The sequence below is a fragment of the Coptis chinensis genome, chromosome 3 (assembly GCF_015680905.1).
Source record: "Coptis chinensis isolate HL-2020 chromosome 3, ASM1568090v1, whole genome shotgun sequence".
NCBI classification, from domain to species: Eukaryota; Viridiplantae; Streptophyta; class Magnoliopsida; order Ranunculales; family Ranunculaceae; genus Coptis; species Coptis chinensis.
The window spans coordinates 638,331-778,478 of NC_141458.1; the positions used below are offsets into that span (position 1 = coordinate 638,331).

At 36.3% G+C, this 140,148-nt stretch overlaps 14 protein-coding genes, 3 long non-coding RNA genes and 1 pseudogene across 25 annotated transcripts in view; 8 read left to right on the forward strand and 10 right to left on the reverse strand.

The window, feature by feature from the left end:
- The window catches only part of LOC147507023 ((S)-canadine synthase-like), a 1,790-nt gene extending 1,744 nt beyond the window's left edge, over window positions 1-46 (forward strand). Inside the window, 1 exon segment of the mRNA XM_086599742.1 lies at window positions 1-46. This exon segment is cut by the window's left edge and continues 292 nt beyond it. The gene's annotated coding sequence lies outside the window, so the exon portion shown is untranslated.
- An 11,873-nt stretch (window positions 47-11,919) lies between these two features.
- Window positions 11,920-15,987, reverse strand: LOC147507024 (RNA-binding (RRM/RBD/RNP motifs) family protein). Of its 3 annotated transcripts, XR_015217521.1 has the most exons (11): window positions 15,622-15,987; window positions 15,483-15,545; window positions 15,331-15,412; window positions 15,181-15,258; window positions 14,890-14,968; window positions 14,639-14,684; window positions 14,039-14,148; window positions 13,887-13,956; window positions 12,894-12,999; window positions 12,368-12,450; window positions 11,920-12,262 (listed from the first exon to the last, which is right to left on the reverse strand). XR_015217521.1 is itself a non-coding variant. In XM_086599745.1 (10 exons), exons 1-10 carry the CDS (start codon window positions 15,880-15,882, stop codon window positions 12,232-12,234), a joined length of 900 nt encoding a protein of 299 aa, XP_086455871.1. In that variant the 5' UTR covers window positions 15,883-15,986; the 3' UTR covers window positions 11,920-12,231. The 3 variants fall into 3 exon arrangements, 2 of the variants coding, with proteins under 2 accessions (XP_086455871.1, XP_086455870.1); XM_086599745.1 differs by lacking the exon at window positions 12,894-12,999 and having other exon boundaries at window positions 15,181-15,255; window positions 15,622-15,986; XM_086599744.1 differs by lacking the exon at window positions 12,894-12,999 and having other exon boundaries at window positions 15,622-15,986.
- A 13,444-nt stretch (window positions 15,988-29,431) lies between these two features.
- Window positions 29,432-33,682, reverse strand: LOC147507025 (PHD finger protein ALFIN-LIKE 3-like; annotated as a pseudogene). Its single transcript, XR_015217522.1, has 5 exons — window positions 33,403-33,682; window positions 33,254-33,286; window positions 32,743-32,971; window positions 30,479-30,617; window positions 29,432-29,919 (listed from the first exon to the last, which is right to left on the reverse strand). The product of XR_015217522.1 is annotated as a PHD finger protein ALFIN-LIKE 3-like (transcript).
- A 203-nt stretch (window positions 33,683-33,885) lies between these two features.
- On the reverse strand, window positions 33,886-37,626 carry LOC147507026 (putative GTP diphosphokinase RSH2, chloroplastic). Its single transcript, XM_086599746.1, has 6 exons — window positions 36,708-37,626; window positions 36,443-36,628; window positions 35,502-35,962; window positions 35,037-35,195; window positions 34,596-34,950; window positions 33,886-34,398 (listed from the first exon to the last, which is right to left on the reverse strand). The coding sequence occupies exons 1-6, from the start codon at window positions 37,350-37,352 to the stop codon at window positions 34,111-34,113; spliced, it is 2,094 nt and encodes a 697-aa protein (XP_086455872.1). The 5' UTR covers window positions 37,353-37,626; the 3' UTR covers window positions 33,886-34,110.
- A 5,778-nt stretch (window positions 37,627-43,404) lies between these two features.
- Window positions 43,405-44,945, forward strand: LOC147507027 (uncharacterized). The gene is made up of 3 exons (XR_015216137.1): window positions 43,405-43,539; window positions 43,623-43,774; window positions 44,753-44,945. It is a non-coding gene; the product is annotated as an uncharacterized LOC147507027 (long non-coding RNA).
- Window positions 44,946-46,512: 1,567 nt separating this feature from the next.
- On the reverse strand, window positions 46,513-49,417 carry LOC147507028 (EPD1-interacting receptor-like cytoplasmic serine/threonine-protein kinase 5A). The gene is made up of 5 exons (XM_086599747.1): window positions 48,762-49,417; window positions 48,455-48,590; window positions 47,760-47,896; window positions 47,370-47,493; window positions 46,513-47,263 (listed from the first exon to the last, which is right to left on the reverse strand). Exons 1-5 carry the CDS (start codon window positions 49,146-49,148, stop codon window positions 46,704-46,706), a joined length of 1,344 nt encoding a protein of 447 aa, XP_086455873.1. The 5' UTR covers window positions 49,149-49,417; the 3' UTR covers window positions 46,513-46,703.
- Window positions 49,418-50,563: 1,146 nt separating this feature from the next.
- Window positions 50,564-54,194, reverse strand: LOC147507029 (zinc transporter 4, chloroplastic-like). Its single transcript, XM_086599748.1, has 4 exons — window positions 53,984-54,194; window positions 53,810-53,867; window positions 53,020-53,708; window positions 50,564-51,257 (listed from the first exon to the last, which is right to left on the reverse strand). The coding sequence occupies exons 1-4, from the start codon at window positions 53,984-53,986 to the stop codon at window positions 50,802-50,804; spliced, it is 1,206 nt and encodes a 401-aa protein (XP_086455874.1). The 5' UTR covers window positions 53,987-54,194; the 3' UTR covers window positions 50,564-50,801.
- A 1,407-nt stretch (window positions 54,195-55,601) lies between these two features.
- On the reverse strand, window positions 55,602-60,385 carry LOC147507030 (transmembrane 9 superfamily member 7). The gene is made up of 7 exons (XM_086599750.1): window positions 60,094-60,385; window positions 58,845-59,009; window positions 58,540-58,649; window positions 58,299-58,407; window positions 58,108-58,220; window positions 57,141-57,291; window positions 55,602-57,072 (listed from the first exon to the last, which is right to left on the reverse strand). Exons 1-7 carry the CDS (start codon window positions 60,211-60,213, stop codon window positions 55,915-55,917), a joined length of 1,926 nt encoding a protein of 641 aa, XP_086455876.1. The 5' UTR covers window positions 60,214-60,385; the 3' UTR covers window positions 55,602-55,914.
- A 2,811-nt stretch (window positions 60,386-63,196) lies between these two features.
- LOC147507031 (large ribosomal subunit protein eL33x-like) lies at window positions 63,197-65,291 on the forward strand. Of its 2 annotated transcripts, none has more exons than XM_086599751.1 (4): window positions 63,197-63,429; window positions 63,507-63,735; window positions 63,810-63,852; window positions 64,991-65,291. In XM_086599751.1, exons 1-3 carry the CDS (start codon window positions 63,365-63,367, stop codon window positions 63,849-63,851), a joined length of 336 nt encoding a protein of 111 aa, XP_086455877.1. In that variant the 5' UTR covers window positions 63,197-63,364; the 3' UTR covers window position 63,852; window positions 64,991-65,291. The 2 variants fall into 2 exon arrangements, with proteins under 2 accessions (XP_086455877.1, XP_086455878.1); XM_086599752.1 differs by lacking the exon at window positions 64,991-65,291 and adding an exon at window positions 64,776-64,822 and having other exon boundaries at window positions 63,270-63,429.
- A 1,711-nt stretch (window positions 65,292-67,002) lies between these two features.
- On the reverse strand, window positions 67,003-68,579 carry LOC147507032 (putative GATA transcription factor 22). Its single transcript, XM_086599753.1, has 3 exons — window positions 68,331-68,579; window positions 67,591-67,953; window positions 67,003-67,463 (listed from the first exon to the last, which is right to left on the reverse strand). Exons 1-3 carry the CDS (start codon window positions 68,574-68,576, stop codon window positions 67,161-67,163), a joined length of 912 nt encoding a protein of 303 aa, XP_086455879.1. The 5' UTR covers window positions 68,577-68,579; the 3' UTR covers window positions 67,003-67,160.
- A 2,847-nt stretch (window positions 68,580-71,426) lies between these two features.
- LOC147507033 (uncharacterized) lies at window positions 71,427-75,318 on the forward strand. Its single transcript, XM_086599754.1, has 6 exons — window positions 71,427-71,733; window positions 71,808-71,935; window positions 72,128-72,217; window positions 72,338-72,390; window positions 73,838-73,940; window positions 75,031-75,318. The coding sequence occupies exons 1-6, from the start codon at window positions 71,460-71,462 to the stop codon at window positions 75,148-75,150; spliced, it is 768 nt and encodes a 255-aa protein (XP_086455880.1). The 5' UTR covers window positions 71,427-71,459; the 3' UTR covers window positions 75,151-75,318.
- Window positions 75,319-84,312: 8,994 nt separating this feature from the next.
- LOC147507034 (beta-galactosidase 1-like) lies at window positions 84,313-91,158 on the forward strand. 2 transcript variants are annotated; one of them, XM_086599755.1, is made up of 19 exons: window positions 84,313-84,931; window positions 85,398-85,493; window positions 85,591-85,703; window positions 85,791-85,857; window positions 85,952-86,044; window positions 86,150-86,293; window positions 86,411-86,499; window positions 86,639-86,744; window positions 86,846-86,930; window positions 87,557-87,675; window positions 87,768-87,932; window positions 88,589-88,761; window positions 88,843-88,952; window positions 89,085-89,194; window positions 89,306-89,416; window positions 89,500-89,610; window positions 89,711-89,916; window positions 89,996-90,332; window positions 90,625-91,158. In XM_086599755.1, the coding sequence occupies exons 2-19, from the start codon at window positions 85,398-85,400 to the stop codon at window positions 90,748-90,750; spliced, it is 2,361 nt and encodes a 786-aa protein (XP_086455881.1). In that variant the 5' UTR covers window positions 84,313-84,931; the 3' UTR covers window positions 90,751-91,158. The 2 variants fall into 2 exon arrangements, with proteins under 2 accessions (XP_086455881.1, XP_086455882.1); XM_086599756.1 differs by having other exon boundaries at window positions 90,640-91,158.
- Window positions 91,159-93,609: 2,451 nt separating this feature from the next.
- Window positions 93,610-99,454, forward strand: LOC147507035 (beta-galactosidase-like). The gene is made up of 19 exons (XM_086599757.1): window positions 93,610-93,969; window positions 94,634-94,729; window positions 94,830-94,942; window positions 95,011-95,077; window positions 95,175-95,267; window positions 95,408-95,551; window positions 95,658-95,746; window positions 95,825-95,930; window positions 96,024-96,108; window positions 96,331-96,449; window positions 96,546-96,710; window positions 96,847-97,019; window positions 97,106-97,215; window positions 97,338-97,447; window positions 97,557-97,667; window positions 97,752-97,862; window positions 97,983-98,188; window positions 98,496-98,823; window positions 99,117-99,454. Exons 1-19 carry the CDS (start codon window positions 93,787-93,789, stop codon window positions 99,225-99,227), a joined length of 2,520 nt encoding a protein of 839 aa, XP_086455883.1. The 5' UTR covers window positions 93,610-93,786; the 3' UTR covers window positions 99,228-99,454.
- Window positions 98,814-103,433, reverse strand: LOC147507036 (uncharacterized). The gene is made up of 7 exons (XM_086599759.1): window positions 103,146-103,433; window positions 102,879-103,068; window positions 102,621-102,810; window positions 102,134-102,337; window positions 101,323-101,622; window positions 99,883-101,225; window positions 98,814-99,235 (listed from the first exon to the last, which is right to left on the reverse strand). Exons 1-6 carry the CDS (start codon window positions 103,320-103,322, stop codon window positions 100,256-100,258), a joined length of 2,031 nt encoding a protein of 676 aa, XP_086455885.1. The 5' UTR covers window positions 103,323-103,433; the 3' UTR covers window positions 98,814-99,235; window positions 99,883-100,255.
- Window positions 103,434-104,019: 586 nt separating this feature from the next.
- LOC147507037 (bifunctional protein FolD 1, mitochondrial-like) lies at window positions 104,020-107,004 on the reverse strand. Its single transcript, XM_086599760.1, has 6 exons — window positions 106,708-107,004; window positions 106,002-106,315; window positions 105,193-105,429; window positions 104,933-105,100; window positions 104,476-104,658; window positions 104,020-104,267 (listed from the first exon to the last, which is right to left on the reverse strand). Exons 1-5 carry the CDS (start codon window positions 106,910-106,912, stop codon window positions 104,488-104,490), a joined length of 1,095 nt encoding a protein of 364 aa, XP_086455886.1. The 5' UTR covers window positions 106,913-107,004; the 3' UTR covers window positions 104,020-104,267; window positions 104,476-104,487.
- A 7,060-nt stretch (window positions 107,005-114,064) lies between these two features.
- Window positions 114,065-117,905, forward strand: LOC147507038 (uncharacterized). Of its 3 annotated transcripts, none has more exons than XR_015216140.1 (4): window positions 114,065-114,159; window positions 114,245-114,719; window positions 114,928-117,471; window positions 117,643-117,905. It is a non-coding gene; the product is annotated as an uncharacterized LOC147507038 (long non-coding RNA). The 3 variants fall into 3 exon arrangements; XR_015216139.1 differs by lacking the exon at window positions 117,643-117,905 and having other exon boundaries at window positions 114,245-114,424; window positions 114,516-114,719; window positions 114,928-117,588; XR_015216138.1 differs by lacking the exon at window positions 117,643-117,905 and having other exon boundaries at window positions 114,928-117,588.
- Window positions 117,906-126,632: 8,727 nt separating this feature from the next.
- On the forward strand, window positions 126,633-128,183 carry LOC147507039 (uncharacterized). The gene is made up of 3 exons (XR_015216141.1): window positions 126,633-126,704; window positions 126,934-127,032; window positions 127,879-128,183. It is a non-coding gene; the product is annotated as an uncharacterized LOC147507039 (long non-coding RNA).
- Window positions 128,184-133,883: 5,700 nt separating this feature from the next.
- LOC147507040 (small glutamine-rich tetratricopeptide repeat-containing protein 2-like) lies at window positions 133,884-139,272 on the reverse strand. 2 transcript variants are annotated; one of them, XM_086599763.1, is made up of 8 exons: window positions 139,043-139,223; window positions 138,773-138,997; window positions 138,477-138,543; window positions 136,074-136,173; window positions 135,218-135,381; window positions 134,850-134,896; window positions 134,675-134,722; window positions 133,884-134,298 (listed from the first exon to the last, which is right to left on the reverse strand). In XM_086599763.1, the coding sequence occupies exons 1-8, from the start codon at window positions 139,154-139,156 to the stop codon at window positions 134,254-134,256; spliced, it is 810 nt and encodes a 269-aa protein (XP_086455889.1). In that variant the 5' UTR covers window positions 139,157-139,223; the 3' UTR covers window positions 133,884-134,253. The 2 variants fall into 2 exon arrangements, with proteins under 2 accessions (XP_086455889.1, XP_086455887.1); XM_086599761.1 differs by having other exon boundaries at window positions 138,773-139,272.
- Between the last annotated feature and the right edge of the window lie 876 nt (window positions 139,273-140,148).

A 140,148-nucleotide genomic window follows, 5' to 3' on the forward strand; every position in this document is an offset into this window, starting at 1 on the left:
TTATTGTAAACGAAAAATAAGACTGAGCAATCTACTTAATTATTTAGACGCCTTGTAACATCATCAATGTCCGTGCACTCTGCAAACATTGCATCTAGAAGCCAACATTATCCCTCTTCTAGCTCTAAACTTCTTCATCTGTTGGCAGTAGTAGGATTCACTGTTAGGAATTTTTATTAGTATTTTTTTTTCTTATTTTTTTTTCTACAAAGGATCTCAAAATAGTATACTTTAGTCTGGCCATCATCAATGTCCGTGTTCTCTGCAAACATTGCATCTAGAAGCCAACATTATCCCTCTTCTAGCTCTAAACTTCTTCGTCTGTTGGCAGTAGTAGGATTCACTGTTAGGAATTTTATTAGTATTTTTTTCTACAAAGGATCTCAAAATAGTATACTTTAGGGTAAGTCCAATGGTTAGGGTAAGTCCAATGGTTTGGTGCGCTATCCCACCAAACCACAATAGTATAGTAGATAGTGTTAGGGGGTTAGCGTTTCCAAAACCAATGGTTTTTTTGACAGCCGCCAATACCAATGGCGTATGGGAAGTAAATTTTTTATTTTGAACTCTCTGGCCACTCTCTAGCAGCCCGATTACCAATAGCGTATGGGAATGGTGTATAGGAAGTAATTTTTTTTTTTTTTTTTGACTCTCCACTCTCCAACCACCAGTACCAATGGCGTATAGGAAGTAATTGGTTTTTTAGACTCTCACTCTCCGGCCGCCATTCTCACAAGCGTGTGGAAAAAATATTTTAAAAATAATTTTAGGCGCCACACAATGTGGCGTGTGGCATAGATTTTTCTACCGCCACTCATCTTGGCGATGTAGATCGCGTGCTTGGCGTTATCTCGTTAAAAGCGGCTATAGATAGGTAAACTTATACCGATAAGCGTTGGCGGGTTAGCATTTTGGCGTACCATTGGATCAGAATTTTCGTGATATTTGGTGTTTTGCCGCACCATTGGACTTAGCTTTAGTCTAGCCTTGTACAATTGGCACACCAAGGTAATTCACAGGAAAAGTTCTAATAATGAAATCCTTCTTCAACCAACTAGCTAACACATATTTGTAATCCTATCTATCCATATCCATGGCTCATAATTGCCACCAAACAAGTAAATTAACACATGTTAAAATTTGATAGATTTATTGAAACACAGACTCTCCATGTCAATATTTCGAGGTGTCATGATCAGTGGCGGAGCTAGAAATTGTTTCCAGGTGGGGCCTAGTGCTTAGTACACTGCGAAACCTAAACAAGTAGTTATTTTTTTTCCCCATTGTAAAACAATATACACTGAGAAGGCATGGTAAGCAAAATAGCTATGCATCTGAGAAGGCAAAATCCTTAGCATTGACCAACAAAGTAGTTTAGCTATAGTTGAGAGTGTGGAGATTGCAATACAAAGAAACTGGAAGAATGTGTGGGTTAAGTTGAATCAAATTCAGTGGCAGTGGTTAAGTTTCTGTTTTTGAGTCAGACAAGCTTCCATGGCAAATCAAGACTAGGTGGAGCAAATGTATTTTTGAAATGCATCAGCTCATGATATCCTCAACTTGGAGAGAGACAAACTTTTTGGCAGATCTGGCAACAAAAAAAGCTACAACTATGACTTCTGAAGCTCTTTATTCTGTGTATCATGACAAGCCACTATGGTTATATAAATGGGAGGTTACTTCTAATACCTACTTTAGCTAGGTTTGATTAAACGGGATATGTGCTTAATGAGGTGAGCTTGGAGGCCTACCTAATAAGATTGCAACAACACCTCATTAAACTACAATACCGAGTTTTTCAATTTTTTTTACTTTTTACACTTTTCTTAATATAATCCCTCTTTCCTTTTTATCCATACTCAATACATTAATTCTTAATTAGCTCACTTAGCCAAAAAAATAATCAACAAAGTAGCACTGTGGGCCTAAACAAGTACTATTATTTTTTTGTCACATGTTCAAGGGGCCTACGCCCTACCTGGCCTCCACATAGCTCTACCGCTTGCTATAATGTATTATAGCCTCACTCAAACACTAAAAAAATGCTTACCTAAAAACATTTTGAAATTTTTTTTTAATCGTTTCTCAGTTACGGTTGGAACTGGAATTAGTGAAGGTTTCCAGAAATAGTAAGACAAGCCTACAAACGGCAGTCAATTTACAGAGCCAGAGGAAGAAAAAAATGTTGACATCTCATCAATTTACTACTATTACAAGCGATTCCTAATCTGCGTGGGCTATTCAGGTCTAACATGCATGTGCATGCATGTACAGTACGTATACCAAGTTTTTTTTTAGATGGCCAAGTAGCTCAGATCAATTTAAGATTTGACTTATTGGTCTAATGTGCAACAGTGCAAGTATACCTCAGCTAACTCGTCTCATTAACTTCTGTCGTTGTAGGCTCGGCTATCTCATTGACTTCTCATTTGTTTCATCTCTTTCTGAAGACTATATTCAACAAGTCCTTGTGCGTGTAGCGAAAAAAAAAAAAGTGAATGTGCATGCCCTCATAAAAGTCATTGAAGAATGAAGATGGATTCAAGAATGCTTCGGTCGCTAATTTTGGTTGCTGTGGTTGTACTCTCCATTTTTTTCAATATATTGTTTAGAAAATTCTAAATCTGAAAAGTCTAATTTCTTTGCTTTGTTTCAAAGATAAAAAAAGTTTGGACTACCACGAGAATATCTTCATAGAGATGAGAGTTCCGAATTTGAGTTTGTTTTTTATTTTCAGGCCGTTGAATCGTATATCCAACAGTCTCCAATCTCGTCTACGAAGATATTCTCGGACTATATATATTCATATAAAAAAATACTACAACTGTCACCCATCTAAAAACACATCCCAATGATTTCTTGCCACATCAAATCTCACAAACAGGCTACTCTGTCAAGTCAAGAAAGGTCACCATTAGTCATCATTAAGCGTTCAAAATTGTTAAACTTACCAAGTATATCTAGAAGCCAACATTATCCCTCTTCTTGCTCTAAACTTCTTCGTCTGTTGGCAGTAGTAGGATTCACTGTTAGGAATTTTTGTTAGTATATTTTTTTTTCTTATGTTTTTTCTACAAAGGATCTCAAAGTAGTATATTTTAGTCTGAACTTGTACAATTGGCACACCAAGGTAATTCAAAAGTTCCAATAATGAAATCCTTCTTCAACCAACGAACTAACACATATTTGTAATCCTATATATCCATGGTTCAGAATCGCCACCAAACAAGTAAATTAACACATGTTAAAATTTGATAGATTTACTGAAACACATAAACTCTCCATGTTAATATTTCGAAGTGTCATGATTAGTGGCCCCAGGAATTGTCTCTAGGGGGCTAGTGCTTAGTACACTGCAGAACCTAAACAAGTACTTGTTTTTTTTTCCCATTGTGGAACAATATACACTGAGAAGGCATGGTAATCAAAATAGCTATGCATATGAGAAATTAGGATTTTTTCTTCTGGAAATTTGGGTCTCCCCCAAATACATACAAACAAAACACCGTCAATCTAATTTGAGTTTTTTTTTTGTGTATTTGAGAGGGATACTCTAATTTCATTCCTATCTAGGAGGGGTCTAATTGGCTTATCTAGGAAGGGTAATACTTGTTAACCCTTACATAAATGGGAGACTTCTTCTAATACCTATTTTAGGTTTGATTAAGGGGGACATGTGCTTGATGAGGTGCGCTTGGAGGCTACCTAGTAAGGTTGCAACAACACCTCATTAAACTACAATAATATTAATACCCAGTAATGCCTCGCTCCTTCCCTTTTTCCCATACTCGATCAATACAATTAATTTTTAGCTCACTTAGAAAAAAAAAATCCAAAAAAATAGCACTATAGGCCTAAACAAGTACGAACTACTATTTTTTTTTTGGTCACATCTTCAGGGGCCTACACCTTACCTGGCCTCCACATAGCTCCGCCAGTGGCCATGATGTATTATAATCATTAGCCTCACTCGAACACTAAAAAATTGCTTACGCAAAAACAAATTGAATTTTTTTTTAATCGTTTCTCAGGTACGGTTGGAACTGGAACGGTTGGAACTGGAATTAGTGAAGGTTGAGAAGTTGGAAAAGATTCCAGGAAATGGTAAGACAAGCCCACAAACGGCAGTCAATTTACTGAGCCAGAGGAAGAAAAAATGTTAACATCTCATAGGTCACAAGCGATTCCTAATCTGTGTCACTGTGTGGGCTATTCAGGTCTAACATGTGCATGCATGTACAGTACGTATACCAACTTTTTTTTTAGATGACCAAGTAGACCAACTGGTGTAATGTGCAACAGTGCAAGTATACCTCAGCTACCTCGTCTCATTAACATCTGTCGTTGTAGGCTCGGCTACTTCATTGACTTCTCATTTGTTTTCATCTCTTTCTGAAGACTTCATATTCAACAAGTCCTTTACCCTCATAAAAGCCGTTGAAGAATGAAGATGGATTCAAGAATGTTGTACTCTCCATTTTTTCAAGATACTCGTTCGTTTCGAAGATAAAAAATGCTACGACTGTCACCCATCTAAAAACACAGCCCAATGATTTCTTGCCACATCAACAAGCGTTCAAAATTGTTAACCTTACCAAGTAAATACCATATTAATTTTATTGTATTTTTTAATTTGCAGGAAATTCAGCCATAGAGCTCGATGTACGTGGGCAAATGTGTTGACGATAAGACGTGCAATAGTAATTGCACGGGTTATGTCTACAGGGGTATTACTTATGTTTCAGGAAGATGTTTTGAGTCGTATGGTTTTTTGCAGAGCTGCTTGATTATGAGGCTGTTATGTCAAGGTTGAACTGTTGGAGTTTGATTAAATAACCTTTTTTTTTTGTTTTTTCGATAGGAACTGCTGTTATATTATTCATAAGAATCAGAACTTACAAACAACACAGCCAAAGAAAATTACAAGGAAAGGTAGCAAATACATTGCATACATAACCAAACTAAAACCAACAATTCCTCCAGACAGCTTCAATCTCCTGTTGAATCTTGAATCCACGGCAATCGTCACCTGTCTCCGCCAAACTTCAACCGCGTTAACTCCGTCAATACAGTAACCACAACCCTCTTCCTTCCAGAGCATGTGAGTTACGGTTTCACATGACGCGCCACCCTTACTGAAAGCAAAACAACACTACTCGTGGGTTTATTTAATACTGGAATTTGCACTTGTGAGTTACTAAAAAAAAGGGTATTCTTTAGAGTTACTTTGGCCCAAAATTAGTCCTTTGGACTGTTTTCTTGATTTTTAATTTGATGAAATAACGGTTTTGCTCCCTTATGTTTCCCTTTCACAAAACATAGTGGGCCCTGTGTATTAGACAAATAAAAAATTAACACAAATATAGGGGCCACATGTTGGTGCATGAGGATAGTGAATTCTAATACCCAAGTGATAAAAAACCTAAAAAGATTGCTACAGAAAAATCCAGACAGAGTGAAGGCTTCTATTTTTTATTCAAAGGAAAGACTACTTGCTCCTAAAGTGACTAATTCCAGTAGTGCTGTTTTGCTTTCTATAAGGGCGGTGGTGCATCATGTGTGACCAAGTCTTTGTTGTGCCACAATCTTAGACTCTTAGTTAGATAGAAAGTGGTGATATCTTAGTTGAGTAAGTTTTTTTAGGAGCAAGTAGTCTTTCCTTTGAATAAAAAATAGAAAATAGAAGCCTTCACTCTCATGTGTGACCAAGTCTTTGTTGTGCCACAATCTTAGTTAGATAGAAAGTGGTGATATCTTAGTTGAGTAAGTTTTTTTTAGGAGCAAGTAGTCTTTCCTTTGAATAAAAAATAGAAGCCTTCGCTCTGTCTGGATTTTTCTGTAGCAATCTTTTCAGGTTTTTTATCACTTGGGTATTAGAATTCACTATCCTCATGCACCAACATGTGGCCCCTATATTTGTGTTAATTTTTTATTTGTCTAATACACAGGGACCACTATGTTTTGTGAAAGGGAAACATAAGGGAGCAAAACCGTTATTTCATCAAATTAAAAATCAAGAAAACAGTCCAAATAACTAATTTTGGGCCAAAATAACTGGGAAGGATACCCTTTTTTTTAGTAACTCACAAGTGCAAATTCCAATATTAAGTAAATCCACGAATCTACAATTTCAATTTTAGTAACTTTCAAGAACAAAATAAATTAGATTAACTTTTTTTAAATACCAATTTTATCTCTCTGTGTTATTATAGATATAAAACATAAAAAAAAAATATATTTATTTTTTATCTTTTTAGATAAACATACTTCCTTCGGCACAGTGTGTTGATTAGTACAATTTTTATACCTTTGGCCCAAAAGAAATTTTCCAAATGGCATGACCTACAACTCTTCTAAATCTATGCTCTTTCACCTCTTTTGTTTCTTGCTACTATATAGGTTGGACAATCATTTGTTGTCACAATTGGCTACTATATAGGTTGCTCTATATAGGTTCCTACTATATATTACTATTATCTTGTTTTCCATTCAACATGACATTGTTGTGTCTAAGTAGTTGGGGTGATAGTTATCGGGGAAAAATAAATAAAAGTCTTGTAACTTATAAAGAATAAATATACATTTTAACATTATTTGTACGAAACAGTCTACATAAAAGCAAGTTTCCTTCAAAATGAAATTCAAATATATACATTGTAACCACTTTCATTCATTCAAAGTCATGTTAAAACTTTTTGTTAGTACTTCAACAACCTAAGACAGCATAGCATATTAACTCTCAAATTCTCACCCAAACAAACTATTATCATGGGGTGTCTATCGAACAAAGATTAGCATTATCGAAAAAAAGAAAAGAAAAAAGAAAAAAAGAACAAAGACTTTAAGAAATCCAATCCACACAACCAGCAATGAACAAACCAACTTTATCAATCAAACCATAACACTCATGTCGAGATTTATATCCAACAGATTAAAACACGATTGAAAATAATATTTTTTTTAGAAAAGGAAACCATTTGCTAAACAAACATTGCTTGAGATGTAACCAAATTTCAACTATATTAGTCACTTATTATCAAAATTTCCAAATTAACTACCGCAAAATACCCTACTCCAAATCAAGTAGTCATGTCTCCTACTCAAACCACATATTCAAAAGTTAAAACCACTCATCCATGACAAACCAAACAAATAATGGCAGAAAACACAATTAGAAATAAGTTTAGAGAAATTAAGATAAATACCTCAGTTCACATATCTTTCTTTGATTTATGCTAAACATACGTGCTCATTCTCCAATTGCAGTGCTTTGCTGCTTCCACATTGCTAAAGAACGCAATTCTGATCTTTGACATTAAAAAAAATAATCAAGCTAAGCTGCATTATCAAACATAAACAATTCTAGGAACATATATGAAAGTAGATCAAATGATATCAATGTGGCTAGTTGCTTATTTCAATATACCAATCAAACTGCTTCAAGCATGTCATTAGCTTATTAAATAAACCCAAAACCGATACTTAAATAATTATTGTTTTTGATAATTATTTCATTATCTTTATACACTGCCCTCGGATCATTTTGTTGTGGAACTACAAACAAAGCAAAAGAAAATGTACGCATTGGTAGCCCTTTTATATATAAATGATTATGCATACTAAAACATAAGGCTAAAGTCCTAAAACCTAAACATGGTAGATCACGATAGTATTCATACGAAAGTTTCGGTGTGTTGATTGAAAATAATATCTATGGGTCATACATAAGACAATCTGCAACAAATTAAAAAAAGGAGAAATCAAGACCTATGATACATGATCAACCATAAGAAATTTACTCTGTATCTACCTACCAACACTAACTGAACTTTCATAGTAACAGGGTTCACGTTGAATGACCAAAGAAATAAAACTTAACTTCTTAATTTTGACTCTAACTACTGCTCAAAGGCATTCAATATCCACCTGTTTAATTTAGCTTTGAGGTTAAAGTGTACCTTAATTTCTACTGAAGTTCACTCATCTTACTTACGTAGTTGAAAAAAGTTTGTCAAAACATAACCAACTATATAAGCAAAATAAAGACATGTATCAATGCCTATTTGAAAACAATTGGTGTCTTTTACATGCTACTAATATAAAAATAAAAATTAATATTTTAAAAAAGAATCCACATGTTCTCAATCTTAGCTTGGAAAAATAATTGAAGCAATCCATTTGCTACAAAGAACCAAAATAACTCCGCTTATGATATTGCCAACATATTTTTCGAAGTGAAATTATCAATAGTAGAGAAACATTGAACAAAAACAAAAATAGCATATGTCACACTAGGGGTGGGAATTTGGCCCTAATGACCCTAACCCGGCCCTGACCGACCCGATCCTAAGCCCTATAAAGCCCTCACAACTAAAGCCCTTACAGAGTTTATGGCAGGGCCGACCCGGCCCTAATGCCTTCTAAGGCAGGGTCAAGGCTAAAGTTCTGAAACATAGGCCCGACCCTAACTAAGCCCTAACCAAGCACTAGTTATAATTTCACTATAAAATACACAACTAAAACTATCAAACTCCTTGTTACATATTTTCAATTAAAATAACACTGTCCTTTGTAATTTATCACTTACCGTATGGGTAATTCTAATAACTTGTCTTATATCATAAAAACTTGTAAACCTAATTGTTTCTATCTCACAACTCATTACACCTCACAACTCCCGTCTAACCTAGTCGTCCAAGAACAATAATGAGCACTTGGGAACTAGCCTAATGAAAAATAGGTTGGCGTCGGTAAAACTCATTCCATACTCTTATTTGTCTTTGTGTTCTTCAATGTTAAATGTAATTTTGGTGAGATTTGAGTACAAGAAATAACGGATTTATGTCGGTGAAAGCTCATTCCAAAATGTGTCTTGTGCATTTTAAGCGTAATTTTGAAATATAAATATGAGTCTCTATATACTTGGTTTATTAGATTGTGGATATGCATTTTAAATTGTTGGACTTATCAAAAATTATTACTAGATTGGTTGTTATTCAAATTTCAAAGTGGTGGGACTTTGAGTTTGCAAATCTTTGAAATTTTTTTGTAATATAAATGAGTTTTAAAACTGATCACGAAGAAAGAGAAGAAAATATATAGGCCCGGCAAAAAAAAGCTGTTAAAGAGGGCTTAGGGTAGGGTCGGGGCTTGAAATTTAGACTTATGACCCGCCCCGCCCCAGATCCTATGGGGACTTTTTAGAGGGGTTTGCCCGACCCTAATAAGCGAAAGACTTTAAATGTTTAGAAATTTGGACTAGCCCGACCCCGCCCATTGCCCACCCTATGTGTCACATTCTTTGTGCATCGGTTAAAAACTACTTCAAGTGCGGGCTCTGCATACCCCTTTTCAATAACACTCCAGTACTCCTTTGATCGTAGGAGATTCTCCATTAGCATGTTCAATGCTCATAATCCCCATCAAACTTTGGGATGCAAAGTTAGCAAAAGTTACTTGACTCTGCTTTGCCATTTTTCCACTTCCTCACTCGTGTTTTGGAAATCACTCAAAAGACAAAAAAACTACAGTTTTTTTTCTGGCTCTGATACCAGTTTGTTGAGAACAAAAAAGACAAAGAACTCAAAACTAGATTGAATGACTTGTGTTTATTCAATAACAGTGGCTATTATATAGCATTACATGAATGAACTGAATAGCTAGGAAACAGCCTATACGTGAAACAGAAATCCCGAAAAAAGTGTCAAAGCTGTGAATAACTTCCTAAAGACTAAGGACTTTACTAAAGCTAAGACTCAATCAGCAATAACCCTAAGACCAAATAACCCTTCAAAATCAACTAAAAGAGTGTGTTTTAGTTATAGTGGAAGATGAATAATAAAAAGTTATTGTGAAAGAAAATTGTATAAACTCTTTTTACCACTTATAAGATTATTGGTATTAAGTCCTTACTCTTCTCTCTTTCTCTCAATCTTTTCTTTTCTTTTTCCTCCCCCTTTTCTTCTCTACCTTTTTTTCTTTATATCTCTTTCTTTTCTCTAACCTCTTCTTGTGGTTCGTTGATCTCTCTTTCATCTAGCGTCTCTTCTTTCTCCACGTGTCGCGGCGGTTTCCCTGCAGTTAGGGTTCTGCGGATCTGATCCGCTACAGCATGTCTTCTCTTTCCTATATCACATCCGGCCCACTTGCCACCTCTAACCTCCCTCATGTCATGAATATGACCTATACACAAATGATTATTACATTCCTTAAGTTAAGCGTGGACGATGTGTGCTTGGAAAGCAAATGACTACTACACCTTAAGAAAGCGATAATGGCTCTGACTAAAGCGTGGGCGATGTTAAGAAAGCAATAATGGCTCTGACTAAGCGTGGGACGATGTGTGCGTGGGAGAGAGAGAGAAGCGTTCGAGATTGGTTTTCTCAATCGGTTACTTAAGTTAGGACTTAGGCATTCCCCTCAATGAACCGTTATTTTGCAACCTAATTGAAGACTAACCTCAATTTCTTGAAGCCCACAGCTAAAGCCCACCCAATCCTTTCTTTTCCTCAGAAAATGTTTGAACTTTCAATCAAAATGAGTTTAAATTAAGGGTGTGTTTGTTATGATGGAAACACTATGGAAAGGAAAGGAAAATAAGAGTGGTCCACCTTTTCCATAGTTTTTAAAGTTTGTTTGTTTACGTGGAAAGGAAATGGGCTTTTCCATATGGAAACAAATGGAAAAGGTTTTGTGTGCTTAGCTAACCCCTGAAAATTTTGTGGAAAGAAAAGGAAAGGAAATAGATAGATAGGGACTTACTACTAATACACCCATGACCCAACAATACAATTATTCCTTTCCATAGTTTTTGCAAACAAACATGATTATTCCTTTCCCCAGTTTACCAAACACATACCATTTAAAATTATTTCATTTCCATTCCATTCCATAGTGGACCACCCATTTTATTTCATTTCCTTTCCATGAGTTAAAATTTAACAAACACACCATAAATTAGTTTTCCCCATTTAAAACCGCACATATTTATTAGTAAGTGATTTTTAGTGGCACCTTAATAAGAGTTTAATATGGTATTAGAAAGGTCTATTGTGACACAACCTTTCAAGTGAAACCTCAAATCACTAATTTTCTTCATTATCTCACTATATTTTTATTAATTGAAATATTGATTATATTAGGCATCCATTAGACATCCAATGTATATATTGAATATGGAAACGTTTTATTGATTAAATTTGCATTAAAAGCTGAGAAAAGATCTACGCAAATCCCCACGCCACATCTAACTCAGATGCCCACGCGATCTCCACCAGCTTTTGTCTATCCATTTTGTTTTATTATAATAGATAGTAAATATCTCTAATATCCTAAATGAAGGTCCCATTTGTTAACGATTCTGTCTAATGTGACTTACTCATAAAATAATCAAATCATCTAGAAACTACTACAAGGGCAAAGATCAAAACATAGAATTAATGAGCAATGTCCATATGAGCAAATAAAAGAAACAGCTAATGTTGAATTTTTGTTTAACAATGTTGATTCGAGCATGACACTTGCATGAATGAGTGAATCAAATCTTCAAGTTTTTAACCACCAAAGTTGGTTTAAGCGGCCAACAGATAGAGAGTTTCAAATCAAATTATAATTCATTTCTTAATCATATATCACATAGAAGTTTTGAAGTATCAGAAATCGTCTATTACGAAACTGTTGGATAGGTTGTTGAATATGTGATTCCATCAAAGATTTGAGCGTGTGCAGTTCTCTTAGCCAAAACGCAATTCTTTTCATTGGCAAAGTGCAAACGGTTTTTCGTACTTCGCAAAGATTAGAATGGCAAGCTCAAGGCAACCCTGGACTTTGTGTTATACAACGGGCAGAAGCATTTACACTCTACATCTGCCGGACAAAACACTGGCTACAAGTAGTTGTATTTGTGCTTACAAGCTAAACTTGATAAAGGTATCCTGGAGATTTGATTGGGGCTAGAGTTAGTGATTTTATCCTCACAAGAATAAAGTTATGCAACAAGCAAAGGGCTGCAGATTTTCTAGTTGCCTATGCAACCAGAAAAAAACAGACAGCAGAAAAACAGCAATTGGAAAACAAATACCAAACCAACATGCACTCGTAGTTGTTACTATCTGATTATCAATTTGAACTGTTTGCAGATAACAGTTGCAAGCAAAGTCCAAATGTTTCCAATGTCTTGCTCAATGTCAACTTAATGAGCTGGTTTGGCTCTGCCACAGGTTGCTCCTCTCCCTAGTTTTTCCTCATTTTAGACCTGGCATATCTGAAAACCACATGTCAAGAAACAGCAAAGGATTCTCCAAGTTCAAAACACATCATTAAAGATAATCTAGTTGTGATATTAGAACAAAGAATAAGAAAAGGATACTCCAAGTGCATTCCCCCACGGTCAGACGAGGGAAGCAAGCTGTCTTGAAGGCCATTCATAGCTTCAGTCGCCTGATCAACCTCCTGCCAAGAAGAACGGGGTAGTGAGATCACAGCATATAGGTTATTCAAAAGGTTGTTTTGATCTCTGTGAAGCTTAATATGCAATCAAGGTCACATCGTATGAAAACAGAGTGAGACATGCTTTTGATGGCTTTCTTTTTCTTTTTATGAAAACAGAGTGAGACAGATGCTTTTGCTGGCTTTTGACAGAATTGTCAATCATCTTAAATCAGTAGTCATTAACTTCATTTCTGACTTGGTTCGCAGCAATCTGAGGAGTTACTAGCGTTTACCACTGGTCACCCCCAGAAAGCATGAACAAACAATTCAGGTAGCAATGAAGCCACATTTAAGCAACAGAGATTCCCTGCTGTTGCATCAAATTAAACTTTTATAGGAAGATAGTATTATTATCTAATGGAAAATAAATGGTAGTCCCAACTCCCTGTATCACTACGCCTTACCTTGTTTTGCTCAGTTGTGTACTCCGCCAAGATAAAAATACAATTGACACCCGGGAATACTAGTTCACCAAGATTTAGTACATCATAATTATTCAACTTGCAGGCACTGTTAGAAAGACCGAGTGGACCAAATCAGCTCAGGATTAGATGCCACGATTCTCAATGTATGCGTGACCAGAAATAGAAGAAGAATCTCAAAACGAGGTGAAATAAGAAATGGTTTTGTCTAAATTAATTAAATGCATTCTACTCGAATCAATACCCGGCTTGATTCTATTGACCAACAAGAAGTGAAAAATTGTTCAAGATACCAAGTAACTTACCATATGGAAGCACACTAACAACCAATCAAGTGAACTACGTACTGACTGTGGTTTTACATTGTAAATTATGCATGTCTGACTCTTAATGTGCCTACATTCACTTTATATTAACGCTCAAGAAACGTCATTGATGCACAACATCCACTTCTCGCACATCTTATTTTCCTTTTAACTAGTGAACTAGAAGGGGCAGCAACAGTTAATAACATAGACAAAGCTCCTACGTATCCTTTCTAAACATAAATGACATCCGGGAATAATTGGATTTAAGTCTCTGAGGTAATTCCTACAATCCAACTTCTCCAAGGATGCCGTATCAATTGTAATTCTTTTCTTGCTCTCATGCAAATTGGTTCACTTACTTCAGTATAAATTTATTGAACCTATAATTGAGAATTGAAATCCGATTTCCCATGTGTAGATTCCTGCTCAATTCTTTTGTTTTTTTTTTCCAAAATTAAAGAATTGAATTTAAAAAACCAAAAAAAAAAATGAACACTGCAGGTGTCGACTAGCAAAGTCGGTAAAACCTTTGGGTGATGATACCAGAGGTCTGGGGCTCGAACCCCGCCAGCATCAAAGAGTTACTGATCTCATTTTAAAACAGGCTTGCCAATCAAAAAAAAAAAAAAAAATGAACACAAAACAGAACTGCAGGAACAATGTGCACCTCGAAATCAGCGAAGGCAACTGGCATTCCTCGATTGGCACGCATCTTGACAATGTGAAATCCAGTATATCTACACAAGAATATCACTCATTACCCAGAATAAAGACAAGCTAAATGGAAAATTAGAAGGAATATAACACATTGCAACTTACTGGGAGAGAGCTCCCTTCAGTTCCTCTTCTGTGCAATTTGGACCTAAATTCGCTATGAACAAAGTGGAACATGGTGGTAGGTTTCCCGCTACAGCCTTCTCTGATTGCTCCTGTAACAATTAAAGCATGAAAAGTAACGAACAAGCCAAAAGCTAACAAGGCATATCTCTTTAGTGGAATGGACGTGGACCTATGAGGGCAGGTCGCTCTCTTTAAATGACTTGAGAGTCAATGCCTGCTGGAAATGCTACTATTGTTCAAAAATCTGATCTTTCCAAACTCATATAAGAGTAAATTTATTCAAGATTAATACACTTGTTTCCTTGATTGTTCAGTGTATGATTTTGAACCTCTCCCCCCAAAAAAATAATAATAATAAATAAATAAAAAATAATAGTGAACCCTCCCTGGACGGCCTAAGCCGTGTCTGCTCCTCTCCTAACTAATAATAATAAAAATGATAATAGTAAAATAATACTAATGATAATAAATAAATTGATAAATACACAGACACAATCACAAACAAGCAGACTCATATTATTAAGACCCTGGAAGTTTGGATAAGGCAAAAATTATGTTAACGCTGTAATGATGACTTACATTTTCTGTAACTCCAGCATTACCATGATCAACTGCCTTGTCAGCACTGAAAAATGGGGTACACAACAAAATTAGTTTTCTGGCATAGAGAAGGATGCACAAAAAAAGAGGGGGTGGGGGGGAGGGAGCGGAATGAATACAATTTTGTTTGAGCACAAGGCTTTCCATATTGTAGTTTGAAAAAGATTCCAAAATCCAGAAATGTAAGAGTTCAAAGGAAAAGTTATGTGTGTTTCTGAGTGCATTTAAACCTCTCGGCAGTAGAAATTTCTCCCTTGTTGCTTGAATTAGGATTATTGGTGCCCGATGGTTCATCAGATCCATCATCTCCTGGATGTGCAAAATGTGGCAAAAACGTGCATGTGAGCTGTAGAATTAGTTCTAGTGATAGTGTCCCTTGTGTGTGAAATCTAGACTGCACTCAGTTCTCAAGTAAAATGACTACACATAAAACGAAATTACAAACGAAAGTGACAGATACTACAAATGTGCATTAAACAAATAATAGAATCACGATTATTCAAATTCTAAAATCCCATTACCATCACTGCTGGAAGTTTGTTGGGCATCATCTGATACTTTAGTTCTTTTGTCGATTACATAGTAAGCTCCAGCTCCTGCTGCAAAGAAACTCACCCTATTACTCAACTATTCCACAAAATGCTATTGAAAAAACACAGATTTAAAAATACCACGTAAACGTTTTGGCCGTGAATTTGATCTTGCTAGTTCTATATGCAATACAGCTCCTGTCCGAGGATCAAAGACTGCACCCTGGAAAATAATTACAACAGTGAACCAAATGCTGAGTATAATAAAACATATAAAGAAATAAACTTTTTACATTCAAAGTGTTCACTGCTGCCATTGCTGATTGATGGTCAAAGAAGGTGGCAAATGCAACAACCTGCAAGGAAAAAAAACCAATAAAAAATTAAAAAAAACGAAATTTACATGATAATGGGCAACATCAAGCCACGAACCTGATTGCCACGACCAGTGTACTTGAGTTGGCAGAAGTCAAAACCAAGACGTCTACGAAAGAGATTGTGAATTTCACGGGGCTTAATATCATCAGGGATGCCAGAGACAAAAAGGGTGTTTATATTTTGCTGTTCATTGTAATAAGGATGGTGATGTTGTTGTTGTTGTTGTTGGTAAAGAAGGTAGTTTGGATCATAAGGTGGATGTTGTTGCATTGTTGTTTCTACTACTACTACACCTGGTGGTGGTGGGTATGTCATTGACGGTTGAAATGGATCAAGGGGAAAAAATTATGATGTTTGCGTCCATGGCAAAGAGAGAAAACAGGTTGTTCCTCAAAACTCTGGAATTTCTAATATTTCGCAGATTATGAGATTTCAAATTGATGTTATTTTTTAATCACCCTTTATTTATTGACAATTTAGAACTACCTCCAAGAGAGAGTCACACAAATTATTAAAACCTCCCTCATCTAACTAGTATACTGTAAGCAGTGGGGGTGAGTGGAGTGGGAGAGGAAGATGGAGAAGGAGGAGTGGAGATTTAGAGTGTCTGGAGAGGGAGAGGAAAAAGGAGAGTGAGAGAGACGAAGAGAAAAAACAGAAGGGAAGAGATGAGGACAGACAGGTTGGTTTTTGTCCGCATAACCCCCCCTTCTCCCAAAATGTTCGCTCCACTCACGGACTATACTATAAAGAAAACACAACATAAATTCTATATCCATAAGTCTCTATTACTAGTATACTGCTATGCAGTGGGGCGTGAGCGGAGAGGGGAGAGGAAGAGATTGCAGTCGAGAGATTGAGAGGGCGTGGAAAGGAGAGGGACGAAGAGAAGAGACGAAAAATGAGGACAGACACACAGAAACCAACTAAATGATTTTTTGTCTACATACCCTCCATTCGACCCAGAACGTTCACTCCGCTCACTTGATTATCATTCTTCATTTCTAAAGATGATTTTAAAGGAGACCCAAACTGTGAGCTAAACTGTCATCCCCAAGTTCGAAGTGAACACATTTTATTTATTCTTTGCAAGTTTAAAAACACTGAAAATATGTATATAAAATTTGTTTATCTTGAGGCTCAAACATGCGCAATCTAACATTCCTGACTTATTTCAAGGGCATTGCCACCATTCCAATATCACCTAGACTAATAAGTTGTTTCTCATGATTTAAATGTTGGTTGCTGTCCAAAATTAGAGAAACGGGGTTACTTCATTAAAAATTCACTGATTGCACACTATGGTAAGTTGAGGGATTATGCACATTGTAAAGGATCGTTTAGGTTTTTTTCCTGATTACTGTAGATAAAGGGGTGGTTATGGTTCGGATTAGACCGAAGTTCGGGCTACGGCGAAGAAATTTGCCTACGTATCTTCTCTTGATCTCTTTTTGGAGAGAGAAGAATCAGGTCTGACGTAGTTCCATTAGGTGGTATTTATAGGCTTTGGGGGGCTTGGATTTTTGGGACACGGGGACCCTGGTGGACAAGTGTAGGGAGGAGGTTATTTTTAGTTGTTTTCTGATTGAGAGTGGGTGAGGTAACCCCCATTTCCCGATGAAGGTAAGATTTTGGTAATGATTACACATGATGGGGTATGCCTTTATCCAGAGGCGTTAGGTCTCGATTCTGCACTTTTGCATTGTGATGTCTCGGGCTGAGTTTTAGCGTACCACCTATACAGAAGGAGCTGCTCACAGGTCGGTCTTGGAGGTTGATGTATTGAAGTCGCGTATGCAATGTTTCTTAGAGAGCTGCTTCATAGATCGGTCCTGGAGGTCGTTGTATTGAGATCGCTTATGTTTTGTATGCAATGTTCCTTAATGGGGATATTGCTCCCCTACCCCCCCCCTGGATTGGTTGTGTTCGTGCAAAGCGATCTGGCGAGAAGAATCAACACTTAGGTGAAGCATGAGCGAGCTATGGTGATCGTTCGACCGAGAGATACCGAAGTTGAATCTTGTAGCATGATGGTTTTGGCGAGAAAAAGAAAAATTGGGCGTGGGTGGCGCGTGGCGAGAATCATAGCAGTTGGAAAGGAGTCGTGGTCGCCGCGCGTTATTCGGAACCCATGAAAGGCAGTCCTTGGACACGTGTGTGGGCTATATGATAGGCGTAATCATAACTTCTTGGGAACCCGAACAAGCGGTTGTGCAAAATCAAATTTGGGATAACCAAAAGGCATTTCAGTTTCTTCTTCATAAAAACGCAAGCTAGGGCTCTGCGGGTGAGTGCTTTTGTTCTTTGTTTGCTTTTCATTTTCACTTTGCTTTCTTTCGTTCGATGTAGGGTTTGTTAAGTTGGTAGGTCGGTGTTAGGTTGTAGGGTTTAAGGTTGGGTAATTTGAGAAAAAGGAAATACTACAATGTCGGATTTCGGCGACACTTTCGCCGGAAAGAGGTTCGGGAGATTTCACCGAAATGCGGAGAGTATGAAGAGGAGAATGAAGACTTCGTTGAGTAGTGGTGGTGGTGGTGGGACTGGAAGTGGATGAAGAAGTTAGGGTAGATGAGGTTAATAGTCGATCCGGGTCGAGGAAGAAGATGGCGTGGCTAGTACGTCGGGTCGAGGGGAGATGACGCCAAAGAAAGTGAAGTTACCCCTAAGGCGGTAGAGCATCGTCTTTGCTAGCTCGTTTCCGAGTGCGAAAGCGACTTATGGGATCAATGTGCCCGACCTGGAAATATACGAACCCAGGCTGAGTGAAGATGTTCCTAGTGAGAGGTACAATCCTCCGAATGGTGGAATAATCATCTGTGAAGGTCAGCTGAGAGCATACATGCAGATACCGTTTCGAAGTTGGTTTGTGACTTCGAAGTCAACGTGGGGAAGTCTCCATGCGGTTCATTGGTAACACTTGGCGACTATTTAAGGTGTTCGACTGTTGAATGCCGATGGTGAATACCACATAGGGGTGTCCGACATAATAGAGCACTACGTAATGAGGCGTCCGGTAATCGAACTTTAGCTTGCAAACCATGGCGGCGTGCGTCATTTGTGCTTTCGATGGTGTAAGCAATGAGGCTGGGACGAAGAGGCGTTGTTGTTAGTTGGCAACCACCGTGCTAGTGGATGTAGGTTCGCGAACTAGGATGTGTAGCCCAGCCGTGGGTAGGCTTGTCTTGCTTTGACACTTTAATGGGTGGGTAATTTGTTGTTTCTAGCTGGTTCATCTCTTTGTTGTGTTTGCGAGAGTTTCTGTCGCGGACAATTTAACCCATCGGGGAGATAGAAAGGTTAGCGGTTGAGTCGAGAACAAAAACGCGAAGCTTCCGAATTTGGCATTTCTTTGAGGAAAAGGAGGTGCTGCGATCCGAGAAAAGAAAGGCTCAAAGAGAGCGAGCTCTAGGTCGAACGCAAAGCGGGTGGTGATGGAGAAGCGTACAAGTGATCGATAACACGGAGGACGAGATCGGGCGATGGCGCCCAGCGTCCTCTGGCGGTTAATGCGCAGGGCCGGTAGTTCGAGTTTTAGTCCCGAAGGGTTAACAATTGGCGCTCTGTGTGGGCGGAGATCAGCTTCCTCACCGCTTCATCCTGTGGGGCAGGTCGGAGAAGAGAAGAGCTGAAGTGGTTTCGGAGCGAGGGGCTTGAATGGCTAAGGTTGTGCGACACGCCATGGGGAGAGCTCTAGTGAAGTGCTAGCGGTGGAGAGGAGGCGAAGGCCGAACTGGCAGTCATGGACTTGGCGACCTTTGGTGTGGGATCTAGTCCGTCTCGGCGGGGCGGGAACCCGATCCGCTAGAAGCGAGCGAGGCTCCCAAGGCGAGTGGGAAGGGAAGGCCGTTGAGAGTCTTGATGACTGGAGGCCCGGTTCGTGTATTTAGATGAACACGGAGCGCAAATGAACGATAAAGCGTATTTACTGCGGTTCCAGGTCGAAAGTAAAGGTATCGGCACCTTCTTTGGAACAGATCGCGTTAGATGGTAATCGCAAGGAACCTGGATGAGGGATCGCCGGATAACATCTGGCGGATGGAAATCGCGCAATGTATGCGTGCGTGGGTTTGTCGATCCTTTGATATAAGCGTGTTTTGTTATGTTCATTGCTTTGATTTGTTTATATCGTGAACTATGGCAGCTTTGTCGCTGGTTTCCAAAAGTTGAAAGAGATTGCGCATTCAATAAACGGATAGAGAGTCCGTGTTGAAGGTTTGTCGAGGAGATTTGAAGAATGTGTAGACGCATTTGCTAAGATGGAGCGTGAGGCTTTTTGAGGACTGCGGAAGGCTCATGAAACTCGAATCTGGCGAAGATGCTAAAAGATAATCGGCCGGAAGATCCGAAGAGGCTAGAAGCTAGAAGGATTTGAAGGAACGTTCGCGGCCGAACCGGTGGAAATTGGAAGGCTGAACGATTATGCCCTTCACTGCAAGAAGGTTGCTCAGGACACTACTAAGGCCTATGATGATCTGGATGCGGACTTCGGAGATCTGGAAGCGGACTACAAGGCTTTGAAGGAGGAACACGCACGCTGCGCGTCCCGTACCTCAGTGGAACAGGTATGAGGAGACGGTGGGATGAACATTTAATTTATGGCATGCGATTGCGGGATCTATTCCGGGCACATCAATATACGACCAAGCAAAAACATCTTTATTCATAGATAAGAAATTTACAAGGTGGGTCCTGATTGTGGGGTTGAGGTTAGCCCCTACATATACAAACTTGGGGTCGTCTTCGGTGCCTAGGTTCACTTTTTCTCTTTCTGCCGCTGGAGGTTTTGCATCGGCGGCGCCGCTTTTGGCGATTCGCTATCGGGGTCTGAACACTTTGTGGGACGACATGACCGACCGGGCCGGAGAGTGGGAGCGACGCGGCGGCAACGCCGAGGATACCCACGACCTGGGGAGTGGGACCTGGCTGCATGCACATTGATGGTGTGGCTGCTGGCCATCATGTAAATGGCGGCCTAACACGAAATGGAGGCGACCTCGATACTCTGGCGACGGTTATCGACGTTGGATCAATCTTTGGAATCCTTTGTTTGGCGGGTAAGGACTTCGGGGGCGAAAGCGGGTATCCGCGATGGAGAGAAAAATCGCTTGCTAGAGCCCCAGTTACGCTTGGCGATTCGGATTTGACTTCGGCAACTAAGTCATGTGCCATTGTGTTCTTGGTGGGTTCATGTGTGGGGGGTCGGTTCGGGCGATCTCACTTGTTGACATGATCCGTTACAATGGTACGCTTCATGCTGATTGCTTCTAAGTTCCATCATTCTTCTAGGTCCTGGGAAACGGAGAACTTGATACAACGTTGACGGTACCGCCTACATCTGATGGATCCAACGTCGTCCGAGTATGACATTGTATGACGACTTGCTGTCTAGAACGCAGAACCGTGTATTGCAGCTGATCTTGTCCTCTCTAGATCCCACCGACACTGGAAGTATAATATCACCAATGGGATCGACCTTGGAACCATTGAACCCATAAAGGGGGGCGATCGGGTCTACGAGGACGGACTTGGGAAAGTTCATCTCTTGCATGGTGTGGTAGAACAAGATGTCACAGGAACTGCCGAGGTCGATCAGGATGCGCTTGACTGTCCAGTCGCTAATTTTGACATGGACCTCTGCGCTAAACAGAGACGCGCGATATGTCTTAAGCATCTTGTGCACAATCTGTGTCGAATCCTTCTTTACGGCGTTCTGACCAATCCTTTGTAATAACTTCGTTAATCTGTTGATTAACGTCGTTGATGCCGTTCTGCGCTCCGTTACCTACTTGTTGTTGTTGGTAACTATCCACCCGAGCTCGTAAAAGTAGCATTTTCCTCCCCGAGCAAAGGAAATGCTCTCGCTCGTTATTATTTTGGTGGGCAAGGTGTTGGACTTGAGCTTGAGTGACCATGCTTCGTGGGCTTGAGAATTGGTGATGGATGAATCGATTTAAGGTGGTTCTCAAATAATCAAAACCACGCACTGGGCCAATGTAAAGGATCGTTTAGGTTTTTCCCGACATCTTGTAGATAAAGAGGTGGTTATGGTTGGATTAGACCGAAGTTCGCTCTGGCGAAGTGCCTACGATATCTTCTCTTGATCTCTTTTTGGGGAGAGAAGAATCAGGTCCGGCGTAGTTCCATTAGGTGGTATTTATAGGCTTTGGGGGCTTGGATTTTTGGGACATGGGGACCCGGTGGACAAGTGTAGCGAGGAGGTTATTTTAGTTGTTTTCGATTGGGAGTGGGTGAGGTAACCCCATTTCGATGAAGGTAAGATTTTGGTAATGATTACACATGATGGAGTATGCCTTTATCCGAGGCGTTCGGTCTCGATTATTCGCCGCGCATTGTGATGTCTCGGGCCGGCTGAGTTTTAGCGTACCACCTATACTGATGAGCCGCTCACAGTCGGTCTTGGAGGTCGATGTATTGAAGTCGCGTATACAATGTTTCTTAGAGAGCTGCTTCATAGATCGGTCCTGGAGGTCGTTGTATTGAGATCGCTTATGTTTCGTATGCAATGTTCCTTAATGGGGATATTGCTCCCCTACACACATAACAAGAATGTTGTATGTAGATAAAAGAAACTTATAGAAGACAAGGACAGAATAACAGGTAATAACCAAGGCGCGGATTAGGCTGTCCTTAAGGAAAGATTTCGCCCCTTCCAATGGTGCAGAAAGGCAACAGTGGCGTCTTCCTCACAGGATTCAATGGTTAACAGCAGTCTAACTTTGCACTAGAATAGACTACCCTCTAGAACAGCAATATAACTCTCTCTGGCGGCTGACAGGAAGAAGAGAAGAGAAGAAGATTGAAGCAGTAAAAGACTTATCTGTTTCGTAGGTAAGAGAAGGGTGTAGGACGACTTCAACTTCGTTTCACCGGGTTCTATAGTGTAAAGCGAGATATGCACGGCTTCTGCCTCAGTCGATGTAGAGGTAGTAGCAGCACACGAGTTCTATCTCTCTGCGTCCTCTCTCTCTCTGTTCTGTGATTAATCCCCTCTAATGAACATAGCTGTGTTTATATAGAGGCATGACTGAATCATAGATGGAGAAGGACACCTCTTTAATTCGGTTTCACAAAACCTAATCAAAGTAGAACTTTAGCTTAGCCGAAACTTGCTGCAAAAGCAAAAACAAGTTTAGGCAATTGATAATCCACTACCCACTAGTCAAACAGCCCAAGCCCACGTCACGACTCGGTTCGGTGCGGGGCGGGCGGGCGCGCGCGTGTGTGGCTTTGGGTGAGTCCTCCCTCCTAACACAAAAGCCTTTGTACCCTAAGGGCACGCCCTTATGTTAGAGGTTCACCTCAAATACCTCACTTGCTAGTGGTGGCTCATCAATGTGGGACTAAACAACACACAAGTATTTGAAATACACATGAAGATTCCAACAATCCCCCACTATTTCAAAATACTTATAGTCCCCCACTATTTTGGAATAGGATATTACAAAAAGAAATGGGTTAACGAAATGCCGAGAGAATCGAAAAAACAATGCATAAGATATTGGTGCTTTTGGGCTTGAACAGTCATAGGGTAACATGTCTTATAATACGTGAAAGTGGTGGATTAAAAAATCTTTGAACCAACATTCCCTTGTAGTAAAATAGAGGACATGCACCCACATTGCTCCTTCATTATATGCCTGTTCTGCGGTGTTGCGCTTTTTGGCCCTTGCGCTACCTGTGTTAAGTGAATGCTCTAGAATATTTGCCTAAATACCCATAAGAACCGACCCAGTTCTACATTCACGTAGGTGGATATCCATCAAGTGTACATAGCAGTTAAAATACACTATCTCATAAAAATAATGGACTATGGATTCCATTAAGAGTAAAATAACTCATCCTTTTTCTCATTGCTATTCAAGTTATACAAAGTATACAAAAATGCTATCTAGTCATAGGGTGGGACGTCTCAAATAAAGACAATAGCATACCAGAGCGACTAGGTGACTTGTTTTTCCCTTTGAACCTACTTCATGGGATCTCCAATCACATAGGTGGGGTTGCCGTCAGTGTCGCCCTCTATCTAAGGCAAAAGTCCCATCCCTCGACGTATCAACCACTTGTCTCTGTTAAGTGGCTTTGTGGGAGGATCGGCCAAATTTAACTCGACCTCACATAATCTAGAGCCACAACTCCAGCATTCCAAAGAAATTTGCTTTATAGATCGTAGTCTCGGGGCGAATATGCTGCTTTTCCCATTATACAATTTGCTCTTTGCCTTTGCTATTAGGCCCGGCAAATACAATGCATAGGTACGGTTTGGGCGGTTTTGTACCAATAGGAAGATCCGCCAAGAGGTTTCTAAGCCACTCAAACCTCAAGACTTGCTTTATCTAAAGCAATAAGCTCGGACTCCATGGTTGAACGAGCTATCAAGGTCTGCTTAGAAGATTTCCAAGCGATCGCACCTCCACTTTAGGGTGAAAATATAACCACTAGTGGACTTGATATCATGAGAATCGGATATCCGGTTTGCATCACAATAACCCTCTATCACGGGTGGAGTTTGTCTAAACCTTATGCCGTAATTCATTGTTCCTCTCAAGTACTTGGCTAATCTCTCTAACGACTCCAATGTTCCCGACTAGGACAATGAGTGTATCTGCTTAGCCACGCTAACCGCATAAGCAATGTCGGTCTAGTGCAATTCATCAAGTACATGAGACTACCAATAATTTGGGCATATCTAGATCGAAGTACACCATATTGAGCATTTTTCCGAAGTTCACTATTTGCCTCATAAGGTGTCGACATAAGGGCTTACTATCATAAAAGTTAAACTTCTTCAAAAAACTTCTCAACATAATGCTCTTGTGAAAGCGTATAGCCATCACTGTTTCTGATGATTTTGATTCCAAGAATCACATCAGCTTCTCCCAAATCCTTCATTTCAAATTGGGAGGATAAAACATCTTGGTGTTTTCTCACAACATCAAGGCTAGGACTCATGATTAACATGTCATCCACATATAGACAGATAATCACATATGTATTCACATCAAAAGATTTAAAGTAAATACATTTATCAGCATCATTTATGTGATATCCATTAGACATCATGACACTGTCAAACTTTTCATGCCATTGTTTTTGGCTTGTTTCAACCCATATAAAGACTTAACTAACTTGCATACCTTATGCTCATTCCCGGCACTATCGCACCCTCGTCGTACATCATATATATTTCTTCATCAAGATCACCATTCAAAAATGCAGTTTTACATCCATTTGATGAATAAATAAATTATGAATAGCGACTAGAGCCATTAGAACTCTTATAGAAGAAATCCTAGTTCACGAGAGCATAAGTATCAAAAAATAGTCAATGCCTTTTTTTCGGGAGAACCCTTGACTACAAGTCTAGCCTTGTATTTCTCAATGGAACCATCTAGTTTCAATTTCTTTTTGAAGATCCACTTGTAACATATAGGTTTAAGCCGGTGAGGTAGATCAACTATCTCCCATGTGTGATTAGCTATAATCGAATCTAGCTCACGAGTGTATAGCATCCTTCCGTAAAGGTGCATCTCGAGAACTGATTGCCTCATTATCGTCCACGGGATCATCATCAAGAAGAAATGTGTAAAAGTCATCACCAAAATTGGTGGATTTCCTATCTCTTTTACTCTTCCGAATTTCTTGTTCGAGAAATTTCGGGATCTGATTGATTGTTGTTCACTAGGAGCTACCAACCTCTCAATGCCAATTTTCAAAGGAAACAAATTCTCAAAGAAATCAGCATTTTTACTCTATAATAGTGTTAGCATCGACAAGGTTATTATCAGATTTTACTACTAAAAATCTATATGCAAAGACTATTATGAGCATAACCAATGAACATACAATCAGCAGTTCTAGGTCCCAATTTTTCTCTTTTAGGTTCGTTCACAAGAACCTTAGCAAGACACCCCACATTTTTAAGTATGTCGGGGTAGGTACATGACCTTTCCATAACTCATATGGTGTCTTATTCCCTGTTTTCTTGTTGGGTATCCTATTCTCAGATATGGCAAAGCGGATAGGATTGCTTCCCCACAAGTTCAGTGGGGAAGCTCTTAACTTACAAGCATAGCATTCATCATCTCTTTTAGTGTTCTGTTTTTCCGTTCGGCTACTCCATTAGACTCGGGGAGAGTATGGTGGAGTAGTCTCATGAATAATGCCATTCTTGTCACAAAAGTCCCGGAAGGGGTTAGACTCATATTCTCCACCCCTATCGGACCAAGTCTCTTAATCTTACAGCTTTGTCGGTTTTCAACTTGACTTTGTACTTGAGAAACATCTCACCGCCTCATGCTTGTGTCTAAGTAAATATACCATGGTGTACCTAGAGAAGTCATCTATGAATGTAATATAATAAAACTTCCCCTCTAGACATGGTACTACGAATTCACCCAAATCCTGCATTATGAATAAGAGTTAGTAATCCGGGTTTTATCTCTAGACACAGTTCTGAGTGGTTTTTCTTCGTGGCTTTAGTCTCAAAGACATATCTCACATTTATCATTAGAAAAATCAGAAATATTAGACAATAAACCACATGCTTTCATCCTTTTCATATAATGAACATTCACATGTCCTAGTCTACCATGCCATATATTAAAAGAGTCAAGCAACCAAGCGTATGCAGATTCATTCTTATTAATAATAATGTTGTCAAGTACATTCAACATGAAAAGACCAATTGTTATTACAATAACCTTTACCAACAAAACCCCTCATTCTTTGTCGAACAAACTTGTCACTCAAAAAAGTCACCTTAACGCCGACTTTTCCCAAGAGGGACACAGAAATCAGATTCGACTTAATCTCGGGAACATAAAGAACATTACTAAGTGAAAGGGTTTTCCCCGGGTTAACTTCAGAAGAACCTTGCCTGTTCCCTCAACAGAGCAGACAGACCTAGAGTCACCCATATAGACCTTTTCATCTTTCACTAGTATGTAATCCGAGAAGGTTTCAACATCACCACGACGCGTGGCGGGTGGCACCTTAATCTAGTACCCAGTTCCTCTTCCCGGTGGCTATGAACACTTGTGACACGAATAAAGAAGAACAATATCATCTCCCTCAACTAGATTAGCATTGGGAGGATCATCGGTGTCTTTCTTGTGTGCAACCGAAAAGCCCTATGTCGGGTTTACCACAAACATAACAATTTCCATCACAAGTACCACTCCTTTTAAAAGAAGTGCCTTTGACCTTGAAATTCTTATTTTTGTTGGACTTCGCTTCTTAGAGGTTTTGTTAGATTTCTTTGGGATTACCTTCAACGATATTGGCTTTAGAATGAAATTCCTTAGACAACACCTCATCCCGAAGTCTTGTTCTTTTCCTCTATGTGAATGTGAATGATCACATCCTCAAGAGTCATCACCTTACGCTTTATGCTTCATACTATTTTTATAGTGTTTCCAAGACTCGGGGAGTTTCTCAATCAAACATCCAAAGAACAAAGGATTCGGGTAAATTAATACCCCTCGGTTTTCAAATCATTAATCAAGACATGAAAATCATGGATTTGAGGCGTTACATCTCTATCCTCTCTCATATGGAACTTTAGAAAATTCCCAATAGCATATTTCGAAAGTACCAAAGATCCCTTCTATTATGTATTTCTTGTTCAAACTCTCCCATATATCATGTGCATTCTTATTTGAACAATAAATATCAAAAATCTCATTGGACAAGGTACTCAAAATAGCATGACGACATACCTTATTCCCATTGAGCCAAAGCGGTTTTGATTTCTTTTCAAATCATTAGAACCCTCCATGGGTCTTTGTATCGATGAGATACTTTGCATAGTTGAGTACATCTAGGGCTGTGAATACCCTTTCTCTCCATCTCTTGAAGTGTGAACCGTTGAAGGATTCAATCTTTGACACATTAGGTAAATTTGCGAGCATTCAAGTAGAGGTGCAAAGATCTCTCATAGACGAAGTTACTTCCATGACTCGCACTAGTTTCTTTGATCGGGTGGTGTCAACGGTGTAGACATCTTAAATCTTTCCTTAAGATTGTTGTATGTAGATAAAAGAAACTTATAGAAGACAAGGAATAATAATGTAATAACCAAGGCGCGGATTAGGTGTCCTTAAGGAAAGATTTAAGCCGCCTTCCAATGGTGCGAAAGGCAACAAGGGCGTCTTCCTCACAGGATTCAATGGTTAACAAAGCAGCCTAACTTTGCACTAGAATAGACTACCCTCTAGAACGAGAATATAACTCTCTCTGGCGCCGACGGAAGAGAAGAAGAAGATTGAAGCAATAAAGACTTATCTGTTTTGTGTAGGTAAGAGAAGGGTGTAGGACGACTTCAACTTCTGTTTCGCTGGTTCTATAGTGGCAGCAGTATATGCACGGCTTCTGCCTCAGTCGATGTAGAGGTAGTAGCAGCACACGAGTTCTATCTCTCTGCGTCCTCTCTCTCTCTGTTCTGTGATTAATCCCCTCTAATGAACATAGCTGTGTTTATATAGAGGCATGACTGAATCATAGATGGAGAAGGACACCTCTTTAATTCGGTTTCACAAAACCTAATCAAAGTAGAACTTTAGCTTAGCCGAAACTTGATAATCCACTACCCACTAGTCAAACAGCCCAAGCCCAAGTCACACTTAATCGGCGGCCTTCGGTATGGCGGCGTGGCGTGTGGCTTTGGGTGAGTCCTCCTCCTAACACAAAAGCCTTTGTACCCTAAGGGCACGCCCTTATGTTAGAGGTTCACCTCAAATACCTCACTTGCTAGTGGTGGCTCATCAATGTGGGACTAAACAACACACAAGTATTTGAAATACACATGAAGATTCCAACAAAGAATCCATGTAGCATAGTGATAATTGTTGTTGGTGGTGTTGGTATTGAAGGTAGTTTGGATCCTAGGGTGGATGTTGCATTATTTGTATTACACCCGTTGGTGGTAGGTATGTCATGGACGATTGAGATGGATTAGAGTTTAGATGAAGGGAAAATGGAGTTTTGGCGAGGCTCATCAGATGTTGATGCTGGGCATTGCTTGCGTCCATGCTAGTGTTAGAGAGAAAGAGGTTGTTCCTAAAAACTGGAATTTTGACTATTTCATACCACTGAATAGTGAATACAAGGAAATGATTGGCAAGAGTAAAACAATAATATATGCACTGTTTTGGACTTTTGGTAATGAATTTGTGAAATATAAAATATTTGATAGACAATGCTAAGTCGTGTATGGGAGGAACTATGGATCTCATTGCCTGCGGAAGCTCGCTGTCTCATATCAGATCGCCACACTTAAAGTTGGTTCCTCGTCTAGGACGAGACAGCGAGCTTCGGACCGAGTACTTGTTCTCCCGTAACGGCTGGTAACGTTCGAATACTACTGCATCCACCAATGCCATAACCGTTCGAATACTACTGCATCCACCAATGCCATAACTTCAGCAGCGCTAAGCGACCTGACGCGGAAAAAGAGGAAAGATCGAGAAATCTCTTATAAAAAGAGAAGAGGAACTACATCTAACTTTATTCAAATTGACAAGAGAACTTGATACGTAGACAGTTCAATCACTTGAACTCAATCATAACATCACCAATCTCACTTATCCCCTATTCCCATATGTTGATTAGGTTAAACACAAAACTAACCTTTACAGAGATGATTAAATGGACACTGATATTGCAAGTAAACACTGGTAGCATGAATTGGTACTTGAGAAAGGATGATTCACGTATGATTTAGGTAAATACAAGCAGAAAATACTCATAGTAGGTCACTGAAAAAGTGAAAATATACCATCCAACCAAACTTTTATATGCAGCATAAACATATTTTTAAGAATGGTTTTATTGTGTCACATCGGAGTAGAATGAACATTTCCTGAATTAAAAACAAAGGACCATTTTCTAACCTAAAGACAATCAGTATAGTTAATCCAGAGTAAGAATCACTGAAATGAACTCTTCATGAACATCTGTCGCCAACACGGCAAATGAAAGGAAAACAGACGATATACTAGAAAATTAGCCAAGTTCACAACTGGGAAGATAGGGGTGAGAATATGTTGATGGATCATGACTTGGGCTCTACCGTGCTCGCTTTGTTGCTACAAGATGGACACTTGTACTGCTTAATATGTTCAGCACGGGCCTGAGTGATCTTGACACACTTTCCATGGAACCACAACTTCGCATTGGTCGCAGCATATCCAGAACTCATCTTTTCCCATAGTTCTCTCCACATGCCCCACAGAGGGCATCATCTTGCTCCTCGTCATCTTCATCCTCCAAACCCTCTTCATCTTCAACTGGCTGCTTTGGCTTGGACTGCTTTCCCAGAGACTCAGTACCCCTCTGCAAGTGTCAAGTATATCAACAAGAAATTCGAATCTAAGCATAAAATTAAGGCAAGTAACAGACCATCAGAGACCAAAAAGAGTAATAAAAAAGGCACCATTGTCATTTATAGACCTAAAATAGATCAAGACATATAAGGACACTCTAGGGAAAGTAAACTGGGAAGTAGGGAACCCTATGAAAAAATCATGCTTCCATTGTCAATGTTAAGCACGAAACAATTCTAATTCTGTAACTCTGACAATGCTTTCCATGGTTAGCGAAGCTCAAAAATGTATTGACATCCTCACCAACTTCTTTCTCTTTCTCATTAATCTACGTATTGTAATAAGACTGATGGCTTATCATGACAATTTGACTATCGCAATAAGACACTGTTTGTGGATATTCTACTTATAATCTAGTTACCACACATAGTAATTAATAACTATTTAAACCAAGTGCGACTTATGAATTATATTTAGCCATGCAATAGACCACGAAGCACAGCACATAAACAGAACTGAATTGCTACATACCCTATCGAGACAGTCAAAATATTATCATTACTACTTACCGCTTTTGAGTTTGTCTTGCCTTTGCTACTGCTCTGATTTACAACTGACGTCTTGTCCTTCTTCACTTGTTTCTTTTCTGTTCCACTCACAGCTTCAAATATTGTCGGAAGCTCATTAATCATGTTAAAGAGGCGCTTTCTGTGTTGCAGCAAAATTAGCAAGGATTACATTGGATATGCATTAAAATTTCCATAAAGCAAACTGTTAGATCACTTATCATCCTGAAGAGGTGTTTCCTGTGACACCAAAACCAGCAAGATGATGAACATATAAAAGAAAACTGGAACATACTATTTCCTATATATTCATACAAAAGTGTTTTCTCTTTTCCATACTTCTCAAGCTATGAACCCATTAAATTGGATGTGAAGTAAGAAAATCACACGGCACTCACAAATTTGACTGGTTCTGAATTGTCATAATATTCCCAGGTATGGGATACAAGTTCACTTTAAAAAGTCTAAGACAAACGATGATGATATATACAATATCTTAATCTAAGACAAACAATGATGATACATACAATACATTGTTGATAAGTTAACATCATATTCAAGTTTAACTTCCTGATATTGAGATTCTTTATAGTTATAACATATTCAATGTGATGTGTGCCATAACATTCTTCTCTGTAGTAACCTCTGATACATTATGGATTTCGAATCTCTATAACTATAAGTATTGACAAACCAAATAAAAAAATCAACGAGAAAAAAAAAAGGGTACATGTGAGGCAGAAGTGTCCAAGAACTATAAATAGAGTATCAGACTATCAGGTGTCAGTATCTATATAGCATCCTGTAGACTTCTATAGTTTCTTTTTATTTAATCAAAACTTTCAAGTACACAAATGTATAAAAATTGCACTAAGATCAACTGATAGAAGTTGGCTTCCAAGGTATAAAAGTTGGTATTTAATGTAAGATAGGGTTGTTTTGGGCACTAGAAGACAAAATAACAAAGAGGTAAATACAAAGAACAGTGGGCTGAAACGGCTCTTCCGTCAACCTTCATCATGTTGGTCAGCAGTTCGAGTCTTGCTATTGTCAACTTTAGTGTGTGTGTGTGTGTTTTATTTTTATTTTTTTTCCCCTTCTTTTTAAATTGCAACTACAATTAAATTAACAAACTGGTGAAAAGATAGAAGTTATTGCTTCCGGGGGCTTCAAACTCATCCCTCGAAGTCCAAATTGTATGGGGCAGTAAGTCATCTATACTAAACATGATATAGATACATCCTTAAACATAAAAACAGCTTCTATTTCCCATAGGCATGACAAACAAAGTAAAAATTGTAAACAACATTTGTCAAAGCAATTTATTTTTGAAAATTGAAACCCAAGCGAAAGTGTGCCAAAGGCACGCCCCATGAGTTCCTTTAAGGCGCGGGGCATTATCTAGTCATTTAATATACTAAAGATATACTTCCTTTCACAGGAATCAGCAAGATGTTGAACGTATAAAAGCAAATGGAGCACACTATTTCCTACATATTCCCAGGTACGGATATGGGTATTAGGTACAGGACTACAAGTTCACTAATCCTAAGACAGAAAACAATGATAACATTTGTATTATCTTGTTTAATAAGTTAACTTCATATTCACATTTGACTACCTGATATCCACTATTGTTCTTCATAGTGACTAGCATATACAATGTGACATAGCATTTATTATTGCCTACAATATGGAGAATCAGACAATAATGGGCGCCCGCTGTTAAGACTTTAAAGAAGGCTAGAGCTGAACTGGGTCACATTTTCAAACCTGACATGAAGGTGGATGACTACTATGCATTTTTATTTGATCAAAACTTAAATTACACAAATGTATAGAAGTTGCGTTAATATCGACTTATCAAATATTGACTTCCAGAGTACAAATCGTCTAACCAAGAATTACTCTTTACTCTTTTTCATGCTGACCCCAATGTATATTCTAGCATGAATATAGAACATATAAAAGGAATGCATCAAAGTCCAATCTATGCGTCTTACATAAAGTAGGAAGTTTCAAATGCAATATAAAAACTTTAACAGTTACAAAAATAACGACTTTAAATAACAATCATTCATGTAGAGAGAAGGACAGAAGAAAAGCACATGACCCCGTACGATCAAGTAAGCATCTTTGAACAACTATCACAATCTGATTTAAGATTTAAGATTTAAGATTTAAGATTTAAGATAATGCTCCACAACGAATTATGAGTTGAACATTCAACAAAGTCGATGAGAACATAAATTGGTTTAAAATCTTACCTCTCATTTTTATCAAATCCAAATCTGGCACCAAAATAGAATGCCACAGCTATCAACCAAGCATCACTGTGCACTGCAACCAACGATAACCAGTCTTTCTCTGGCATCCCATTTCTGGCAAAATTTATGCCCAATGCAGGCTCTGGAATTTCCGGAGGAACTTCCTCAGCCGGCAAATCAACTGCCCACTGCTCATTTGGATTTCCATACAGGCATAAATTATCCTTCTCTGCACCATGCATACTTATAGTAAGATACCATTAATGAAAAACTCGAGGAGAAAACCAAGTAAAAAGGAAAAATGGTAACTATAATTTAATGCCTTCCAATGATTACTCAAATAGAAAGTGTATCGTAACTTCTCAAAGAAACCGTCAATTCTTTTACACAAGTTTCAACACAGCTCTAAAAGATGTAACAGTCAATTCTTTTACACAAGTTTCAATTTTTACACTGATACAACAACTAATTATTAAGAAATAATAGCCAATAATGAAAGAAAAACCCTAACCTGGATCACACTGATTGAAAAAATCAACTGAATCTGCAAAACCAAAACCAAATAAACAAACATTAGAATTCCTCAAATACCAAAAATGAATAAAAACCTAAAATTTAAAACCCCCAAATCTTAAATTTGAAAAAAAAAAAAAAAATTACCAGTAGTGAGGGCTTTGATTAGAGCAACTCGCCGTCCTTTAAAATCTCTGAAAACTTCCTCAACAGTTCTAGCATTATACTGTGCTCCTCCTTCCATTGGAATTTTTTTTTTTTTTTTTTTTTTTTTTTTTTTCCTTCTCTAAAAGTGTTTCAGAGACGAGGGGTTTTGGGTAATTTTTATATTTCAATGGAGGGAAAGATAAAAAAATAATTTATTAATTTATTTCATTTCTCAATTCTCAATTCTCAAATCCCTAGAGTCCTTACCTCTTTGGGACACGACCTCTTTTTACTATTCTTTTATTTTATTTATCGTATACGTATCTCATTGAAATCGTTTTATTTATCGTATACATATCTCATTGAAATCGGTTGTTTTCGCCAAAATTCCAATGAAATACACGAAATTTTTACCGAAATATTAAGTTGTAACCGAGACATAAAGTGAGTGGTGGTGAATGTATGAATGTAGACTTGACAAAGTGAAAGAATAGTCTTCAGTCTTATATATATATAGAGTAGAAATCAATACAAGAAGAATACATTGAAAAGATTCAACACAAATCCTGTGGCCCTTGTGGAATCAGTTAGTCACATAATGTTTGTTCTGTACAAATGTTCTTGTATATTAGTATACAAGAAAATGATTAACCAATTAACATGGATGGATGAGTTGAGATTTATGAACTTATTAATATATTTTTGGGGTCAGCGTCTTCGGCCACCTATGGAAGTGGCTCTCTGACCACGGTCATACATGCGCTGAATCTCCTCCCTATACTGTGTCAGAGACTCGTCGGGTATTACCGGAGTCAGATGAACAACGTCCCCCATCTTTAGCTTCTGAGTGGGATCATTCACAGCTTCATGGTTCAGTGTAGGACGTAACTCTTCCTTCACGGGGAACCTGTACGGAGACCATCTTGAGCTTCCACGCCCAACTCTTTCAAGCAGATCCATCACTGTTGAATTTGGGGGAAACTCTTGCACAGACATCTGCAAAATGAAAATTGCTCACTCAGTCAACTTCCAAAAGTAATGAACTGTTTCCTAAAAGGCGGCCAGCACTGGACGGTAAATAGATATTTTTGTGGGATACAGGACAAAAAAAAAAGGAGACCATTATAAAGAAAAACTAGTAACCAATGACAAAGCAGGAACAAATACAAACCAAAATTCAAAGATAACCCCACCTTCTCATTCTCTATCATGACAATGAAAACAGGTCCATCTTGACAAGAGTGGGGAACGTATGAATGTGGACAACCATCTGAATGCCAAGGGAATGGGCATGGCGGCCTGATGGAATCAGTACTGCCAAGGGAAGCTAGACAATCTTTACTCATAGACTCGCACTGCCAGGTGACAACCCATCGAGCCCACTCCACCATCTGAAGCACATACGAGGAGTATTTGCAATCACCTTCCTTGTACCTCCAATGAGCAGCAAATCCAAACTCTGCTTGTAAATGCATATCCTTGGTTCGGATCTGGACTTCAAATGGGGACATGTCTTCGCCCAATACAACAGTGTGAAGAGATTGATATCTGCAGATGAAAAATCGATAGTTAGGTTCTGATATAGGGTGACTACCATGATGTTAGCACCAGTTACGAGGTTACAGATGACATACCCATTGAACTTAGGACAAGTTATATAGTCCTTGAGCTTTCCGGGTACTTCAGGCCATAGCTGATGAACAATTTTAAGGGCCATGTAACAGTCTTCCTCATTTTCTACAATCAGCCGTAGCCCATGAATGTCGTGGATCTCATCCATCGATAGCTTCTTTCTGAAATGATGTTATCTTCGAGTTAAACATATACCATATAATGATGAAATTTTGTGTTTTATACTTGAAAACTAATAAATGTATGATACAAAATTATATGCATCCTGTTAAATCATGTTCCCTTTGGGTGAGAGCGTCGCGGCCCCAAGAAAGGTAAAAAATAATTAGTGGTCAAAAAGACGCCTACCAAGAAAGGGTGGCTAAGTCAACTGTAGATATTAACAGGCGACACAAATATCCTGTTCAATCCGTGAGTGTGAGTGTGAGTGTGTGTGTGTGTGTGAGAGAGAGAGAGAGAGAGCATACTTTATCATCTTGCAGTAAATGCTATACAAGCTCTTATGCCGCCCAGTGAGGATGTGATAAGAAACTCCACCACCATTGAGAGCTTGCTCCAATTTCTCAATCTCCAACGCAATCAAAGCGTCATTGAATGACTTCACAAGCTTGGAAGACATTTCTTTGTGCTGTTCGGGATTCAAATGCTTGAAGCACAAGTTTTCCAGCTGCTCCTTCCAATTTGAGATCCCAAGACGATTGGCCAAAGGAACAAATATCTCCAAAGTTTCTTTCGCAAATCTTTGTTGCTTCAACATAGGCAAAGCACCAAGAGTCATCATATTATGCAATCGGTCTGCCAGTTTTATGAGAACTGCCCTGGCATCCGCCATTGCAAGAAACATCGTATGCAATCGATCTGCCTCAACAGTTTTGTTTGCAGTGTTGTTTTCTCGAGCAAGCTTACTCAGATGGCTTAGTTTCGATACCTACACAAATGCAAGACAAATACTGAATCTCAATCTTTCAAATAAAAAACAGAACAGTAACTCAGAAAAATAAGATCAAGAAAAATTCAAACATGATTTTCTTCTCTGTGCATTTCTAGAAGGTCTAAAAAAGAGACTGACAACAAATCAACAAGTTAAAAATGTGCCTCACAAAATGATCAACGATAGGTTGAGGTTTCGTTATAGCACCATATATCTCAACTCACAAAGACATACTACACAACTTGCAAGCATTACAGAAGTATTGATATTCATTCCTAACATGTAATCACGCAATCCTACAGCAGATCTTACAATTCATTCTACGTTTCAAACAAGTCAAGTAGTTGATGCCTTGATATAACACACAGAACAAATAAACATATCCTAATTGCGTAAATTGTTGACTTCAATTATATGAAACATCAAATAAATACTTAAACAGTAACAAATTGTGTTGGCAACCAAAATACTACTTACCCCTTCAACCAAATCAGCGACTCCAGCTCCAAACGTTCGATGAATATAATCATAACTAATATGAGAATCATCTAGTGTGTCATGCAGAAGCCCTGCCGCAACCACAGTGGAATTAGCACCTATAGTAGCTAGCAATATTGCAGTTTGAACACAATGTAGCAAATACGGATCCCCACTAGCTCTCATCTGCAAACGAAACAAAATCTATCAATTAAATAATCAAACTAACAGAACACCAATACAAACAGATCCAAACCAAAATTACCTGCCCCCTATGCGCTTTCTCAGCTTCATAAAAAGCCTTAACAACAAGTTCCTCATAAAACACCTTGTGTCTCAATTGAGCTCCCAACAACAACTCTTTAGCATACGGCTCACAACTCATTTCCATAAAATGACCCTCCATATTAAAAGTAAGTTCATTAAAATCTGTATCAATCTCATCTCTTTGTACAGGAACACTCGATGATTCATGATCAATACAAGACCCCAAAGCATTCCTAATAAACCCATTAAACAATCCATCTCTCGAATTCAAAAGCAACGTCGAAAGATGCAAATCCCCATTCCTTCTAGAAGAAGACCCAACACTATTACAAGAAACAGGCCCTTGAAACACAGACACAGGACTCTGATCTCGACATTTAAGCGAAGAACTCAATGAACTATAAGATGAATAACAATAAGAACTAGTCAATTCCTCCCCTCTTTCCTCATTCGACGCATGCCTCACCGACGACGATGAAAACAAACACGAAAGCCCACCAATTACCGCTTTCTGATTCGAGGAACACGAATTCGTGCTAGTAGATGAATTGGCCCGTGAGTTTATATCATAATCTGATGATGTATTGATTGAATAAACACTACTTGGTGGATTTGCGTAAAGTGCAACTGTTGGAACCGCCATAATTTTGAAAAAGATCTAATCTTTTCTTCTTACACGTAATTATATGAGTAATTACAAGTAGATATACAAATTTTAGGTGTAAATATGTACAAATTTATACAGAATTGGACTATATATATACTTTATTGAGACATACGAGTCCTAATTTGATTAGAATTTAGGTGAATTTTGAAACCCTAATTCTAAATTTAGTGAAATTGAAATTTGGGGGAAAATGGATTTGGTTTTTGAAGAGAGAAAAAAGGAAGAAGAAACAAAAGAGAGAAATGAGGACGAAGCTGACACGTAACGGCAAAGGAAAATAAACTATGACAATGACATAAATGTCCTTGGTGAAATAGTAATGAATGCAAATCCAATGGGAGCTATATGGGCTGCTAAAAACAAATATAGCACCCAACCACAAAAATGTCATTCTAATATTGCTGCTAAAAAGGTCTTAAATTTGGAAGAAGTCAAAAACCCAGCTAAAGTTAGAGCATCTTTAGGAGTGATATCAACCTAGCATCAAACACTAATAATTTGGTGTTTTTTCCAACAATAAGGGAGAGTCACATATTGATGAAAACACAAAACAAACACCAAAACCAAACACCAAATCGCCAATATTTGGTCCGAGTTTAGTGTTGTATAAATTACATTTACGCGGTTTTGCCAACACCACGTGGGGCTTGGGCTCTAATTGGGCTTATATATATGGCGGTTTTGTGCACAAAACCATGAGATCGAAAAAAAAAAAATTTATGTGCGATACATGAGAAAACCGCGTAAGCTTGGGCCTGTCAGTTGGGCTTTTAGTAAAGCGCGGTTTTGGAAAAACAGCGTGGGCTATCCAAAATCGCGTAGTTTGATGTCGAAAATTTGATGTTACTCTTAAAGTTGCTTGGTTTTTTTTTGTTCAAAATTTTGGTTTTTTTTTTATAGCACTCAAAAAGATCTTTCTTAAGACCTATTTTGCTAGCGGTGATATAATAAGTTTGAGAAACGGATGGCATAGTTTCTACCGTCCGTGTGTTAAATTTTGATGGACGACAAAAATTGTGTCGTCCGTCTAAAAAAATTTCAAAAAATAATGAACGGACGGCAGAAACTATATCGTCCATATCATTTAACACTTCAAAACATAAAACTCAATTGGATTGGTTTTTGGATTTTGGGAGCCAAATTTTGGCCGGGCAAATTAAAAGACATATTTCACTTTTAGCAGTCCAATTTATCAGCTCTCGATTAGACTTACTCTGACAGATACTGTCGACAGAAATGTGAGAAACATTGATACGGAACTGTTGCGTATGCGTGTAATGTGTGTGCGTGTACGTGTCAAACTGACGAATGACTTTTTTTAGAATTTGTACACGTGGAGTATTGGGCGGTGGAGATGAATCGACATGTGATTAGTGTTATGTTTTGCAGTCTTTTTCTTGTGTTTGGTTTGGTATTGCTGGCTGGCATGTGACCATCACTCTCAATTTGAAGGCTTCTTTGGACATGTATAGCAATTCTAGTACACTACTTCAAAAAAAATGTCTACTAAAAATGTGCGAAATTGATTTTCTCACAACTTTCCAAACTAGTTGGACTTGGTACCTGAATCTGGTAGACTACTACTTAGATCTTAGTTCTTATTACGTGGAATGTTCACTCAATAATACATTAATTGAGGGCTGGAAACTTTGAATAGTGTACTATTTCAATTTGAGTTCATACTAGTAGGTCTAACGAAATAATGTGAGGTCTATTAGTCTGTACTGTATGTATCATGGTTGTTCTATCTTTTTGAGTACTAAACATTCTGCTAGCTTGTTGAATACCTAGGGAACAATTCACCAAGGGTGTCGATGGGTATCCGTTTAACCGGAACTAGAACCGTAGAAAAAATTATGGTTTCAGTTTCTAATTTTAAGAACCATTTAAAAATGGGTACTAAAAAAATCGGACTATATAGATTAGAATTAGAACCGGACTTGAACAGTTATCGTACTTTTAATATAAAAAATATCAAAATAAATAATATAAAAACTCAAAACGTTTGTTTATATATTACTAAATTTTATTTCTATATAACAAATTAGGGAAGGGTCTCCATCCATCCTACGGTCGCAAACACCTTCTCACAGTTTCACCCTGCTTATGACATGGCGGGATCTAAGGCTATTAAGTGGTATGTCTCTTTACTTGCTTGAGACCGCCCATAGTATCAGCGATTTTCTCCAAACAAACTCACGCCTCCCCTTTTCTTTTCTCCAAACAAACCCCTCATCACCTCCAATTCTGTTTTTGTATTTGTGGAACACTCCAAATGGTGAGATTACTGAGATTGAAAGCAACAACGACATTTCAAACACTAAAGGTAAGAAAAAAAATTCGACCTTTTCGACTACACTACAACTACGTTTGGTATATCCACATAAACATAACTCTTATTTCAATATACTTTTGCTTAATTTAGGAAGTTCAATATGTTCTTCTTGATCTATATTGTCGTGTTTTATGATATGGGTTCGAAAGTAGTACTTACGCTTATAATACTAAGGAGTTTGGAAAGGCGGTGTCTGCGAGGAATCGATTTCGTGTATGTTTTTTATTTTATGTGGATTAGTATTTACTTGATTTGATGGTAATGAGTTTCACGTTTATAACACTTGCCTATGCAAATGTTATTGTTAGAAGCATAATAGTTTAATGTCCAACCAATCTTATATTTCTGTTAAGGATGATTTTGTTGCATTGTCTGATATATATGAATTTGATTGATATTGTATATTGTAGTATAAACGTTGTTCCCAAATTTTTTTTCAAAGTATGTTCCATACATTGGTGAAAGACTCGCGAACTTAATATGTTCTTACTGATCTATGTACGTATTACGTTTAAGGACTCAAGGTAGACTTTCTGTAAATTGTTAATACGAATCTTTTTTTTTATGCTTTAGGCGTTATGTCTTTAGGATTGTTATCATATTTATGATTAATTTTGGTTTGGTACAAACCAAGCTCGTGAGAAGCATAGAGTTATGTTCCGAAAGGATTATAGGCTTATAGCTAGGGTTTTTCTCTCCCCAAGCTCCATTGTGTGATTGTTGCATGGCAGTTTGCCTTCCGTGTAGGTTTGAAGTATTTCAAAATTGTTAGAACATTGTTCCTGGGTTTCATCGTAGAGGTTGATCTATGAGTTTAAGGATACGGTGACAATGGTGTCTTATCAGTTAAATCTATCTATAGATTGTCTTCTCAAATGGATTATAGCTTATCAAATCTTGCGTTCTCCATGTAGCATATAGAAGTCAAAATTCCCTGAGTGTATATTATATATGTGTGTCTGTGGTGTGTATGTGTGGTAACTTTGAGCGTCATTACTACGATAGCTAACCTTTGCAAGCGCAAGGGTACCATTTTAGATATGCATTCTGTTTTGGCACCGAAAAATTTGGGCTTTTATTTTTTTATGTGCTCACATTTATTTGCAGTTAATACCCTATGAAATTTGCCTTGGAAGCAAAAATGCCTCTTACTCAAGCTAGACCGTCCTATGAGTCTATTATCTCAACTTAGAGGGTAAAAGTTTGGATATACTCTTTTATTAGTAATTAAAAATCCTACTGCTGCTAGCTCTTTTATATTTATAGCCACAAAAGCTTTGTTTAGGCTTTACTTAACAAAGCTGTGTGTGCAAATCTCCCTGATAATCTTGATGGAATCCCATTGTCTCCTATAAATTTTTTGGGTTTTTATCACAGTCCAGGGTCAGTCCATCACTTCTGGATTGCAAATGATGGAAAAGACCTATCCCATTAATCGATGTTTACTCTATTCCTCCTCTTGCAATTGACTCGAAAATGCTCCATATATTCGCGTAAAGGCCTATATGCTCCATATAAGTGGAAAAAGACCTACCCGACAACGATGTTTTACTCTATTCCTCCTCTTGCAATTGACTCTGAAGATGCTCCATATATTCGCGTAAGACCTGTATGCTCCATATAAAAGTATAGATGGTTCTCTGGTTTTTCGCGGTTAGGATTATCAGTCATGCTCCTATAACTTCCCTTTTCATAATCGGCAACATGCTCCTATAACTTCCCTTTTCATAATCGGCAACGACCCCTTTTCTCCTTTCTCTCTACCGATGGACCCTTTTCCTCTTTTATATAATGCCTTATTCCCTAGGCAACGTGTATTTGTAGTTTCTATAGTAAATAACATAAGAACGTTCTATGTTGAGGGCTTTAGGCAACGTGTATTTGTAGTTTCTATAGTAGATAACATAAGAACGTTCTATGTTGAAAGCGAACGTTCTAGATAACAGTAAAACCTTTCATTTTTTTTTCGAGTTTTTAAAGTGATAAATGTCTTTGGGAACGCTGGATTATGGCAATTATTTTTTATGTTGTTTTCATTTTGCTACTTTTTTTTTGCTTACAAAAACTTGTTTAATACCAAAATCTGTTTTAGGAAAACCTTTATTATTTTATTTTCCATAAGTATCCAATGTCTCTGGGAATCTATTTGGATTATGACATTTGATTTATGTCCTTTTTACTTTGTTTTTACAATTACAAAACATTTTACTAACTATATGATGAATGTCTATATGGGACTGCTAGATTATGACATTCCGTTTATGATATCTTCTTTATAGCAGCATTCCGTTTGCCCCCCTCAAAACTTGTTTTATTTGCAAGGTCTTTGTCTTAAAAAAACTCGGAATATTTTTGAAAACAGAGCCAACATCTTTTCAGGATTATTTCTCAGCATACAAATGGTGGCCAAGGTTTGCAGTTAAGAATATACTGACCATTTAGAATACACGTAGGCAGTGAACAAAAGATAACAGACTTTACATTGTTATGAAGACCATTTTCTAATTTCACTTGGTTCACCTGCAAACACAATATATCGCTTTATGGTTTGTATTTTACTGTACAGTATTTATAGTTTTTACTTTATAACAATTCTTTGGATCGTAAACAGAATTTTATAATTTTTTTGTTTCAGTGGGCTGACAAAAAAAATGCTATAGTCACATAGAATTATTTTCCGGTGGTTCGGCTACTATATATTATTAGGATGTGGTTCAAGTGTTTGATTGTTGTGATGTCTCTTGAATGGGCGGTAATCGTTTTTTCTCAAAGTCAAGCATGCTTTGACTGAGATTGAAAGCAAAGATTACAAGGATATTCAGCACTGCACAAGAAGGATATTCAGCAAATTCGGCAGCACTACAAGGTCAGACAAAATTCGGCTACTATATTGCAAGTTGATTGTATCTAAATACAGCGACATAATGTAAAGTGTTAGTTCCTTTGGATTTTTTGGTATTTTGTAAACTTGGAGTACTTTAATACATGCATTTGTTAAACTTTGTTTGGTTTTTATTAATGGGGAAAGATTTGGAGTTATGTAGTTTGAGTAGGAGAGTAGGGTTTCGATTGTTTTAGGGTGAAATGGACTTGCAAAGTGTTTGAGCAAATGGGGTTGTTGCCATATTATTTTTAAAAGTTGGTTGGGTTCATCATTTTGGCGGATGACAAGTAACACTTTTGGCAGTTGCATGGTTTATTTGCTTTTGCCGTATATTGCTTTGTGCAATATATTTCCTCTGTGTTCTTTATTAAAAGGCGAAGGAATAGTTCCCTCTGTGTTCATTGGGCAGTTGCATGGTTTATTTGCTTTGGTTTTTATAAGTCCCCATTTCAGGAAAGACAAAGATGATAGTAAGAGTGCTGAATTGGATAATGTTTTCACCCTATATTCTCAGGTATGAAATAGGAGACCATGTTGGTGTTTATGCTGAAAATAGTATTGAGTATGTGGAGGAGCCAAAAAGTTTGCTAGGCTACTCGCCAGATACTTACTTTTCAATCCATGTTGGTAATGAATATGGAACACCACATGCTGGAAGCTCCTTGGCTCCTCCCTTCCCATCTCCTTGCACTTTGAGAACATCACTGATCCGATATATTTGATATCTTTGATCTTTTCAATTCTCCTACAAAGGTTATTTTTCTTTCAGTTTTCGTTTTCATGCTACCTTTTTCATATTTATTTCTAAAAGTTTTATTGTAGAGATTATTTACTTGTAATAACAATCTTTTTTTGTTCAGTCCGCTCTCTTGGCTCTAGCTGCCCATGCATCCGATTCAAGTGAAGCTTATCGATTAAGAAATCTTGCATCTCCTGCTGGGAAGGTTTGCATTTTGATACTTGACAACCAATTTGTGAGATAGTTTACTTTTTACACATTGAAGCTAACTTACCGTTCTTTGAGCAGGATGAATATGTACATTGGATAGTTGCAAGTCAGAAAAGTCTCCTTGAGGTCATAGATGAGTTTCCATCAGCAAAGTCTCCTCTTGGAGTTTTCTTTGCTGTTATAGCTCCTCGGTTGCAGCCAAGATACTATTTGATCTCATCATCATCAAGGTGAATAAACTACTCCTTATATCTTCTGTGCCAATAATTAATAGTGTGATGACGGAAAAAAAATCCAGCAGAATGAAATGTACTTGCCCCTGAAGGTCTTCCAGCATCATTATGACTGCATAAGATGGTGTCGTCAATATTGAATCTCTATGACACCTATAACTAACAATCCTATAACCTGATAAAGATGTTTTGATGCCTAAGGGAAAGTTTTATCATGAGAACTTGGGAAAGAGTGGGTGGAATATATGGAAGCAAAAGGTGAGAACCATGTGTTCTTTCTCTCAAATCCTACTTGTGATAACGCTGTATAATTTGTGAAACACGTGGCTATTTTCATAAATGCATAAGAATGAGCGAGTATTCAATCTCCTCTTCGATATAATATAATTTCTATCAAGTGAAAAGTTGCACTTGATTGCCTAGCTAGAAATAAATACATTATATTGTTCTGTTCCAATTGTTTTTCGACTGTCAACGTTAGGTTTATGTTAACATGTAAGGTTAACATTAAGGTTAATGTAAGGTTAATGTTAGCATGTGTATGTGATTGTTGGTTCTTTGCATGAGAAACTCTCTACAGTCAAGTCTTTGTTATAAGTTGAGGGATCTTAGTAGCTTTTACTAACACGTTCCATCATTTTGAAGTTATGAAGAAGTCTTGCATCACATGGGATTTAAAGCAGTATGTGTAAAAGATAATGAACTACCCGTTGGTGGGCGCAAGGTTTACTCGGTATTTATTTCTTTGTTTCATATTATAAGCGTCGCTTATTTATATAGTATGACACACTCAAAGCTGAAACAAATGGTTCTAAATCGCAAATCAAGAGGAGTAATTTGTTAGATGAACATAATTTATTAATTCTCGTATGTATGACCAATATTCTATAGGTAGCCCCTTTTGAGAGCTATACTTTTCCATTAGCTGATGGTCACCAAGTTCTAAACACTTATCAAGCTTCTTAATCTTTGCAGGGAATAGAGCCGCTTGGAAAATGGAAAATGTCTTTGGGACAATCTCAATTGTGATGAAGATCTTTCCATTTGTTTCATTGTAAATCAATGTTGTTATTTTCTGTGTCGAATAATGTACTATTGTTTGAAAGTTTGGTACATCGAATTTTCTATATATGTGACAAGAATGTTTTGTTTTTTAGAAAAAAATGTTGCTGCAATTTTCTTTTTCATTAATTGTGGCTTAACTTTGCCTGCTACTATTTAACTCTTTTCATGGCAACACACATATTATGAATGAGACCTTCATGGTCTCTTTTTGTGTTTTTTAATGTCTCTATTTCATTTTTCTTTTTCTTGTGCATATTTTTGGAGTTCTGCATGTTTACGACAGGAGTCAATATTCAAGAAAAACAGGTAGGCTATGCCCAAATACAAAAACCAAAAACATACATTTAGCCTTATTTAGTTTTAGCTCCTCTTATATTTTTTTATCAACGTCAAATTCTATATGATTTTTTCTTCGTGATCTAACCGAGCTAAAAATAATTTCCATTGTTTTTGAACGTTGACTTTAGCTTGGTGTTGATATGTTTAGTTGCTTAAAAAGACACCTTTGCGCCAAAGGCGCCCGTATCTGTGCCGTACGGCACGGGCAAACCCTAGTATTAGTATAATATATAGTTTTCATAGTATTTAATATTATAAATAATATAAAAATAAAACTTACAAACTTAAATATATAGTTTTATTTAACTTATTATTAAGTGACATAACTATTTATATCAATATTTAAAAAGTGACTCTCGTTCATAGCAATTCAGTATGTTTTTTAATTGAATTGCAAATTTGAACAATTTTAAGTTCATGGTATGTCACTTCACTTGTGCTCCTATCACGCAATGCTTAAACACGGTATTTGTTGTTTTATATAAGCAGTTGCTAAAAGTAAATGGGATAATTAGTCAAAACAAGCTGTTAGTAGACAAGCAAAAGCAGATAAAACTTCAAAATCAAAAGCATTTTATACATATTTATATGCTTTCCATTTTCCTAATTTGAAAGAAAACGAATATATTATTACTAATAAGACCAAATGCAAGACAATTGGCAAGGGCAGCCTGTTTGGCTGTTTAGACATCTATACATCACCACTTCTAGAAGTACTCAATTAAGTCTTCCATGGGCTTGCATAGCAACTACCTAGTTGGAAAAAAAGTATCCCTGGCCTAGCCAATTCCAAAAGCAGAGTCCTTCTGAACTGGATGGTAAACAACTTCTCGCTAAAACACAGTGACATAGGCCATGTTGTGTGATCTTGCATTACCAGTTTAAGACCAGACCAACTGATTGTAGATTGAGTACTTTTCATCATCGCATCTGTCCTAATAATTAACATTACAAAACTGTCTTCTGCTGAAAAATTGCTGGCTCAAATATCTTTTTTGTATAAAAAAGAACAAACGAAACGTCAATAGTCTTGGCATCAGCTGTGATACCGTATCTTGAAGAGTGAAGACTTCAAAGTTATTAGTTACACATATCGATATATTACATCACAATATATTCAGTATTTTTCTAGTCCTAGTTTTAGTAAGTCAGTTCAGTTAGTGTTTTTGCAGACAAAGTGCGTTTTAAAGGATCATATATCAACAAAAGTGCTGTTCTTTTTCCAATCCATTAACTGTTTGTACCACATAAATGAGAGGAGCCCTGCAGGGGCAGTACGATGGCATATGTGAAACATGAATGCTCAACCATCTTTCATAAAGTGTTCAAAATTTTGTTCAAACAACTTACAATTCTTCACATACTAACAAAATAACAAAATAACGTCTTACAATTGTATGTTCCTATACTCTACATCTCTGAACAGTCTATATATCTTAAACAACTCGAGTAACTAAACATATTGACTTTGCAAACCTGGTAAAAATATCAATGTACAGTTTGATTCTTAATATAAAATAACCTATACCACCTTAGCTTCATAACTATACATTGGGGAGCTAAAGCCATTTGTAAGACTTGTGTTAGGAGAGGGACTAGAGTATACTGTTGGAGATGGAGATCTTGGTGTTCTCACACGATGCCTGTGGCCTCTACGGTGCTGGGAGTCGTGGTGATGGTGTCCATTTCCTTTCTTTGTTTCCTGTTTTTGTTTTTCAGCTTCTTCAAGGTTTTCTACTGGGGCTATGTAAACGAAAGTACCAACTGGCATATCATTGAAGTTTTGGAGGAGCTCCAAGGTCTTCACCACTGTGCTCATTGTGGGTCTAGACTTCGACTGCTGGCTTAAGCATTGGTAAGCCAAAGAAGCTGCCTTCTGAGCACCTGTTGTGGAGTACTGCCCTTCTAGTCTTGGGTCCAGAATTCTGTCAAGTCTCCGATGATCATTCAATTGAGGTCTTGCCCAGTCCACTAGATTCTGTTCTCTACTAGGACGGGTCTTGTCCATGGACCGTCTTCCAGTCAATAATTCAAGAAAAACTACCCCAAAACCATAGACATCGCTCATTGTTGTCAAGTGACCTAAAATATAAGTTGGATATACAAGTTAGATAAAGCTCAATAAGAGTAAACATGAATTCAACTTTAGTTTGGTGACATAGATATGTTCAAGTATTAGCTACATTACCTGTCATTATATACTCTGGTGCAGCATAGCCTTGTGTGCCCATGACACGTGTTGAAACATGAGTTTGGTCACCTTCAGGGCCATCTTTCGCTAGCCCAAAATCTGATAGTTTAGCAGTGAAATCCTGGAGAAACAATTCAGCAAATTTAGAATCACCATAATCAGAATATTTTTCATTGCCAATCTTACTGTATGTAGCATATACTTCATATGTCTCACTATATTGGCCATCTTGAACTTATTCTTGAATTGTTGTTAGAACAAGAAGAGGGTATAACCTTCTAAACTTGTTCAAGAAGAATAAAGTGGACTGATGTAGTAGCATGATGCATATTAAGCCAATTTTAATGAATTTGCTGCTACACAGGAACAAGGTCAAGAGAACCTTACCGAGTCTAACAGGATGTTGGAAGCCTTGAAATCCCGATAAATTACTGGCTTCTCTGCTTCATGGAGGAAAGCTAGGCCCTTGGCTGCTCCAAGCGCAATTTTCATTCTCACAGACCAAGTCAAGGAAGCACCATATTCTGAATGCACAAAAGATTAGACATCAGTCAGATTCAATTTCTACTTAATCTTATGTGCACGTCCAATAACTTTGTTCATTGTTATAAATTTTGTACCAGGTTGATTTTATAAAAAATCATACTAACTTATTGAAATGGATTTCTTCTACTTTTGCACCTACACAAAACAGGATAGATAACAAATTCCCCTGCTCTTGTAAAGTCTAAACCATCTCTCCCAATACTCAAAAGCAATATCTATGCAAAGCTTATTTGAATTTGTTCAGACTTATTTGATTACTTTAGAGAGTTGAAAATAGCTTTATTGTGGCCCTGCCAAATAATTCAGCAAATGGCATATGGGTGGAACTGTGGCAGGTCTATAAAACTGAACCCAAACCAATATCTTTAATTTGGGTATAATACAGTTTTTTTTTCAAATCTCACATCTATTAGAGCAAAACATTATAGCCAATGCCACATTGTAAAGGAGAAAGTTCAAAGTCATGAATGTGAAATGTAGCAATGCTTAAATTGAGGGACATTATCCATTCTTACTCTAATATCTTCAGAACTTACTTCGAAAGAGATGATTTTCCAAGCTTCCTCGCGGCATGTACTCATAGACAAGAAGTCTATGCTCATCCTCATAGCAATATCCAATGAGTTTTACAAGATGCGGGTGTCTCAATTGTCCCAATAATACAAGTTCAGTCTACAAAATTCAAAACAAATCCAATTCAGTACATGAGTAGAACAGAGTAAAGATTCATGTAATTATAAAAAAAATAAGCTGGGAATTAGCAGCACAGAGAGACATTCAGACAGAAGTAATTTAAATATTGGTAAAGAGACAGGATAAAGTATTGGTAAATAGAATGCTCACCAACCACTCTCTATGGCCTTGCAAGCCTTCCAAATCCAAATGCTTAACAGCAACAGGTTGAGGAGTCAATCCAGGCCTAATCTTATCATCAATGAACCCTTTATGAACTGGACCGAACCCGCCTTCGCCGAGAAAATTACAGGAAGAGAAGGTATGAGTAATCTTCTTAAGCTCTTCTAATGTGAAAACATGAAGGTTTGATCCAACAAGAGAAGTTGAAAGATCTTCCATAGATATTGGTGAACTAGAATAACTCATATCAGATAAAGACGTTCTTTGGAATGAGTTTGTTTTCAAAACTGACGTTGGTGAACCTGGTTTTGTTTCTTGTTTATAACAAGTAGGTACTAGTGATCTCCATGATATATTAAAACTCTTCTTTGTCATCTTGTAACAAGGACAACTCTAAAAACTTTCAGATTCTTAAAAATGGTTACAATGAGCAGAAGAAGAAGAAGAAGAAGGTGGTATATATGGGAGTTGGTGATCGTGTTAGAAGACTTTGAAGTTTGAAGATATGCTGATATTGATGACCAACTCTCCTCTTGTATAAGTAAGCAGAGCTGAACAACGCGGAACTGAAGACCAAGTGAGGGTTTGGTTGTGAACCTGAAAACATTTACCAACTTAATAATACTAACGTGGTATTAAACAATGCATAGAATCATGTCTAACTCTTAAAATATATTGATTGTGTAAAAGTTTAGAGAAGCAGACCAAAGACATCCTATAAATGTGTCCTATTAGTTGGCTACTACCTTACACACTATATTGGTCATTCTCATTTAGAAGGTTCCCATGACATTGCTATAAAGTGTTTTTTTTCTTAAACTACTTGGAATTTATTATCGTTCACATCCCATTTTGGGTCAACAATGTGATGTTGCAACGTAACTCAGTTCAGTTTTCAAGGCTTGGTCTTGCAAGTCAATGGAAGCCAAAACAGAAAAATCCCACTCAATGTGCCATATGATGTAGAATATATTAGAGTTATTCTTTGATGTTAATTTATTACATATGACCAATGCCAAATCCGTGGACAAATAGAAAATTTTGAGTTCGTTTTGGTGAGGGTGATCGCGAAATTTGATGCGTTGTGCTTCTAGATAAATCAGGACAAGCATAAAATTGATGGTTTGCTCATTAGCTTATGTTTTTTTAAAGATGATTCTAACTCATTTTTAATAGGAATTCATTAAATCAGATTTTTAACCAGCAAAAAACTATACACTACCATAATACATGTATAATTTCAATTTTATTGAATTGAATCAGATTTTTAATCAGGAAATTCAAACTGTCTAATAATATAGGGAGTTGTTAATTTTTTTTTTTTTTTTTTTTTTTTTTTTTTTTTCAGTTAAAGACTTAAAGTAAATAGTCAAATGATCCAATTCCAACATGTACTGCCATAATAATTACCTCATCATCATTACGTACCTTTGAGGTACCTTGTACCTGCCTTCCCATCAGGAAGAATTGTCATACAAGGTTTCCCATTTCAATTTGTTTCTCGAACCTACTTTCATAGACTTATTGTTGCAACTATAGCATATATGATTATATGGTATATGAAAGTGGTTTTAGTCGTGTTTGAAGATTTGATCACAGGTTGTGTTCAATGTACAACAATGATTTTCTAGGTATGTAGATACCATAGGGCTTTACTTGTTTAGAACAACAGAATTTACTACAATTATGATTTCTTTAGTGACATGTTTTTATATCAAAAGATTAATGTTATTCGTCATTTCAATGCTCGTTTTCACGACCCAATCAAATGGTTCACTGTTATGTGTCAATTTAGTACAACAACCTTCTTCATCAACATTCACAGTGGTCAAAAAAACAATGATGATGTATTACAGGATTAGGTAATTTTCTGATTTTTCTCTAGTTTACCAGAAAAAAGAGGACAGAAGAAAAACTAAGCGGACATCCTTTTCCAACAACCTTCCTCCTAAATTTTTCTTTTACATTTTTGAATTTCAATATAAGAAAAATAACAAAATAAAAAGAATGAATAACATAAGTCAACTATCAAGCCCATATTGCAAGCGACGACATCAACCCAGCCCCTAAGAAGAGAGCCAAGTATGAAAGTATTTGGAGACGCACATTGCAGCTCATCCTCTTGCTTAAAAAATCAGCAGCAATGAGATCCACCAAAGCCATATATACCAAAATACCTGCTGAAATAGAGTCCAACATGCCTTCTACAACTAGAGCCCTGGGACTATCATGGTTGTATAATGATGAAACAGCAGTACCAATGCCTATCCCCAATGGTGTTGTGATGGCAAAGAAACAAGCCATCAGTACAGTAGGAAGTGTTCTGAATTGGGCCTGAGAGATACAACCACCTAAAGCGAACCCTTCAAAAAACTGATGGAAAGACAAGGCAGCAATGAGAGGCCTTATGGTGCAAGGGCTATGGGACACTCCTAACGATAACCCAATGATCACGGAATGTGACACAATCCCAAGTTCCAATATCTGAAAGGGACACCAAATAGAAGAGAAATGTCATAATCACAATACAGTTTTTCAAATGAATGGTAATGACCACTACCCGCTATTTTTATGATTTGTTTACATGAAGGACTTAGAGATAAAGTATAAGTTATTCTATTATTATACAGCCATGAAGTTCTAGATGAATATTTCCTTCCACATATTACAACACTATTTCAGAGATAAATTAACAATCCGTGAGATAGTAGTCAACAAAACATGGATTTGTTTCATCTCCAAATAAAATAAGACTTGCAGCCAAGAACCAAACCCCACAAAAAAGCCAGTAAACACAATTAGCTGTCTTGAAGAAGCTTCTTGAAAAACAAGTTTTCTTGGTCAGTGCAAAAGTAAAAGAAGAGATGTGGAGAAAACTCTCTCAGTCAACTGCAATCTGGAACAAATTTTTAAGTCAACTGAATTATAACAAATTAGGCTAGTTGAGTTTGAATCTTAATGCAATAGCAGAGATATTTCCCATTGGCAGTGCAAGTGTGTAGGCAGGAGAATGCGGCAGTCAAAGTAAACAACAGGCTCATGGAGATCTGCCCTCTTTTTCACTTAAACAAATAGAGTTATAGTGGAAGAGAACTAGAAATTTACAACAAGAAATGGAGCCAGCACACATGACCTAAAAGATAGATTCCTTGGGTACAAATCATTTGCTACCCTAACCAAGGACAGAAAATAAAAGGGTGGGAGATGGTCACGACAAAGAGCACAAACATGATCACTAAGAAAGACACAAAAGAAAACCATCTAAAGATCAGCTCCTGGAGAAGTCTTCACCTCCTGTCATACATGAGTTTTTTCACTATAAAGGTCCTACAACAACCTGGGTTCCTTCTAGCTATTGTACCTTTATTGACAATTACAGCTGCTGAGCTGCACCAAAATTTCAGTTCAAAGTAGAGCTGAGCAACACTAGGCGACAAAGATCATGACGAAGAAATATAAAACTTGGATCAGTAGATGCAAAGCTTAGCAAGCTTAGATTATCGTCTTAACGACATGGGGCCTCTAATGCACGGATACGGATACCCCGGGGACACCGGTACTGGGTACAATACGGCTTTTTTGAAATATTAGGATACGGGTACGGCCTATGGGTACGGCTAATTAATATGAATATTTTAAAATATATGTGTATTCTAAAAATTATGTTAGTAGTTCTTTGAGTAAAGTTAGTCAGGAACATGTGAAAAACTATTATAACACGTGTCAAAGTCAATACAGCTTGTAGCCTCAAGAACAATTTACATTTCAAAGGAGTAGAACTATCAGATCAAGTCTTTTTCAGGGATTCCAATACCTTAGAAGTATCCAGTACCCATATCAGTATCGTACCCGACCGATACGGGTACAATGGCATTTTAGGAGTATCCATGCATCATAGCATGGGGCCCCAATTGGTGAGATGGGTATGAAAGGTAATGGGTATGAAAGGTACAGAAGACTTTGAATCAACAAAACTGGTAATGTATCTAACTATGTAAAGTGGATAAGTACAACAATTCCGGACCTTGGAGTAGTATCTTAGGAGTCAGAGTAACGCATATGGACAAGGCACAGCGTGGTCCAAACAATGAGAAACTTATTCAACATTACAATTGGGCTGAGTGGCTGACTATGTAATGCTGATCAATCAAGTAACCAACTACTCGTGCTATTAACAGCTTTATTAGCATACTACATGCCTAGTAAACTTCATACTATATTGTTGATTAAAATTTAGAACAATTACCTGAGAAACAACAACATGCCTAACGCTTCCTGGTCGATGATCCTCATCCTCCTCTCCACTTCCAAATCCATGAGAATGACTTTTCAACAAGTGCCCATCACAACCATGCTTCCCATTGGAATGGTTATGCCTATGATGCGCCGCGTGCGCATGTATTCCAACTATATGCATTCCGCCTCCTTCTTCTTCCCCAAATACCTGCCTTTTTTTATCTCCCTCTTCTACATGATCAGAACTCAACAACCTCTCTTCAGCTTCACTAACTTTCCTCTCCTCCTGCTTCCTCTCATAAAACTGCGTTCCTAAGAAATCCGCTAAAAGAGTAAAAAGCGAAGCCATCATAGCAACAAAACCCGAGAACGGAAACTTCAACCAAGGAGTATCAGGCAAACAAGGGTTAGTAAGTGCGTTCGAGGCATCAGGAAGCATGTGCACAAATCCAGTAGCTAGAATTACACCTGCCGCAAACGCCTTCGCAGTGAAAAACATATTTCCATCTGTTTTTAAGTAGCGACGATTTTTCCCAATTAGTGGAACTGCAATGCCAACTACACCAGCAATCAGGATTGCTGCAATGGCAATTACCTTTAACTTCATTGCATTTGATCCATCCCCACATTGAGACATTTCTTCAGCCTTTTCGCAACTAGTTGTTGCCAGGGAATCCATAACACTCTGCAAGAATGCATCTTTTTTCCCAAAAACAACAAATATATATGTGTCCTTAACTCAAAACTAATCAAACAAAAACAAAAAACTTCTAAATTAAATAACTGAGTTGTGAAATTACCAGAATACTTTTCAGTTTCTTCTCTTAAGAATTTCATATTGATCATTGAATCAAAATCCTGCAGAATAAATGACAGTTAAGTAAAAAAATGCCATAATGTAACACCATACTTAATCAACACCATTAAGTTAAATTAAGAAACTGAAAACATCATTATTTCTAGCAAAACATTACCATGGCAAAGTTTGAGTGCTGGAGATAAAGAAGCCAACAATGCTTTAAAAAAGAGTTGAGTTTTTAAACTTTGAAGAAGGTTCTGATAAACGCAAGATGAAGGAATGAGTACAGATCCCAAAGAGTGATGAAAAATGAACGGGTATATTAAGGTTGACGTGTAGAAGAACAAAACCAGTTAAAAAGTTTGTCCTGCTAACGATGTCGACATATTTGACATAATAAGGTGGCGGGTATACAAGTACGACTTTTTAATAGCATCATATGTGATATGTTATGTCGACACACTTTGTACCACGGTCAGTTCTTTAGATTTCTGACACAGCTGTTCTAATGCTGACACACCAACCGTTCAATGAATTTTTAATTGAGTTCGTCTATCCCGAGGATATCTTCGTAAGAGCGAGATCCGAAACCGTTGGATGTGTGATTCAACGGTTCAATAATAAAAACAAAAAAAAGAGAGAGAATATGAGTTTGTTTTTTATTTTCGGACCGTTGGATCACACATCCAACGGTCTCAGAACTCTCATCCCTATGAGGATATTCTTGTGGTAGCTCAAATTATAACATGGAGTAATACTACATGGACCTACTATTATTTAGATAACGTTGGTTTGCATTGTAATATACACATACATGTGTTTCTATATAAATCAATAAATCAATAAATCAATAGTTAGAATTTTTGACACATCACTAAGTCAAATAAGTAGGTCGGTTTAGCATTACTGCTTAATAACATGCGAACAAATTTCAGAGTTTGGTGACGACATATTTTGGTTTTGGATGATTGTATGTGTTGAATTTCACCAATTTTTCGGTTGCTTTTAGTTGGGTTTTTGTTAAAATAAGTTGTTTATAAGTTATAACCTTGATGGTACGAGTGTACGACCGACCATGTTTGTCTGTCTTCTATCTTAAGCTTAGATAGATTAAGGATTTGGTTGCTTTTGTATATTTGCTTATTTGTTCCTCTACTCAAAGCATTATTCTGACTTATGCTAGATATAATATTAACTCAACAAAACTTTTGCATAAAATAGCTTAAGAGAATCTGCACATGCGTGAATGCGTGATCTTTGTTGTGCCTTTTTTTAAGTTAATAATGTTGCCATCATTCTCATGATAATGATATCTTACTGTATTATGAATGGAGCAATGGAGCATGAACTACTATTGCCTTTTCAAATGAGCGTCTCCATGCTCAACTCTACTGTTACAGTGTTACCAAAGCTTCGAATGGGCTGGGCTTGGATCCTTTTACTGCTCTTTTTTCAACAGCCAGACCCAACAACAGACCTGTCCGCAATCTTGGTTTCAAAGTGGTTCACCTGTTGATTCCAATACCCCATCATGATGAGACTATGAAAGCGACTGACGTGGAAACAAAACCAACTAATAGGCAATAGCATTAAGTTTCCCCGTTTTTTGTTCGCTCAAGTTGTGTTGTCACATCCGTGAAAATGTTAGCAGCCAATCCACCACGGCCCAAAACATTCCAGTATATCCAAACTTGCGATGTGGCCACTACCATAATCCACAGTTCCACACTGTATAGGTGGTTATCAATAACAATAACCAACAAGCATCAATATAAAGCAGATTACAGGTGCTGGATGCGTAACGATCATAGATAACACCTTAAGAATACAGAGTTCACCAAAAGTGTTGAACAAGTCAAAAACAACTACAATATAGAAATGCAGAGATACACTTTAATAAGGGGGAAGCAACCCCGAAACTACCATCTGCAAAATGAAGTTCTGAAGTAACTGGAGGAGAGACTCCTGTCCCAAATCATAATACCATCACGCAGACGCAAAGACACGACTCACGAGTTAATTCATCCTCCCCCGTTGCAATTTCTTTCATCTACTCCTATATCAGCTGCTCTTTGTTACCACTCTGCCGACCTTTCCACATTTGCATCAATCAATCTTAACTGAGGAGTAGATCTTTCGCACAAACCAGAAACAAGCATAGAAACCAATTGTCCCGGTCAAGACAAAGAACGCATATGAAACAATCAACATATACCCAAAATACAAGATGCCTGACACTAGTTTAGTGATTTCCAACTTTGTGAAGAAGTAAAAGATCGAGTAGAGGAAAAGGTAGAGAGCAGAGGAACCCGCAGTCAGATAAGCCCTCCACCACCAATGGTAATCTTCACTGCAGAGCTGGAAGTAGCAGAGAACGATTGTTATCTCAGCACAGGTGATCAGAAGGATAACAAAGACTATGAAGAGGAAGCCAAAGATGTAGTAGAACTGGTTAAGCCATATCGATGTCAAGATGAAGAAGAGCTCAATGAAGACAGCCCCAAATGGAAGAATTCCCCCAATGAGTACAGAAAAGACTGGCTTCATGTACCATGCTTGCTCCGGCGTCTGCCTGGGGATCTTGTTTGTCTTTACAGGGTCCTCAATAGCTGGTTTTTTGAAACCCAAGTAACTACCCACAAAAACCAATGGAACTGATATTCCAAACCATAACAATACCAGCGCAAACATCGTCCCAAAGGGCACAGCACCTGATGATTGCTCTCCCCATATCAGTGCATTCAACACAAAAAAGATGGAGAACAGAATAGCCGGGAACATGATAGCAGTCTTCAAGGTGTTCCTCTTCCACTCTGTGCCTTTGAACATCTTATATAACCGTGCAGAGGAGTAACCAGCAAATAAGCCCATAAAAACCCATAAGAGAACCATAGCAGTCATCAGGCCACCTCGGTTGGAAGGGGACAAGAAACCAAGCAACGCAAATATCATTGTGACTAGTGTCATTCCAAAAATCTGAACACCTGTCCCGGCATAAACACACAGTAAACTGGAGTTGATGGGTGGCCTAAACACGTCCCCGTGGACAAGCTTCCATCCCGTTTCTTCCTGTGCCTCATCTTGGGTTTCCAATTGATTGTAGTTTGCAATGTCTTTGTATAGTGTTCTCATCATAATCATGGCAACCATGCCAGAGAGAAAGAGGACAATCATCAGGGAGTTGATGATAGAGAACCAGTGGATTTGATCATCATTCATGAGGAGGTATGTGTCCCAACGAGAAGCCCATTTGATTTCACTTGGCTGAGGAAGAAGATAAAAGTGAGAAGCTGAAAGATGGTGGAAGAGATAGCAGTATGACAAGTGCATACCTTAAATGAAACATCATATGTAAATACAATCTCCTTGTTCACATCAACCTCTTGCGGCACAGTGCTATCTTGAATTATAGTTTTGGTACTTGGGTTGCATGTTACCAACTGAGGATTCTTCTCGTCCCAATCCTTATACTCGTGATTGATACTGTTGCAAGATCCAGATAAGGTGACAAAATAAGTAACCATCCAATTGTCCTCTTGAATAAAAAACTAATGAAGTATGAAACCAAATTAGGAACATTACATAACACGTAAACTACAATAATAACGCCACTGTAGTAGCATTAGAATGGAGATCATCTTTTGCTAAAGAGAGACAGTTCATGAACAATTGGATGGGTTGGTTTCTCATTACTACAATGTACAAGCATAGTAGCATACACAAAATGAAAGGTAATTTACCAAAATGTACTCGTACATACTATTAGAGGCTGAAAGATTACGAGTTTTAGCACAAAAAAGTCCAGTTATCCAGATTCCTGAATTTCCTAGTCGTCTAAGGCAAATGGGGAACAGGATCAACGGAGTTGAACAGTAGACAGTAGCAAAACAATTACAAGGGCATGAATGGGATGCCAATTCTTTTCTAATGATGGAAGTCATGGAACCATGAATTCGGATTTTCTCATACACAAACAGAGACTTAATCTCCACGCCAGTAATAAATCCCCCGACTAATTCTAACTGTATTTGCTTATTATATGAATTGGACAACAAAGAAAGTAAGAGCTGCAGTTCTGGCACTTAATATATCACGCCACCACTAATTACATATCTCATCTAGAAAACTAAAAATACACAACTTTCTTAAAGGCAACATTTTCTCATTTCCTGAATCCAATCCCCCATTGTCTAGTGTGGGAATTGTTTCTTTCGTAACTCCTCGTATCTTAGCTATTTACTTACACTGAGGCATCAAAGCAAAAGGACAAATAATAGCTAATGGAAAATCTTACAGCACCTGTTTGGTGCAACCTCGAAACCAACAATGCGAGCCGAATCAGTCTCAGGATCCTTGTGGTACATGACTCTAAAGCTCAAGTGGTTATTAATGAAGTATTTCTTGTCATTGCTCTGCACAAGAAAATAACATTTTGAACTCATAAATCAGCCAAATACTTAGGAATAAAACAAGAAATGTGAGCATCATACCCCAGCATAGTTTCCCTTGAACCCAACAAAAAAACCATGATCATAGCTTGTGGACTGGCTTCCGTCCCTCCTTTGTTTTAGTACTGCAACAGGAAGATTATCCAAGATCCTGCATATCCATCAAATATAAGGTAATGAACAGAAAAAAATAATAATAATAAAATAAAAAAATGAAAAGTCAGCAGGCAGAAGTGAGAAAGGTAAATGTATGGATTCTATGCTTAAAAAATTCAGTACTCACATATTTACTCGATATCCATCACTAATTTTCTCCTTAAAATTCTTTGCAGCTTCAGCATTAAGCTTCATCCTACATGCCACTTTGCATGTCTGTTCTTCTCTCATTTTGAACTGGAATATTTTTGACATGATTAGATCCAAAACATCAAACTGATAACATACTGAATACATAGCTTTCATAATTTCAACCATAGAGCTTGTTTATTTTCCAAAATATGGTAAGGATGATTTCTTTCAATTTTTTAACTGCAAAAGAACAATAAAAATAACAGAATTAACTGAATATAAGAAGAGGGATGGACTCACTGTATAAACAGAGTTCTCAATTCGATCACCTCGAAGCACCTCTCCCAAATTTTCTGCACTATTCAAAATCTCTTTGGGCTTACAGTATTTCAGGAAATAGTAATCATAAGGCAGCTGTGTTTTTGTGGACGAAAGTTTGTTCACTTTGACTGGAAGGTGGTCGCTCTGCCAGGAGAGAGAGAGAATACACATGAGGCACATAACCATGAAGTAATAGTATCTAAAAAAATATGTAAAAACTAACATGGAAGGATCTACACAACAATATATATGCAAAATCATAGAGGCGAAATAAAATTTTGTTAACAGATGTCCACTAGTTTTCAATTAAGTTCGTACTCTTGCACCACTAAGAAGGAAAACAACTGATGCTGAAACATTAATTATTTTTGAAAACCAGACAAGAGTTTGTTCAAAATTAATAACTCCCAAATCAAACAAGTAACAGGGTATAGCCCTTTACCATGACAGAAACATTATTAGTTACATATTTTTCCACCACTAATTAGCAAGGGTTGCCGTAAATACAAATGTTTTTCACATTATATCCTAAGGAACTCCCTAGAAACATAATTTTGATCCTTCCATGCACTCATTAGTATGCCCATGCACAGCGAGTAAGATTCATACAAATTTGACTTTAACATTACTATCCATTGTATATAATCTACTGACCACTTAATCAGATATTTGCTACATTCCACACCCTATTACATTTGTGGTTCCCAAGCAGAATTGCTTGTGCCATCCTTTCACTCCCTTCATCGACCATGAGATGAATATTCACCAAACACAGTAGTATTTCTAAGATAACAAAAAAAAACAATTACAACTGATCTCAAAATTCACCAACATAAAAACACCAAAAGATCATCTTCTGCTTACTTTGAGGTATAGATTCTTCTAAACTAATATTTCCTTAACACCAAATTTCAAAATTATCAAAACAATAATAGAATGTAAGTTCGAGGGAAGTCAGTTGATTGATCCAAATTATACGAATAAAGTCAAAGAAGTAATTCACCAGCTAAATATATCAAGTTAGTTTGAAATGCCACTGAAGATCTACCAGATAAACGTTGACTCCTCTAATCAGATTAAAATCAACAAATCCCTTTAATAGATCAATACCCAATCTAAAATCATGAAATAACCCTAGATCCGAATCAATATTCATATACCCAACATTCCAAATCAACAACAAAGAAAGAAATTAAAATATTGAAAGATAGAATTAGAGAATATATACCCTTTGGAAATCTCGAGGTGCAACACCAGGTAGGTAAAAGGAATGTGTTGAAGGAGTGTGGAGAAGAAGAACGGAGAAGAAGAAGAAGAGTGTTGTGATCCATGCCGAGTTACCCATCATTGCGCAGAGAGAGAGAGAGAGAAAAAAAAACTAGTTCTGAGTTATGACTTCTGAGGAGTGAGATTTGAGGAAGGAGAAATTTATTTAGACAAGAAAATTATTTTTTTATTTTTTTTTTTTGAGGTGTTAGTGTTCAAATATGTTTTTGTTATTTTCACCCATTGGAAAAAACAAATATCATCGTATGTCCACTTACTTATTGAACCATCGTACTAAGCCTAGATTTATTTTTTTTTTTTTATGTTTCTTTTATACTTTTAAGTAACAGGGGAGTGTAATAGAGAGTGACTCTCAAGGACAAAATGCCGATATAAGTAAATTCTACAATGACATCTTTTATATTTGTGAACCCCTCCGACCGGGTAAATGAAAGTTCAAATATACTTTATTCGTGAAATAAAAATGGATCAATTGTTAATAATTTAAATGAAATGTAAATATATATATCCGACGATAATAATTAGATATCCGGGATATATCCGGTAAATATGGTGTATTTAGTATGAACACCAAAATGAAGAATTGAATGTTATACGGTTTTGGGTATTGATATATTAACATTGATTGGGTATAAACATTCGATTGTTTACCTTTATGGGAATCACATGTCCAATGTTTTATTTTTGAACGACATTTAGGGATGTTCATAAAATGAACATTCAATGTTCATAAGTTTAAACCAACCATTTAACATTCAATGTTCACGGTCTTTGTATAACAAATGAATATTGATTGGGTATGAACATTGATTGAGATTGAACATTCAATGTTCATAATCCTTTGGGCGATGTTCATAATCTTAAAAAAAAAAAATCAAATGTTTTGTTTTTTGTTTTTTTGCTAAACCGCACATTCATTCATTTCTTGGGAAGAAGCTTCATGTCATGACTATGGCTAGCCCAGTGAGCTAGGGTAAATGAAAACATTCAAAATGTTTTCAACCCTCCATATATTCCAGCTAACTTAACATTCAATGTTCATACATCAATATATTCAGCTCCTCCCATACATGCCAACTTAAGCTATTTGGATATGAACAATCATTGTTTCATACAAGCCAGGTCCATCATGAGTTCATTTCAAATTGTTCATTATTATACATATAAAATGACAAAGAAAAACATCATTAAAATTGGAAAATATTTATTTTAAATGAGGGCCATTTACCCTCAAATATTTGAGTTATTTTTCACAAAAGGGTATAAATGACATTTAAAAAAGTAAAACAAAATATCGGATATAACTTATTTTGTCCTTGAGGGTTACAAAATTTGAAATTGAATTTTTTTTATGATCGGAATTTATGATATAATGAATTTGTCGATATATGAGTTATTGTTGACTTTGAAAATTGTTGTCCTCTAAACTTCATTTTCTCCAAAATTGGGTGTTAGGCCCAATTTCTTGTTTCAATAATTCCTTCCCCTTTTCTCTGATTGGTGTCTTCCTCAAATGTTTGTTTGCATTTAGACCCTTGATTCCTAGTTACTTTGATAAGTTATTCTCTATCACCATGAATTCTTTCAAACATGATTCTATTTATGATATCACATATGTAATGCATGAGCAACCCTATCCACCCTCAACCCTAGGGCTGCAAACCAAACACTTTTTGCCCAACTGCATTCAAATAAAATATGCATGGGGCTTTCAACATCCACATAGTAGAAAATGGCACTCATAATCACCTTATATGTTTATTCTCTTTCTCAAGCCTCCAAATAGTTACATTATGCATATAGGTTATCTATAAGAACATTTGAGTTATAGCATACAACTTTGCTATCTAGCTAGATATTCTCATTGTGTTATTTTTATTATTCGTTAATTTGCCAATACCATCATTATTATTGTATTTTTTCTTCATCTCTTACAAACAATTTCAAATTTCTTCGACCTAACATCGGTCACCCACCGCTATAATAGTTTTATAGTAATTTATATGGGTAATTTTGGACACACCCATAAAAATATTTTTGTACCCCAATTTTAAAATAAACAAATAAAATTATTTTATATACATTTAGGTTCCTAAATTACACTTTTTTTTATTAGTCATACCTAAGACAAAACAAGTTATTTACTTATTATTTTTTATTTAAAAAAAAATGTTATTTTATTGTTCTCAAATAATTTACCTCGATCTCTAGCAATATTTCTCCCACCAATCAGTACGAACATGAATCAACTATACCAAAGTAATGAGGATAAAGAGAAACAAAAAAAAAAAAAAATCAAAATTGAAGAAAAAAAAAAACAAAATAAATTAAAATTTTGACGAATGAGAGAACTCAGAAAATTATTATACTTTGGATTACTACAATAGACAAGTACAAATACCTACGTTTTTTGTCCAGCCTAAGTCTCAATCAACAACTAATGATTTTGAATTGTGAATTGCAAAATTACAATGGCGTGGCCCATCCATTTTTTTTTTTTTTTTTAATTTTTTTTTGTTTTTCCTCCCTCTATTGTAAATACACCAAATGAATGTGGGAGATATTAAAAGAATGGCTAGCCAAAGTTTTTTTGGAGGGGTTTGGGTATTTGAAATTTAAAAAATAATTTAGAATGACATATTTTTTTGTTAGGGTGTTATATTTGTCTCATTTATCCCTATCCCCCCCCTGGACTTGCTTTTTCAATGAAACTCTAAAATCAAGATTTCCCCCCACAAACTCATATTGTTCGTGGGGGTTTTTTTTTTTTTTTTGCCTCTCCATTGAAAATACACCAAATGAATGTGGGAGATTTATTAGATCAAAAATTTTTTAGCAACACACAAAAATGAACCTAAACTTGTGGATTCCCAATTTTTCCCACTCTTCGTAGGGGTGCTTCTGTATTCTCAAAGAAGTACTCCATCTCTCCAGGTCCCTCTCCATTGTCCCTCTCCCTCTCCACTCATGCCCCCATACATAGCAGTATACTAATATTAGATTGAGACGATTATTAGAGTATGACAAAGACTTTAGTTAGTTATGGGGCACAAGAATGGTTTTATGGGTGTTTTCACGAAAAATAAAGGTATAGTTTACCCGACCCGACCCATTTCACAGAAATTAGGTTTTGTTTGGGCCATATAAAAACAGACCCTTGAAAAAAACCAAACCCATTCTCTCTCGCCTCACTCATCATCACTAAGCAAAAAATGAAGAGCCGTCAAGGAGAACGTATCAGACTCTACACTAGAGGAACTGTTCTTGGTTACAAAAGGTACTTCCTCAAAACACACCCTTTTCAACTCCCTGTGTTTTCACTTATTGTTTTTTTTTTTTTAATGAATGTATTAGATCGAAATCAAACCAGTACCCAAACACATCACTAGTCCAAATCGAAGGAGTGAACACAAAGGAAGAAGTTGCATGGTATTGTGGAAAACGTCTGGGTTATATTTACAAAGCCAAAGTGAAGAAGAATGGGTCTCATTATAGATGCATTTGGGGAAAAGTTACTAGGCCTCATGGGAACAGTGGTGTTGTCAGGGCTAAGTTTAAGTCCAATTTGCCACCTAAATCAATGGTAATTTTTTTTTTTTAAATTTTTGGTTTTACAGATCTGAAATGATATTTTGGTTTGATTGTTTTTGTTTGTAGGGAATGAAAGTTCGTGTCTTTATGTACCCAAGCAATATTTGAGGTACATATATATGTTTTTTTTCATATTTTGAGCACACCCTTTGTGACATTTTTCATATTTTGTGCTATGCCATGTTAGTGTGTAGTGAGGAATTGGATTGAATTAAAACGGCTTCATATCGTTCAGTGCAACAAAAATGGTGTAGAGTTTTAGTGGTTGCGTGTTGTTATTGTGTTAATTTACACCACATTGATGGTCAAAAGAAACAGAAGGGTTGAGGTAAAATTGTGAAATATCGAGAACCTTGGACAGAATTGCAAATGTTCCAAACTCTAGCAATATTCTAAGGTATATTTGTCCTTGAAAACATTCAGCAAATCTTTTGAGGTGGTGGTCATGTACTCAATGCTGTTTCCAATTCAATATGTTGTTAAGGATCTTTAGGACTGAATTCCATGCTTTCAATTAAGCAAACACCAGGGCTTTAGTTCAACGTAAAATCTGTCATGAAGAAAATCCTCATTGAGTATGTCACTTTAGACAAATAGCATTTTGTGTTGAGGTTCTTTCATGAATAAAGCGGCCATATATGTTGAACTTCCTTTTTCTCGCCTGTCTGTGATGCTCTAAAGGGATTGCCATAGGTGGAAAGGGGGAAGGTTGGACAAGAAGTTTATAATCGCACAGTACTTTGGTTGCATCCAAGACTTTGAAATGTTTTTTTTAGACCAAGTTACATTGGCAAGGATATGTGTCCTTGTCTGACACGGGTACGAAGTGTCTGGCACAGCGAGATATAAACAATTGAGGTCTATGAGTATCACATACAATACGTGTTCGAGTATGTCTGACATGGGCACGTAGATACGTATCGGACACGCAATATTTTTGAAATATGGTGTGTTCATGTACCATAGCTTTTAGAGAAACTTATTTTGCTTCTCTTCTTGTCGAATTCTTAATGATTGTCGCATTTGTTCTAGGAATCCAAGTTGTGTACTCACTTCTCAAGGGGATCTACACACTTAAGTTCAAGTATATTTATTTCTAAGTTGTATTAATGACTTTTAGTTGTGCCTTATCTATCAGCCAATGTTTTCCTTCATCTTTTTGGGACCCCTTGTGTATCTTGTGCAATTTGTTTATTAGTACTGTAAGCTATGTCTTGAGAAACCTTGTTTTTTTTGTTTTGGTGCAGATTCTATCCAGGTTTGGTGCAGAAACCTTGTGTTTTGTGTTTTGACAAAGGCAGGATATTTTGAGTTGATTACTTCTAAGATTAGTTGAAGTTTTCTTTTTGTAATTCACAGTAAGACTGGATCTTTAGTACTGTGTTACTCTTGTTTTAGTTAGATTGGAGATGGAACTTTGAATAGCTATTAGCTTATTGTATTCCAGGTGCAAGAACTTGGACTGTGTTGGCACAATTGTCTTATTTTATGTTTTCATCTATGGCGTTCTCCATACTCTTGATATATCATTTCTTACCCTCACTAAAATTTTAGTTGTTTTGCCCTCTGCTACTGGCTTCATATCTGCTGTAATTTTATCATCCTAAAAAATACATGCCTTTCATTTGTGATGGCGTCCGGTTCTTAATGAACTGCCATAAATTATTCAGGTAGACGGAATTCTTTGTTCTGTTTCCTGCAAATCTGCGGTCATCAGTTGTGCTGCTTGATGTCCAGCAAATTGGTCTCGAACAATTCAATTATTGTCTTAGTGTAATTACCTTATAGGTTTTACAGGAGAATGATCTTCTGTTATAATTTCTGAAAGATCTGCGTGTGTGGTGGTGTTTTCTGGTGTTGTTTTATGAACTTGTTAGTAAGTCTGACCATCTCATTATAATCAATGCGGGATTATACCACATTACCGCCCCTCAGGCCCTCACATTCAAAATGTACATGTTCACTCTGCAAGCCGAAGTTTTCCAAAAGAAAGAAAGACGTGAAAAAAAACAAGAGTAGTGCTAATCAGTTGATCATAATAAGAAATCTCATGTGGTTTGTCACGTAACACCAAACCAATGGCAGCAAAGCTGCAGCTAATTCTAACCCACCAACTAAAGGTTGCCAGCTACTGCAGTACGGAAGAACCAACAAAAGCAGGAGTCCCATTTTTACAAATGGTCGACATGGCAAATGGCCTGCAAGGATATGGAGTATACAGAACAAAGGTGATTTGTCGATACTCTGAAAGAAAAGAAGGTAGGAGCATACATGTTGTCCGTGTCTGAAATTTCATTTATGATTTTGGATTATCGGAAGAAAAGCACGAAAGCGGAAGACATGACATTGCCCAAACATATGCATTTCAGAAAATTAGCAAAATAGTTGAGATGTTTTAGGTCTTCTAAACTTCAACCTACAGGCCTTAAGCATGCGAAACTTTACTTGTCCAATATGCAAAAGTCGTTTGAACTTCCTGAGGAACTCCAAAATAAAAAAATTCATTGAAGATTTCTGTACGTTTAGACGTTTAGTGTAGATTGTCATTCATGGAGGTATTCTATCACAACACTCAAGTGAGTAGTGCTACAGACCTAAATTTTAGACCTACTATTGTGACTTTCTATTTGATTAACGTTGGTTTGCATTACAATGCATATGGACACGTATCTCTATGTAAATCAATAATGATGACTTTTGACACATCAGTAGATTCAAATATCAAATAGTAGGTCAAATAAGTGGGTCGAAGTAGCATTATTGCTATTTTCTTCCATTCTAAAGTCCTTTTTTTGGTATTACAAGAATAAAACAGTTTTTTCTTTCTTAAACTAGAGAACCATATTCATGTGTGGATGAAGAAAAACACAACAAAATACATAAATGTTTGTCAACTCTGGAAAGTTCTCATTATTGTCTTTCCTAATTATAGCATTTGGGTGATGATACCAGAGGTCTGGGGCTTGAACCCGCATCAAAGAGTTATTAATCTCACTTAAAATAGGCTTGCCAATAAAAAAAATGATAAAAATGATAGGCTTTCCTAGAGGCAAGTTCACACTGGCTTGTTGGGGAGACAATAGCATTCAATTTTATCCTATGAAGGTATTTATTCCTTGACAACCTTTTTTTTTTTGGTGTTTTTTTTATCGCACCCATTCCTTGACAACCTTAAAATTCATTTTTTCTTATTTGATGGAGAGCCTGATGTTGCTATATCGAAACAGATATTTATGAAATAATAACTCAAAAGATCACATTGATCACCACAAAACTTATTTTTATTATTATTTGAGACATACTTGAATTTTTCATGTTGCCTCTCACTTCCATACACTCTCAAACTCCACTTACATATGATCTACTACAAGTCTACAACTGAACCTCAACAAATTCCTAATAAACTAAGTAAACCATTCAGCCATGAGCCAGGTTACAAGACAAAGCCATCAAAAGAATTGCAGCTTCCTTCTCATCTTGAGGGTAAACCCGATGATAGGCTGTGTTCTTACTAATACGTAGAGCAAGATCATTAAAACAAAGTTTCTTTGGGCTACGGCGAGCTGTTAGTTTGCACCTTTTCGCCTTAAAATGCAATTTAGAACTATGTGTAGATGACGATTCACTAGCAACAAGTAGTGTATCATTAGCTCCAGCTTCAGCTGCTGCCCTAGCTCGTCTTGCCTTCCTCTGTCGAATTCCACATGCATTGCAAAGTGACTGCACCACATGGTATCAGATAGATGATAAGGGCGACATCTCACATATGTTAAACTTCACACATGCATAGACCGAAAAAATCGGCCAAAAACTGCAGAGGTGATCGAATGGAGTTAAAGAATTTTACCTTGGGACCTCTTGGGCCGCTCCTCCATAGAGGAGTCTTGGTTGTGTTACAATCAGAACATGTTCTGATAATGGTACAAGAGGAACTGTTGCTGCTGTTATCAGTATCTAAAGCCCATGATGTTGTTTGTGTTGGTTTGTCTACAACTGTTCTTTCGGTATTTATCATCTTCTTCATCAATCTCAGCTTAGATGACATCCACTTGACTGATAAAACATTCTGATTCTCCTCTTTAATCACCTCATGCTCTTGCTTACAGCTAGATAGCTTGAAACTATAGCTCCCATCATCACTTTGCCCAGTTGAATGTGTAGATGAAAGTATTTCATCACTTGACTCTTCTCGCAAAACATACATACCGACCTAAAATCAAGAAAAACACAGTTAGATTAATTCGATTACAGTGTTTGCGCGTATTCCTCAAGTTTAATTGTTTCTTCTATATGTACTCAACTATGTACATGTGACAAACCATGATCCAATCCAATATAATATATGCTAGATTAGAATTTGAAGTACTGGTTGTTACAAAAATTAGTACCAAATAGTAACTGCAAAGATAGTGATCACAAACTATCAAGTATGGTTGGAACACCGCCGCGTATAAAAAAGCATGTACATGAGGAAACCAGTGAACAGAAACTACTCATGAACTTTGTTGGAACACCACATATATGATGTTCAACTAATTGCATATTATAATCTCCAAGTACTACTACATAGAGAAATTTTCTTCTTACTTCTTGGTCTTGCTCTCTATTGTAGAGCTGTTGAACTTCTTGAGCTTGAAATTGGTTGGGATCTTCAAGAAGAAAAGAAGGTGGGGAAGGGTGGAGATAGGTTGGAGTCATTGAAGTGGGGGAGGGGGAGACACAAGAGAGAAAGAGATAGGGAGTACAGAAGGAGCTAAAAGAAGACTGATGATTAGTCAGGTAAATCTGTTTTAAAAGAGTAGGAGCAAAGGCAAGATGAGGCCTAAAAGACATTCACGTGATTTCATGACACCCAAGCAAACAAATGAATAGATGAAGACAAACTTAAAAGGAGAAGTGTAGAATGCAACTATACTATCCCAATATGACAAAACCCTATCAGCATTTCTTTCACTCTGCATCACACTTGATCTTGTGTTCAAAACACCATCTAAGTGTTTAAAATCTTGGGGAATGGCGTAGTAGTGTTTCTGTTGATTGGTTGTGGTGGCTCAATGTCTTTTCCTAAATATGATATCCCAATCATACTAATGATTGCCTCAGAATAATGCTCTAGATATATTAAAGAACAGTTTATTTAAAGTGAATATCAGTTCCTATGCGCTTGGGCGGAAGTTGAAGGGTTATCCTAAGCACCTCCCCACCACACATAGCAATAATTTCTATATGAATCTTGATGACAAGTGATATATAATTATATATATTCAATTTACTATCTCTAGAGGGTTGCAAATATTTTTGACAAAGAGATACATGTAAGTCTAGTTTTGCGACCTACTGGCTCGCAATAAACCAATTGAGTCTAGCAATTATATATATATATATATGATCGATCGATATGCTCTAGTACTTTGTTATCACATATATATAGTCATGCATACGACGTACCTATATCATACTAGCACAGTACAGAAATGCCAGCCATTGTATAACATTTGATTGGATCAGTGAAGGAATTGAAGCTTTTGACAAATCAGGAATCCATAAGATAAGTCTACTACTCTACACCGGTAAGTTCTAACTTATTAGTGAGAGTTTTGCTTGTACACCATGAAGCATGGACTAGTTGTGGAGTATGGAGCGTATGTAGCAGTATGGTAAAGTGAAAGTAAATCAGTTGCATTCTGCATGCATGGGACCATCTTCATTTCTTAATATTGCCAAATAACATTGAATGCAATGCAGCAACCACAGGGAACACAGACAGCCATTTGCCCCTTCACACTTTACCCTCAAACTTTCCTTTGGCTTTTCTTCTTGCCAGTATCCCAATCCCAGTTGCAAATAAGGATCTTTTCTTCTTAACCTTTTGTTAGTTAGTAGGTCTAGTCATGATCCAGTAGTCAATTAGTGTCTGGTGTTCCGAATAATGGTAGGGCAGCACAATATTGAGCGACGATGCTGATTCCTGTGTTTGGTATCCGAGATTTTGTGTGCGTGCCTGTACGTGTAGCGCGCGTTTCAGCTCAATGCGAATTATTGGATGGCAAATCGATTTTAATTTGGATGTCATTGAAAGACACACGCCCTTGTGCATGCATCGAGGCTGTTGTACTATTCCAGTAACTTTTTTCGTACAATTTAATGAATTTGAAGTCACAGTACACAGATGAAATTTGCAATATACTGCAAGCCAAACTAAGCTCATCCACTCCATCCTCGACAAAGGTACTTACATATGACTGCATTATTAGTTTCTTTTAGCAAATACTGAAAGTACGACCATTCTATCTCACCTACCAAGATGGAGTACTTGATCAATAATAGTGTGGTGGTTAACAGATGAGGAAAACAGTTTAGCTCAGTGTACCAATAGTAACGGTGTTGGATAGGGCTGAAAATGGAGCGGGATATAATTGGATTTTCACTCAAAACTCTTTATCATATTTGGATCCATCTGGATTCGGGTCGGATTTTGAATATCCATATCTATTAAAAAACACGGATTTTTTGAATATCCATATCTATTAAAAAAAACCAAAAATAGTTACTATTTTAACTTTTTTCATATATAAATTAATTTCAAAAAAAATCAACGTGTGTTTTGAATCTTCACGATATTTGTATTTACGATGTTCAGATCAAATCCAAAAAAGAAGATGGCTTTTGATTAATTAGATGAAAAAAGAGGTTTTTTCGAGAAAAAAAAAAAAAAAATTATTATTCATTTTATTTCATATATTTCGGGTTCCCATAAAAGTTGAACCGAAAACAAATTTAGGATAAATGTACAAATATAGCCAGGTTAGGATAGGTTTTTTTCAAACCAAACGGATTTAAACCAAAACCACACCGCCCTGGACTAACCCCACCGCGAAAGGTAGGTTAAAAGGCCAAAAACGTAATTTTTATATTTTTTCAAAATTCAAATCCCAAAAAAAAAAAACAATTGGCCGTGTTGATTTTTTTTAAAATCCTTAAACGATATAGGTCGTTTGTTGCAAACCAACTCGGTCCAGTCGGTGTGAGACTAACCCGTGAAGCGTTCAAGAGGCCAAAAACGTAACTTTTATATTTTTCAAAGTTCAAATCCTTAACGTTTGGGTTTTCGAATTAGGGATTCATCAAACAAATCGTACATAAACGATATTTCAAATTTTTAGTTCGACGCGATATTCAAATTCAGTGTTTAATGTTAGTGTTAGGATATAGTTTTAATGGTTTTAATTATTTAGGATGTGAACGAGAATAAAAGAGAATAGAAGAGTTTAAAGTGTTAGGATAAATTTTAAAATTTAAGATTTGGATATGGGAGGAATAGAAAAACATTTGAAAAGGAAAACTTTTGGGAACAACACAAAACAACTTTTACACAATTATAATAATATATATTATTTTTGGGTCTACCTAACAATATAGGATCCGTCAAGTAACAGGACCCAAATATAAATATTGTTAAAATGATTTGGATTTTCGGATATTCTGGTCATATTCTAGTCACAAACACAGAAACCATATCCGTTAAAATGGATTCGGTTATGGTCGGATTCGATCGCATCCCATACCATTTCCAGCCCTAGTGTTGGATAAGGTTTACGTTTGGGCCCTAAGTCATGGGTCAAAGCCTTGATAGGTTTGGGCTCCGGGCCCGTTTGAATGGCACGTAAAAGATAAAACTAGCCGAAGCAGCAAAAGTGATCTTTGAATGGGAAAAAAATGGCTGTATCTCAAACTGGTTTAGTTTCTTCTAACGTTAGAGCTTCATCATGGGACACTCAACAGTCAAGAACTAGTCCAACTTCGAGTCCTAACCTCAATTCTTCATCTTTTTCATTCAATCCAAATTTGTTCAAGAAGTTGAAGTTGAAGTCACTTTCACTTACCAAAACTCCACCTCAAACTCAAAAACCATCTTCACCCCCAGCCAAGAAAGACTCCATTAATGTCTCAAAACTCCTCAAACTCAACAAGCCCGCCACCACAAAACATGGTAAGAGCTTTTTTTAATGCTTTTTTGTTACTTATATTGGTTTTTCTGATTTTGTTTTTGGTTGAAATGAGTAGAAGAAGTGGATGATGAGCTGTATATGGGATGTGAGAGATGGTTACCAATTCCTCCAAAGGTGAATAATCCTCCAAGGTCAATATACAATGCAGCATCACTAGCTTACATTGGGGACTGCATATATGAGGTGAGTTGTGAACAGTAATGCTAAATTTAGGGAACATGTCCAATGTTTGTACTATTAATGTGACTAGAATTATGCAAAAAGCCCCAAAATATATAATGTGATGCACTGCTCGCTAACAATCGGTAGTTTACTTTGTCATTTAGGACGCTTAAATCATTCCACTTGCATTTTGTTTGTCTTTTGTGTATGCAGTTATATGCTCGTAGACATTTTCTGTATCCTCCTCTAAGCATTGAAGAATACAATGATCGGGTGATGGCTGTAGTACGTTGTGAAGCACAGGCACGTTGCTAGATATATTTGTCATTTTATTTTTGATCGGTTAATTGGAGGTTTGTTATCTTGTTAAGAACCAAAGTTCTTCACATATCCCTAATGATTGTCTTGATTTTGGTATTTCAGGACGCATTGCTCAAGAAACTTCTTCACCAAGACTTCTTATCGGAAGATGAAAGGTTTGCACTTGGTGGAATAAATGTTTTTAGTTGAAATTGTGAAATAGGAAATGAACCTACAGTTCATTCTATAACAATGATACTTTGATAGTTTTCTGGCTAAGTCACATTGACACGAATGTGTGTGTCAGTGTTCGACACGGATATGCTGTGTCTGACACGGGACCTATATGAAATAGGACATGGGGACACGACTAATTTAAAAGAAAACTATTACTATTTTTTTGTTACACAACTAATTCTTCAAAGCGCCGCCTTACAATAATTTAACTATAAATGTGGCATATCATCGAGTTTTAATTATGTTAATAGATTATTTTCTTAGTCTTTTAGGGTATAGAAAAAACCATAGTTGGAAAATGTATGAACAACGTGTCTGTATGTTTGTGTATCCGACACGGATTAATTGTCCACGTTACTTATTATCATTCTCAAAGAAACAAGTGAATGCCATCTAAATACAAATTGTTGAGATGATGACCTTGGTGGTGATCTTGGGAGCTCAACTAGTATACTGCAAAGCAGTGGGAGTGAGCGGAGCTGCGGAGTGAGAGAGAGAGACTGCAGCTTTGGGTGGGTGAAGAAGAAGGAGAGAGAGGTGTTGGAGAGAAGAAAGAATGTTTGGTGAAGAAGATGAGAAGAGAGAATGAGGACAGACAGAAACCTTCCAAATAGAATTTTGGGCCACATGCCCCCCCCACCCAGCCTAGATCGTTCGCTCTGCTCACTTGATTATAGCAAATCCAGCAGTCTTATTACTTTTTATCTCTTATTATCAGGTACGCCAATAGGTGAAAGGGAGAAATGAGTCGTTGCAACATTTACTGATTAAAACTCACTAGCAAGATAAAACACAAAAAAGAGCCTAAGAATGTCTTACTTTCTTATATCTTCCTTAGTACTCTAGTGAACCCCAGATGTATTTAGTTGTATGAATATCGGCTATGTGGTGTTAGATAGTTGATATTATTATTTTCTTGTTGAGGATGGAATTTTGATGCCGGATCAATTTCTGATTCTTGTGTTGACACACCACCATTCCATGTTGCTCATTTTTTTTGTTTACCAACACCAGTGACTTTTTCCTAAAACAGGAAAAAGGAAACCAGACTGATAGTTTTAATTAATTTGACCTGCATATTTTACTCCATGAACCATAACTGAGTCACCCTGGTGTATAATGTCAATTTGGGCTACTTAAGATTGCTGGTTCTGATTATTGAAAGAATTTCTGCCTTCGAGCATATATATTCTAGACTACTAGTTTTCTTGGATGTATCTCTGAGTATAATTTTATTGTTTCCATCAATCACATACCATTTTTCATGTAATTCCTCTATACATCTACAGATGTAATGGCTACATAAGGACCATATTACTGCTATTTATATTATTGTCCTCTTTGCCTTCATACTGATTAGCACTAGTGTTTGAAATGTTCAAACAGGGATGTTCTCCGGTGGGGAAAAAATATTGATTCAGGGAAAACACGGACAACAAAGCGTGCAGGTGTAGCTGTGTACAATCGAGCATCATCACTTGAAACACTGGTGAGCTTGATTCCCTGTGTCCATAAACACTTCAAGATTATGACAAAGTCATCAAAAGTATACATTTTGGTTACATAAAATTTTTCAATTAATTTCTAAGTTACTGTTCAGGTTGGTCTGAACAAATCAAACATATGCTTATAACACTCTGATTAGCACATGGAATTTTTTCAGGCCTTTAGGCAAGAATATATTCTTTTGCCATCTTAATATGAATGTTTCAAAAAATACCCCTGAGATCGTGGTGGGGATAAAGGAACCGCTCAAGCTTGAAATGAAATCATCCCATGAATGTTTCCTATAATGATAAAGAGCCTTGGTCTATGAGAACAGAGCTATTCTCCTTTGGGAAGGTGGTTTTGGTGTCAAGTGTCAACAGTATAGAGGTTGTGAATGATGTCTACTTCTTAAGCAGTGAATAAGGGTATAATGAGATGTTCTTTCTGAGAACAAAGTGTGCCTCCATTCTAATTTGAGGTTTGCTTATTCACAATTTAGTGGCCATGAATCAAGCTTGCTTGGTTAATGGTTGTTGATGTGGATCACTTTAGTTCTGGAAATCCAGGGACAATCGGGTGTTATTTAGCATCAGTTATTTGTAATGAGCCATGGTTCTGCAAAGTTAGGATGCCTTTTCATGTAAAAACGGCTTACCTTTCTAGTTTGCAGTTTGGATAGTTACTGAATATTCATAAAGTTGAGGAAGAGTGGGTAGTGGGGATAGAATTTGATTCTGTAAAGACCATTGGCTGTAGGACAGTGCCTTACTGGTTAGAAAGGAGCAAACTCATCGTGAATATGCCTATTATTAGTCAAAGCCACTCAAAGGAACGCTAGCCTAGGAGTTGTGCATACTTTTACAACTGTAAATTGCATATTCTGGCTGGATGTCTTGACACGATAGGCTGTTCTTCCTGACAGGGAGAACAAGAATGACTGTGCTTCTCCACCATGTCTTTCTAGTTTCTTCCTCCTTCCTTCCCTGCAGATCTGCTTTTGTGAATGTATCAAATGGTCTTTATGTAATTTAGATTAAGATAGTCTTAGCGTCCTGGTATTGACAAATACTAATATTCCTCAACTTTTGTAGGTTGGATATCTTTACCTGACCAACGCAACGCGCCTAGAGGATCTCATGGTAAAACTGGGATTTACTACTGCTGCTTCGAACCGACTGATTATGGAGGAACCACAGAACAAGTCAAAGTGAAACTTGATGAACCTAATTGTATCACATGTATTCCTCGGCCTAAATTATTTCCAATATTGTGACTAAGCTGGAGGCAGGTAGCATACTAGATGTTAACACAGATAATATTGTGTACATTAATAATATATTAAGAACTTTCATAATCTTTTGCACTTGCTGCTAGCAAAATTGCTGTTTTTTTTTTTTTTTTCCATATATCGTCACTGTGGTGCCAGCAGTCTGTGTCTTTCGGTCCTCTACCAGAGGTGATGTGTTCTGTTACTGACAAACAACCTGCTAGATTAACGATGAGAACTAAAACTACTGGGTGGGACTAGAATGGGACTGAGCTTCGTTTAAATTCGCAAGCAGGCCTGCGCTGTCGTGACTAAGACCTGTTCCGTGGGCAAGGTTGCTTCGTGTTATAAGCGAGAGACCAGGCTCACAAGAAAATGTGAGTTGCTGAAAGCCTGAAACTCTCTTTCCGCTTAGGGGTAACTGGTAAGGTTGCAATGCTGCATACTGCCCTCTCCAGAGTCTAGGCCCCCCAGTCCTTCATCTATTGGTTGCACATCTGACTTGGACTTCTGATTATCTATTTTGCTTCAACTCGTAATAAACTTTTGCAATGAGGAAACATAATAGGAATTTCATAAGCTATTGAGGTACGTGCTAAACATGTCTATGATATAATGTACTCCATGAATGATCTCATCTTCAACAACAAGCGAACAACTATCAATATCACCGCTATTGATGTATACGAAGGCGGAAGTAACTTTGAATCAATAACACCAATAAATAAAATTGATAAACACCCAAAAGCTAGGGATTCAAAAAAAGAAAATGATCTCATCTTCAACCAACCCAATGAACTAAAACTAATCACCACTATCCTAACATTTAAAAATGTAAACTAACTAAATAGAACTAATTAAATAAACCACTATTTACCCATTACCAAACAACAACCAAAAACAACTAACCAATTATCAGAAATACCAATTGGCCCAACATAGGCTCAAATTGGTCTTGTATATCTACATATGCATCTTTGGTGGACAATCACACCAAGTAGACCTTAGTTTTGTCTTATGGAACTCTGTTGGTATATGAATTGGTGCAAGACATGACCGAGTTAGATCTGGGGACACAGAAGAGGATGAAGCCAGAACTATTCTTGAAGGATTGAAATTAGCCAAATCAATAAAGTGGCAATATTGTCAGACTATCAAACCCTTGTTATTAGTTTTAGAGCGTAGAGAAATAAAGTGGCACGGTTCTTAGTTGAGTTGTAATCGAGTATGTAATCTTAAAATCTTAAGGAGTGCCTCTTTTTTGGGGCCAACTCCCTTTTGCTTAAAAAAAAAAAAAAAGAAGAAGCTATTGAGGTCTCAAGTTCTGTGAAACAACAAAGTTCTTAAGGTCCTCTTCAAATTCCCCGTTCTAATGTTAGCACACTCCAACTGCTTGGGGGTTTCAGAAGGAAACCTGCATTATGTTTGCTGCAATTTGGTTGGACTAATGGTTTGGGTCGTCCTTGAACATAGAAACCCCATCTTGAAGACGTGCCGGTTTTCACCAATTATCACCCAATCATTAAAGATGCGCACAACAAACTATGGATACATGGTACAGATGTTGATGCATTTCTGATCGGCCTGCACATTAATAAAACTGATATTGTTGATTCAATAAAAAATGATAGCAATGATAAATTTTCGAACAAGAAATGTATATACTTTTGTGTCAAACGTATATGAGACATGGAACATAGCAATGGCATGGGAACATAAGTTAAAAATTAAGTACACTGTACACACAAAAGCCATGCCAACATATGAGTTAGATATGGAGTGCTGTGGATTCGTATCAAATTTGGATTTTTCCTTATGAAGTTTTCACTATGCCTAAGAGCAAGTCCAATGGGAAGCTATATGGGCTGTTAAAGGCAAATATAGCATTCCAATCACAAAAATATCATTTTAATGGGATTGCTAAAAGGTTTTAAATTTGGAAGAAATAAAAAACCCATCCCCAAAATTAAGACCTTCGCTAGCAGCTGTTATAACAAGTTTGGGAGACGGACGACATAGTTTCTGCCGTCCGTGTGTTAAATTTCGACGGACGGAAGAAACTGTGTCGTCCATCCAAAAAAAATTCAACTTAAATTACAAAATAATGGACGGACGTTAGAAACTATGCCATTCATATCATTTAGCACTTCAAAACAGAAAACGGCGATTGGATTGATTTTTAGATTTTGGGGTGCCAAATTTGGTTGGGCAATAGGCAAGCTAAAAAGCCTATGTGACACTTTTTAGCAGCCTTTCATTGGACTTGTTCTAAACTTCAAAATGAAGCCAAAATATAAATATTTTATGGATAAGATCCGACCCATTTATTTGTCTAACTTGTACATGTGACGTGTGTACGATTTTTTTTAATTAGTGGTTGAGTACGTGGGTGCGAAAAATCCTAGTAATCTGGATATGGTTGGTCATGAAGCCGTATGGCGTGGCAACTCCAATCACATAAAGAAAACGATAAGAGATTCGTTCATGGTGATTATGGTGATAAGTTCTAATTACTTCTCATTTTGCATTGTAGGATTTGTAGGCCGGTGTTGTTATATGAAACTTGTAGATCATTATAACGGTTTCCAACTTGCATGAAAGCAACAAGTTACTTGAAAGCAATATATGAAATGATGAGGCCATCAATAGCCATATTGTAGTTTTTGCTGACAAGGAAATGCATGTGTTTTCACAAAAGCAATTAGTTTCGTAAGTGCGTTTTGGGTGAAAACAACAATAACAAGAAAAAAAAAAAAAAAAAAACAATAACCAGAAAAAATGCCTTATCCAAAATATAGATGAGGCCGGTGTAGTAGCTCAAGTGTGAATTATGCTTTCAATATGCCTTAGTTTTCAATATCTCATTTTTAAGGTTCTAGCTTCTGCACTCTCACACTGGTGGATTGAAGATTTTTTTGATATTTCTACTGTAATGGAACTAAATATCACCATTGCATGAAAGTGATATATGAACTGTGTGCGAACTATTTGAGACTTTTGCTGCCTCAACTACTAAGTTCAATCAATATATTATATAGCTTTACCAAAAAAAAAAAAAAAAATTATACAGCAATGGGCTTGTGGGATTGGTCATCTCCAGTTTGTATCATTTTCAACAACACGAATCAGTCAATGTGTAGATTAAGCCACCGGCCCAATGAACCTTGGTGGTTGGTGATATAATCCTAGTTCCGCAATGGCACAATGAAGAATGAACACGGTGTTTGGTCCCATTTCTCAAGTTCAGTTACCTAACCAAAGAAATTAGGTTGACATGTGTTGCGCAACTACTAGTTCTTAGTATTAAAGAGAAACTGAATGACATGGTTAGTCAGTACTAGTTATGCCGTGGGGTCTCAAGTTGACAAAAATGCATTCGAGCTTTCAAGGTCACTAAAAAGTAAAAACAACCTTAATCGAAAGTCTCGCTGAAACAAAGGGATTGGCTTGGATAATCTAGAATAAGTGCCGCTACCTGCTGGAATGTTGTAGTTTTCAAGTAAACTTTCAATTTTGCAGGTCCAATTGGTTGTGCGTTTGTGCCAACATAATATCCAATGGAAAGAAAAGAGAAGGCAAACAATAAAATCCTTGTGTTGGTAAATTAAACAGCAATTGTTGCTTTCATATGCCTAAGTTGTCAAGACGCAATATTTCTGAGAAATTCTTTAAAAGTGTGAACATACTTGTCCTGATTAATTTGTTGAGGATATGCACTAGAATCTACAAATTTCAACACATATACAATCTAATCTTTGTTAGTAGTATATAAGAACATATACAAATTCATCAACAGTAGAAAATGCATTATAAATAAATACATCCAGAAAACCAACCAATTTCAATATAGACTTACAAGTTACAACAGTTGAAAATACATATAAATAATTATTAGTTTGCTCATCAAATAAACTAATTAACTAAATTATTTGATAGACCAATAACATCGTAATCACTTCGAAGATTTTCTTTACATAGGATGCAGTACTGTTTCAATGGATTATATGAGGCTTATCAAGCAATTTTGGATGGTTCCCATCAAGAGCCATATTTGTGTGTGTGTGTGGCAAACTCATCCATATCAAGATAAATCTCTGTTTCTTTTTTTGTTTTTTTTACATTTATTTTTGGTGACCACTCTCTCATCATCCTTTTATCATAAAGAACATGAATGTAAGGATTCCGAGTTCTAATTATAATTCTGTTTACTGTTGCTATCAAAGTTACTCGGATCACTAATTAAGGAGCAAACCTTTAAGAGCTATTTTTTTCAGCTCTTATGTGTGGTATTCATGTTCATATTGGTCATCCTTTACTGAACATAAACACAACTAGTAGATCATAGCATTTATTTATTTTAAACATCCTGGCTGCTTGAAACCTCTTAAATGTACCCTGTTGATTTTCATTTTTAGAGTGAACGAGGGGAAAACAGAACTATAAGAATGACAAAAAAAAAATTCGAATTTATTGTGCAGAGCAGTGCACCTCCATAAGTCCCACGACGGCCTACACTCTACTAATTCTTAAATTTCTGACATTGTTTTTAATCCGGCCATTGTCAGCAATTCAGTGCAAAAAATTGCTGACATTAACCCACTAGTTGTTTACAAAATACGCTGAGTTGCATTTTTGTGGCCGAATTGAAAACACATTGACATTATCATGGCCGAATCAGAAATTTACCCTTCTTAAGTTCTTATATACATTCATCAGTATTTGTACGAATACAACTCCTTAAAGGAGCTGCTACTTCACAAGTTATAATTACCATTGCTCTAAATTTATTGCTTGAAGCTTGAAAGCAAACGAATATCGTGTAGTTCATGCCTTCATGGAAACGGAACAATAGAACATCATAGGGTCCAGTTGCTTAAAAATGGTCGGGTCATCCTCATCATACTCTTGATTTTCTTACAATCGAAATAAACTGACCCTACTAACTAGACTAGGATCTGATCCAAAATGGGCGAATTGTTTAAAATGACTAGGATTTGGAGTTATCACATTGTGGGTTAGTACTGGACTACTGGTTACGTTGCTTGTGAGACTTGTGACTACAATTGTCAAAGACGTAGGGATTGGGAATTTGTTGGAGTTGACTGTTGTAAATTTGTACTAACATTACAAGAATGTTTTGTGAAATGTGAAACATATTTAACAATATGCAAGTGTTAGTTTCAAATGTAATTTTCAATAAATAAGGTGTTCCATCAAAAAGAGCCTCCATGAATGATATAGTCTTCAACATATCAGTGTAACAGTATAGGCCATCAATATATCTTGTTTTAGGCTTTGTCTGCTTCAAATTGGAACAAAAGTTCATGTAAGCCATCATTTCAAACACGTACAACCTCACATATGATTTTGTTCCGATTTCTAGTGGACAGTGAGCTAGGTTTCACATGATTGTCTCCAACCAAAGTAGCATCAATTCAAGTCTTTGATATCTTAGTAAGTGGCGTAACTTATTAGGCTGGGTCCAACAATGCCCAAAACACCAAATCACAATAACACAGTGGTTAGCGTTAGCAAGTTTGGGTCCAACACTTATATCACAATGGCTGTTAGATAGAACTATAAAAGAATCATATGTGAGTTGGAAGTTGTTTCATGGCCACAACTAACAAACCAAAACAAATTCAATAAAATAAACATAAAAATCAAAATGACCTTAATGCCTTTATTTTGTTCTCGACTTTCTCTTTTCAACTTTTTGTCAAGTTACCTTTAGGTCTGCTCCATATATCAAAATCTCACGTCCCTAACTCTAGTAATTTATTGATGGGTATTATACCGAAAAACACCTAAAATAAAAAGGTTTTATAATGTAAAATTTGCCAATTTTTTTAAAGATTACTATTTAATGTAGCAAGTTTTTCTCTTTTTTTTGATGGTTTTGATAGTGTTGATTTTGATGGTTGATATATTTTCCTCTTTAATGAAATAAAAAACAAGGGGCACAAAAGAAGAAGATGTTCTAAAAATTTACCCTTTCTGGTCTTTTCCTTTGATAATATGCTGACCTCACCATCCATGTGATGTGGACTCCCTATCTTACGATCCTTATTAAGTGCACTCTATTTGCAGGAGAGATTGATCTCTCCTTATCACTTGCCCCGTGCAAATGACATTTCCAAACTTCCCATTTTGTCCCTTTCTCTCACTTGTCTTTTTCATCCTCTCTCGCAGATAGAAAAGTAATTTGCTAAATTAGATTATTGGAAAATAAATTTTGTGGGCCGGCCTTATTTTCTATTTGCCATTGGCGAGGTAACTTTTTTGCAATGGGTTGATGTCTTGATGTTTTGGCTCACTATTGGATCATAATTTTCGTCATATTTGATGTTTTGGCGTACCATTGGACTTAGCTTTAGTTATCTGGACAAAACTAGTTTCTTGGTATATAATAAAGCAAAATAATTGTTTTTAGCTTTTGGGACTATTTGAAATGAGATAAAAAATCATAATTAATTTCACTTAAAAAGAAAAGCTATATGGAAATTATAATTTTATTTAAAGTATTTAAGTATTTTGTTCATCAGATCTCTAGAAAATTTTTAGGGTTTTATTTTTTTTATATAATAGTATGTAACAGAACCTGATTTGCTGCCACATACATCTAACTCGAAGTCATCATGAGTAGGGCAGGGAATCGGGTCGGGTAGACCCAAATCCGACCTGACCCCCGATTAACGAATACATCGGATTCGGGTTGATTTTCATATCCGTTTATGTATTCGGGTCGAATTTGGGTTCGGGTATGTCAGGTTCGGATTCGGATATAATTTTGGTTTTTAAAAAAAAATTTTTTAGTGTTATTCGATCGGGTTAGTCGGATTCAGATATAATCAAGTTCGGGTTCAAATACTGTGAAATTATTCGGATTCAGATATAGCCATACCGACTCGATCCCTGCCCTAATCATGAGGTTTATCTATACAAAACTTGAATTTTACGGACTTATACATTGATTTTGGTTGCTCTAAAAAACAGTGCAGTTTTTTAGTATGTCATCATGAGGTATTATATACTTATATCTATACAAAACTTGAATTTGACGGACTTATACGGGCGTGTTGGACCCAACCTTGTTGGACACATAAAAATATGTAGTTAGATGAGGTACAGTGAAGGCCCAATCACCCCCCCAATGTTTGGTTAACAGTTCACTTCAGACACGAAAATTTATTAGTGGATTAATTGAAACAGTTCACTTCAGACGCGAAATATGCATTGTTATTATTTGCTAAACAAAGCTTAGAGAGTGAGGAAGGTAGGTGGTCTTAATAATGCATGCATGAGACATTAATTTTTAATGCTTTGTTTTCTAACTGAACCACAAGCATATTTGGATTGATCGAACTTTTCTCTTCTTTCCCCTCACTTTCTCCTCACGGCAAGTAAACAATCTATTCCATGCAAATTATTCTGAAAGTGAGAGGTTTGCAAAATAGTAATATGAGTCATGTATTAGTTAGAGTCTTAAGAGAGACAGAGTGATACCATTTCCTGAAACAATTAATGAGTGTTTGGCAATCACAAACCTAATTGATTCCGTGCGTTGAATTATATCGCAATCATCAGAACTTATTAAATTATATCGAACGAAGCACTATTCAAATAGCTGTATATACACATATAGTGTGTATGATGAGAGACTGAGAGTTACATAGCACGTATTTCATCTATAATTTAAAAGTGGATCATCTTTCAAAGTTCTCATAGTACTTTTTTTTTAAAAAAGGGCACACACTGATACACAGAAAATTAACAATTAGAAAATAAATCACGTATACTCTATGGCTCTGTCTACCCTAGAGGTTAGAGGTTAAAGCACAAATAAATAACAGGCCAGGCTAATTAATTAAACTTATTCTTTGATTATGAATATATAATCAAGTAATCAACCTTGTGCATTCAACATATATCATCTTTCATTTTTCCAGGTTTGAAAAGTTTTCTTGTGCTTTTGAGGCAAGGAAGATAATAGTGTTGTTGTCTTGTTGCTTGACTGCTACTCTATTAGACTCAGGACAGTGACATCCAACAAAAGTTGTATATAGGATTGGCAGTAATTAGACATTGCTGTACGTTTTTTCTTCTTATGTATCAATTAGTCCTCAATGCTTAGTAATCAAGTTAAAAATTTGCAATTATCCGTTCTTTTTCCCCCCCCACCACCTCACCACCTTCCTCCTTTTCGCAAGTGTTCAAACTTTTATCATTCAACTTAAAATTTAAATTTCATAAAAAAAAAACCCTTTAAGTTTGAATTAGTCTATCACCAAAACATAATTACAATCATTATACAATTTTCGATCCATTTACACGACTTGGATGGTCCTGTTTTTAGACTAGGACGTACGTGATTCGAGTTTCCAATTAAACAAACGACAAGTGTAGTGAACTAGTGATGGCTATTTGGTGTGTGACTTTATTTACCTATCTTAAGAAAAAAACGACCCAACCACAATATCACATGCATGGATACATTTATATTTAATTATTTTTTCTCAGTGAGCTAGCTTTTGTATTAGAAGAAAAAAAGGGTTGGTGGGTTGGCTATTTCCAACATTGTGTTAATCTATTTTTGTGCAAAGAAATACTCAAAATTAAAGTTACATAAGGTGGTACTTTCTAGTTTCTACCACTTTAGGAATATACTAAGCTTACTATACTATCACATGTAAACAAAACATATATATCTTTACACTATATAATAGCCGGATCATTAAGAGGCACACTAATATTTCTAATATCTCTATTTTAAGATTTTAGAACTATCTTTCTTAATTATTATAATAAGTTCTCTCATTTCTAAACAATTTACAAAAAAACTCCATCACTTTATATAAATTAAAATTAGTTTCATATTATTTAAAATAATTTAAAAAATTTCTTTCAAATTTTTTATATTATTTTTTAGATTAGAATTAGAATTCATAAAATCATACTACCCGAAAGATATTAGAATTCATAAAATCATACTACCCGAGAGACAAGTTTAAAAACTTAAAACAACACCGATACGTAACACGATTCGTATAGTTATACACATAAAATGACATAATACAGAAAGACCATACAGTCATACTACAAATCTACAATACTATCCAGAAGAAATGGTTTGTGAGACCTCCTCTCATTCAAATATGAAACTATGAAAAGTGAGCAGCCGAATAAAATAACAGAAAAAAAGAGCAAAATAATGGGACCCACCAATAAAAAAAACGTCTCACTTTACCTCTCCTCGTTTTTGAACTTGTTTAAAAAGGCCAGTGAAGAGGGAGAGCTAACTCCTCATTCCTTACATTTCCCTCTCCAGCTAAACCAACCATACTACACAAATAAACCACTCTTTTTTTTTTCCATTACTGAAAACAACTACTGCTACAACTACAACTACAACAACAACAACTTGTCAAGCTTCATAAACTACAAAACTAATAAAACAGAACAGCTGTTAACCTTTAAACTTTTCTTCATTTAAGCTTATTATCTCTATCTTGAACCAAAGATTATTTCTTTGGTGCAAAAAAAAAAGAAAAGAAAAAACAAGCCATGGGCACTTTTAAAATTTTGTTTTCACTGTTGGTACTTTTTCATGGTGTTGTTCATCAGTTACTGCTTCAGTTTCTTATGATCATAAATCTATTATTATTAATGGACAAAGAAAGATTCTTCTTTCTGGGTCTATTCATTATCCTAGAAGTACTCCTCAGGTATTTTTATTTGCAAATTTGCAAATGTGGTTTATTTTATGTTCTGTTTTTCTTCTTTGCATTTAATCAAGTTTGTAAATTTGTTTTTGCAAATGGGTTTCATTTCTTATAAAGTTTGTTTTTTTGGTAATGGGAAATGTTTTTTTGTTCAATGTACTTTGTTTGGTAGTGGGCATTCTGCTGTTTCAGAGAATCTTTTCTTACTTTATTGCTGAAGATTTTAGAAAAATGGTACTTGTTTTCTTATAGTCCTTTTCAATGAGTGTCACAGACTCACAGTGTCATATCTGTTTCACTGCAAAAAATTCATTTAGACTTTTTGAAGTTCTCAACATGTCATTAACTTTACTTTACCTGTTTTCTGCTGGCCACTTTTTTTGATTTTTTGGTTATTATAATTTATGTGTTTGGAAATAATAAATTTATTATTGGGTTTTTTTTTTTTTTTTTTTTTCTGTTATTGCAGATGTGGCCTGATCTTATTCAAAAGGCAAAGGATGCAGGTTTGGATGTCATCCAGACTTATGTTTTTTGGAATGGGCATGAACCTTCTCCAGGCAAAGTAATGAAATTAATTCCATTTTGGTTTTTACATTTCATAATTTTTTTCCATTTGCTTGGATGAAGGGATTGAATGAGTTTTATTCTTCTTTTTGTAGTATTATTTTGAGGATAGATATGATCTAGTTCGATTTATCAAGTTGGTGAAGCAAGCAGGACTTTATGTTAATCTTAGGATTGGTCCCTATGTTTGTGCTGAATGGAACTTTGGGTAAGTTAATAATGATTAGAGATTGCTTCTTCCTGAAATGCATGAGATGGTTTGAATATGAAGCAATCTGTTGTGTTCTAAATACAGAGGATTCCCTGTTTGGCTCAAGTATGTTCCTGGTATCAGTTTCAGAACAGACAATGAGCCTTTCAAGGTTGGATATCTTATTATTTTCACTTTGTTCTTTATTTTTGATTTTGAGGTATGTACTTATATATATAAGTGATTTTACAATGAATTTAATGAAGGTTGCAATGAGAGGATTTACTCAAAAGATTGTCAACATGATGAAGGCAGAAGGCTTGTTTGAAACTCAAGGAGGTCCTATAATTCTTTCACAGGTACACTGATCATTTCATAACTGAATCGTGAATGCTAATTCAGCCGTGCATTTGCCAATTGTGAATGCCAATGTAGAGACTGATAAATCTTAATGTATAACGCAGATAGAGAATGAATATGGTCCAATGGAATATGAAGTCGGTGCTCCTGGCCGTGCCTATGCTGCATGGGCAGCAAGTATGGCTGTCGGTCTGGGCACAGGAGTTCCCTGGGTCATGTGCAAGCAAGATGATGCACCTGATCCTGTTGTAAGTGCTTCTGACATTTATTTATTTATTTTTTTCTTTTACATAGTTGATAGAAGTTTTTGAATTCTTTTCCAATTTCCTTTCTTAATTGAACTTTATTTATTGATCTTGCAACAGATAAACGCTTGCAACGGTTTCTACTGTGATTGGTTCTCTCCTAACAAGGCATATAAGCCCAAGGTGTGGACCGAAAACTGGACTGGCTGGTAAGTGTCCTGTATCTACTGCAATGAAAGCTGCTGATTGTTCTGTCTACAATTTCTTTTTTAAGATATGTTTATAGAGTTATAATCCCTTAGAGGCAAGTCCAATCTAATTGTCATTTCCCATCTGTTTGGGTCCCAGGTTTACAGGATTTGGAGGTCCTGTTCCTCACCGACCAGCTGAAGACGTAGCATTTTCAGTTGCTAGGTTTATACAGAAAGGTGGATCATACATGAATTACTACATGGTAAGTGTATCTTTGTTTAATTAATTGAAAGCTATGTATCCAACTCATGTTTTCTTGGACTGTTGAGAGTGAACCTCTATCTCTCCGTTTTGCATTTTCAGTTTCATGGCGGGACAAATTTCGGGCGTACAGCAGGAGCTTTTATAGCCACTAGCTATGACTATGATGCTCCAATTGATGAATATGGTAATTGAACAGACTTTGCCATGTTCTACTAGATTTTCACTTTTGCCTAGTATTATCAGACTTACTTCTGAAGCAGTGAAGTATCATACTCGCCATGCAAAGACATGCAACACGTCAATACGTAAGAAAGAAAGTGAGAGCTGGTTTGTTCATGTCGTCAATTCAGCTAGGATCTTTGGGGACAAATTGATTAAACAAATTATACAACTACCCTAGTATTTGGACTCTTTGATATTCTTTCTGTCCATTCAAATGCATCAGAGTAGATAGTTACAGTCATTCTGGAAACTAAATGTTTTTGTGATATCCGTTGTTGACGTGTCAAATTGTGGGTCTTTTGTTTCTATAGGTGACAATGCAAGAATATGACAGTTAGAAATTATCCCTTGTAACTAAAAAATAAAATTCTATGTTATTCTTTCCAGGAGAAATACTTCCCCCTCTTTCTCATTTATTTTCTATCTTACGTCTGCATGCTGAGTTCTTGTGGTGACAGAGTGCTTGTTTTCTTTACTGGGAATATCTTTTTTTCACTAAAAAGTTCATCTAAAGTTCGCTAATTAATCACTTGCTTGTATAAGCTTGACGATGTCTGACTATGCTTCTTCTTCAAATACTGTTTCTAGGATTACTTAGGCAACCGAAATATGGCCATTTGAGAGATCTTCACAGAGCCATCAAGTTATGTGAGCCAGCGTTAGTTTATTCAGAACCCACTGCGCTCAGTCTTGGGAAGCTACAAGAGGTTCGCTTATACACAGATAAAAGCTACACAAACTACTTTACTGGCTTATCCTTAATTGTGAAACTGATCCATCTTAATTGCTTGATCTCCAGGCTCATGTTTTCAACTATAAGGCAGGGGGTTGTGCTGCTTTTTTGGCGAACTATGATTCAAAATCTTTTGCAACTGTGACCTTCAGGAATATGCACTACAACTTGCCTCCTTGGTCCATCAGCATCCTTCCGGACTGCAAGAACACCATATTCAACACCGCAAGGGTGATGATCTGACTCTTTTAATTATTGTTCACCTTAAGGTTCATCTTTCGAGCAAATGAAGATTATTTAACTCATTTTGGTGATCTCACATGTTTTCGTGAAATCTACTATATTTGATTTGATTTGATTTTTGATTTTTTTTCTATTTAACAAATTAATATTTTATTTGATATTCAAAATAAATCTTACAAAGGATTAAGAGGTCAAGCGTGCAACAAATTGCACTGCATGCCCCTTCTGAATAGCAAAACCAAGCCTCCTAAAAACATACTCATTGGAACCAGCTGTCATCACATCGCTGTCCAATACTATATTTTTTATTTACTTTTTTCTCATAACAAGAATTGGAAATGACTCTTGGAATCTAATTAAAAGATTGGTACATTGTGGAGATTCAGATTTTTTATAAACAATGTGTAAAACAATAATAACTTTTAGTAGAGATTGCCAGTAGCACAGTAGTACTGTATTCTGATCTTCCATATTAATATACAGTAGAAATATGTCTTTAGAATCATATGAGTTTCACTAGGGGCATACTTGTTTGTTGAGGAAATGTTTTTTAGACAGTAAGTCTAAAACAGAGATATTAAATTATTCAGGGAAGTATGTTTTCTCTTAATGTTTTTTCTCGTAACATCCAAATATCTGTGCAGGTTGGTTCTCAAAGCTCACAGACGAAGTGGTCACCAGTTTGGCAAGGGTTCCCATGGAAGTCTTACAATGAAGAGACTGCATCCTATGATGACAACTCTGTTACAACGGTCGGATTGATGGAGCAGATTAAGGCTACCAGAGATAATTCAGACTATTTGTGGTACTCTACAGAGTGAGTAGTTTGACCATAGAAATCTTGCTAGTTCTTTTTCTGTCCATCACTGTCTCTCAATGAAAATGTCTGCAAATTCAGTGTCAAAATTGACTCGGATGAAGGGTTCTTGAGGAATGGCAACTATCCTGAGCTCACAGTGGCATCAGCAGGTCATGCTTTGCATGTTTACATCAACGGTCAACTCTCAGGTAAATTAGTAAATACACTGTTTGTTTTATCCTACTGAGGCATAAAGGATATAATTTCTTAACAATATGAAGCCAAAAGCTAGATTTCACAGTTTCCTTTCATAATAGGTATGTTTTTCTTATTTTTCGCAGGCACTGCATATGGAGGTTTGCAGAACCCAAAATTAACATTTAATGGAAATGTTAAGCTGAGAGCTGGAATCAACAAGATTTCTCTTTTAAGCATTGCTGTTGGCCTTCCGGTTTGTTCTTTATCCCATTGAATTGTTTTTTTATTCTATGGAGCATTGTGGTCAGAGATGTATCAAAATCTGACTATACTACATTTTTTGCTGTTTATGATTTGAGTTTAGAATGTTGGTCCTCATTTTGAGACATGGAACACTGGGGTTCTTGGTCCAGTTATGCTAAATGGTCTCAATGAGGGTAGAAGAGATTTGACATGGCAGAAATGGTCTTACAAGGTTTGCTTTTCACTATTCTCTTCTTCGGGTTTTTACTTCCATTGCCAGCACCGTGGAGAGTAAGCCTTTACTTGTTCACGCAGATTGGCTTAGAGGGCGAAACTTTGAGTCTTCATACACTAAGTGGTAGTTCCTCAGTTGAGTGGGTGGATGGATCTTTAGTGGCACAAAAGCAGCCATTGACATGGTACAAGGTGAGGATCTTATGTTCAGGCCTTCAAACTTCCTGCGTACAGTGTGATCTCATTCCTCCGATGGTTGGCTTGACAACATTTCTGTGTTAAACCGTTGTAGGCCATTTTTAATGCGGTACCTGGGAATGATCCCTTGGCTATTGATATGGGTAGCATGGGAAAGGGTCATGTGTGGATCAATGGACAGAGCATTGGACGTTACTGGCCTGCATACAAAGCATCTGGATCTTGTGGTGAATGTAATTATGCTGGTTACTATGACGAGAAGAAGTGCCAAAGTAATTGTGGAGAAGCATCCCAAAGATGGTAGAGAAAGCTTTCTTATTTCGGCAATAAAGAGTGTATAGTCAGGAATTTGTGAACTAATTGATTACTATTTTCTCAGGTACCATGTCCCTCGTTCGTGGTTGAATCCTAGCGACAACCTATTGGTTGTGTTCGAAGAAATGGGTGGCGACCCGAGTGGGATATCTTTGGTAAAGAGAACAGTAGAAAGTGTTTGCGCTGATATATTTGAGTGGCAGCCTACATTGATGGGTTACATGATGCAAGCTTCTGGAAAGGTTGACCGACCCTTGAGACCCAAAGCTCATTTAAGGTGTGCCCCTGGGCAGAAAATCTCATCAATAAAGTTTGCAAGCTTTGGAACTCCGCAAGGAGTATGTGGAAGCTTCAGGGAAGGAAGCTGTCACGCACACAAGTCGTACGATGCTTTTGAAAGGGTATGCAAACATTTTTTATTTTCTCATACGATGATTTTTTGCATAGTTCAAGGAAGTCGAGTTTCATCTAGTTGAACAGTATGTAGAACCCTTCACGTACACAATTTATAACTTGTTTGAGACACCGAGTTTTTGTACAATTGGACAACATTTTATAGAGGTAGATACTATTGGTTGAAAGGTTTTAAAAAGGTAACACCGTTCGTTGACAATATGTCTACCAGGGGCCTGTTAACTGTCTTTTTTGCAGTTGCATGTTCTTTCTAATATTTCTTCGGAAAATTTAACACAGGTAAATCTATTGCAGAGTTGCGTTGGACAACAAGAATGTGCTGTATACATAGCTCCCGAGGTTTTTGGAGGAGATCCTTGCCCCAGTGTCATGAAGAAGCTCTCGGTGGAGGCCATCTGCAGTTGATGGTTGACAACATTCACAGTAGACCAAATGAAGATTCTAAATTAAGTCTTTATTTTTTGTATACTCAGTGATCAGCAAAGTTATTCTGGTGCATATATAGTTGTACAAATCAACCTGGTGTTGGAGCAAAGATGAAGTTGTAGCTTGCAACACATCGTTTGACCAACAGCCCATATATCTATGAAGATTATTGCGGGAGAAGCTAAATGTACATACATAAGTTTTGTTTGTAAACAGAGCACATTGAGACTGCAGATGTCTGTCCATGTGCAAAGTTTCAGTTCTTAAAAATTGTTTGGGGGGGGGGAGTTGTTGAATTTGACTCTTGGATTCTTCTATGTAACTTTTCTTGCCAAGCAATGAATCAATTGTAATATAATGATGTTTATTGAAAGATGCTTCATTTGACTCTTATTGTGTCATTGCTTTCTAGGCTAGTTGAAATTCTAGCAGCCTGACCCCTCTTTATTGGTGGTTTTGTATGCATTTTGATTTTGTCATGTTCTTTCAGCTATACTGAAACTGATTGCTTCATCCTACAAGGCTACAGTACAAGCTTGAATACGTCTGGCAGGAACGCTTAAACTTTTTGTACCTTATTTCCTAATTCCTAGTTTAATTCTCAAAGTATCAGTAACAAATTCTGCACTAATAGCTAACTCAGCAACGACTTTCCAAGCAGCTTGCAATCCAGAATTTGACTCAAATAGGTACAACTATTTGTATGACATATTATTGGGTGCCTGGCATCACCAGCTTCAGATTTACTTGCTTTCCTTCATTTTGAAAAAGTCCTTCAACCAGAAACTAGACTTGCTCCACTGAAGTCACTTTCAAATTTTGGTTAGTGCCTCTCATGCTTGGATTTTCCCCGTGTGATCACATCCAGAACACTAGAAAATTGTAACTAGATTTTGAAAATGACAACTGGACTACCATATTTACTAAGCTTTCAATGGAAAATGTCATGAAATTTATTGGAAAACTGGAGTTTCAACTAAATATTTAAGAGTAGTTCTACTCAGACTCCCTCTATACTATAACTCCCCATTGTGACTCCATTTCCTAATTAACATCAAATCCTATTCTCCCTTTCCAAAATTCAAAAAGCAAACGTAGAAACAAATTAATTATAAATAACTTACCTAATTAAATAGCTAATACAAAAAATAGTAACAAATAAATAAATAAAAAACTTACCTATATTTCCATAAACAAATCAAACAAATAAATTAAAGAAAGAATAAACCTTAATGCCAAAAAAAATTGAATTGGGCGCCAAGTGCGAAACAAATCATCATATTTTTTTGATATATATACAACAATACATATGAACCATTAATTTGTTCAAGTCAATAGATAGATAACCATTCTAAATTAATATAAACTAAAGCAAAGTGATAAAAAATGAAATTTTGTGAGAAGAAAAAGAGAGAGAGGATTGAGAATGAGGAAGGTGAATTTTTTGGGGCAACTAACTTTTTTTTGGGATTTTTTTTTAGTGGAAAATTTATTGATACTGATGAGGAATTTTACAAATAATTAGGACAAGCATGCAACAAGCTGCGCCGGAAGTCCTTTATGAATAACAAATTCTATTCTTCTAAAAACAAACTCGTTAGAACCAGCTATCATAACATTTGTCCATAACTTTATGAAGTCTCTTGACAAACTCAACAGATTTTTTTTTTTTTTTTGTTTGGAAATATAATTAAGTTTTTTGTTGTTTATTTGTTACTATTTTGGGTTTTAGTTATTTAATTGGGTAAGTTATTAGTTGTTTATTTGTTTATTTGTTTATATTTTTGTTTTTTGTTTTTTGGAAAGAGAAATATAATTTGGATGCCACGTAAGATATCCCTATGGAGTTATTAAGGGAGTCTAAATAGATTTTTTACATCAAAATCATATTCACTTTTTCCAAAATTCAAAAAACATACATAAAAACAAATTAATAACAAATAACTTGTCTAATTAAATTACTAAGACCTTAAATAGTAATAAATAAATAAATTAAATAAAAACTTACATATATTTCCACAAACAAATCAAACAAATAAAGAAAGAATAAACCTTAATTAACACCCAAAAAAAAAGTTAAATTGGCTCCCAAGTGAAAAACAAATCATCATTTTTTTTTTACATTTATATACACTATACATATTGAACCATTTGTTCCAGTCAATAGATAGATAACCATATGAATATTTTTTCTCAATTCCAAATTAATATAAACTAAGTGATAAAAAGTGAAATTTTGTAACAACAAAAAAGAGAGAGAGAATTGAGAATGGGGAAGGTGAATTTTTGGGTTTATTATTATTATTATTATTATTGTTATTATTATTATTTATTCTCTTTATTTTTTTGCTTGATTTGTTTGTGAAAACATAGGTAAGTTTTTTGTTATTTATTTGTTACCATTTTGGGTTTTAGTTATTTAATTGGGTAGGTTATTAATTATTTGTTTGTTTCTATTTTTATTTTTTGATTTTTGGAAAGAGAAATATAATTTGTATACCACGTAAAATATGGAGTCTCTAAAAAGTTATTAAGAGAGTCTAAATAGATTTTTTGAAATCTTATATAGAAGAGTATTGAAAAGTGCCAAAATGGGCTTGTGGGAACTTTGTAAAATCTCAATTGACTAATATGATGACAAACTGATCAAACAAAAAAAAAAATGATAATAGAGTGAAAATCTCATCAAATAAATCAAGACCCCCCAAAGAAATAGGACCTATTTTCACTTGTGAACCTGTCATTTGTTTGCTATATTTGGAGTGAGGTGGAGAGGGAAAACTACTTTTTTTTTATCTTATTAGTTAACTTCCACCAAAATCTACATAATTAACTTCGCCAAAACCATCTTCCTACCTCCCTTTCTATTCAATGCCGAACTTCATAGTTTTCAATAATGCCTAAACAAACTCCAACATTTCCACTCTCTTAATATAAAACAGTTCTTAAGCTTGTGTGTCTTCTTTGATCATAAAGAAGTTTTTAGTGTTACTCAACCAAAAAAGAGAACCATACATGGGTTGTAAATATTTAATGTTTTTAACTAACAACAGTTTGTTGTTGTTAATAGGGATCCTTCTTTCATGTTCTTCTTCTGTTAGAGCTTCTGTTTCATATGATCATAAAGCTATAGCTATTAATGGACAAAAAAGAATTCTCATTTCAGGATCTATTCACTATCCTAGAAGTACTCCTGAGGTATAATTCTATCGAAAAATGTGGTTATTCGATACTTCCTTTTTCTTCAACATTTGTAAAGTTTGTTTTTCCAGTTGGTCGTAAATCATTATTCTGTTTCTACCATTTTCTTCCAACTTTTTGCAAATGCTTAGTGGGTGTTTGGTTTGCATTTTTTCAAAAAATCATTTTTTCTTAAAAAACATTTTTATGAAAAAGTATTTATTCTAAAAACAGTTTTTAATAAACATGTTTGGTTGTGATTTTTCTTAAAAGCTATTTTATCAAATCAAATTTCGCACTATGTTTCTCGATATATTTTGGCATATTATGGCATAAATCACTAAAATCTAAAACATCCTGTGAGACTGTGAGTTCATTTGCATTGAGGACCCAAAATGTTTCCTTTAGAAAAAAATAGTTTTTTAAGTTGAAAAACAAGTTTTACCTAATTATCATAAAACAAGTTTTTGGGACCAAAAAATGTTTTTTGGATGAAAAACTATTTTTTTTAAAATAGAAACCAAACACATTTATTTTTTCAAAAAATGTTTTTTCACTAATAAACATTTTTTGACAATAAATAAATAGGATCCAAACACCCCTAAGTTTTATTTTTTTTCTCTCTTTGCATGTCATTCATTTGTAGTCATATTATTTATTTGGTAAACAATATTTGTTGCAGATGTGGCCTGATCTTATTCAGAAGGCAAAAGATGGAGGTTTGGATGTAATCCAGACTTATGTTTTCTGGAATGGTCATGAACCTTCCCAAGGCAAAGTAGTGAAAAATGCTTCAGTTTTCATCCTTTTTCTTATTACTTTAAAATTTTCAATTTGCATGGGTAATAAGATTTAATGATCTTCTTCTGTTAAAGTAGTACTATTTCGAGGGAAGATATGATCTAGTTCGCTTCGTCAAGTTGGTACATCAAGCAGGACTTTACGTTCATCTTCGAATTGGCCCTTATGTTTGTGCAGAATGGAACTTCGGGTACGTACACATTTACGAACGCAAGTTGTTTTTCGATTTTCAGTTAATAATATGTTCTTTTAATGCAGAGGATTTCCTGTCTGGCTCAAGTATGTTCCTGGTATCAGTTTCAGAACAGATAATGAGCCTTTCAAGGTTGTTAACTCGATTTCTTATTTCTCCGTTTATTCATGTTCATTTAAATTTGTTCAATGGACTTACATATGTTCTTTCAAATGATCGCAAAACGAAGGCTGCTATGCAAAGATTTACAGAACATATTGTCAACCTAATGAAGGCAGATAATTTGTTCCAAATTCAGGGAGGTCCAATAATTCTTTCGCAGGTACATGGATCATTTTTTCTTTCTAGGATATGTTTCTTGAAATGTCATTAGTTACTGCCACTTATATCATTTTAATTCAAATAAACTTAGAATCCGAAAAAAAGAGTCTGATGGATCTCTTGTTTGAATGTGAGTCACAGATAGAGAACGAATTTGGACCAGTGGAGTTCGAAATCGGTGCTCCTGGTCGTGCCTATACTAAATGGGCAGCAAATATGGCTGTGGGTCTAGGCACAGGAGTTCCCTGGGTCATGTGCAAGCAAGACGATGCACCTGACCCCATTGTATGCGCCTCTGCGCACTTACCCTTTTCTTTTCATATTGTTTAAAAGATTTTCATAATCTTCATCGACACCTTTTCTTAACTTCTATGTAATGGTTTTGTTCTAGATAAACGCTTGCAACGATTTTTACTGTGATTGGTTCTCTCCTAACAAGCCAAATAAGCCCACCATGTGGACCGAAAACTGGACTGGCTGGTAAGTTTCCAGAATATGTTGCAGTAAAAACTCCCCACTGTCTCCAGCAACTTATCCTTCTTTTGGTCTGGTCGGCAGGTATACTGGGTGGGGAACTCCTGTTCCTCACCGACCAGCTGAAGACATAGCATATTCAGTGGCACAGTTTATACAGAAAGGTGGATCATTCATGAACTACTACATGGTAGGCTTATGTTTTTTGCTTGAAGACTAAATATCCAACTTACGCTGTCCTGGACTGTTGGACCTTAGGCTCTTACTCCATTTTCTTTTACAGTACCACGGAGGAACAAATTTCGGTCGTACTTCAGGGCGATTCATTGCCACTAGCTATGACTATGATGCTCCAATCGATGAATTTGGTAACTAATAAACAAGCTTGGGAAATCTTGACACTGGTTCCTAATATATTATGATTAGTAGTCTTATTAGTTATTACCATCACCTTATTCCTGAAGCATATATAATATTCTGAACAATTCAAGCAACACAGTAAGAAAGAGACAGAAGATTCTGGATCATTACATGAATTCAACTAAACTATTTTCAGGTTGTTTGACTTTGTGTTTGTAAAATATCTCTAGGATTACTAAATGAACCCAAATATGGCCACCTGAGAGATCTCCATAAAGCGATAAAGATGTGTGAGCCTGCGCTAGTTTATTCAGAACCCACTATCACAAAACTAGGGAACCAACAAGAGGTTCATTTCTTCGTCAATCCTTAACTCTATCCTGCAAACCATCTCAATGCTTAACCCAGTTGTGCAACTGATCCTCGTCACTTCTTTGTTCTCCAGGCTCATGTTTTCAACTATCAGGCAGGAGGTTGTGCTGCATTCTTGGGGAACTATGACCAAAAATCTGATGCAACAATGACCTTTAGGGGATTGCAATATACTTTGCCTCCATGGTCCATCAGCATCCTTCCTGACTGCAAGAACCCTGTTTTCAACACTGCAAAAGTGAGGATCAGACTCTAGCTAAGTCTGTCCTTACATTTCTCTTTAAGATTCACACTTGAGCAATTAGAGATTTTGTTATCACTTGGTGATCGATCAATACTGAAATATCTCACATAACATCCAAATTACTGTGCAGATAGGCTCTCAAAGCTCACAGACCAAGTACTCGCCAGTTTTGCAAAATTTTCCTTGGAAGTCACACAACGAACAAGCAGCCTCCTATGATGACAAATCGATTACAAAGGCCGGGTTGATGGAGCAGATTAATATTACAAGAGATGCTTCAGACTATTTGTGGTACTCAACAGAGTGAGTAGTTCGCCCATCAACACTCTCACTTTATCAGTTTTAGTTGGTCTTCTTTACCTCTAATCCAAAGTCTCCTCTTCGTTCAGTGTCAAAATAGACCCGAATGAAGGGTTCCTAAGAAATGGAAACTCTCCTGTGCTCACAGTGCAATCAGCAGGTCATGCTTTGCATGTTTTCATCAATGGTCAACTATCAGGTAGACAGATGATTTTTTGCAAATGCAAACACGAAGTTACAATAGTTCCTATCACCATCAATCACAAATGCTTATCTGTACTTTCATGATTGTTTGTTATCTTGTAACTTTTTGTTTGGCAGGCACTGCACACGGGAGTGCCGATAACCCAAAGCTCACATTTAGTGGCAAAGTGAAGCTTATAGCTGGGGTTAACAAGATTTCTCTATTAAGCGTTGCTGTTGGTCTCGCGGTTTGTTCTCTATCACATATGTTCAATGTGTTCCATATTTTACTCTGCTCGTGTTTAGATGTATCAGAATCTGATTGTGGCTACACTGTTGTTTATGAGTGAGTTATAGAATGTTGGTGTACATTTTGAGACGTGGAATGTTGGGGTTCTTGGTCCCATTATGCTGAATGGCCTCAATGAGGGGAAGAGAGACTTGACATTGCAGAAATGGTCTTATAAGGTTTGCTTTCTTGCCATTCTCTTCTTTGAGCTTCCTTCATCACGACACCAAGAAAGAGGATAAGCCTTGTATTCTTCAATGCAGATTGGTTTAGATGGTGAAAACATGGGCCTCTACTCACTCCAAGGTGCTAACAAAGTTCAGTGGGTCGATGAAGCTTCATTGGCTCAAAAGCAACCCTTGACATGGTACAAGGTGAGGATTGTGACTTGAGAGATACCACCGATGTATTAATCTTTTGAATTTGCGAATAGAGTATCAAGTTATAATTTTGATGTTTTTAAAAAAAAAACTTCTTCGCTTTGGCACTTGTAGACCAGCTTCAAGGCAATACCTGGTAATGATCCATTGGCTTTAGATATGGGTAGCATGTCAAAAGGTGAGGTATGGATAAATGGACAGAGCGTTGGACGCTACTGGACTGCATACAAATCATATGGTTCTTGTGGTGATTGCAACTATGCTGGAACATACAGTGCAAAAAAATGCCAGCGTTATTGTGGAGAACCATCCCAAAGATGGTGAGAAAGAGCTTCCCGAGTACAATCGATTCAAATGGTTCTCAAAAACCCATATAAATTGTATACTAGTATTAACCCCCCACTAAATGAGCCAATTAGGATCCCCCAATACATACAATTTGGGGGGAGGGGGGGGGGAGGCAATTGGCTGATCTAGTGTGTGTGTTGTGTTTTTTTTAGGGGGGTCCTAATTTCCCATTTAGTGTGGGAAAATCCTAATTGGCTCATCTAGTGGGGGTAATACTAGTTAACCCTAGATTGTTCAAGTAGGAAACTTTTGGACGTAACTCAAAACGTTTTATCTCAGGTATCATGTTCCTCGTTCATGGCTGAATCCTACTGATAACCAATTGGTTGTGTTTGAAGAAATGGGTGGTGACCCGAGTGGGATCTCTTTGCTAAAAAAGACGGTAAATAGTGTTTGTTCAGAAATTTTTGATTGGCAGCCAAATTTGAAGAGTTATTTGAGTCTCACATCTGGAAAAGCACCCTTGAGACCAGTAGCCCACCTATGGTGTGCTCCAGGGGAGAAAATCTCGTCAATAAAGTTTGCAAGCTACGGAACTCCACTAGGAGTATGTGGGAGCTATAAGGAAGGCAGCTGCCATGCCCACAAGTCATATGATGCTTTTAAGGTATATTGAACTTTCTTATTCCACTTATCATGGATATTATGATTGTTTTTACCGCAACATTTATGCCGAACAAGTACCCGACTAAGTCTACTTAGGATGGCCTAAATCCATGTTTGCAGCTAGTTTTGCATGGTCTGTTACTCGAATTCGAACACACTAATCCTAATTTATTTCTCATACAGAGTAATGTAAAGAATTTTATAGACTTGTCACCTGTTCAGCTCAACTCGTTTTCTTGATAGTTGCATTTTTTTCTCGTAACATTCTTCACAAAAAATTCACGTCTCTGGCAGATTTGCATTGGACAACAAGGGTGCTCTGTAATTGCAGCTCCTGAGTTGTTTGGAGGAGATCCTTGTCCCAGTCTCATGAAGAAGCTTGCAGTCGAGGCTATCTGCAGCTGATCTGGTCACTGTCCAAAGTGCAGCAAATAAAGATCATTAGTTAACCCTTTTGGTTCCTAAACAGACTGACCTACACAGACAGGTTTTAAGCGTTTGTTTATAATCTGTACAAAAAGAGGTGTTTCAGAGAAAATACAAAGTTGTAATTTGCAACAAATCCTTAGGCCAATTAAAAGCCCATATTGACGAATGAATCACATAGTAATAAAATGTTAGATTCGAAAATGCATCATTAGACTTGTGTAATAGCCTTCTAGTACAGTTGACCCACTTATTAACAGCTTTTTATCAATCATTATATGGTGGATTAGCATCATTAGACTTGTGTAATAGCCTTCTAGTACAGTTGACCCCTTATTAATGGCTTTTTATCAATCATTATATGGTGGATTATTATACAGTAATAGTACCAAGTGGATTTCTATTCCAAGGTAGAACATATCTGACCGTTCCAATGTTTTACACTTATTGACTCTGTTTTCCAGTTTCTATTCAAACTTCAAAGCATCAGTAGCAAACTCTTCTGATAGCATTCAACCCAAAAAGATGTACTTATTGAAAGAAAGTTTACCCAGCCATTGCCTATGTTAGTTTGATTAAATGCACTTGTAAGAATAAATTACAACTATTTGTAACAAAGAATGAGTTCACTTACATGCATTTGACAGTTTGTCAAGAAATTGATGCCCATCCTTAGGCTTGCTAGGAAATCATCAACCACTCCCACCATTATGGTCTCTCTCCCTCCTATTATCTTTGGCAGTCTCTCAAGATTAATCATACCAAATCATAGAGAAATCTGATTGGATTCCTTCACCAGGAAAAACTTTCCTAAGTAACCAACCACAAGTATTAGACTCATGGAAGTAACTATTCATGGGAGTTTCTGTAAGAACTTTTCCACCACTGCTGTGACAATATCCTGAATTGCTACAAAAGAACCATATATTTGAAAATGGCATCTGGCTGCCACAAAACTGGAACCAGATATTTGTAAAAGGCATCTCGCAACCGTATCTACATAACTTTTATTGCAAGTCTATTTTACAGTGTAAGGCACTAAGAACATCCTCGAGAGGCTTGGAACGTTTGATGATGTCTCCCTCTTGATAACTCCATCTTTCCAGTCTTTTGTGGAGATCAAATAACATGGACATTTTACAGGTATCCCAATCTTTGATATCTTCAAGCAGCCTCTTGATACACTTTACTATGAACCTGACAGCTTTCATTTTCAACTGGCAAACAAAACTCAACCTGTTCTCATCGGTTTCAAATATTGAGGATGACATACTTTCTATGACATCAAATAAATCAAACACAAGACGGACTCCTGCTACAGCATCATCAGTAGATTTGCGCTTCTGAATTTCATCCTTCAACTCAATATCTCGAGTTCCTGTTGACCGAAGGATATCACCTGTCGCAACATAGTGAAGCAACAATTCACATCCCTCCTCATGTAAATTGGAGTGTCCAATAAAGATGCCCAATGAAATCTTTCTGAATAATAAGTTTTGCAGCTGGAAAGATGTATTCTGTTTCCAAGCTCCTTTGAATAGGGACCTTTTGATAATATCTGTCCAGTACCTTACATGACAGTCATGAAAATCCTTGAGCCAGAGTCTCAAAGCCTGACTATGAATCTCTTTGGCGGCCACATTATCCTTCCCTTTGTCACGGAGTTCAAGTTTTCTTAAATTCTTGGTGCAACCAGATGTACCCTTTTTCATATTTGAGCTACACCGTTTTATCCAAGATTCAGATATTTGGATTAAATTTTTAACCAGGAGATCATGATGGATTTCACTCATGGGGCTAATAATATACGCAAGATATCTAGCAGCTGCAGTACAACATTGTTCTGCATCACATGTGTGCTCAGTTGTCACAGCACTTGTTATGCATCTGGACCAAAATGCAAATTGACAACCATTCTTGGAGAAGAGCAATATTGCTGCGAAAAAGAACCATTCAGGGAAGGCTATCAGCTGAGCCCTGCAACATAACAGAGAAAGACATCTAAATAGTTTAGGGCAGCAAAGCATTGAAATATACAGATGCACACTTGTGCTAACAAAGAGTCGTAATTTACCATGTAGATCTGTAATTTATCAACTTTTTCCATGTTGTATTATCTTCAAAAGTTTGATGCGAACACTTCTGAGCGAGAATATCTGATTCCCTGATATGATGAGCTAAGCCAAGAAAACTTTCACAAGAGAAAGGTCCCAATAACACAGCCAGCATGTTGTGTTCATTTGCAAAATAAGCATCAGAAAACGGCAGCTGTGACCCCACTTCCATTGATAGACTCCACCCCATTGGCTGGGAAAGTACATCCAGCACTGATGAAACTAACTTGATTTGAAACTCTAGTATGGACGCCAAGCCCCTAGTCAAATAAGCACCCCATTGATCTGGTAAACATCATTATGAGCTTGATAGGTGCCTAAGTAATTATAACCCACAATGTGTTGTCTAGATAAGAAATACAAGTTGGCCAAAAGGTATCTAGCAAAAGTATTTCAGATTGACTAAAAGGTAGTCTAACAAATAAATGTGTTTTTGCTACATGTCCTACTTAAATGCAAAAAACTGTAGAACTAATACATGCTGCTCCATGACATCCATAGGACCAGATTCAGGTAAAACAACATATTCTATGAAGTTGAAAGAAATTGAGAGATAGAGTATGCCTTAATATATAGCCTATTTATGTCTTCAGAAAACATATTGGATAATCATAAGAATGGACAGACAAAATATATAGGACTTCTTCACAACTGAAAGACAGATTGAACTTATAATTCATATAAAACTAAAATTCAATTTTTTCAACAATACGAACAAACAACTAGCAATAGCAATGGCTGGTTCATTTACTTGTTTGGAAAAGAACTTACGTTATCAGGAACCAGTTGTGCAATAGAGTCCTTGTCTCAATAAATTTGGTCGGGGAAAGTGCCAAGCACACAACTACAGAACGCCAAGTCAATCGATCATGCAGTTCTTTCTTCAAATCCAGAAAGGGCCTTTCCACAACTTCCCGTAACACTTCTGAAACATCATGCTTTAGAGTCAGCGGGTCAAGATACCACAAAAGTAACCTGAAAAGAATTCAAACAAAAGAAAAAATTCAAAGAACTATTGAGTGAACTATGAAAGCAAAACCTTCAAACTAAGTTTATGGTGACGAAGGGTGTCTTTTAGAGACATGATGTTGAGCTCAACAGAGAGCTTGTAAGAGACATTGGCATGATAAATATACTATTCTTTTTTCCACTTCCAAGTATAAAAGAAAAGCTTTTAAGCTGATTGAAGTATTTTATCTCTAAACAATACAAGGCATCAACATTCTGTTACAAAACTATACAAGCAAATGCATCACACCTCAATGGTATCTTATTATTGGTGACTGAAATATCTTCATGGAAAAGATGCTGAATCTCCAATAGAGAAGCATTTATCCCACATCCTGATTCCAAACTAAGAACAGGGGTACGCGGGGACAAACCCTCATAACAAGACGCTGATACCGCCACTCGTAATACAGCACCCAATAGCATCTCTTTAAGTGTCTCTGCAACATTTTAAAAATGCTTAAGACCCAACTCTCAACAAATGGAATTAACAAAAAAAAATACTTACCATGTTTCTCTAACTTTCCAGCAATGCCGAAACATGCTTGAATCAATTTCACACAATTCCCTCTCGAAATCAAAGTCCCAATCCTCAAACACTCCTCTTTCTCAAAACTACTTAATACTTGACAAGATATACAAGAATTTAAAACAGAAACAATAGTGCCCACCATGCATTTTAACTCCTCATCAAAAACCTATGTAAAGAAATATACTTTATCAGATAACAATAAGTAATAATGAATAAGAAATGAAAAATGGGGATGCAACTGACCTGGGGAGCTTTGAAACACATTAAAGAAAGGGCTTTGTGTAAAACCCTAACCCTAGATTCATCTTCATTTATTAAGTTTAGAGATTGATTTAAGGAAGCAAGTTGTGGACAAGGGTCTGTTTGGATGCGTGAAGCAAGTTGTGATAAAAGAGTAATTATTTCCTCTACCTTGTTCATTGTTCAATCAAATTAACCGACTTCCAAACACTACACAAAACTACTGTTTGTAGTACGCGCCTAATAATACGATGTTTCAAACAAGGCCCAAAATATCGATATATCGGTGTATCCAAAAAACGATATATATCGGATATATAGGATATATTTATTTTTTTTGTGATCAGTCCAAACTATTTAAAATATCAAAAATAATGGAAATATAATATTGGAAATATTGGATTTATATTAAAAAACAGTCAAAAAGTCAACCAATATATATCGTAAATATCAGATATATTGATTATATCGGCAATATAAAGTTTTATATCGGAAAATTCCGATATATATATTGAAAAAAAAGAGTTCTATATTCGGTGAATATATATCGAAAATATCGATATCGGTGTACTAAAATACCGATATATATCGGTAATATATCAAATATATCGACAATATTTTGGTCCATGGTTTCAAATACCGAATCTACCCTTGATCTTTTTTATATATAAAGGGCACATGCCACTACTAACTAGTATACTGCTATGGAGTGAGGGAGAGAGAGAGAGATTGAGAGTGCGTGGAGAGGAGAGGGACGAAGAATGAAGACAGATAGACAGAAACCAACCAAATGACTTTTTGTCCACATACCCCCCACTCGGCCCAGAATGTTTGCTCTGCTCACTTGACTAACTCATGGATACCGGAAAATTTGCCATTACAAAAATAGTGACACTGATTTAGTTTAATAATTTTACACATTTGTCGTTGTTTTCTTACTTTCAGTGTTACTTTTAGATTTGAACAAAATTTACAACCCAAGTGGGGCTGCTTTCACAATGGATACGAGATGGAATAGATTCTACTCTCAAGTATGCATCTTAATTCACGATCAAAAAAGTTGAAGCAGCGGCCTCCTCGTAACTCATTGGCGGTTTCAGATAGTTCTAGCTCTGGTTGAAAATCCTGGTAAATCCATAAATATCAGATAAAGACGACCAACTACAAAAACTGTTGGCGTATTAACTTCTAAACTGATTTTCAGAAATAGAAAACTGTAGCTTGCTTTTTAATGTCTTCGATGAGATCATAATTCCTAGCCACCTCTTTATGAGTTTTTACTTGACAAACATAAAGTTGCATGACACGGTAAACACCCAAGTCAAGAATCTACCTTTTGGGAGGTCTATGTGAATCTGTATGCCTTCTTTGCAGAGTCGAGTGTATTGGAAAGGAGCATTGCAACTGTCATTGGTCCCACTCCTCCAGGCACAGGGGTTATGGCTGAAACCACCCTCACTGCTTCTTCATAGCAAACATCTCCTGTGAGAGTATAGCCATGCTCGCTATTGGGGTCCTGCGCATTTGTTCATAACAAGAGATACATTCAAAATGCATCAGTTAATCCCACAAATGCTTCCTCATATACTTATCTTATTTTTGAGCTCTAAAAGCACTGAATTATATAGATTCCCCATGTATTTACTTTTATATGCACCATATCCCATCTCTAAGCTTGAGCTTTTAAGAGCTTTTCAAGGAAGAGCATGCACTCATCTTTAGTTGGTTTACCATGACACCTCCACATCCAACATATCCTTCTATGAGATAAGTAAAGCAAGAGGTCTCACCTCAACTGGATTTGTCCCTACATCGATCACAACAGCACCGGGTTTCAGCCAACTGCCACGTACAAGATTGGACACTCCAGCGGCAGAAACTACAATGTCAGCTTCACGAGTAACTGTGTCTGGGTTCTTTGAGAAGGCATGTACAGTGGTAACTGTGGCATGGTGCCTCTGCCAGACAGCAAAACATCACTCTTTGACACTTTCTTTAATGATGCTAAAATGTATATTAAACGAATGACAGTAAAACATAAAAGTTGTACCAGTAGAAGCAAAGAAGTAGGCAACCCGACAATGTTACTCCTCCCAATAACCACTGCATTCTTCCCCATGATTTCCACATTGGACCGCAACAACAATTCAATGCATCCTTTAGGTGTGCAGGGGACAAACAGTGGCTCCCTTCCCCTCATGGCGAGATTTCCAATGTTCAGTGGATGGAGGCCATCCACATCTTTGTCTAGGCTCACCACACTCAAAATCTTCTCCCCGTCCATATGCTGCTCCAGAAACGTTTAGTTAGCAATCTCTACAACAGAGAGGTAGAAGCTATAACCTCACATCCAACATTAACTTCCATCGGTGTCATATGGATTCTCACGTAAGAGGTTCGGTTGTTCCATTGGTCACATATGATGATATGATCTATCTCTCTATACCTAAAATACGTATGGTACACAACATTTGATAGCTATGTTTATCTTAAAAGATCAAATGGCAGATAATGGTAAGGTTCCAACCAACGCTCGTCTATGGTGCAACCTCTAAAAGGGTGGGCACTAACAATTTTGCATTTTTGCCACTTCTATGTTACGTGGAAGTCAGGAAACATACATTGTCATTATTTTCCCAAAGACTTACAAGAAACTAAAGTCGGAGCTTTGTCTTAAAGTTGTGGACAATGATACTTAGTAAAGTCACCAATTTAGTAGCCTTTTTAAGAATGAGATACCAATATACCAAAACCTTAGTTTGAAGACAAACACAAACTCAATCGAACAACTATCTTTGAAAAACAGATTATGTAGAATGGATTGAAAAAATAAAATTACAGCAAAGTTTTAGAAATTACTTGGGGAAGTGGGAGCTGCACGAGAATACCATGAACTGATGGATTCTCATTAAAACTCGACACAGCACAAAGCACTTCATCTTCTAGGCAGTCATCAGGAAGGTCAGCCGTTAAAGACATGATTCCAACTTCCTCACAAGCTTTAACTTTATTCCGTACATACACCTGTGAATCCTTTCTTTCGCCTACTAGAATTACAGCTAAGCCAGGAACCTTTCCAATGGCGTTCTTCATTCTGCTTACTTCTTGAGCTATTCCTGATCTTATTTCCTCTGCAATTGAGATCCCGTCGATCACAGAAGCAGTCTGTTCAGCTGTTGTGTGATATCACCAAACAAAACAGCATAGAAGTATATGAGATAAGAGACCCTATACAATAAAACTAGAACGAAACATGTCTGCAGTAAACAATTTATAAACTATACTATATAAATGCTTGAACTAAGCTGGTGGCCTTATTCAATCAATAGTTTGCGGCTACGTATCAACAACATAGTTTTGATGGAAAGAAAGTGCATTGCACCCAAACACAAAAACTACTGTACATCCAAGTTTTGTCAACAATGTAAACACAAAACCAGCAAACGCCATTCAATTTATGTCCATAAACATGCACATATTATAAAACCAAGAAACTAATAATACAAACTATTTGAATAAATGCCCGGAAGAAACGAACAAGATATATGGAAAACTTTAAGCATACCATTGTGATTATGAGAAGATGGCGTTTTCTTCAGTACACTTGGTTTCCATATTTCGGGTAGGTCGAGGCCGAGGATTTGCGGAGTTTTAAGGAAAGAGTTGTTGTTAGAATTGGTATTGTAAGAAGGAGAAGAAGAAGAAAAGAGGTAAGGTCTACGATTAGTTCTTGTAAATTTGTGCCATGCTGATGCTACTTGTCGTTGCATTTTTAAGCCTGTGTTTCTAACTTTCTATGTCACTGATATGATAAGTGAATTAAGTGATAACTGAACTCAACTAGTTTAACTAACTCTGCCTCTGTAACTGTGTGTCAATTTTGACTTTTCAGATTTTGACACTATGCTAGTCACTGTATTTTGACCGTATGTTTGACGTATGTGTTTGAGACTTTATAATGTGGTCCACAACCAACACAAGTACAAATTTATATAGTTTTCAACTCCACCACTATATTTTTGTAAAATATTATGAAATATATATACTATAATAACTGGGAAGAAGGAATGGGAATGCCGAAGATGAGAGAATACAGGAGTGTACTGAGATAGATATGGATGAAGATGAAACGAGGGGGCAGAAACCAAGTAATCCGCTCACGGATTATTACTAGTATACTGCTATGTAGTGGGGACATGAGCGGAGAGGAATAAGGAGAGTGAGAGTGAGAGTGAAGAGGGAGAGGGAGAGGGAGGAGAGGGGAGAGGGGAGAGGGAGAGATTGAGAAGGCGTGGAGAGAGAGAGGGAGGAAGAGAAGAGACGAAGAATGAGGACAGACAGACATAAACCAACCAAATAACTTTTTGTCTGCATACTCCCCACTCGTCCCAGAACGTTCACTCCGCTCACTTGATTAATTAAATAAATATTTTTTTTGTTCTTAGAATGAGTAGTCTATCACATTTGGCCATAATGAAATTACACATTTGGAACAAATCTTATATACAGTTCAAGTATCAAATCTTACTCTTAGTAGCCTGTATCTAGTATCTAGTAGGGGTGTGCATAAAATTCGCTGAACCGACAAAACCGATTGAACCGAACCAGTTGATTTTGGGTCGGTTATGTTTATGAGTCGGTTCGGTTCGGTTAAGTACGTTTGAAAACCGATAGGGTCGGTTTGGTCATTGGTTTAGAATATATATATTTAATTATTTTAATTTAAAAATATATAAAAACCGGTTAGTTTGGGTCAGTTAACATCGGTTAAACTGTAATCCATCTGGTTCGGTTTGGGTATCGGTTCGGCTGAAAATTAGTTTGGTTCAGTTCCAAAAAAATATAAACCAATAGAGTCAGTTCGGTTGTCAGTTTAGACCCAAACCCAATCCGAACCGACCCGTGCACACCCCTAGTATCTAGTATGATGTATATAGTATATACTAGTATCTAGTATATACATCATATCAAATCCTAGGTAGGCCTATCTTTAAATTCTTACAACAAGTAAATACCCAAATATTCTTAAAATCTTTAAACGAGATATAATGCAATTGTTATTGTTGTTGTTGTTGTTTTTTTTTTTTTTTTTTTTTTTTTTGCAAGTGGAAATTTTATTGATAATGATAACGAGTTTTACAAATAATTAGGACAAGCGTGCAACAGCGCCGTATGTCCTTTATGAATAACAAATCTTATCATCTTAAATACAAACTCGTTAGAGCCAGCTGTCATGACGTTACAGTCTATAACTTTCTACAATCTCTTAAAGAATTCAACAGATTGTTGTGCCAAGAAACCAAAAGTGTCAAAACTGAACGGAATTAAACAATACTGGTTAGCTCTACAAGCCTCTTCGTGTTTCTCAATCTTCCCTGCCACTGCTCTATTAGCTATTTCTTCCACCTCAAAGACTCCATTTCCAAGTGCTACCAACGGAGAGGCTCCAGTTACATCAACACACGCATGTCTCAGCTCCCTTAAAACCGGCCAATTGTAGATCAATACATCCGCAGGGCGAAAATGTTGATATTCCCTCATTCGGATCAGTGAGAAAATTCACGGGAGTCTCTTTCTTCACTTGTACTCCAACCCTCCAAAATACATCACATAAAATATCTCTGACATGATCATGTCGGTATTTAAAACCTGAAAAATGTCTACAATGTGATGCATGGTCCTCGAAAATATCTAGTCTATTTTTTTTTTGTTTGAGCAGCTATGATTAATGCTATATAAATCATTTTTTCTTCTTATATACTCCAAAAACCACTCTCTTTTATTGTATAGATGTAATAAGTGGGACATATATAACTCTTTAGGGAAACTTTTGAAATCTCTTATCTTACAAGTTTAGTGAAATTATTAATTTTCTTAAAAAAAATCCAATTTGTTATGATGAGATGTATGGTTCAAAAGAACTACTTTTTAGTTTTTTCAATGATGAGGTGTTCTATATTTCAGTTATAACAGTCAGTATAAGTAATTTCATATGGTTTCTACCTATATTTTGTGTTATCGATGTGGTTTATTTATACCTACGAACTTTTAATCGAATTTTTATTGAAGAACATCGAATCATTCATGAACTATCATAATGACTAATGTTTGTCGTACTGGAATATATGACCGAATCACAAATTTTTATGAAAATGAAAACGAATTATACCCAATGGATTCATGTTTCGAATAATTCACATACCATATATATGTTGGAATATACTTATGAAGGTGGAGGATGATAGGAAATTTTCATACACATATATAGTTAGTTAGAGATGTGGACATCCTATCTTCATCTGCCCTGCGAATCAAAACAATCCCAACGCCTTCATCCATGCAAATAATCTGGACGTACGTATTCATTCAATTCATGCAAATGTAATAAAGATTGTGTTCGAACCACGTATAGATGGGACAAAGGCACCTAGGGCTATTGCCGTGATATGATGTTCCATGATAAAAATGGAAATTTTCATCAGGCATTTCTTTCCAAAAGCCACGAATAAGAACATGGTTTGTCTAAGGCCTGTGTTTGTTTGAGGCAACTTTCTGACCATTAGACCAAGCACCTGCTTCAGAACTCATAACCTTGTCAGTTATTGCATAAATAGAGAACGAGGCCAGTAATGACAATGCCTCACCAGGCACCATAATACCATATGCATAGACCATGAAATAGAAAAATTCTTTGATGTCCTACTTGATCTAGCTCTCAAGCTTATTAGTAACCTTAGCGATGCCACTGTCACATAAATGCATGCTTCACTCTCATCGTACCATTATATAAGTATATAGTATCAATAGAAATAATTTTATAGTGGCATTAATTAGACCTGCAACAGACCTCTAGAAACAAATAAATAAGTTATGTTTGTTATTCTTCCCAACCTAAATAAGTTATAGTATGTACACCCCCTTTTCCTCGAAACCAAGCTAGAAAAGCTCTATCTCGCAAGGTCTTCATTCTCTCGGCCTCACCTTCTCTACACTCTCACATGACTTCCTCCTAACACCATTCTCTCTACCATCACTTGTACATGGAATTAAATAAGCTATAAACTCATTCAATATTACACCAACTAACTTACTCCATTATAATCTCTCCACAACAATCATCAATAATATACAACAATCTATTCTTCGTGGACGTAGGCGCTGATCGATCATGGCTGAACCACATAAAATAGTAGTCTTAATTTATTTTACTCTATTTCTAGCTTAGCAAAATCCACTTTACATAATGTTAATTTCATTATAGAGATTAACATTTATATCTGATGTAATGCATACTCATTTTTATATTTACAATTTTAACGTACGTACAACCTTAAAGATATTGTTTTACTTCACAAATTTTTGAATGATATAATTACCTATCAAATCTTTGGAAAGTGACTCGTTCATGTGGTATTATTGTGTATTTAGTACACATTTTCATAACAAGAACAATAAAAAAACGTGTGTAATAGTGAATATCTTAAGAATTGAGATGAAGAACTGGAATCGATGGGTACCCGCCAGGAACCAATGGTAAGTTAAAAGTAATGTTCCACTATTTTAAGAATTAGAACCAAAACTAGAACTGATGGAATCGTAAAATTAATTGGTTCGATCTTGTTGGTTCTTACATCACCATGAACCGTACCTGACCATTGACACCCCTAATATTAACTTAACCACCATGTTTATAGCAGAAAAAACATTGTATAATGATGTAATTGGCGTTTAATAAGTATTATCTGTAGCTTAACTACTTGCTGATTACAAATATCAATACTGTTAAAAGTACTTCTCCTTATGTTTGAGATCATCTTTTAAAATGAGCCCTTTTTTTTATTGAAAAAAAATGAATATGTAGGCATCCAATTTTAGACCAACTCACAAAAGGGCATACAATTTTTCTTTTTGTAACAAAATGGACATCATCAATTTCGACTGTAACAATGTAGGCACTCCGACTATCTGCCTTCCAAATTGAGAACCATTTTTTTTAAAGAAATAAACTAATTAAACAAATATGTGGCGAGTCATTTGTTGCAATGTGTAAATACCAACATGAGTTGAGATCAGCACGTACCTTCCTACTTACACCATTTTCACTCTTAATAAACAAAAGAAACAAAAGAAATACTTGAATTGGTTTCTCTGCTACAAAATCCGAAAAACCACAACTCACCAATTTTGGCCAGGTAAAAGGTTGAAGAAGTGGTTAATTATGGTTGTAATGTTTGCATATATGTCAGTCATTATTCTGTATTGTATGTGTTGCTTGAAGTTGGAAGACAATGGTTGGCATTTTGGATGTCTATTTTGCCAAAAACCAATATGATTTTGTGATATTCATTTTTTTTTTCTTCTTAATTAGTTTACAAAGTTGCAGGAAGAAGTCCTCAGGAAGAATGAATGTAAGTTTTATGGAGAGTAGTGGACTGTTTTGCAAGACAAACGGAGTGCCTTCATTGTTAAAATTGAAATCGATGATGTCCATTTTGTTTTGTTACAAAAAGAAAGTCGTGCGCTTTTTTTGTGAATTGGCCTAAAGTTGGATGCTATGTATAGATTCATTTTTTCCTTATTTTTTTGTTTATTTCCTTCTTTGTGTTAAAAAAACCTCTTGTCCACGTAGGTAATTTAATGTCCATGTAAGCTTCTGTTAGTCAATTTGGACGGCAGACATATAAAGTGCCTACATTAATTGTTACAATTGAAATCGACGATGCCCATTTTGTTTTAAAACAAAAAGAGTTGTATGCTTACAAATTCATTTTTTCCCTTTTTTTATTGGTAAAAAATTTCTACTTGCGCTATATATCTTGGTCTCATATATACTTATAATATTCGAGACCAACTATGACGTGCATGGTAAGTTGTAAAATAGGTTGTGTTTGATTAGTAGATGGTTATCTAATAATCCATTACCATAAGATAATTAAAGATCATATAATTCCACTCTATATATCTTCTTATATATAATGGGAAAATTTGACGCTGTGTATTAGTTCCCGTATTTTCGGTTTTGGTCCAAAAGGATATCCAAAAGTTTCACTCACTAAATTTTCAACACCTCACGTTCGAAGAGTAAATCGGTAATTTAAACCATTCTCAGGACTATAAAACTCAACGTCTTCACATTTTCAGCAAACAGAGACACCGTTTCCCGAATAATAACCCGAAACAAAACGTGGTGAAGAACAATGGAGTATAGCACTCTGGTGCAAGAAATCATTATATACTACTATCACACTCTCATTTTGTTTACTAGCACACGAAGTGTATTTCTTTACATTTTTGTCTGCCCTTTCCTTTTAAATTGATTTTCCTCCCAAGATTTGTGGACATGTTATGTGGAAAACAGGGCTAAGATTTTGGAGCCAATGGTGAAAATGAGAACAACAATCATAGGTACGTGTTTCTATTACCAATCCTTTCATTTAATCACCTTCAAAATTTAAGTTTGATCTTCTGAAGTATTGTTATTTGTTATTTGCTATTTCCAATCTGCCTCCGATCACTTCTCCCGAAATAATTCTTTCCAGTTTCATATTTATGGTTGGTTGTTCCTACTTTCGAATTGAGTGGTAGTGCAAACATGTAACAGTTGTGATCATTTTCAACGTGCTATACTCTACGTTGTTATGTATTAATAGATTTTGTCAGTTTTCTATTTATAGGTTGGAAATTTTTTCTTTGTGAAGAAGTGTCGCTCATTATTTGATTGATGTCGTAATGAGTTATGGAACACATTTCTTGCAATTTTCTTTTGTGCAGAGAGAGGGTTCGTCGTAGGACAGCGGGATTAAGCTCCAGGGGGAGCTTACTCATTGTTGAAGTCCACTGATTTCAGCAGCTGTTTAGCATAGTTTTGACTCGCTTTCAGTATAGATAGGATATGATGTCAACTTTTATTAACCACTGCAAGGACCCAAAATCCGGGCCTTAAAACAGAATAACTGTACATTTGTATTTTGCTAATAAGCTATATTGAGGTGCGTTGATTGATTTCTCTAACATTCCCTGCATCTTTTTGGAAAACAGCAAATGAAAGAGAATGGACTCCAACAACAGTTGAACCGCCAGAAGAAGAGAAGTTCCTCGGTGGAAATGGAGCTTTTGAACATTCCTAGATTCCAAGCAAAATAAGAAAAACATCCCCAGACCTGGTTTACAGATTCTATCAGGATTCAAGTGTACTAAGCAGGCCGGGACCCGATGGAAAGATGGCTTCTGTCAAAACGATTGATGTAAGTTGTTTGAATCTAAATTTGTCATAGTATTTTGATTTTAGTACCTATCATCGTGATAAAAAATATCTTCAATTCTCATCAACATGTTTCACGTAGGTCATATGTGATTTGCAAGGAAAATAACTGGTCTATGATGTTTTTCAAATTACATAATTAAATAAACCAAAATATCTATTTATAGAATTACACAAAGTAGATGTTGGATTTCTTTCTTTTAATATTCTAAAACTCAAAATAGTCTAGATAAGTTGTATTATTGTATTGATGTTGGTGGCGGTAAAATATGATCTAGATATATGAGTGCCCTACCTCTTTTTTATCTGTTTATCATAAACCCATGGAACGAAGGTTTCGGAATGAAAATCATGATTTTTAAATGTCACTGAATTCTTACAGTTCAGAAAAATCTGGAAATAATAGCGTTTTATTTAACTTGGAGCAGGATATTAATGTGGTCAATCTCTCCATGGACTACAAGGAATGTAAGGTAGAGATCAAAACAATTGATGCTCAGGACTCTTACAAGAGTACATGGTGGAGTAGTTGTTCAAGTAACTGGATGGCTTATTGTGAAGGATAATGTGAAAAGGAAGTTTACTCAATCATTTTTCCTGGCCCACAAGACAAAGGCTACTTTGTTCGTTCTTAATGATATTTTTAGATATGTGGATGAGTATGAAACGGTGAAGTCCGATGCAGTTTCCATTGCAGTTAATGGCGTCACTGAAAACGTCACATCAACTCCTGTAGTCCTGTTACCCCAGATCCAGGTTGCCTTCATCTTCTTTTCATTTCTTTATATTCCACAGGTGGCTTGGTACCATTTATGTTTATTCTTGGCTATTTTTGTTGCAGAGCCCTCTCATATTCCTCAGCATCCCATGCCCGAGAATACAACTCCAGAAGTGGAGGTGTCAATGGTGAAGTATCCACTGTAGAAGTTGATGTTGTGGAGGCCCATGTTCATTCAGGTCAAGATGAAGTTGTTCCAGTCACCGAGCCAGCTTCAACAGTTCTGGAAGAGACTCCAAAGAAGTCTTATGCTTACACTTTTATTATTCCCAAGTCATTTGTGTTTACATGTGTTGATTATTAAAATATTGCCTCTGGTCTTGGTTATATGCAGAATGCAATATATTGCTTTGGAGATGATACCTTGCCAGAGGGATTTAGGGTGAAGAAATGTGATTTGGTATCGTATCAGCCTTATGGCATGGGATGAATGAACTATATTTGAGGTGAGGATGCAGAAGAATATCGTCCAGAGAGGTAGATTGACGAAGATGGTAGTTGCCACATGGAGATCCCTTTCAAGTTCCCAGCCTTCCAGGTAATAGATTTTATTAAACAAACTTTGCCATTGGTACTAATTTGGACCTCTCACACCTCTTAGACGAAAAACTTTTACTCTTATCCATGTCGTTGTGATTTTTTAGACCAATTACAAACAATCTCTTCATTTTTATTTATTTATTTTTTAAATTTGTGGGAGCACAAAGCCGAATACAACTAAATTCACATTGTTTCTTGCTTCCTAGGCTGGGAGGTGAATTTGTGTTGCGAAAGAATTTGCTTTCTTGCAAATGAATGTGTCCACTTACGTCCTCTTGGTGTTCTATGCCCTGGATCGATCTTTTGAGTTGATACTGGCCTCATTTGCTCCTCCGGTAGTGGGGATTTTGTCTCAGCATCTGTATTGATATAAACATCTTCCTCGAGGGTGTTGAGATTGAAACAGATATGGAGAATGCTGCATCACTTGCCAAAGCTCTTTACATAGCAATAGCAATTCCAATGACTATATGCTGCTTCATCTACTCCTTCCTCTACTGCACTTATCCAAGAGACAGAGCGAGAGCACGAATGTAAGCGTTAATAGAATCAAAAATGTAGATGATCGAGTTTGACAATCCTCTTATCGGAGGTGAGTATTCCCAAGTACGATTTTTAGAATCACACAAGCTCAATGGAAAGAAAAGCGTCACTGAGATTGATTATGAAGAAGAGGATGATGGTCTAGAGACTGACGAAAGTGATGAGAAGAGGTTACTTTCCCACCAATTGACATTCTCAAACCTGGGGGAATAGTAAGTGTATAAGCAACAGATTACACGTGTTTGAACTCCAACACTTAACTAGCTCATGAAGAAGGCTTAATATATGATAATTTTTGTGAGGCTTTTGTATATCTATAGAGTAAACACATCAATGAGCTTCAATTTTTTGTACGATAAGTTAGTGTACTAAAGCACACTCTCATGTCTCATGTGAACTGTAAATTTTTATCAGTGAATTACTTTCAAATGTTTAGTTCTCCAGAAGGAACAGATGTTCAGTTACCTGGTTTCATGTATTTTTTAGTTTTTGGTAAAGAATAACTCATCTCTCAATGCATGTGCAATTATGAGTGTGAGTTGTTTTTTCCAGTTGCGTCGATAAGCATCACAGTTTGATAGGTTTCACTACATATTGTTTAGTTTTTAGCAACAAATTCTTCGAGAGATTTGATTTTTTACTTTCTTTTTTGCCTTTCTGCGGCTTCAAGTTTTCGTTTTCATAGGGTGTCAACAATGGTTTGATGAACATGTTAAATTAAATCTGGTATTATTGATCATTACGACATCGCTGGCACTGACATCACAAGGATAACCTGTAGACTTCATCTCAAGTAAAAAATTTGGCAGTTGCATCAACAAATTTCTTATTAGCTAAGACTGTTAAGAGGGAAGTATATGTGTTTAGACTTGGTCATAAACATGTTGCCTTCGAATTATATACAGCTTTATAGGTTCATAGTAGAACCAACATTGCCAGAAGAAGCATGCATTTCTAAAAGACATGAGTAGGTGGATGATGTTGGTAGAAAGCCAGTCTTCTCCATTTTTGTAAAGTCTATGAACTTAACTCAAATAGTGTACTTGGCATTTTGTGCACTTAGGCCCACTCAACTACTATCATATGTTGAGTTTGATTACTTAGGAAAGCCAAGGCAGCAACATGAAGGTGTCAACTTATCAAAAATGGTGATGGTAAGGAGTTCCATATTTGTACCCCCATACTTAGAAAACGTTGCGCAAGTAAATTGCACAAGAAGACTTGAATTGAACAGGACCTTTAAAATTTTAATATGTTGATATTGAATTTGATTGTTTATCGATTATTTTATTTGATTTTATCTATACATCCAATGATAGCGTTTGTACGCCAATCAATTGGAACGAGTGGTGGTCTACATATCACAAATTGATATGATGTGGTGTACACAATTTTAGCTGTGTTAATTTAAGCCAAAATAATAGAAATACTAGCAATCTTCCTCTCCCGGTTTTTAGTATTTTTCGATAATTCTTGAATTGAAAGTGTGACAGTATACTTTGGACAACATGTTGCTTTCACTTATGAACAAGATGAGGTTGGGCACAATATTATATTTCCTATCTGTCTATTGAGATTTTTTAATGTTTTTTAGTCCTATCTATGTGCAGGTCGCATCACGTGACATTTGTTTGTAGAGATTGAAAGAAATTTACCATGTTAAGTATCAATTTTCTTAGAGGTGGTGTGATTGTTAGTAACTTAGTATAATAATTTTCGTCTCTGTAACCAGTTCGGTTCTAACTATTTTTTTTTTGAAGCGTAGGTCACGGCGAAAATTTGGTCGAACCATTGTTGTTATCTCGGAATTCAACAGTTGGACATAAAGTGTTGTAAAGTAAATATGTTCGTAGGATATGATTGTCAAAACAGCTATGCATTTTCAGGTTTAAATTTAAGATGGAAACGAGTGATTGAGTTTTTTTTCCCGTTATAAAGGTGATAAAGATACAACTTAAACCAGATGTGCATGCGCAGTATGAAGATTAGAAATGTGGCTTAAAAAAAACATACCAAGAGCGGATTGAGATTTTCCTGTTTTACAGTATGACTTTATTCACATTTTCTCCTTGCAGTGAACAGACCAAAAATGTTTGGTGGAAGGTGTTGCACCTGAATTGAAGCACAAGACACTTACTACTTCTTACATTGCCCGTTTGACATCTTCGAGCGGGAGGATATTGCTTAGAAGCATCCCAAATTGTAAGGTGAGCCGCATCATAGTGTGGAAGTTTATATTCATCATTTGGGAGAACAAGGAGAACATGTAATATTTTCTTTTTTCAATTTAAGTCATTGCATAAGAAATTCGGCCTTTACTTACAGATCATCTAATTGTAAACATCACGTTAGTGTTGGGGTTGAATTTTTTTTGTAAGGAACACTAGACTGATGTGATGCTTTAACGTCCAAGGAGATAGAACATATCTATGACAGAAACTGAGTCACAAATGCAATTTGAGGATGTATTTGTTGGTGAGGAGGTTGTTGTCGGTAAAGCTCTATCTTTCGATGCAGCATAAACACTCATTAATGTCTATCTGTTTTCCTACTAAGTTCATATTTAATAACCTTTTTATGTTCTTCAGCCTATAAATTCCACTTTGTAACAAGTTTTGTTTGGTTCAAAAATATTATGTTACCTTTTGAAGTCAAATTTCTTAACTTCATTATTTCTGTTTTCTTTGAAATTCCTTCCAAGTTTAATTATAAATTGTCATTACATCACAAACTCTGACCACATTTATCTGAATTTGTTTGTTATGATTGTACAATTTAAAGGAAAAATAAATAAATAAATTTCAACCAAAACCATAGAATTACTAGCAATCTTCCTCCTCGTTTTTAGTATTTTTCTATAATTTGTGACTGAAAGTGTGAAGTATATATACGTCGGACAATATTGTTTGCAAAGATTTTGTCTAGCACGTGCAACGCATGTGCCCATTTACTAGTACTTAATTAATTATAATATATACGAGACCAGTTGTGACGTGCAGGGTAATAAGTTGTAAAGTAGGTTGTGTTTGATTAGTAGAGGGTTATCTAATAATCCATTATCATAAGATAATCAAAGATCATATAATATCACTTTGATCATATAATTCTATCTGCACGCAAGAAGCCATAAAGAGGAGACTTCGGCCCTGTATTCAAGGGTGGTTTTACTCTAGAGAAGATTGCTGGCCCATTATCAACTGGTGAGCTGAGATTAAACAACACCAATATCACTAACAATCTCATTGTCATTCGCCATGCACATTCAACTACTTCACTATTCCGTACGAGAAACTATATATGTGTCGATGGCTGGGGATTCAGTTGATTGAGAAGGTTGTGCGCACATAAAACTTTGGCAGAGCTCACAAATGATGACAAGTTGACAAGGTATGTATATGTACGTGTAATGACTCGCCTCAGCCTACCACGTTGATACTGTCCCCACTTAGCCACTGCGGACCTCTGACAGTGTGGGGTTTTCGAACTCCAAACAACAGTTTCCTAGGAGGTCACCCATCCTTGGACTACTCTTACCGGAGCATGCTTAACTGTCGAGTTCCTACGGAATCCACAACCAAACGTTCTGGAAAAAGCCTCGACATTAGGATTTGGATGATTAATTAGTTATAGTCAGAATCTTTGGACAGTCGCTTAAGCGAAGTGAGAGACCACCATGACGCAACCATTACCCAAACCCGGGCTATGCACCTTTCTATCATACCCTTTCCCAGGCCATGCCTAGGGGTATCACAATCCCACCACCTTAAGAATGAGCTGTTCTCGGCTCTAATACTATTTTATAATGACCCGCCACACCATACCACGTCGATTATATATATATATATATGACCCGCCTCACCCTACCACGACGATCTTGACCCCACTTAGCCTAGGGGTTTTCACAATATATATAATACTGAACATGAGTGTGAAGGCTAATGTGAATCTGATACCAAACCATTGCAACTATGGCTTCGTCTCCTACAAAGCCCATATTCACGCTTTATATATATATATATGGAGTTGGCTACCTTGACAGCTTATCTTGACATCCAAAACTTAAAAGTGAATTTGTACATTAAATTAAGGGCTTATTTTTGGTAGAGAATATCTTCCTATCTTGGATATAATCTCCACCAAAACTCGTCTCAATTGGATATGTCTAGCTTTATTAAAAAGAGTGCTAAAATTGTGAACCGTTAGATAAATATTGAACTTAAACACAACTTTTGACAAGGTTAGACATGTTCAAATGTCTTGATAATTTGTGGAGATGATCTCTATTGTATGGAGAACATATTCCCAGAAAATCAGCTCTTAGTTCATTGTGTAAGTTGTGAATGTCAAGATAAGTTGTCAAGGTAGCTATATATATATATATGTTATAGTCAGAATCTTTGGACAGTCGCTTAAGCGAAGTGAGAGACCACCATGACGCAACCATTACCCAAACTCGGGATATGCACCTTTCTATCATACCCTTTCACAGGCCATGCCTAGGGGTATCACAATCCCACCACCTTAAGAATGAACTGTTCTCGGCTCTAATACTATTTTATAATGACCCGCCACACCATACCACGTCGATTATATATATATATATATGACCCGCCTCACCCTACCACGACGATCTTGACCCCACTTAGCCACTGCGGACCTCCGACTGAACACGAGTTTGAAGGCTAATGTGAATCTGATACCAAACCATTGCAACTATGGCTTCGTCTCCTACAAAGCCCATATTCACGCTTTATATATATATATATATATATATATATATATATATATATATATATATATATATGGAGTTGGCTACCTTGGATGCCTTATCTTGACATCCAAAACTTAAAAGTGAATTTGTACATTAAACTAAGGGCTGATTTTTGGTAGAGAAGATCCTCCTATCTTGGATAGAATCTCTACCAAAACTCGTCTCAATTGGATATGTCTAGCTTTATTAAAAAGAGTGCTAAAATTGTGAACCGTTAGATAAATATTGAACTTAAACACAATTTTTGACAAGGTTAGACATGTTCAAATGTCTTGTTAATTTGTGGAGATGATCTCTATTGTATGGAGAACATATTTCCAGAAAATCAGCTCTTAGTTCATTGTGTAAGTTGTGGATGTCAAGATAAGTTGTCAAGGTTATATATATATATATATATATATATATATATGGGGCTGGCTACCTTGACAGCCCCAATTGACAGCTTATCTTGCCATCTCGTCATGTCCGTTCGATTACATCTAATCCAATGGACAGATCACACACCCCAAACAACTAAAGAATAGAACGGGGGTAAACTAGTCATTTAACTTTCTTGTTGAATAAATCAAAAAAAAAAATGCACAAACATCTTCCTTTCACCATTTCTCTCTCTCCTCACCAACAAAGGAACGATTGAAGATGACGAAGTGGCTTCCTCCCCTCAACAACGAAAATGAAATCCACTACCACTACTGAGAGAAATGACCGAGAGAAAAAGTTTGCTCTATAAAATGAAGATCCCACCAAATGATAAAACCTTATCACTCTAATGGTCGACCGCTATCCGCTTCGATCGTCTTTAGAAAGAGCGAAGAAGCAAGTTGCAACTCCTCCCTCATTCAAGAGTCGCCATCGCTATTATTATTTAATAATAGGCTTGAGACTTATTATTACTCGTAAACACCGCCGTCCCCCCTTCTTCTTCTTCATTTGGCACACGACTACTCGAACCCAACCGTGGACTATACCATTTCTTCAAACCAAGGTTTCATCTTTTTTCTTCCCGTGTTTCTATTCGGTTGTTATTATTATTATTAACTAATGGCATTGTGCTGATTCGTAGGCGAATGGAAAAGAAAATGAAGTACATATTGGTGACCGGAGGTGTGGTCAGTGGTCTTGGTAAAGGCGTCACTGCCAGTAGCATCGGTGTTCTTCTCAAGGCTTGGTAAAACCTATAATGCACGAAATTGCCTATTAAGAAATAAGAAGTTGTATTACTTCTTAATTTTATGGGAATTAAGAAAAAGCAATGTTTGATTAAGAAAATCTAGCCATTTCTTGGTTTGTATTTTGTTACCCCGTTTTGTGCAAAACTTCAAGTATTTGATCAAGGTGTGTTAGTGTATACATTGAAAGCTTTGTAAACTTAAAGCTTTGTTATCAAGAATGTAAAAATAATTCAATGCTATGCTATTGTTTATATGGGTTCATTCATTATTGTTGTATTTGAATGCCAATTGGATACGTAAACAGTTCTTTTTGTGGACTATGAACAAAGAATGTTCATAGCTTATGACTATGAACAATCAATGTTCATAGTCCAATTGTTCATAGTCACAAAGCCCACAATCTACTCACCAAAAATAACAACTGAAAAAGTAAAACCCAAATAGGCGATCCTCTTATAGTGTTTGGGCTATATAGGCGACGCCCCTAAACCCAAATAGGCGCCCGCCCTCTTATAGTGCCTGGGATATAGGCGCATGCTGACAATATTGCACCAACTCATTTTTTGAATGATATGAACAAAGAATGTTTATAGCTCATGACTATGAACAATCATTGTTCATAGTCCAATTGTGATATGAACAAAGAATGTTCATTGCTCATGACTATGAACATAAATTGTTCATAGTACAGTATGGACTATGAACAATCACTGTTCATAGTCCAATTGTGATAAAAACAAAGAATGTTCATAGCTCATGACTATGAACATTGATTGTTCATAGTACAGTATGGACTATGAGCACTCATTGTTCATAGTCCAATTGTTCATAGCTCATACAATTGGGACAACAATTTTACTAATATACTAAATACATGTTAAATGCACTTTACTAATATACTAAATACATATTCCTTCAGCGAGAAATACCACAGCATCCAAGCCACCAATTGCCAAGATTTCTTCTTCAGATGTCGTCCAAGCTTTTACTAACCAACTCGCTGAAGGAATTAATCTTTCAAAGCAAAAAGGATCATTGCTCCCTTTTCGTTCTTGAAAGAACCTCCGCCCAAAGTAAACACTGACATTTCCCGGTTGTTTTCTCAATATAGAATACAATGACAAGAGTCTGATACACAGGCCTACGTTAATGCCTGCAGAAGTTAAAAGCGCAGCAACGTTCATCTTTGTCTAGTACGATCAAAATGTCTACGCATCATATCTACCAAGTGACACAGCGAAAGACCATATTGATGTTCTCATATGTTGAAAGACTAGTACTGCAACGAAAAAGTAGCTTTTGTTAAACCAGACGCTAAGAATTTTAGGACACAAAGAAAATGTTCAAAGTTCAAACAACAAAAAAGAAGCATTTAGAAACAACTTTACCAGTAGTCATCTAAGAGTGTTTTACCAGTACTTTAAAAGAGGATATTATTAAAGAAGGTTCAAAAAAAGCAATATACGTGCTTCCGTATTGTATGTTCAAGAACAATACCAAGCTGACGTTGTGAGGACATAAGAAGTAAACAATATTTAAAATTTAAACTCAGCCTGAGCCCATCTAAAGGAAACCTATAAAACCTTTCCCAAAAAGGATGAAAAAGAGATCAAATTTATTCCATCGATAAGCATCCACTACCAACTATCTTCCAAAATAATTATATATGAACATTTGAACTCAGTTCCACACCAAATGATTTGGATGCGTTCCTTGACAAGAAATTCGTAAAAGGTTCTTAATTTTTCCTAGTGAAATATTTTCCGGAATTGCTAGGTTTTATACTCCCACCAAATCTTGACATACCACATCCGCCTGTCCAAATTCAGCTACCTAAGCAACAATGTACATCCTCAAAAACCGAAATTTCTAAAAATTGTGTCTACCTGTTCCAGATCAGATGTTTCAAAATTGGGAAATTCAATGACAGAGATGGCTAATTCCAAAAAAATAGTATAGTGATTTTTTGTGAAAAAGAAAGATAATGGGCTCCAATTGAATAGTCGGGTGATCTTTTGTGAAGAAGAAACCAAATGGGGTTTCTCTCAGAGAGTGAGGAGGAAGAGAGAGAGGAAGAAGAAGTCAGGGTGTTTTGTTGGTTTTTGTTTTTTATGAATAGAAAATCAAAAATGACCATTATACCCACCTCAATTCTTTGTTTGATAAGGAATAGTTCTTGGACGTTGGATGGGTTGTGATCAAACAGACGCGGACATTTATCAAGTCAAGATAAGTCATCAATTGAGTCAAGGTAGCTAAAGCCCTATATATATATATATATATATATATATATATATATATATATATATATATATATATATATATATATATATATATATATATATATATATATATATGAAGCTCGTTACATAAACTCCACCACCAAAAATAGATTTATAAGATGAATTGAGGGTTGATTTTTGGTGAAGATAGTCTTCTCATAATAAAGAATATTCCTACAAAAAAATCAGTCCAAACTAAAATGTTTAACCTTGTCAAAAGTTGTTTTGAAATTTGAAAAATCTGGACCATTGGATAATTTTATAACATTGTAAGCAAATTTTGATACGTCTAGACATCTTCAATTGTGTTGGTTTTTTCCAATGATGATCTATATTGTAGGGAGAACATCTACACCAAAAATCAGCTTCTAATTCATTGATTTTCATGGTGGAGTTTCTCTGGAGTTCATATAAGTGGAGTTCATATACAGGCAGGTTCTGTTTACAACACTTTTTATACAATACTCCTTGAAAATATAAATTAAGCATTGATTCCTTATAAATATGATCTTCACACCATGGAAATCATCTCCATAAAAATTCAGCTCATTTGAAAACTCTTAACCATGAGAAAAATTGCTCTCAATCTATAAATTTTCATCACCGGTCCATAAATATCAATTTTGTAACATTTTTTTGACAAACTTAGAAATGTTCAAAGGACCCAATATCTTGTGGAGGTAATATCCATGGTGAGAACATCTCATCCACAAAAACTTTGCCCTTAAATCATCTTAAAGGGTCCGGTAGGATATATTGTATAAAACGTTGTATAAAAAGTGTTGTAAACGGTAGTTTATATATATATATATAAAAACTAGACTTAAAATGACTCCAAAAAAACTAATGCAATGAATTAGAAGCTAATTTTTTGTGGAGAAGTACTCCACACAATAGAGATCATCTTCAGAAAAAAATCAATTCATTTGAAGATGTACAACCTCGTCAAAAAGTGTTTATAATGTTATAATCAATTAATCATATATATATATATATATATATATATATATATATATATATATATATATATATATATATATATTGGGGCAGTTTAAATGGGCAGCCACTATAAGTAGAAGTGTAGATCGAACTAGTTTTTTTTTTTTTAAATCAAAATTTCATTTCCACTTCACAATATAAGCTAAAATATAGTAAACAAAAAGTATTCTAAGGTGTAAGCATATTAGGATCACCATATCTCTATTAGTAAAATACACCATAATTAACCTGGCATTTTAAATTAGACCAGCCTTTTTTCTACCACCTAATACCCCTAATTAAATACAAAAAAAATATTATTCAATGTCTTTAAAAAGGACTATTTCTATTTATACCCTTCAATTACAACACACAGACAGAGGAGTTTTATGTAAATTCAGGGCAAAAACCAAATCCACGCCTATATTGACATGTACGCGGTGTTGCCTTCCCATTAATAGCCACTTAAATACCATTAATACCCACTTAACTACCATTAATACTGAGTTCTTTCAACTTCCCCTCCTTTCTTCATGAACTCAACTGATAACAGTTGTGTTAGTATATATATGATGTGATATGAGAAATTGTGGCTACATCTTTGAATCGGAGGTGAAAAAGAAACGCTTAGAGGTCGGAGGAAATATTTGAGGAATCTATGACTTAGGACCCGCAAGATTTGGTTCTAAAGCTATTTTCGCCTCTCATGAGCGGGTGTCAAGTGTGAAGAGGATGACGGCTACTTAATATTTTTCGGTCCATGATGAAAATACAAGGTAACTTCTCTTCCTAAATGTCGTGAATCATGAAAACACTGCCAAAGTAATGTTATCATTATCATTAGAAGCGTTTAATTGGCAACTACAGAGGTATCTTCCTTTAAATCAATAACCTTTCTTGCCTTTAGAAAAAGATCCACATGCTCGTGATACCTGGAATGTTGTTCACATTGTTCTAGGGCTTCAAGTTTCTCTTTTGTTGTTGTATAAAGTTCATCTCCATGAATCTTATAGTCCGTTATGAGATGAAAATAGGATCCCCGAATTTGTTTAATTAAGAAATTCATAGTCTCGTGGACATATATTATAAGCCCGAATGAGTTGTGATGACCTAGAAAAACTAGATAAGTGTTTGCATCATCACGGTTGTGATATATATAAACACCTACGCTACAATGATTTTTGTCTTGATTAGGTCAAGTTGATATAATCGATATAAAAATACCCCTATGTGCTTGGGATATCCCTATAACCGATTTATGACACTTAAAAGGACCACACCTAGATCATTATGAAATTGAAGGGGAAGTTTGTTTGTGGATGGATTCTGATGAGGTTAGAACAAAAAGCAGTGAAAGAATCAAAATCTTAACTCACGTAAGTTTTGCATGTTATAGTTGAAGAAAGAGAGTTCACCATTTGCTTATTAATGTATGTAATGTCATTAATGTCATTTGCTTTTTTCTCTGCAGAAAATCCTCTCAGAATGTCATTGATGCAAAACAATGTCACCAGATCCTGTTTGTTGTTGAGCTCCCAAATAGAGTTCCATATGGGTTTCATGCTTTCTTTGTAACGGAGGTTTGTATTAGTGACTTTATTCAGTTTATGCAGTATCCATATACTTTAAGGCCTTATTAATATATACCATAATTCAATTAGTAGAGTATAACACTTGCTTAGTGCGATGACACACTAAATTCACTACCACTAAAACTTAAGTGTGATGACGGAAGGAGTTATTTAGTGTCTTAGTGTGATGACAAAAGTTTAAAACTTATCTATTTGGTATACATATACTTTAAGGCCTTATTAATATAGCATCTCAAGTAGTCTAATTGCAGAACGAATTAAAAACTCTTAATCGGTTCTTGGTTTTCTAGGGTGGATTGCAGAGCCTTCTTGACTATATAAAGGATAAGGATGCGCATGCAGTATCAACCGTGTCTTGCATCTTCACTAGATACTATTGCCGAGTTGGAGCTTTTTACGTAGTAGTCGTTTTATTGTGAGTCCGAGGTAATTATTAAGTTTCAAGAAATATGCGATATACCAGAAATTGTTTCAAGCCTATCTAAACAGTGTTTGTTCTCCAACATATACCGATAGTCTTTGAGTTCCCTGTCAAGATATAGTACCTGTTGGAGTTGGTGTGTAGAACTGATCACATTTTCTAATTTTGGAATGTCGCCCTGATTTGTCCTTTTTGTTACCTAAACAGTTCCTGAAATACCCAAGGTACAGAAGCCTCCGATTTTCTTACAGAATGATTTATATCTTATGAAAGTATCTATTTAGTGGCACCACATTCATTTTGGTAGACCAAGGCTTAGAATGTCAGGGGTCTTAGACATGTGGAGCTGTGGAGGAAAGGGAGATTATGGTTGCTTGTATACTTCTGCAATAATTGTATTCTTGACTCTTAACCAATTTTTGCCTGAAATTCTAACATTTCATATAACTAAAGGCTTACAGGAAGAGGTACTATTGAGTTCATCATAGAGAAAGGGGATGGTTCAACCTTTCTCCAGTTGCTGGCGAATCCAAAAGTCAGGCCGTCATTCAGGTTCGCCATAGATCAAATAGGTTTACTTGCGAGCATATAGGAATGTAAAGTTAAAAAAAAACCTGTTTCATGATTTACACGTTCTCATAATCACACATCCTGAAGCCGTTCTTGTGGTGCCATTTGGTACTCTACACAAATCGCTCTTAAGAAGTAAATACTCTGTGCAGATGCACAATGCCCATTGAATTAGTGCATATCTAGGTAATTACTGTAAAATGTACAGTAAATAAACATATATTAAACTTTTAGCAGTGTAAGTCTAGGTCTTGACCTCATGTATGTGAGTTTTTGGCACAATTTATCTGTCCATTGTCCACCTTGAGGTAGTCTATTAATAAGGCAAAGGCTCGAGAGGCTTAGGTTAGTCACTCCGGTGTTCAAGATGTATGTTAAATTGTTAACACTTATTTTTTGATAGTTTTACAAATCGCTCTTAAGAAGTAAATATTTTGCGCAGATGCACGATGCCTTTTAAATTAGTGCATAAGTGCATATCTTGGTAGTTGCTTGAAATTGTACAATCAATGAACATTATTTTAAACCTTTTAAGTCTTGGTCTTGACCACATGTATTTGAGTTTTGGCACAATCTTTTTGTCCATCTTCCACCTTTGAGGTCGCTCCTACTAATAGGGTAGTGCTTTGAGAGGCTTAGGTTAGTCACTGCACTCAAGGTGTATGTTAACACCTTTTTTTGGATACTTACAACTTTATTTCCCTGAACCCTTGAATCTCCTTTCCCCTTCAATGCGGGACTTGATCCCAACACTGTGGGTCCAACCGTCCAACCTCCCAAGTCTTGACTACTTAACTCTATATTGATGATATTTTTTCATCCTTTCAGGTTGTTATTGATGGATATTCAACCCCTTTGACAGCAGGGAACTTTGCAAAACTGGTAAGGTAGTTGTCCCTCGCCTTGGCCTTTTGGAAATTCATAATGTTTCTTTAACAGGCATACCCGCTTACTATAACCTCTGTTGAGATATGTAGTATATCCCACACAAGGAGTTTAAAGTCTTTCATATAATATATTAGTTCCTGGAGCCTCTTCACTTATTCCCGCTTTGAGTTGGATGCTCCAAATTTAAGATGGAATAAGAGCACATATTTCAGGCACAACAGAGTCTTTACAATTTTATTTTCTTTTGCAAGCTGATGCCAAAACATTGAAAAAAGATTGCTGCCCTGAAATGATAGAACGATATTTAGCTGAGTGTAGGGCTAATGAGAACCAGGGCATTTCATTTTCTCCAACATCTTTGAATCTGCAGGATGTTTTTGCAATAGTTACTCAACATGGTGAAACTCTTATACATGTTTGCAATACTGACTGGCTTTATGTAAACTATTACACACGACTCGCCTTATCTTTGGAGGTATTCGAATACCCTCGCTACCAAGAAGAGAACCACTTTTCAACCGGTCATGTGGAGAATATTGTCAGCTTTAAGAAATATCCGAGGCTATATGGAGCGAAGCCAAATGGTGGAGCGCCATCTAGCGAAGAGATGGCATGTACTTGTAATCTTTGGAGCTTTATACATGTTATATGCAAATTGAGCGCATTCTCAAGTGTGACATACTTACTCCATTTCTATTTTGTCTATTTTGAAACAATCCCTTCTGCTGAAATGATCATTCTCTTAGTAGCCCAAAGTTGGTGCAACAAATTTTAACGCCAACCAACGTTGGTGCAACAAACTTAAGCGCCAATGGTACAAAAAGATACTTAATATGAGGTGCTATATCGCTATCTAAATAATGTTATTTTTTCACAATTGTTCCCCGGCTGAAGCTCGCTCAACATTACTCGGACCACATAACCCACTGTGGAGCCAAAAAAGCAATCAAAATAAGGTCCTCACCCGCACGAGACCAAATCAAGATCAATTGTCTCAATTCTAAAGTCTAAAAGCATATCTATTGTCGTGGTTAGGTCAGTGCTTAACTCCATTTTGTTTTGTCATTGACATGCTAATATATCGAACGCTTCAATCAATGCTCGGTATCTCATTTTATCAATTACCCATATCATATTTTCATGAATCTTCCGATATATCGAGCATTTTGTTCAATTTGAACAAGCTTGGAACATAAGAAATCGCTTTCACTTTCTAAAACCGCTGTAAGTTATTTTATAACTCTTCCAAAACTTTGGACACAAAACAGTTTCTTTTTACTTAACGACAAAACTAGGCTCAAAGTACATGTGATTTGGAGCTATACTTAAAAGTTTATTGTTTACGTATGTCTGAAAATCAAATAGAATCGGAGTTTCCTTCAAGTCAACGGCTTCCACTGCATCACGTAATGTGAATTGTAAGTATGCTCACCCACTTCGGTGGGTTTTATTTGGCATCGCGTGCACAGCACGTGCATCTTGCTAGTCTAAGTAATTAATATAGTGTTGTCAAATCCTTTAGTCTTAATTAAGCAATATCCTGTATATCAAATCTTAAATTCTTATAGTGCAAGGTGGACCATATTGGTAAAATAGTATATACTATATATGTATATACAAAATATTCTCAAAATCTCAACAGATTCGGTACAAATATTATTATTATATATATATAATGTTATATAAAATAGTATTAGGCATTCTGAATTTTGCTAATTAAGGTGTGAAAAACAATGGCTAAACTTTCTTTAACCTTTATGTTCGTTCTTGTTATTATTGCATCTTCAGGTTTGCATTCTTTTTTCATTCCTCTTTATTTATTCTCTAATTCGTGTATGTTTTTACTATGAAAATCTAGCTAACAATATAGTTCAGTCATTTTCTTTTCTTTGTCTTTTTATTTGGTCACCACGATTTAATCCCATGACCAACTTGTTGATAGATATTTATTCTCTAATTCGTGTATGTTTTTACTATGAAAATCTAGCTAACAATATAGTTCAGTCATTTTCTTTTCTTTGTCTTTTTATTTGGTCACCACGATTTAATCCCATGACCAACTTGTTGATAGGCAACCACTCTATCAACGGATCAATGGGTCGTGGTAGTTTTGTCATTCTCGTGTTGTGTCATAGACTCACACTACTTTAATAAGCAACCACTCTATCAACGGATCAATGGGTCGTGGTAGTTTTGTCATTCTCGTGTTGTGTCATAGACTCACACTACTTTAATAAAAATAAGAGCTAGATAAATCTTTGATCAACTATAGTTGGACCAAAAACACTTTATTCCCACCACGTTATCTAAAGTTATTCTAAATTTTGTTTATGCAGCTGTAGCTATGGTGCCTCGACAGTGCAAAGAGATACTAATGAAAGGTAATTGCCGTAATGATAAGGGATTTTGTGGTATGTGGTGTGATAACAAGTATGGCAAGTACGGTTCGGTTGGTGACTGTGATGACAACAACGATTGTGTTTGTACTCATGGATGTTAATTTGAAACTCATTAATTTTCATTATGTCTTTGAATATCAAAGTCTTTAAATATTGGGAAATATTCCCAAGAAACAAATAAATAAGAGCATGCATAGCAACCATACAGGATAAATTCACAGCATTGATTATCGAAAAAACTAAAATAAAAAAACTTTACAGCAAGTCACATTAAATGTTGAGTCTGGATTCAGAGAGGTTAACCGCACAAAGTAACTTGTGTAGATGCACTCTATCACGTTAGATCTTCTTTGGGATTGAGATTAGATAACGGCTCATTAACACTGTTTTCTTCCTTGTCACCGAAAATATAGCCATCAAAATCCTTTATTTTGGAAACTAAACGAAGCAAATTGGCAAGAAAGAGAACGTGTTATTTCTTCCAAATCCTTTCATAAACAAATTTCTTTCCTAACCGAAAAATAAAAGACCATCTTCTTCCCGCCCAAACTCCTTCGCTATATACACTTTGGATTTGGAAGTGATGCGTCACCGGTCACTCTATTCATTTGTCATCACAGCAGCTATGAACGTGTTGTCAACCATTGTCTCCTAATTTTGTCGACAAGTTTGGCCGTCGTTGCAATTAATGTGTTTTTCTACTGGGCATCAAACTCAGATGACATGAGACTCAGACAATTTCGATCTACTGTTTTATTATATCCTATATAGAATGCTCATTTTAAATTGGATCAACACTTGGAGGTTGTGATAGAGAATTAGAAATTATATACATAAGAAGTTACAAAAAATGACAAGGATCTCATTGAAATCCAGTATAAGCTTAAGCACAATTACATCAATAAATCAATAGGACATCTGAATAATTATCACATTCTAAATAATCATCAATAGGTCCAAGTGAATCATGTACTAAATTATTGAACTGTTGCGTTGAAACAATTTAGGAAAATCTAATACGACACTAAAACATTTATCTAAGAGTATTGGATGACTTCTTCAGATTCTGGTGGCCAATTCATTGTTCATAATGATTGTTCCTACGTGAAAGTAAGAATTGGTGTTAACATATTTAAGTTTGTAAAGAAGAACATCACGTAAAACATGATACATAGATTGCAAAATAAGGCACTTATTGATTTGGGTCATTCAGATATAGAAAAAAAATTCCATGACCTTGATGCAAACTTTCGTTACGCTTAAAAGTTGTTCCCTGTGAAATACAAGCAGTCTATGGCAACCATTATATTTCACCAAAAGTTGTTTATAGAATTAAAGATTTAAAGCATACCAGTCCATAATGGGGGTTTTGAGAAAGAATAGTAGTTCTTTGGTGATACACATTACTATCCACAACATAATATTGGTTATCAACAGACCTTCCAAGTTGTCCAAGCATTAGAGACCCCTGTTCATTCGAGTATTACTAATTTTATTTTGTGAAAACACATTGCAAATATTTGATAATGAAAGAAACAAAAAATAAAAACCTGATTGAATTGGTGGAGTTGATTGCTACGTGCAACAACTGGGAATGGGCATTGCAAATCATCGTCACCCAAAGTTGTAATATGCCCATCCATAGTTGAATATGTTTGCTTGTCTCTCGGGAACTCTGTGAAGTTCATCAAAGTAGCCAAGTTAAACGCATCATATCACAACTATTGTTAACATCATATAATGTAATACTAATATTACCTCACTCAAAGAACCAAACTCAAAATTTGTTAAGTTGGATGGACGATATTAATGGTTGCCACAACAAACAAATAATATTGAATTGGTTAGAAAAAACTCGAAATAATAGTGTAACCAATTAAAGATATGATAGATCAATACCTCCTTCCTAGTTCTTCAAGTTTCTGACATTTAATTGGTTGTTCCAAAGTCTCCAGTTGATCATCAATTCTTATAGGAGAGTCTTGCAGACCTTGTCCTACACAAACTACCTACACACCCAAACATTTCATAATATGTATCATCTTACAACAAAGTTAACCAAGTAATAGGACTGCAAGTATTTATGCAAAGAAAAATATAGTTACTTACCACCGATAATCTCTTGCTCTATTATATTGGGTCCATCATGAGGTAGAGTCCTTGTACTGCTACTGGTTGCAACCAAAGTTTTTGATATATATTAGCTAGTATAAAATGTTTAATGGTTCCATCAACTTGAAAAAAGTAGCGACTAGCAAATACCCAGAAAACACCTTAGATCTTTTTGATATCTTCAAGTTAGGACTTGGCTTTTTTTATGTCGTCAAATTAGGACTTATCTTCTTCTTGTGAGGCTTGTCCATACATGATGTGATTCACTTTTTTTCTACCTTTATGCTTAGCAACAAATGGATCGAGCAAAAGCTTCTGGTTGTGTGAACGAATCTCTATATATTATTGGATTTTAGTTTTTTTTTTTTTTTTAATGTTGAACCTTTTGCTACAATATTAATTAATTGCCTCTGACAAAGTTTGCTATACCAAATGGTGACAGTTTCATGACAATCAACTTGCATCTCTTCACCATGAGCATCAATTACAGACCCCAACTTAGCGTCTCTTGTCCACCTTTTAATAATGTAATGTGTTGGAAGCTTATGAACATCTTCAACTAAGAAAATCTTTAACACGTGCCTACACAAATAGCATGCAAACTCAAATAACTTACAACTACACTTTACAGTTATGTTAGAAGAATCAAATGTGACTGTATGAACTAACTGTTCATAGTCTTCTCTCCATACATTGTAAACAACCTTTGAGCCATTCTCTTCAAATTTTTTTTTATGGTAGGAAATACTTTGAACAAACTGATCTTGAAACATTTTAAAGACTGACTTTGTGTAAAACTCAGCTGCATCCCTTTCAATACCAGCTGAAAACTTTAAAACTGGTTTCATATAGTTTGTCGTATAGCCTTCATCATTTTCTTTCTCCCTTCTATCTACTATAGTTTGTTCATACTGTTTCACAAACTTGTATAAAGACATTGTTCCTTCAATTCAACATAGTCTTTGAAATAAATAAGCTCTCCCATTACCGAAGCAACTTGGAAAGGCAATGCAATTTACTAGTAGTGAACATGTGAACATGTATGGGGTCACCAAATTCCCTGTTCAGATTGTACGATTCTCCTTTCAATTTTAGGTTTGTGGATCATTTCTACTTCGTGTACTGCCTACTTACCTTGTCTGCTGCTGTTCGCTGTATATAGTTGCTCGTCATTGTATGGCTCAATGTGCTGTACTTGCAGTACCTCCTTCCATTCATGTACTTACTGTTACTGCTTAGTGGACCTAATTGTCAAACAGTGACATTTTACTTGAACATCTACACCAAAATAGAGGACATGAGTCCATCACAGCCCGATACCTGTTATATTAACAGTCTCCTACTCTACATTGCATCGAGTTTTTATATGCACAACAGACTTGGCATCATAGGACTTAAATGTTGATAAGTTTAATGTAAATAAAACAGACAAAATTAACATTCACCAAGTTTTCTTTGCAAAGCATCAATCTTCTTTACAGTGCAATAGATAGATAATTCGCCTTTTAAGTTATATATATTACACCATATCCTCTTCCTACACACCTCGATAATTAGAAAACCATAAAACACTCTCTGCGAAGTTCCTCAGATATATTTTCGGAAGCCAATCCAAAGTTCACTAAACTGATCGTTCATCAAAGAATGGCCTAATTTAGTCATATCTGAACTTCAGCACTTCGTTCAATATACATATACTTACTGTTTTGCCATCAGGAAGGTCTGAAAGGCACCCATGGAATGGTAGTGACACATCCACAATTCCTTGGACCTCTTGCCTGGCCATTTACGGACAAATAGCACCTTACTTCGTCACGTGGGCTAGCTCGCCATCCACCGCCACCACCACCTATTGTTGCATTCTGACTGTTATCCATCCATTATGTTTGAGGAAAAGAAATAAAACATATGACAGAAAATCGAGTACTAAAAAATAATTAAAAGAAATCTATATCTGGTCTGAAACCGATTAGCTTTCACTTTGCACTCTCTTACATGCGATCTAGATACTGGTTTTGTTTGGTCTACTACATATTTTCTTCTGGAGGCCATCTCTTAGCGCAGTAGGCTCTCAAACAAAGAGCTTTGAGGCCTCCTCCTGGCAATATTTTGGACCACTGTACTAATTTTAATATCTCTTAATGAAATGTCTATTATCAAAATAAACGAAAGCAAAGAAAAAAAAAATGGCCACAAAATTACAAAATAATCAAGTAAGAAATAACCTGATTTTGATTAGTTCTGTGGACATCTCCCAATCTTTCTTCTGCAACCTATTTTAGAGATATATTATGTAGGTCAGAAAATGGAGAAATACTACGTCTAATATATTTGTGTGTGTCTGGGTGCGTTCTAAAATCCCAACCACCAAGATAAAAATTAATAGAAGGAGAACCAAACCTGTAAATATTCTGCAAGACGAGCAGTATCTGGGTCCAACTGCAGAGCTGCACAAATGAGATAGCTAGTCAGCAACCGTTTGCATTAATCATTATGTCTAAGAAGAGAATATAGTAGAATTGCATACATTAAATAAGAAATAGTCTACAAATGCAAGTACGCAAAACTCAACACAATGCAGTGACCACAACATTAGCTCAATCCCTTAACTTCGTCGAACTCAATCTAATGTACATTTTTTTTCTGTATGAAAGCAGTAAACCCAACCAGTAGCCCAAGTTACTAAACAAATGTAAGTAGTCTTAAACTGACTTTGAGCTAGTAGTACCATGGAATTTGTGTGAATAGAATGTCATCCCACTACAAACCTTTCATAAGTCCTTTGTCAATAGCATCCCGATATTTCCCTTGTGCAAAATAGGCATAACCAAGATATGCGTATGGCCTGCTGCAATTTGGATCAATTTCAATGGACTTCTTACAGTCTCTAATAGCTTCCACATATTTGTTGATCTTGTAAAACACGATTGCCCTGACAAAAACGCATTGTAGTAAATCACAATACTGTTACAGTTCAAAAAAGGATAAGAGATGCACTGTACAAGGTAATCAAAGAGAAAGCATGTGATATTACAAGCACAAACCCAACAACTTGAGTAGGATATCCATCCAACCAAGTTGGAAATTAAAGACTGTAAATTTAGAGGCTAGTTATGCTTACGTTGGAAGGGTAAATCAGAGAGGTTCTAATCGACAGGGGATGTGCTACTCCACTGGGATGGGCAAGTGAGATAAGCGAGCTTTTGTAATTTGGGAAGAAGTAGTTTGAGTGAGGCCTAGTAGTCTTTATTGCTTTGACTGTAGAACATTGTAATCTCTTTATCATTTTATATTAATAAAACAACGTGAATTTTACTGACAATAGTAAGTAACGTTTCTTTTTCAAAAAAGGTTAGAAATGGTTATATTAACAGAGGATATAAAAGAAAAACAATTGTATCAGCAGAACTTGATTGTAGAACTGTAAGCAATCACTTTCTTTTCTTTTTTGGTCAATGACTGTAAACAAGAGCCAGAAGCTTAGAAACTCCAAATGAGGTCGTACAGAAGTTTCTTAGATAATAATTCTGCGAAAATTGATTAAGGCTCAATATTGCTATTGCTATGGAAGTTTTGTTCCTTGCAACATTAACACCAAACAAAACAATCTAAACTAACACTTACCTGTCACAGTAGCAGACGGAATTTCTTTCACTAAGTTTAATAGCATAGCTATACAGCTCGATTGCATCAGAATACAACTTCAATTGCATGGCGGTGTTACCTACGGAAAGAAAGAGAACAATGTTTTAGGATATATAACCGAAAGATGGATACAACCACTAACCAAGCAAATTGTAAATAATTCAATTTCAATAAGAAGATCCAAAAAGCACTAAAAAAAAGGAATTAAGAAAATCCATAAACAGTGAATCTGTTATTCTTTTTTATTTTCTTTTATTTGCAGCTATATAAATACATTAGGAATTATTGATCAACCAGATAAGTTTCAGAAAATCTAATGAAAAGGTGTTTTCCGATAAGACATGCAGTACCTAAAGAAAGGTTCTAAAGCATTGTAATTCAGATTTCAGAGCACGACGTACATAGATTTATTTTTCTATTCGGTATTTCGGAAAAAGTAGAACTTTATCAAAAAGCAATCAATCAAGAGGAAATATGGTGAGCTATCCTCTAATGCAAGAAACAACAACAACAACAACAACAAATAAAAATAAAAATAAAAAAATAACTCTACATATCCCAACCGCACAGTTAGAACATAATGGCATCCCATCTACAAACAAGATATTAAGAGTGCTTGTAGTAGCAGTCCTTATGTGTCGTATTAACAATCTAAATATGGTGGAAAGAAAAAAAATATATTAGATGAGGCTTCTTCCTATACCTATGAATTCCATTGGACCCAAAAATGATACATTGGAAGAATCTTTTTGGTCTTCCAATATCAATAGGTTGATTATTTCGCTCACACGTCCTTTATCTTCTCATTCACCTTCTATAGAAAGAACAAAGGGCCTTTAATCTTCAAAAACAACCTCCTCCAAATACCCCTATACTCCAGCATAACGTCTACTATTACTTTCCAACCACAAACCCCTCAAGATTTTGAAAGGAAATTTTCTCCATAGACGTAACCCTTCCAAGAATGAACATTCATATTCCAAGAGGCTAAGAGTGTCTTCACCGAGCTTAGGTAAATCCACTGAACACCAGACAGAAAGAAAAAAAAGTATACCAGACTCACCACAAGAAACGACATGATAGTGAGGGTATGATCCAGTGACTTGCCACCATAAACACAATGAACAGACATTAACTGAATGATAGTAAAGCATTGATGCACCCAAAAAAAAACATGGTGTCTGAGTCGCCGAGCTTCATATCCACAATTTATTTTACTTGTTATGAAACTTTGACTCCAGATAATTCAAAACTTTTAGATGACTAATGGAAAAGTGTTGAAAAAGACCGAGTTGAAACTAAAGATGGAAAGACAAGAAATATACTTTTCAAGATTTGAAGCACCAAGTTTCTTGTCGTCCCAATACAAAAGCCAAGGGAAAGTATATTTATTCTAAAATGGGAAAAATGATGTAGGACATAGGGAGATGTAATTCAGAAAAGAAAATTTATAGTTATAATCAGAATGACTTTTGTATTATTGTTGCTACATTATAATTAGGATTTGCTATGAAGTCCAATCAAGTTTTTGTTATGCTCCTTAGGATACAGGTAGCTTTAAATTTGGAGTTTCATGAGAGTTTAATATACATGCTTACTGTTTGCTATCAGGAAGGTCTGAAAGGCACCCATGGAATGGTAGTATATGAGAGTTTAGAGAATAGTTTCTATGTCAGCATGCCTTGATGTGCAATGAAATACTCACTGATAATAAAATAAATAAATAAAATATAATGTCCAAGGAATGACAACAGTATCAAGAATTTAAGGCATTAAAATTAGAATGTCATGAATCAGAGATGAATTGTGTTGTTTTTTTATCCACAACTTGAACCTTGCCCTTGGGGGATATGAAGGTTTTCTTAAATTGCTCTTGCTATGTTAAGCAAGGCCCAAAATTTCGATATCGGTTAATCTATCGGTGTACCCAAAAACCGAGATATATCGGATATCTCGATTTTTTTGGTGACCAGTCCAAAGTTTCTAAAATATCGGATATCTCACCGATATATCTCGGATATCTCGCTGATATATCTCGGATATTTCGGATATTTCGGAAATTTTAATATTAAGTTATTAACAATTGGTCAAAAAATCAACCAATATATATCGATTATCTCGGAAATATCGATTATATCGGCAATATAAACTTTTATATCGGAAATTCCGATATATCTCGGAAAAAAAGGGGTTCAATATTCGGTGGATATATATCGGAAATATCGATATCGGTGTACCAATTTACCGAGATATATCGGCGAGATATCGGATATCTCGGCGATATTTTGGGCCATGATGTTAAGTATATCACACAGGGTAAATACAAGGTCCAAACAGACACATTACAAAATAATATACAACGAACAAGTTGATGTAAAATACCTTGTAATCTAAATTTCTCAGCCAGGTTCGGCGACTTGATTGGTTGACATCCTGATCTTTCAAATTCCTGATAAGGTCAAATCTATGTCAACCAAGGCATCTCAAAGAAAAGATGGAGAACGAACATATACAAATAACTCTTTCTCTGCATTGCAGTATTCTAGTAGTAAGTCAGGTGACAGCATATGACAACAAAATAAGTCCCAATTCCCAACAGTATTACTGGACCCAAATCAAGACTTGCAATGTACTTTCATGAGTAGCATACATGATAAGCCAAAAGAAAAGTAGTGTACCTTGATAAGAGCAGCATATCTAGAGTTGAATGAACTAGGTGGTTTTTTAGGCTGGTCATCACGAAACCTGATAATTTTATCGAGTACAATCGCTGCTGCAAGAGACATAAGAGAACAAACCCCTAGTGCAACCGTAGGATTGAGTAGAATATTCGATGATGAAGGTGGAGTCTCCACCACTGGTTGTTGGGGTGGTGGAGCTGGCTGTTTTTTTGTACCAGTAAATCTATCGACAAAAGTGACTGATAAATGTTTTTTTGTACCAGTAATTCTATCGACAAAAGTGACTGATAAACGTGTGTCTTCACAAAGCCTCGCGAAGAATGATTCTATTACTCTTTCCCACATGTTGCCCACCATGTTACTGAACCATCTACCAATCATTGCGTCTCTATTGAGAAAAAAAAATCAGGGTTTCGCCGCTCAAGGATTCACCTTTAAGATACAACCGATTGACAAAGTAATTGGGTCTTTGGGTGGAAATAGGGTCAAGTTGTTAAGGGTTAAGACAGACCCGCACCGGTTACATTGAAGGACCCTAGCCCGAAGGCTCTCGCCTTGATACTGATAAGCACCTCTTGATACTTCACTTCTACTTAACCACTTAAAGTGATAGCCAACACAATTTTCTTTTCCAGAGTAATGGGACGTTGCAATGATATGTTATATGGTCATTTTAGGATGCTATGAAGGGTATATTTTTCCTTGATTTCCCACCTGTCCTTCAACTTCAGCTAAAACGATTTGAATATGATAATGCTCAGAATATTGTGGTAAAGGTCAGTATTTGATTCATCAAATTGATGGTTGTTGTTAATTGACTTTGACAAGTTGATCTTTTGCCTTCCGGTGTGCATGTGCTTATATATATGCATGTATATTTTAGTTCATAGAATGAGTTTGCAGCCTCAATTTGCATTCCAGTGTTTTTCTTAATATTATCATGATATGAAGTCATAACTCGTGTGTAATTCCATGTCACAAACTCCTGTGCGTGGTTCCATATCACAGACAAACTGTATTGCTTTGTGTATTGAGCGCGAAACTAAATATTCAAGATTGTTATGTGTGCAAATGCATTCGATCTGAAATGATGATAATTGTTGAGTTCTTAGACCGGTTTTCATGTTGCAGATAAATGATCGATATGAGTTCCCTTTAGAACTTGACCTTGACAGAGAGAACGACTATTTTTTAGTGGAGAGAGAAAATAAAAGAGAGTTCGGCTATTTTTTAGTGGAGAGAGAATAGGAGAGAGAAAATAAGAGAGAGAATAGGAAAGTCACGTCTTGTTTTTAGGTCCTGACTTTATTTTGTGCGGACTGGTCCTGACTAGATTTTATATATATATAATCTACACCAAAATTTTGTTATTT

What these genes read in the sequence shown, in the direction of transcription:
- LOC147507031 (XM_086599751.1), top strand. Translation starts at nt 63,365, where the DNA reads ATGAAGAGCCGTCAAGGAGAACGTATCAGACTCTACACTAGAGGAACT. An exon ending in ACTGTTCTTGGTTACAAAAG is followed by an intron (nt 63,430 to 63,506) that starts GTACTTCCTCAA and finishes TGAATGTATTAG; the next exon opens with ATCGAAATCAAACCAGTACC. An exon ending in ATTTGCCACCTAAATCAATG is followed by an intron (nt 63,736 to 63,809) that starts GTAATTTTTTTT and finishes TTTTGTTTGTAG; the next exon opens with GGAATGAAAGTTCGTGTCTT.
- LOC147507028 (XM_086599747.1), bottom strand. Translation starts at nt 49,148, where the DNA reads ATGACAAAGAAGAGTTTTAATATATCATGGAGATCACTAGTACCTACT. An exon ending in GGAAAATCATCTCTTTCGAA is followed by an intron (nt 47,897 to 48,454) that starts GTAAGTTCTGAA and finishes TTGTGCATTCAG; the next exon opens with AATATGGTGCTTCCTTGACT. An exon ending in ACCAGAGTATATAATGACAG is followed by an intron (nt 47,264 to 47,369) that starts GTAATGTAGCTA and finishes CTTATATTTTAG; the next exon opens with GTCACTTGACAACAATGAGC.
- LOC147507036 (XM_086599759.1), bottom strand. Translation starts at nt 103,322, where the DNA reads ATGAACAAGGTAGAGGAAATAATTACTCTTTTATCACAACTTGCTTCA. An exon ending in TGGAAAGTTAGAGAAACATG is followed by an intron (nt 102,811 to 102,878) that starts GTAAGTATTTTT and finishes AAAATGTTGCAG; the next exon opens with AGACACTTAAAGAGATGCTA. An exon ending in AATAATAAGATACCATTGAG is followed by an intron (nt 102,338 to 102,620) that starts GTGTGATGCATT and finishes AATTCTTTTCAG; the next exon opens with GTTACTTTTGTGGTATCTTG.
- LOC147507032 (XM_086599753.1), bottom strand. Translation starts at nt 68,576, where the DNA reads ATGTCTTTTAGGCCTCATCTTGCCTTTGCTCCTACTCTTTTAAAACAG. An exon ending in ATAGAGAGCAAGACCAAGAA is followed by an intron (nt 67,954 to 68,330) that starts GTAAGAAGAAAA and finishes TCTTGATTTTAG; the next exon opens with GTCGGTATGTATGTTTTGCG. An exon ending in GCGGCCCAAGAGGTCCCAAG is followed by an intron (nt 67,464 to 67,590) that starts GTAAAATTCTTT and finishes CATGTGGTGCAG; the next exon opens with TCACTTTGCAATGCATGTGG.
- LOC147507035 (XM_086599757.1), top strand. Translation starts at nt 93,787, where the DNA reads ATGGGTTGTAAATATTTAATGTTTTTAACTAACAACAGTTTGTTGTTG. An exon ending in ACCGAAAACTGGACTGGCTG is followed by an intron (nt 95,747 to 95,824) that starts GTAAGTTTCCAG and finishes TCTGGTCGGCAG; the next exon opens with GTATACTGGGTGGGGAACTC. An exon ending in TATTTGTGGTACTCAACAGA is followed by an intron (nt 97,020 to 97,105) that starts GTGAGTAGTTCG and finishes CTCTTCGTTCAG; the next exon opens with TGTCAAAATAGACCCGAATG.
- LOC147507029 (XM_086599748.1), bottom strand. An exon ending in AGAAACTGAAAAGTATTCTG is followed by an intron (nt 53,709 to 53,809) that starts GTAATTTCACAA and finishes TTGGGAAAAAAG; the next exon opens with ATGCATTCTTGCAGAGTGTT. An exon ending in GGCATGTTGTTGTTTCTCAG is followed by an intron (nt 51,258 to 53,019) that starts GTAATTGTTCTA and finishes TGTCCCTTTCAG; the next exon opens with ATATTGGAACTTGGGATTGT.
- LOC147507040 (XM_086599761.1), bottom strand. Translation starts at nt 139,156, where the DNA reads ATGATTGGTAGATGGTTCAGTAACATGGTGGGCAACATGTGGGAAAGA. An exon ending in TGACAAAGGACTTATGAAAG is followed by an intron (nt 134,897 to 135,217) that starts GTTTGTAGTGGG and finishes TCATTTGTGCAG; the next exon opens with CTCTGCAGTTGGACCCAGAT. An exon ending in GTCTTGCAGAATATTTACAG is followed by an intron (nt 134,723 to 134,849) that starts GTTTGGTTCTCC and finishes TCTCTAAAATAG; the next exon opens with GTTGCAGAAGAAAGATTGGG.
- LOC147507034 (XM_086599755.1), top strand. Translation starts at nt 85,398, where the DNA reads ATGTGGCCTGATCTTATTCAAAAGGCAAAGGATGCAGGTTTGGATGTC. An exon ending in ATGAACCTTCTCCAGGCAAA is followed by an intron (nt 85,494 to 85,590) that starts GTAATGAAATTA and finishes TTCTTTTTGTAG; the next exon opens with TATTATTTTGAGGATAGATA. An exon ending in CATCAACGGTCAACTCTCAG is followed by an intron (nt 88,953 to 89,084) that starts GTAAATTAGTAA and finishes TATTTTTCGCAG; the next exon opens with GCACTGCATATGGAGGTTTG.
- LOC147507033 (XM_086599754.1), top strand. Translation starts at nt 71,460, where the DNA reads ATGGCTGTATCTCAAACTGGTTTAGTTTCTTCTAACGTTAGAGCTTCA. An exon ending in TTGGGGACTGCATATATGAG is followed by an intron (nt 71,936 to 72,127) that starts GTGAGTTGTGAA and finishes TTGTGTATGCAG; the next exon opens with TTATATGCTCGTAGACATTT. An exon ending in TTCTTATCGGAAGATGAAAG is followed by an intron (nt 72,391 to 73,837) that starts GTTTGCACTTGG and finishes ATGTTCAAACAG; the next exon opens with GGATGTTCTCCGGTGGGGAA.
- LOC147507030 (XM_086599750.1), bottom strand. Translation starts at nt 60,213, where the DNA reads ATGATGGGTAACTCGGCATGGATCACAACACTCTTCTTCTTCTTCTCC. An exon ending in TCAAGGGAAACTATGCTGGG is followed by an intron (nt 58,221 to 58,298) that starts GTATGATGCTCA and finishes TTTCTTGTGCAG; the next exon opens with AGCAATGACAAGAAATACTT. An exon ending in CATATGATGTTTCATTTAAG is followed by an intron (nt 57,073 to 57,140) that starts GTATGCACTTGT and finishes CTTCTTCCTCAG; the next exon opens with CCAAGTGAAATCAAATGGGC.
- LOC147507037 (XM_086599760.1), bottom strand. Translation starts at nt 106,912, where the DNA reads ATGCAACGACAAGTAGCATCAGCATGGCACAAATTTACAAGAACTAAT. An exon ending in ATCTTCTCATAATCACAATG is followed by an intron (nt 106,316 to 106,707) that starts GTATGCTTAAAG and finishes ATCACACAACAG; the next exon opens with CTGAACAGACTGCTTCTGTG. An exon ending in TAGGGACAAATCCAGTTGAG is followed by an intron (nt 104,659 to 104,932) that starts GTGAGACCTCTT and finishes ACAAATGCGCAG; the next exon opens with GACCCCAATAGCGAGCATGG.
- LOC147507026 (XM_086599746.1), bottom strand. Translation starts at nt 37,352, where the DNA reads ATGGCGGTTCCAACAGTTGCACTTTACGCAAATCCACCAAGTAGTGTT. An exon ending in AGAAAGCGCATAGGGGGCAG is followed by an intron (nt 36,629 to 36,707) that starts GTAATTTTGGTT and finishes TTTCGTTTGCAG; the next exon opens with ATGAGAGCTAGTGGGGATCC. An exon ending in TCGCTGATTTGGTTGAAGGG is followed by an intron (nt 35,963 to 36,442) that starts GTAAGTAGTATT and finishes GCATTTGTGTAG; the next exon opens with GTATCGAAACTAAGCCATCT.
- LOC147507024 (XM_086599744.1), bottom strand. Translation starts at nt 15,882, where the DNA reads ATGACATACCCACCACCACCAGGTGTAGTAGTAGTAGAAACAACAATG. An exon ending in ACAAACTTCCAGCAGTGATG is followed by an intron (nt 14,969 to 15,180) that starts GTAATGGGATTT and finishes TTGCACATCCAG; the next exon opens with GAGATGATGGATCTGATGAA. An exon ending in GAAATTTCTACTGCCGAGAG is followed by an intron (nt 14,685 to 14,889) that starts GTTTAAATGCAC and finishes CCCATTTTTCAG; the next exon opens with TGCTGACAAGGCAGTTGATC.